The sequence below is a fragment of the Oncorhynchus nerka genome, linkage group LG11 (assembly GCF_034236695.1).
Source record: "Oncorhynchus nerka isolate Pitt River linkage group LG11, Oner_Uvic_2.0, whole genome shotgun sequence".
Taxonomy (NCBI): Eukaryota; Metazoa; Chordata; class Actinopteri; order Salmoniformes; family Salmonidae; genus Oncorhynchus; species Oncorhynchus nerka.
Window position 1 is genome coordinate 19,088,860 of NC_088406.1, and position 122,339 is coordinate 19,211,198.

Sequence of the window (122,339 nt, forward strand, 5' to 3'; positions counted from 1 at the left end):
TTGTTCACCTCCTTGTTCGCACATGCTATTTCAGTTCTGCCCACACATTTTCTATAGGATTCAGGTCAGGGTTTGTTGATGGCCACTCCAATACCTTGACTTTGTTGTCCTTAAGCTATTTTGCCACTACTTTGGAAGTATGCTTGGGGTCATTTGGAGGACCCATTTGCGACCAAGCTTTAACTTCCTGATTGATCTCCTGAGATGTTCCTTCAATATATCCACATCATTTCCCTACCTCATGATGCTATTTATTTTGTGAAGTGCACCAGTCCCTCCTGCAGCAAAGCACCCCCACAACATGATGCTGCCACTCCCGTGCTTCACGGTTGTTCTTTGACTTGCAAACCTCCCCTTATTTCCTCCAAACATAACGATGGTCATTATGGCCAAAGAGTTCTATTTTTGTTTCATCAGACCAGGGGACAAAAAAAAGTATGATATTTGTCCCCATGTGCAGTTGCAAACCGTAGTCTGGCTTTTATATGGCGGTTTTGGAGCAGGGGCTTCTTCCTTGCTGAGCGGCCTTTCAGGTTATGTCGCTATAGGACTCATTTTACTGTGGATATAAATACTTTTGTATCTGTTTCCTCCAGCATCCTCCAGGTCCTTTGCTGTTGTTCTGAGATTGATTTGCACTTTTCACACCAAAGTACGTTAATCTCTCAGAGACAGAACGCTTCTCGGTATGACGGCTGCGTGGTCCCATGGTGTTTATACTTGCATACCATTGTTTGTACAGATGAACGTGGTACCTTCAGGTGTTTGGAAATTGCTCCCAATGATGAACCAGACTTGTGGAAGTCTACAATTCTTTTCTGAGGTCTTGGCTGATTTCTTGTGATTTTCCCATGATGTCAAGCATAGAGGCACTGAGTTTGAAGGTAGGCCTTGGAATACATCCACAGGTGCACCTCCAATTGACTCAAAGGATATCAATTCAAATCAAATGTATTTATATAGCCCTTCTTACATCAGCTGATATATCAAAGTGCTGTACAGAAACCCAGCCTAAAACCCCAAACAGCAAGCAATGCAGGTGTAGAAGCAAGGTGCCTAGGAAAAACTCCCTAGAAAGGCCAAAACCTAGGAAGAAACCTAGAGAGGAACCAGGCTATGAGGAGTGGCCAGTCCTCTTCTGGCTGTGCCGGGTGGAGATTATAACAGAACATGGCCAAGATGTTTAAATGTTCATAAATGACCAGCATGGTCAAATAATAGTAATCACATTGAACAGGTCAGGGTTCCATAGCCGCAGGCAGAACAGTTGAAACTGGAGCAGCAGCACGGCCAGGTGGACTGGTGACAACAAGGAGTCATCATGCCAGGTAGTCCTGAGGCATGGTCCTAGGGCTCAGGTCCTCCGAGAGAGAGAAAGAAAGAACTTACTTAAATTCACACAGGACACCGAATAAGACAGGAGAAATACTCCAGATATAACAGACTGACCCTAGCCCCCCGACACATAAACTACTGCAGCATAAATACTGTAGGCTGAGACAGAAGGGGTCAGGAGACACTGTGGCCCCATCCGATGAGACCCCCGGGATACCCCCGTCTGGGATGTACACAATTCCCTTGAATGGCCCTATGATTAGGGCCAACTTTGTCGAATGAAGGACAGGGAGGGATGATAAACAGCCACAATAGCATTCTGATGCTAGCATTCGGAGGGAGGTGTGTTGCTGGCTGCATGCATATTCCTTTCAGTAAGGATTGTAAAAGGAGAGCTAAATGTCACCCTAACAACATCTAGAACCCCATTCTGTGTGCATGTGTGCATTTCATGTAAACGTGTGTGTGTGTGTGCGTGTGAATGTAAGTAAGACTGATTGGGTTTGTTATTATGTGTTATTGTGTGTTATTGTGTGTTATTATGTGTTATTGTGTGTTATTATGTGTTATTGTATGTAATGTGTGTTATTGTGTGTTATTATGTGTTATTGTGTGTGATTGTGTGTTAATGTGTGTATGTCTGTGTTTGTCTGTTATTGTGTGTTTGTCTGTTATTGTATGTTATCGTGTGTTATAATGTGTTATTATGTGTTATTGTGTGTTAATGTGTGTTATTATGAGTTATTGTGTGTTAATGTGTGTTATTATGTATTATTGTGTGTTAGTGTGTGTTATTGTGTGTTAATGTGTGTTATTGTGTGTTAATGTGTGTTATTGTGTGTATGTCTGTGTCTGTCTGTTATTGTGTGTTTGTCTGGTATTGTGTGTTATTATGTGTTAATGTGTTAATGTCTGTTATTATGTGTTATTGTGTGTTAGTGTCTGTTATTGTGTGTATGTCTGTGTTTGTCTGTTATTGTGTGTTTGTCTGTTATTGTGTGTTATTGTGTGTTATTGTGTGTTATTGTGTGTTATTGTGTGTGTCTGTCGGTTCGCTTGTTTTCAGTAGAATGAAGTGACCTCATCAGCATGGCCACACCCCTCTTAAGAAGACTCTGTAGTTCGTAATATGACATTCCTGTGTGGTTAGTAATATGACATTACTGTGAGGTTCTCCATATGACATTACTGTGAGGTTCTCCATATGACAGTACTGTGTGGTTCTTCATATGACAGTACTGTGTGGTTCTCCATATGACATTACTGTGAGGTTCTCCATATGACAGTACTGTGTGGTTCTCCATATGACATTACTGTGTGGTTATCCATATGACAGTACTGTGTGGTTCTCCATATGACATTCCTGTGTGGTTAGTAACATGACATTACTGTGAGGTTCTCCATATGACAGTACTGTGTGGTTCTTCATATGACAGTACTGTGTGGTTCTCCATATGACATTACTGTGAGGTTCTCCATATGACAGTACTGTGTGGTTCTCCATATGACATTCCTGTGTGGTTAGTAATATGACATTACTGTGAGGTTCTCCATATGACATTACTGTGTGGTTCTCCATATGACATTACTGTGTGGTTCTCCATATGACAGTACTGTGTGGTTCTTCATATGGCAGTACTGTGAGGTTCTCCATATGACATTACTGTGTGGTTCTCCATATAACTGTACTGTGTGGTTCTCCATATGACAGTACGTTGTGGTTCTCCATATGACAGTACTGTGAGGTTCCCCATATGACAGTACTGTGTGGTTCTCCATATGACAGTACTGTGAGGTTCTCCATATGACAGTACTGTGGGGTTCTTCCATTCCTCATGATTCTACCTCACATCCCGGAGTCAATATATGTTAGAATGACCTTTTGCAGCGGCTACAGATGTGAGTCTTTGTGGGTAAGTTCTTGCACACATGGATTGTACAAATGTTGCACATTACAGACACTAGAGAGAGGGAGAGAGAAATACTACTCTACACATCACTGATGTGTCCTCTGATGGGAAAATGCAAATGGTGCAGCTCCTTTAGCCAATCAAGTACATTCAGACTGCTCGCATAGGGCTAATGACAGAGAAGATAAATGGATTTCATTGTCATTCATCTCTCCCTCACTTTCCCTCCACTCATCAGTCTCTCCCACTTTCTTTTCTCACTTCCTCTATCTCTCTCCCGCTTGCCCTCTCCCCTATCTCTCCCCCGCATGCCCTCTCCCCTATCTCTCCCCCGCTCCACCTCTCCCTCACTCTACCTGGCACCTATCTCTCCCCCGCTCTACCTCTCCCCTATCTCTCCCCCGCTCTACCTGGCCCCTGTCTCTCCCCCGCTCTACCTCTCCCCTATCTCTATCTCTCCCCCGCTCTATCTCTCCCCTATCTCTCCCTCGCTCTACCTCTCCCCTATCTCTCTTCCGCTCTACCTGGCCCCTACCTCTCCCCCGCTCTATCTCTCCCCTATCTCTCCCCGCACTACCTGGCCCCTATCTCTCCCCCACTCTACCTGGCCCCTGTCTCTCCCCGCTCTACCTCTCCCCTATCTCTCCCCGCTCTACCTGGCCCCTATCTCTCCCCCGCTCTACCTGGCCCCTTTCTCTGCCCCGCTCTACCTCTCCCCTATCTCTCCCCGCTCTACCTGGTCCCTATCTCTCCCCCGCTCTACCTGGCCCCTATCTCTCCCCCGCTCTACCTCTCCCCTATCTCTCCCCGCTCTACCTGGCCCCTATCTCTCCCCGCTCTACCTGGCCCCTATCTCTCCCCCGCTCTACCTGGCCCCTATCTCCCTCCCACTCTACCTGGCCCCCGTCTCTGGGCTCCAGAATTACTCTATTTTGGAATACGTAGGATAGGATAAAGTAATCCTTCTCACCCCCCCCTTAAAAAATTTAGATGCACTATTGTAAAGTGGCTGTTCCACTGGATGTCATAAGGTGAATGCACCAATTTGTAAGTCGCTCTGGATAAGAGCGTCTGCTAAATGACTTAAATGTAAATGTAAATGTTGACAGGAAGCAAAGGGATGAGAGGGAAATGACTGGTGATGAAGTGGAGAAAGGTGTGATAATAATATACTCCTCCGACTGCGCTGGAGAGATTTATTGGGATACAGACGATCATTTTTCATCCTAAAGAACAACCCTCTTATCTCTCCATCATTTTGTCTCTACCTTCCAGTCTCAGGTGGTCATGTTAACGTAAGGGAACATGTCAAAATAGATTCCTATGGAATAAGGGTGTGCCATCATAGATTAATTAACCTTCATCCTTTTCTTCTGACGTTCATTGTGTTTCTGGTCATAATCCTGTCATTTCCATCCTTACCTCTCTCTCCCTCTTTCGCCCTCTCTCTCATCCTCTCTTAATTCAATTCAATTCAATTTGCATTATTGTTATGATGTAACAATGTACATATTGCCAAAGCTTATTTTGGATATTTACAATATAAAAAATAAATAAAAATGAGAATCAAATTGCCAATGGGACAACAGTCTCTCTCTCTCATCCTCTCTCTCTTTCTCTCTTCCTCCTTACCTCTCTCTCCCTCTCTGTCCCTCTCTTCCTCTCTCTCTCCCTAATTACATCTCTCTCCCTCTCTCTCTTCCTCTTTCTCTCTCCCTCTCCCTCTTTCTCTCTCCCTCCTTACCTCTCTCTTCCTCTCTCTCTCGCCCTCTTTCTCTCTCCCTCTCTCTCTCTCCCTCTTTCTCTCCCCCTCCTTACCTCTCTCTCCCTCTCTCTCTCCCTCTCCCTCGTTCTCTCTCCCTCTCTCTCCTTACCTCTCTCTCCCCCTCTCTCTTCCTCTCTTTCTCTCCCTCTTTCTCTCTCCCTCCTTACTTATTTCTCCATCTCTCTCTCCCCCTCTCACTGTCCCTCCTTACCTCTCCCTCCCTCTCTCTCTCTTCCCCTCTCCCTCTCTCTCTTCCTCCTTACCCCCTCTCTCTCTCTCCCTCCTTACCTCTCTCTCTCTCTCCCTCTTTCTCTCTCCCCCCTCTCTCTCTCTCCCTCTCTTCCCCTCTCCCTCTCTCTCCCCCTCCTTACCTCTCTCTCTCTCTCTCTTCCTCCTTACCTCTCTCTCTCTCCTTCTCTCTCTCTCCCTCTCTTCCCCTCTCCCTCCCTCTCTCCCCCTCCTTACCCCTCTCTCTCTCTCTCTCTCTCTCTCTCTCTCTCTCTTCCTCTCTCTCTCTCCCTCTCTCTCTTCCTCTCTCTCTCCCTCTTTCTCTCCCCCTCCTTACCTCTCTCTCCCTCGTTCTCTCTCCCTCTCTCTCTCCCTCCTTACCTCTCTCTCCCTCTCTCTCTTCCTCTCTTTCTCTCCCTCTCTCTCTCCCTCCTTACTTATTTCTCCCTCCCTCTCTCTCTGTCCCTCCTTACCTCTCCCTCCCTCTCTCTCTCTCCCTCTCTTCCCCTCTCCCTCTCCCTCTCTCTCTTCCTCCTTACCCCTCTCTCTCTCTCCCTCCTTTACCTCTCTCTCTCCCCCTCTCTCTCTCTCCCTCTCTTCCCCTCCCTCTCTCTCTCCCCCTCCTTACCTCTCTCTCTTCCTCCTTACCTCTCTCTCTCTCCTTCTTTCTCTCTCCTTCTCTCTCTTCCCCTCTCCCTCCCTCTCTCCCCCTCCTTACCCCTCTCTCTCTCTCTCTCTCTCTCTATTCCTGTTGCTGCCATCTGTGTGTTTTATCACTGTTTTTCCTTCCTCATCTCACCCTCTTCTGTCTCAACAGTATCTGTGTGCGTGTACACGTCCACTGGGTGTGAGCATGCTGTCTCTGTCTCTCTCATCTCACCCTGTTCCCCCCCCTTACTCTCTCTCCCCCTCTGTCTCCATCTGGCTGTGTGTCTATTTTGGTCAGAGACATTTAGTGGGCCATTAGGAGCTTGTGTTTGGAAGCCAGCAGGGCTTTTAACAGAGCAGCCAGACTGCTACTAATTCTCTCTCTCTCTCTGTCTCTCTGTCCCTCTTTGTCTCTGTCTCTGTCTCTCTCTGTCTGTCTCTGTCTCTCTCTCAATTTTCCCTTTATCTCTCCATTTTCTCTCTGTCTGTAAAGGGGAAATGTGGGTATTTATATGATAGAGAGGTAGATAAGGGGGAGCAGGTGTCTAGGGCAGGGTTGTATGAGGAATAATTAATAAAATGATCCAACCAGCTCATCAAACTGGGGGTTTGTTCCCTACTTCCAACACTTCACAACCCCCGGAATATTTTCATTGAAAAAGGGCGTATCATGGTTAGCCTGTTGCACACTACATCTCAGCTGAATTGTACGCACAGACTGACACACAAACACAGAAAACCACACACACACCCTTCAGAATGCAGGGATGTAAAAGAAGTGCCTTCATGCAAAGAGATGACACTGGCCCTCTACACACTTGAGTACCCTCTACCTCCTGTACCTGCAACCCTCACACACACGTACACACACAAACACACACGTACACACACACTCGTACACACACAAACACACACGTACACACACAAACACACACATACAAACACACACGTGCACACACAAACACACACGTACACACACAAACACACACGTACACACACAAACACACACGTACACACACCTCTCAATCCTCTCTGTGCTAGCCCAGTGGTTAACTCAGGTTCCTCTCTCTGAGCTAGCCCAGTGGTTAACTCAGGTTCCTCTCTCTGAGCTAGCCCAGTGGTTAACTCAGGCCTCCTCTCTCTGAGCTAGCCCAGTGGTTAACTCAGGCCTCCTCTCTCTGAGCTAGCCCAGTGGTTAACTCAGGTTCCTCTCTCTGAGCTAGCCCAGTGGTTAACTCAGGTTCCTCTCTCTGAGCTAGCCCAGTGGTTAACTCAGGTTCCTCTCTCTGTGCTAGCCCAGTGGTTAACTCAGGTTCCTCTCTCTGAGCTAGCCCAGTGGTTAACTCAGGTTCCTCTCTCTGAGCTAGCCCAGTGGTTAACTCAGGTTCCTCTCTCTGAGCTAACCCAGTGGTTAACTCAGGCCTCCTCTCTCTGAGCTAGCCCAGTGGTTAACTCAGGTTCCTCTCTCTGTGCTAGCCCAGTGGTTAACTCAGGTTCCTCTCTCTGAGCTAGCCCAGTGGTTAACTCAGGTTCCTCTCTCTGAGCTAGCCCAGTGGTTAACTCAGGTTCCTCTCTCTGAGCTAGCCCAGTGGTTAACTCAGGTTCCTCTCTCTGAGCTAGCCCAGTGGTTAACTCAGGTTCCTCTCTCTGAGCTAGCCCAGTGGTTAACTCAGGTTCCTCTCTCTGTGCTAGCCCAGTGGTTAACTCAGGTTCATCTCTCTGAGCTAGCCCAGTGGTTAACTCAGGTTCCTCTCTCTGTGCTAGCCCAGTGGTTAACTCAGGTTCCTCTCTCTGTGCTAGCCCAGTGGTTAACTCAGGTTCCTCTCTCTGTGCTAGCCCAGTGGTTAACTCAGGTTCCTCTCTCTGAGCTAGCCCAGTGGTTAACTCAGGTTCCTCTCTCTGAGCTAGCCCAGTGGTTAACTCAGGTTCCTCTCTCTGAGCTAGCCCAGTGGTTGACCCCATCTTTCAGCAGTTTACAAAACAGTGACGGGGTGTGCTTTTAAAAAAACTGCAGATTGCCCCTTTAACAGGGGTAACATGGTTATACACCAGACAGACAGGCTTAGCTGGGTCTGGTTTCTGACAGGTCATTAAATGACACAATACAAAACACTTTTGATCAAATAAAAAGATTTGCAGATGTTATTGCAGGTGCAGTGAAATGCTTATGTGAGTATCTCCAACAGTGCAGTACTATCTAGTAACAATACAATAACCACACAATAAATAATAATAATGAAGAAATATCAGAACGAGCAAGAAATAGCATAGCTACCTTCCTTTCATCCCTCCTTACTTCTAGTGTTAACTAATCTTGATTGGATAGAAGTGATAGCAGAGGTGACCTCTGTGTCTGTCTCAACATCATCTTCTGTTTGCTTCCTCTAATAAACAGCTGGCTCTGTCCCGGGGTTATTGTGTGTGTGTGTGTGTGTGTGTGTGTGTGTGTGTGTGTGTGTGTGTGCGCATGTTTGTGTGAGCGCATGTGCATGGGTGTGTGTGTGTCCTCGCTTCTGCATGTGAGGGTTATTGGATGTGTTGTTGTTTCAGTTGTCAGATTGGTTTAACTCTCCAGCCGACAGGAGCACTGTGCAGCCTGGTTTACCTCTCTAGCCGACAGGAGCACTGTGCAGCCTGGTTTACCTCTCCAGCCGACAGGAGCACTGTGCAGCCTGGTTTACCTCTCCAGCCGACAGGAGCACTGTGCAGCCTGGTTTACCTCTCCAGCCGACAGGAGCACTGTGCAGCCTGGTTTACCTCTCCAGCCGACAGGAGCACTGTGCAGCCTGGTTTACCTCTCCAGCCGACAGGAGCACTGTGCAGCCTGGTTTACCTCTCTAGACGACAGGAGCACTGTGCAGCCTGGTTTACCTCTCTAGACGACAGGAGCACTGTGCAGCCTGGTTTACCTCTCTAGACGACAGGAGCACTGTGCAGCCTGGTTTACCTCTCTAGACGACAGGAGCACTGTGCAGCCTGGTTTACCTCTCTAGACGACAGGAGCACTGTGCAGCCTGGTTTACCTCTCCAGCCGACAGGAGCACTGTGCAGCCTGGTTTACCTCTCTAGACGACAGGAGCACTGTGCAGCCTGGTTTACCTCTCTAGCCGACAGGAGCACTGTGCAGCCTGGTTTACCTCTCTAGATGACAGGAGCACTGTGCAGCCTGGTTTACCTCTCTAGACGACAGGAGCAATGTGCAGCCTGACGTGTGATTAATTAAAGGTCACACTACATTTAACACAATCAAAACATCACACACATGCACACAATTATATCAAATCAGCAGCGCACACACGTATGCAGTGAAAAACATCACACAGACATGCACAGACAAACATAAACACACTCAATCAAAAATGTCTTTAAGCAACCAGACTCCTGTATCTTCTGATGCGTAAAGGCTTTTGTTGATTAAGAATCTCCCATTGTGATGGAAGTGTCAGTGTCTAGTTGGCCCCTCCCAGCCTGCCTGTGTGCGTTCATACGTTCATGCGTTCACTCATGCTAGTTAAATAAAGGTTAAATAAATGTGCATCAAGGTCTCACAATTTTACCAATTTGAATTCAGATTCTGACGTTTATCCACGTTTCTCCAAATGTCATATTTTGAAATTGCTCCAAATGGCAAATGTCAAAGTTCTGGGTGTAGGTTTGGGGTTAAAACCAGACAATTAAAATGAGTGTCAACCATTGGGATTGAACATGCAACCTTAGAATCTAAAGTCATGGGATTGTGCCCATCCAACAACGCATGAGAAAAACCCAAGCCTACTTGATGGTAACATCGCTCACTGTTGCCCCTAGAGGACAGTTTTGAATGCATTTCCCGATGTCCTCAGGACATGGACAGTCGTCCAATTTCGAAGTCAATCTTCAGCGATCTGGCTGTGTGTGTGCCCTGCTCGTGCTTGTGTGTGTGCCCTGCGCGTGTGTGCATGTGTGCGTGTGTGCATGCGTGTCTGTCCATAACTGAGGCATCAGGGTCATCATGTTCTCAACACAATAGTTATTTTGGTGACATCTGTTTAGCAATTTGTTGATTTTATATAATATGTTATGAACGACTGGCAGGAGACACTGGGATTAGGCCTACTATGTGTGTGTGTGTGTGTGTGTGTCTGTGTGTATGTGTGTGTGTGTGTGTGTGTGTACGTGTGTGTGTGTGTGTGTGTGTACGTGTGTGTGTGTGTGTGTACGTGTGTGTGTGTGTGTGCGTGTGTGTGTGCCTCAGTGTGTTGCCGTGTCTCAAGACCACATTATCCCACTGAGCTAAACCCTAGTCCTTAGTTGTAGGAGCTAACAGGACAAGGGGCAGATGATGGTTGGTCAGGTTCAAAACACATACGGTTCACTTTCCACAGAGATCTGTTCTGCTCTTCTGTGAAGCAGTGCTGTGTGTGAAGTTAACACCGTGTGCTAACACACCTCTACCATTTACGGGGAAGGATAGGGTGTCATTTATGCTTCTGCGGCAATGAAACACACACACACACACACACACATAAACACACACACACACACACATAAACACACACACAAACACATAAACACACACACACACACATAAACACACACACACATAAACACACACACACACACACACATAAACACACACACACACATAAACACACACACACACACACATAAACACACACATCAGTGTTGGTTTGCATTAGTGCAGTTGGCTGGATGGATGTGCTCCACTTTCTGCAAAGGGAATGGAATAGGGCTGCATTAACGAAGGGGTTTGTGTGTGTGTTTGTGTGTGTGTGTGTTTGTGTATGTGTGCTCAGCCATCCGTACTAATGCAATCTAGTGCTGCTGGCAGAACTGGCCTCGGTCATAGGGGCATGAGGGGGTGAGAGAGAGGTGTGGGGGGAGAGAGAGTGAGAGGTGTGGTGGGGAGAGAGAGAGAGCGAGAGGGAGGCTTGGGGGAGAGAGCGAGAGAGAGGCATGGGGGAGAGAGCAAGAGGGAGGTTTGGGGGAGAGAGCGAGAGAGAGAGACGTGGGGGAGAGAGAGAGCGAGAGGCATGGAGCAGAGAGCGAGAGAGAGGCATGGGGCGAGAGAGAGGCGTGGTGGGGAGAGAGAGAGCGAGAGAGAGAGACGTGGGGGAGAGAGAGAGCGAGAGGCATGGGGCAGAGAGCGAGAGAGAGGCATGGGGCGAGAGAGAGGCGTGGTGGGGAGAGAGAGAGCGAGAGAGAGACGTGGGGGGAGAGAGAGAGAGCGAGGTAGAGGCGTGGGGGGAGAGAAGAGAGAAATACAGGGAGGGAAAAGGGCCAGAGACAGAAAAGGGGACAGAGACAGAAAAGGGCCAGAGCGGGAAAAGGGGACAGAGACAGAAAAGGGGACAGAGACAGAAAAGGGCCAGAGACGGAAAAGGGCCAGAGACAGAAAAGGGGACAGAGACAGAAAAAGGGGACAGAGACAGAAAAGGGGACAGAGACAGAAAAGGGGACAGAGACAGAAAAGGGGACAGAGACATAAAAGGGTCAGAGCGGGAAAAGGGGACAGAGACAGAAAAGGGGACAGAGACAGAAAAGGGGACAGAGACAGAAAAGGGCCAGAGACAGAAAAGGGCCAGAGACGGAAAAGGGCCAGAGACAGAAAAGGGGACAGAGACAGAAAAAGGACAGAGACAGAAAAGGGGACAGAGACAGAAAAGGGCCAGAGCGGGAAAAGGGGACAGAGACAGAAAAGGGGACAGAGACAGAAAAAGGGGACAGAGACAGAAAAGGGGACAGAGACAGAAAAGGGGACAGAGACAGAAAAGGGGACAGAGACATAAAAGGGTCAGAGCGGGAAAAGGGGACAGAGACAGAAAAGGGGACAGAGACAGAAAAGGGGACAGAGACAGAAAAGGGCCAGAGACGGAAAAGGGCCAGAGACAGAAAAGGGGACAGAGACAGAAAAAGGACAGAGACAGAAAAGGGGACAGAGACAGAAAAGGGCCAGAGCGGGAAAAGGGGACAGAGACAGAAAAGGGGACAGAGACAGAAAAGGGCCAGAGATGGAAAAGGGCCAGAGATGGAAAAGGGCCAGAGACAGAAAAGGGGACAGAGACAGAAAAAGGACAGAGACAGAAAAAGGACAGAGACAGAAAAGGGGACAGAGACAGAAAATGGGACAGAGACAGAAAAGGGGACAGAGACAGAAAAAGGGACAGAGACAGAAAAGGGGACAGAGACAGAAAAGGGGACAGAGACAGAAAAAGGGACAGAGACAGAAAAAGGGGACAGAGACAGAAAAAGGGGACAGAGACAGAAAAGGGGACAGAGACAGAAAAAGGGACAGAGACAGAAAAGGGGACAGAGACAGAAAAAGGGACAAAAACAGAAAAGGGGACAGAGACAGAAAAGGGGACAGAGACAGAAAAAGGGGACAGAGACAGAAAAAGGGGACAGAGACAGAAAAAGGGGACAGAGACAGAAAAGGGGACAGAGACAGAAAAGGGGACAGAGACAGAAAAAGGGACAGAGACAGAAAAGGGGACAGAGACAGAAAAAGGACAGAGACAGAAAAAGGGACAGAGACAGAAAAGGGGACAGAGACATAAAAGGGTCAGAAACAGAAAAGGGGACAGAGACAGAAAAAGGGACGGAGACAGAAAAGGGGACAGAGACAGAAAAAGGACAGAGACAGAAAAGGGCCAGAGACAGAAAAGGGGACAGAGACAGAAAAGGGGACAGAGACAGAAAAGGGGACAGAGACAGAAAAGGGGACAGAGACAGAAAAGGGGACAGAGACAGAAAAACTACAGACACACACACGGACAGACAGGCAGGCATGCTGAAATGGGATGCTTATCGCTCTAAACTATAGACACACACGGCCAGTCAGGCATGCTGAAATGGGATGCTTATCGCTCTAAACTACAGACACACACACAGACAGGCAGGCATGCTGAAATGGGATGCTTATCGCTCTAAACTACAGACACACACACACACGGCCAGTCAGGCATGCTGAAATGGGATGCTTATCGCTCTAAACTACAGACACACACGGACAGACAGGCAGGCATGCTGAAATGGGATGCTTATCGCTCTAAACTACAGACACACACACAGACAGGCAGGCAGGCATGCTGAAATGGGATGCTTATCGCTCTAAACTACAGACACACACGGCCAGACAGGCAGGCATGCTGAAATGGGATGCTTATCGCTCTAAACTACAGACACACACACACACACACAGACAGGCAGGCATGCTGAAATGGGATGCTTATCGCTCTAAACTACAGACACACACGGACAGACAGGCAGGCATGCTGAAATGGGATGCTTATCGCTCTAAACTACAGACACACACGGACAGACAGGCAGGCATGCTGAAATGGGATGCTTATCGCTCTAAACTACAGACACACACACACACACAGACAAGCAGGCATGCTGACATGGGATGCTTATCGCTCTAAATTAAAAGGCCAGACATTTAACATCCAAGAACAAGAGACACGACAAGGACCATAAACACAGAGATAGAGGGGGGAGGACAGGAAGAGGGGGACAGTGGGGGAGGACAGTGAGGGGGATAGGAAGAGGGGGACAGTGGGGGGGAGGACAGGAAGAGGGGGACAGTGGGGGAGGATAGGAAGAGGGGGACAGTGAGGGGGAGAGGAAGAGGGGGACTGTGAGTTGAAGAGGAGGATAGTGAGGGGGAGAGGAAGAGGGGGACAGTAAGGGGAGGAGAGGAAGAGGGGGACAGTGGGGGGAGGACAGTGGGGGGAGGACAGGAAGAGGGGGACAGTGGGGGAGGATAGGAAGAGGGGGACAGTGAGGGGGAGAGGAAGAGGGGGACTGTGAGTTGAAGAGGAGGATAGTGAGGGGGAGAGGAAGAGGGGGACAGTAAGGGGAGGAGAGGAAGAGGGGGACTGTGAGGGTGGGGTAGAGGGGGACAGTAGGGGGAGAGGAAGAGTGGGACAGTAGGGGAGAGGAAGAGGGGGACAGTGAGGGGGACAGGAAGAGGGGGACAGTGTGGGGAGAGAAAGAGGGGGACAGTGAGGGGGAGAGGAAGAGGGGGACAGTGTGGGGAGGAGAGAAAAAGGGGGAGGAGAGGAATAGGGGGCAGTAGGTGGGAGAGGAAGAGGGGGACAGTAGGGGAGGAGAGGAAGAATGGGGAGAGGAAAAGGGGGATGGTGGGGGGTGGGGATGAAGAGGGGGCAGTGGAGGGGAGGAGAGGAAGAGGGGGACAGTAGTGGGGAGGAGAGAAAATGGGGACCGTGAAGAGGAAGAGAGTAAGAGGGGGACTTTGGGGGGGAGAAGAGGAACAGGAGGGAGAAGAGGAAGAGGTGGACAGTGGGGGGAGGAAGAGGTGGACAGTGAGGGGGAGGACAGGAAGAGGGGGACAGTGAGGGGGATAGGAAGAGGGGGACAGTGGGGGGGACAGTGGGGGAGGACAGGAAGAGGGGGACAGTGGGGGGGACAGGAAGAGGGGGACAGTGGGGGGAGAGGAAGAGGGGGACAGTGTGGGGGGGTGGACAGTAGGAGGGGGAGAAGGGGACAGTGGTGGGAACGAGAGGAAGAAGGGGAAGAGGGGGAAGAGGGGGACATTGGGGGGAGAAGAGGAACAGGAGGAAGGAGAGGAAGAGGTGGACGGTGGGGGGGGGAGAGGAAGACAGTGGGGGGAGGAAGAGGTGGACAGTGGGGGGAGGGGGACAGTGGGGGAGAGGAAGAGGGGGACAGTGGGGGGAGAGGAAGAGGTGGACAGTGGGGGAGAGGAATAGGGGGATAGTGGGGGGAGAAGAAGAGGGGGACAGTGGGGGAGAGGAAGAGGGGGACAATGGGGGGAGGAGAGGAAGAGGGGGACCGAAGGGGGGTGAAGAGAGGGACAGTGTGGGGGGAGGAAAAGGAAGTCAGAGAGAGCGGGAGGGAATGGGATATCAAGAAAGTGAAGATGGGAGGTGTGTTTGAGTGAGGGAAGAAGAGAGGAAGAGATAGAGGGTGAATAACCTAGGACCTGGACGATACCAGTATCACCATACTCCTTAGTATAGTGGCAAGGAAACAAAACACAATGTATATTTCATATATTTAGCAAAACAGCCCTAATGTTGGAAACAACATTGTTGTCATCCAGAGTCACATCTATAACAACACTCATTCCAGTGTTAAACACTTTGACATGACTGCATGGGATTATTACCAACACGACTTGGCGTGGAAGTCTCTCATCCCTCTCTCTCTCTGCATCTCATTCCTCAGGGCTTCTCCATCTCTCCTCCTATTCATCTCTCTTGCCAATCCTCTATTTCTATCCCCCTCTATCTATCCTCCTCTCCTCCATCACCTGCATTTTTTCTTCCTCGTGTCAATGAATTTCACTGTGACACAAACTCAGTCATACTATACTGTGTATGCAGTACTGTATCATATTTCACTGTTCTCCAGGCAGCAGTGTGGTGTGAGTACAGTGAAGTGGTTTGTGGTTGTCATAAATATCATCATTTAATGCTAACTGTAGATGAGAACACTTTATGCTAACTGTAGATGAGAACACTTTATGCTAACTGTAGATGAGAATACTTTATGCTAACTGTAGATGAGAACACTTTATGCTAACTGTAGATGAGAACACTTTATGCTAACTGTAGATGAGAACACTTGATGCTAACTGTAGATGAGAACACTTGATGCTAACTGTAGATGAGAATACTTTATGCTAACTATAGATGAGAACACTTGATGCTAACTGTAGATGAGAACACTTGATGCTAACTGTAGATGAGAACACTTGATGCTAACTGTAGATGAGAATACTTTATGCTAACTGTAGATGAGAACACTTGATGCTAACTGTAGATGAGAACACTTGATGCTAACTGTAGATGAGAAGACTTGATGCTAACTGTAGATGAGAAGACTTTATGCTAACTGTAGATGAGAACACTTGATGCTAACTGTAGATGAGAACACTTGATGCTAACTGTAGATGAGAACACTTGATGCTAACTGTAGATGAGAACACTTGATGCTTTTACTATAGATGGCGATGCACGATACGTCTAGTATAGAATATTACGAAGAGTTTTACTCCCACTAGACAGAGGAAGGCTATACAGCTGAGGGATGTCTGCTCTTTTCCTGTTAACACACACACACACACACACACACACACACACACACACACAAACAGATACAGGTTACAGAGAAAGGTTCATAAGTCATGTGATAACTCATTTACATAAAGGGAGAACAGGAAAATAGGTTCCCGTTCCTCTCCTTCTCTCACTCATATCCATACTCTGCTTACTTCCCCTCCTCCCACTCCATTCTTTCCTCCCGTTTCTAGTTCAAAAGGTCAAAAAACATCAAAACCCCATAAATTCCAACAATTCCGTCAAACAGCCTGATGCTAAACTTCCTCCAGCCCTATATGCTTTAAATGACCTCTAAACATCACTCTGACCTTCCCGTCTCAGCTGCAACAGCACAGCTGTGCATATGAGAGTGAGAGAGGGGAAGAGAGTGCTCTGTCCAAAAGTCTAGAGACAATCTTGTTTTCATGTTGATGGCTGGTGTACATATTCTGTTACCACCCAGCACTGTCACAGGAAGAGAGGAAGAGGTGATATTAAACCTATAGGTGCACTCTGGGTAATATAATTCATGTGGTAAGGCTCTTTTGATCTCAGACCTACAATAACAAGAAGATGTTGACTGGAGCATCATTTTGCTATCCTGGATATCCTCATATCGACCTTGTCATACATACACTCATCACATTAGTTGAAATTAGGTGACCCACTCCTGCAGGTTCATGCTGTACACCATCCGTAGGGGACAACCCTACCTCACGCAGGAAGTGGCACAGGTTCTAATCCAGACACTTGTCCTCTCCCGTCTGGTCTACTGCAACTCACTGTTGGCTGGGCTCCCTGCTTGTGCCATCAAACCCCTGCAACGTATCCAGAACCTAACAGCATGCCTGGTTTTCAACCTTCCCAAGTTCTCTCATGTCACCCCGCTCCTCCACACACTCCACTGGTTTACAGTTTAAGCTCCTGTCCACTACAATACCATGGTGCTGTCCCTCCCTACCTTCAGGCTATGCTCAAACCCTACACCCTAACCTGAGCACTCTGTTCTGCCACCTCAGGTCTCTTGGCCCCTCAGCTCCCGCTCAGCCCAGACCAAGCTTTTCCTGTACTGACACCCCAATGGTGGAACTAGCTTCCCCCTGAAACAAGGACAGGAGAGTCCCTGCCCATCTTCCAAAAATATCTGAAACCCTACCTCTTCAAAAATGATTTGAAATAATCCTCCTCCTTACCTCGACCCCCCTTCTAGCTCTGACTCTACTGACAGCTAAGTAATTGTTATTGAGGATTGTCCTTGAGATAGCGAGGTTGTCCCACCTAGCCATCGCAAGATGAATGCACAAACTTTAAGTCATTCTATATAAGAGTGTCTGCTAAATTACAAAAATGTAAATGTAAAATGTGATGTGAAACTTCTCTGCATAAAGACAAAAAGATACTGGCCTTTATTACTCCAATATTCTAACAAGAGGTTTCAGTTGAAGGTCAGAGCAGGCAGATAACCAGCTAGACTGAAACACTGTCACAGTGAAAGTGCTATGGGAGAAATATGTGCAGACCATTTTGTTTCTATAACCTTGCTGTTCCCACACCCCCTCACAACAACACCCTCACCTCCTGGTCACACTCTGGGATCTCTGTGTCACAAAGGCTCATGAGTAAAGAAATAAAGGGGAAGGGAGTTGAACTGCATCACAGAGCGCCGCAAGGGCTCTTAGAAAACAAACACATACACACACGTACACTCTGTCTCTCTCTCTCTCGCTCTCTGTCTCTCTCTCTGTCTCTCTCTCTGCCTCTCTCTCTGTCTCTCTGTCTCTCTTTGTCTCTGTCTCTCTCTCTGCCTCTCTCTCTCTCTCTGTCTCTCTCTCTCTGTCTCTCTGTCTCTCTCTCTCTCTCTCTCTCTCTCTCTCTCTGTCTCTCTGTCTCTGTCTCTCTCTGTCTCTCTCTCTCTCTCTCTCTCTCTCGCTCTCTGTCTCTCTGTCTCTCTCTCTGTCTCTCTCTCGCTCTCTGTGTCTCTCTGTCTCTCTTTGTCTCTCTGTCTCTGTCTCTCTCTGTCTCTCTCTCTCGCTCTCTGTCTCTCTGTCTCTCTCTCTCTCTCTCTTTTCTCTCTGTCTCTCTCTTGCTCTCTCTCTCTCTCTCTCTGTCTCTCTTTGTCTCTCTGTCTCTCTCTCTCGCTCTCACTCTGTCTATCTCTCTGTCTCTCTCTCTCTGTCTCTGTCTCTCTGTCTCTCTCTCTGTCTCTCTCTCTGTCTCTCTCTGTCTCTGGCTCTCACTCTCTGTCTCTCTCTCTCTCTCTGTCTCTCCCTTTCTCTCTCTCTGTCTCTCTTTGTCTCTCTCCCTTTCTCTCTCTCTCTCGCTCTGTCTCTCTCTGTCTCTCTCTGTCTCTCTCTCTGTCTCTCTCTCTGTCTCTCTCTGTCTTTCTCACTTTCTCTCTCTCTCTCTCTCTCTTTCACTGATGGTGAGAGAGGGCTAGGAGATGAGAGGGGGGAATGCTTTCTCTGTGGGAATCTGACTGGATAGTATCCATCCAGACATCTGGGTGTCATATAACCTATATTATCCATCCAGACATCTGAGTGTCATATAACCTATATTATCTATCCAGACATCTGAGTGTCATATAACCTATATTATCCATCCAGACATCTGAGTGTCATATAACCTATATTATCCATCCAGACATCTGAGTGTCATATAACCTATATTATCCATCCAGACATCTGGGTGTCATATAACCTATATTATCCATCCAGACATCTGAGTGTCATATAACCTATATTATCCATCCAGACATCTGGGTGTCATATAACCTATATTATCCATCCAGACATCTGAGTGTCATATAACCTATATTATCCATCCAGACATCTGGGTGTCATATAACCTATATTATCCATCCAGACATCTGAGTGTCATATAACCTATATTATCTATCCAGACATCTGAGTGTCATATAACCTATATTATCTATCCAGACATCTGGGTGTCATATAACCTATATTATCTATCCAGACATCTGAGTGTCATATAACCTATATTATCCATCCAGACATCTGGGTGTCATATAACCTATATTATCCATCCAGACATCTGAGTGTCATATAACCTATATTATCCATCCAGACATCTGAGTGTCATATAACCTATATTATCTATCCAGACATCTGGGTGTCATATAACCTATATTATCCATCCAGACATCTGGGTGTCATATAACCTATATTATCCATCCATACATCTGAGTGTCATATAACCTATATTATCCATCCAGACATCTGAGTGTCATATAACCTATATTATCCATCCAGACATCTGGGTGTCATATAACCTATATTATCCATCCAGACATCTGAGTGTCATATAACCTATATTATCCATCCAGACATCTGAGTGTCATATAACCTATATTATCTATCCAGACATCTGAGTGTCATATAACCTATATTATCTATCCAGACAAAGCCTACCATCAGTAACACACTACGCCGCCAGGGACTCAAATCCTGCAGTGCCAGACGTGTCCCCTTGCTTAAGCCAGTACATGTCCAGGCCCGTCTGAAGTTTGCTAGAGAGCATTTGGATGATCCAGAAGAAGATTGGGAGAATGTCAGATGAAACCAAAATATAACTTTTTGGTAAAAACTCAACTCGTTGTGTTTGGAGGACAAAGAATGCTGAGTTGCATCCAAAGAACACCATACCTACCGTTAGCTAGTCCACCGTCTACCGATTAGCAGCACAACTATTACACTCAACTGAACGACTTGATTAGTGTAGTGTTAGCTAGCTACATAGTTGTCTTTGCTGTCTTCGTACCCAAGATAATTGTGTAGTTTAGAGTGTGTAGTTTTATGTCGTCCTTAACATAGGAGACTCTGCTAGCTAGCCAACAGCTAGCCAACGTCTACCGAACAGAACTTCTGCACTCAACAATCCGGTCGCATTTCGCTTCGCTCCACAGGTAGTATCACATTTTTCATTTCATTTCATTACAGTACAACGGCTTGATTTGTTTGATCGTAGCTAGCTACATAGCTAGCTACACAGCCGTCTTTGTATCAAAGATAATTGTGTAGTCTAGAGCGACTTCCTAGGTTAGTTAGCCAGCTATTGTCGTTCTTTTAACGCAACGTAACGTAATCAACACTGCTAGCTAGCCAGCTAGCCCCGAATAGCAGCACAGTAGAAACTATTACACTCAACGGAACGACTTGATTAGTGTAGTGTCAACAACGCAGCCAATGCCAACTAGCCTACTTAGTCAACAACGCAGCCTCTGCCAGCTAGCCTACTTCAGCAGTACTGTATCATTTTAATCATTTTAGTCAATAAGATTCTTGCTACGTAAGCTTAACTCTCTGAACACTCGTGACGTGTAGTCCACTTGTCATTCCAATCTCCTTTGCATTAGCGTAGCCTCTTGTGTAGCCTGTCAACTATGTGTCTGTCTATCCCTGTTCTCTCCTCTCTGCACAGACCATACAAACGCTCCACACCGCGTGGCCGCGGCCACCCTAATCTGGTGGTCCCAGCGCACGACCCACGTGGAGTTCCAGGTCTCCGGTAGCCTCTGGAACTGCCGATCTGCGGCCAACAAGGCAGAGTTCATCTCCGCCTATGTCTCCCTCCAGTCCCTCGACTTCTTGGCACTGACGGAAACATGGATCACCACAGACAACACTGCTACTCCTACTGCTCTCTCTTCGTCTGCCCACGTGTTCTCGCACACCCCGAGAGCTTCTGGTCAGCGGGGTGGTGGCACCGGGATCCTCATCTCTCCCAAGTGGTCATTCTCTCTTTCTCCCCTTACCCATCTGTCTATCGCCTCCTTTGAATTCCATGCTGTCACAGTTACCAGCCCTTTCAAGCTTAACACCCTTATCATTTATCGCCCTCCAGGTTCCTCGGAGAGTTCATCAATGAGCTTGATGCCTTGATAAGCTCCTTTCCTGAGGACGGCTCACCTCTCACAGTTCTGGGCGACTTTAACCTCCCCACGCCTACCTTTGACTCATTCCTCTCTGCCTCCTTCTTTCCACTCCTCTCCTCTTTTGACCTCACCCTCTCACCTTCCCCCCTACTCACAAGGCAGGAAATACGCTCGACCTCATCTTTACTAGATGCTGTTCTTCCACTAACCTCGTTGCAACTCCCCTCCAAGTCTCCGACCACTACCTTGTATCCTTTTCCCTCTCGCTCTCATCCAACACTTCCCACACTGCCCCTACTCGGATGGTATCGCGCCGTCCCAACCTTCGCTCTCTCTCCCCCGCTACTCTCTCCTCCTCCATCCTATCATCTCTTCCCTCTGCTCAAACCTTCTCCAACCTATCTCCTGATTCTGCCTCCTCAACCCTCCTCTCCTCCCTTTCTGCATCCTTTGACTCTCTATGTCCCCTATCCTCCAGGCCGGCTCGGTCCTCCCCTCCCGCTCCGTGGCTCGACGACTCATTGCGAGCTCACAGAACAGGGCTCCGGGCAGCCGAGCGGAAATGGAGGAAAACCCGCCTCCCTGCGGACCTGACATCCTTTCACTCCCTCCTCTCTACATTTTCCTCTTCTCTCTGCTGCTAAAGCCACTTTCTACCACTCTAAATTCCAAGCATCTGCCTCTAACCCTAGGAAGCTCTTTGCAACCTTCTCCTCCCTCCTGAATCCTCCTCCCCCTCCCCCTCCTCCCTCTCTGCAGATGACTTCGTCAACCATTTTGAAAAGAAGGTCGACGACATCCGATCCTCGTTTGCTAAGTCAAACGACACCGCTGGTTCTGCTCACACTGCCCTACCCTGTGCTCTGACCTCTTTCTCCCTCTCTCTCCAGATGAAATCTCGCGTCTTGTGACGGCCGGCCGCCCTACAACCTGCCCGCTTGACCCTATCCCCTCCTCTCTTCTCCAGACCATTTCCGGAGACCTCCTCCTTACCTCACCTCGCTCATCAACTCATCCCTGACCGCTGGCTACGTCCCTTCCGTCTTCAAGAGAGCGAGAGTTGCACCCCTTCTGAAAAAACCTACACTCGATCCCTCCGATGTCAACAACTACAGACCAGTATCCCTTCTTTCTTTTCTCTCCAAAACTCTTGAACGTGCCGTCCTTGGCCAGCTCTCCCGCTATCTCTCCCAGAATGACCTTCTTGATCCAAATCAGTCAGGTTTCAAGACTAGTCATTCAACTGAGACTGCTCTTCTCTGTATCACGGAGGCGCTCCGCACTGCTAAAGCTAACTCTCTCCTCTGCTCTCATCCTTCTAGACCTATCGGCTGCCTTCGATACTGTGAACCATCAGATCCTCCTCTCCACCCTCTCCGAGTTGGGCATCTCCGGCGCGGCCCACGCTTGGATTGCGTCCTACCTGACAGGTCGCTCCTACCAGGTGGCGTGGCGAGAATCCGTCTCCACACCACGTGCTCTCACCACTGGTGTCCCCAGGGCTCTGTTCTAGGCCCTCTCCTATTCTCGCTATACACCAAGTCACTTGGCTCTGTCATAACCTCACATGGTCTCTCCTATCATTGCTATGCAGACGACACACAATTAATCTTCTCCTTTCCCCCTTCTGATGACCAGGTGGCGAATCGAATCTCTGCATGTCTGGCAGACATATCCGTGTGGATGACGGATCACCACCTCAAGCTGAACCTCGGCAAGACGGAACTGCTCTTCCTCCCGGGAAGGACTGCCCGTTCCATGATCTCGCCATCACGGTTGACAACTCCATTGTGTCCTCCTCCCAGAGCGCTAAGAACCTTGGCGTGATCCTGGACAACACCCTGTCGTTCTCAACTAACATCAAGGCGGTGGCCCGTTCCTGTAGGTTCATGCTCTACAACATCCGCAGAGTACGACCCTGCCTCACACAGGAAGCGGCGCAGGTCCTAATCCAGGCACTTGTCATCTCCCGTCTGGATTACTGCAACTCGCTGTTGGCTGGGCTCCCTGCCTGTGCCATTAAACCCTACAACTCATCCAGAACGCCGCAGCCCGTCTGGTGTTCAACCTTCCCAAGTTCTCTCACGTCACCCCGCTCCTCCGCTCCCTCCACTGGCTTCCAGTTGAAGCTCGCATCCGCTACAAGACCATGGTGCTTGCCTACGGAGCTGTGAGGGGAACGGCACCTCAGTACCTCCAGGCTCTGATCAGGCCCTACACCCAAACAAGGGCACTGCGTTCATCCACCTCTGGCCTGCTCGCCTCCCTACCACTGAGGAAGTACAGTTCCCGCTCAGCCCAGTCAAAACTGTTCGCTGCTCTGGCCCCCCAATGGTGGAACAAACTCCCTCACGACGCCAGGACAGCGGAGTCAATCACCACCTTCCGGAGACACCTGAAACCCCACCTCTTTAAGGAATACCTAGGATAGGATAAAGTAATCCCTCTCACCCCCCCCCCTGAAAAGATTTAGATGCACTACTGTTCCACTGGAGGTCATAAGGTGAATGCACCAATTTGTAAGTCGCTCTGGATAAGAGCGTCTGCTAAATGACTTAAATGTAAATGTAAATGTACATCTGGGTGTCATATAACCTATATTATCCATCCAGACATATGGGTGTCATATAACCTATATTATCCATCCAGACATCTGAGTGTCATATAACCTATATTATCCATCCAGAAATCTGGGTGTCATATAACCTATATTATCCATCCAGAAATCTGGGTGTCATATAACCTATATTATCCATCCAGACATCTGAGTGTCATATAACCTATATTATCTATCCAGACATCTGGGTGTCATATAACCTATATTATCTATCCAGACATCTGAGTGTCATATAACCTATATTATCTATCCAGACATCTGGGTGTCATATAACCTATATTATCTATCCAGACATCTGAGTGTCATATAACCTATATTATCCATCCAGACATATGGGTGTCATATAACCTATATTATCCATCCAGACATCTGAGTGTCATATAACCTATATTATCCATCCAGACATCTGAGTGTCATATAACCTATATTATCTATCCAGACATCTGGGTGTCATATAACCTATATTATCCATCCAGACATCTGGGTGTCATATAACCTATATTATCCATCCAGACATCTGAGTGTCATATAACCTATATTATCCATCCAGACATCTGAGTGTCATATAACCTATATTATCCATCCAGACATCTGGGTGTCATATAACCTATATTATCCATCCAGACATCTGAGTGTCATATAACCTATATTATCCATCCAGACATCTGGGTGTCATATAACCTATATTATCCATCCAGACATCTGGGTGTCATATAACCTATATTATCCATCCAGACATCTGGGTGTCATATAACCTATATTATCTATCCAGACATCTGGGTGTCATATAACCTATATTATCCATCCAGACATCTGGGTGTCATATAACCTATATTATCCATCCAGACATCTGGGTGTCATATAACCTATATTATCTATCCAGACATCTGGGTGTCATATAACCTATATTATCCATCCAGACATCTGGGTGTCATATAACCTATATTATCCATCCAGACATCTGGGTGTCATATAACCTATATTATCCATCCAGACATCTGGGTGTCATATAACCTATATTATCTATCCAGACATCTGGGTGTCATATAACCTATATTATCCATCCAGACATCTGGGTGTCATATAACCTATATTATCCATCCAGACATCTGAGTGTCATATAACCTATATTATCTATCCAGACATCTGGGTGTCATATAACCTATATTATCCATCCAGACATCTGGGTGTCATATAACCTATATTATCCATCCAGACATCTGGGTGTCATATAACCTATATTATCCATCCAGACATCTGGGTGTCATATAACCTATATTATCTATCCAGACATCTGGGTGTCATATAACCTATATTATCCATCCAGACATCTGAGTGTCATATAACCTATATTATCCATCCAGACATCTGGGTGTCATATAACCTATATTATCCATCCAGACATCTGGGTGTCATATAACCTATATTATCTATCCAGACATCTGGGTGTCATATAACCTATATTATCCATCCAGACATCTGGGTGTCTGTTGGAGGAAATTATAGTTGAAATGATTAATAATGTATACATTTAAATTAGAACCATTTATTCTAATACTATTATGTTATGGTATGAAATGTATGGGTTCTTGGTTAAGCTGTTACTGAAAATGTAAGTAAAACGAATTAATTGTCTGTACCTCGCGGGCGGTTTAAGGGAGCGGGATGATATATATTTTCTGACAGATAAGAATGGTCCTTGATATTCCATTAGTGGAGGAGAAGATATCTTTTAGACAGATTGGAATGTCTGGTTTATGAGGGGAGTAGAAGACATCTCCGGACCTGAAAACACTGTGCTATTGTGGGGATCGGAGAGAGTGTGAGAAACTGATGATGTCATTTTATGTTCTCTCTTTAAAATGTAAGGTTCTTTGTATTTTTGGTTAGTACTCTCTTGAATTAAACACTGTTACCTGGCTTTTAAGACTGGTCTCGATCTACTTCATGCATAATTAATGAACTTACAAATCATTAATGAAATAGAAAGAGTGCGAATTTGGTTTTGGCTACAAAACATATAGGAATTTAAAATTCCACTAACAGTGTCATATAACCTATATTATCCATCCAGACATCTGAGTGTCATATAACCTATATTATCCATCCAGACATCTGAGTGTCATATAACCTATATTATCTATCCAGACATCTGGGTGTCATATAACCTATATTATCCATCCAGACATCTGAGTGTCATATAACCTATATTATCCATCCAGACATCTGAGTGTCATATAACCTATATTATCTATCCAGACATCTGGGTGTCATATAACCTATATTATCCATCCAGACATCTGAGTGTCATATAACCTATATTATCCATCCAGACATCTGAGTGTCATATAACCTATATTATCCATCCAGACATCTGGGTGTCATATAACCTATATTATCCATCCAGACATCTGGGTGTCATATAACCTATATTATCCATCCAGACATCTGGGTGTCATATAACCTATATTATCCATCCAGACATCTGGGTGTCATATAACCTATATTATCCATCCAGACATCTGGGTGTCATATAACCTATATTATCCATCCAGACATCTGGGTGTCATATAACCTATATTATCCATCCAGACATCTGGGTGTCATATAACCTATATTATCCATCCAGACATCTGAGTGTCATATAACCTGCATCATCGGTTCCGACAACTACAAATTCCTAGGTTTCTGGCTAGACTGTAAACTCTCCTTTCAGTCATATTAAGCATCTCCAATCCAAATTTAATCTAAAATCGGCTTCCTATTTCACATTTGTTAATTTGTTAATAATTATGTATTGCCTTACCTCCTTACTCCATTTGCACACACTGTATATAGATTTTTCTATTGTGTTATTGACTGTACGTTTGTTTTTCCAAGTGTAACTCTGTTTGTGTCGCACTGCTTTGCTTTATCTTGACCAGGTCGCAGTTGTAAATGAGAGCTTGTTCTCAGCTGGCCTACCTGGTTAAGCTTGTATAGGGGTATTGGGGTAGCCAGGAGGGAGGAGAGACCGGGATGGAAGGGAGGGAGGAGAGACAGGGATGGAAAGATAGATGAGATGGGAGAGAGAATGAGACAACATAATAGAGAGGGGGAGAGAGAGAGGGAGGGAGAGATGTGGGGACAGAGAGAGAATAAAATTGAATTGAATTGAGAGAGAGCGGGAGAGAGAGTGGGAGGGAGAGAGGGGGGATAGAGAGGGGGAAAGAAGGGGGCGAGTGAGAGGGGGACACAGAGAGAGAGGGAGGGAGAGGGGAGATAGAAAGGGGGCAGAGAGGAGTGGAGAAAAGGGGGAGAGAAGGGGAGCGAGAGAGAATGGGGGAGAGGGGGTGAGAGAGGGCGGGGGAGAGAATGGGGGAGAAGAGGGGGAGAGGAGGGGGAGAGAATGGGGGAGAAGAGGGGGAGAGATGGGGGAGAGGAGGGGTGGAGAGATGGAGGGGTGGAGAGAGGGGGAGAGAAGGTGGGGGAGGGATGGGGGAGAGGAGGGGTGGAGAGATGGGGAGAGGAGGGGTTGAGAGATGGGGGAGAGGAGGGGTGGAGAGATGGGGGAGAGGAGGGATGGAGAGATGGGGGAGAGGAGGGGTGGAGAGATGGGGGAGAGGAGGGGTGGAGAGATGGGGAGAGAAGGGGTGGAGAGATGGAGGGGTGGAGAGATGGGGAAGAGGAGGGGTGGAGAGATGGGGGAGAGGGGGGTGGAGAGATGGGGGAGAGGAGGGATGGAGAGATGGGGGAGAGGAGGGATGGAGAGATGGGGGAGAGGAGGGTGGAGACATTCCCTATCTCTCCTTCAGTGGAGAACAAAGTGGAGAATTCTGGGAAACAGCTCCACGGTAAGGAATGTAAGAAGGAAACATCTGTCCACAAAAGAGAGAATTACAATCTGTCATTCCTTAATCTCAGCGTTCTACAGTCATCAGCTCATATATACACAGCCTCCCCTAGCAACTAAGCGAGAGAGTGGGGAGGGGCTATGTTCACAAACACAAACAGACCCCACAGAGCCCCAGGACAGAAACACAATTAGACCCAAACAAATCATAAGAAAACAAAAATATAATTATTTGACACATTGGAAAGAATTAACAAAAAAATACCTGTCCACTGTGACTGACCCAAACGTAAGGAAAGCTTTGACTATGTACAGACTTTCTCAATAGCCTTGCTATTGAGAAAGCCTGCCATAGGCAGACCTGGCTCTCAAGAGAAGACAGGCTGTGCACACTGCCCACAAAATGAGGTGGAAACTGAGCTACACTTCCTAACCCCTTGCCAAATGTATGACCATATTAGAGACACACATTTCTCTCAGATTACACAGACCAACAAAGAATTTGAAAGCAAACCTGATTTTGATAAACTCCCATATCTACTGGGTGAAATACCAGTGTGTCATCACAGCAGCAATATTTGTGACCTGTTGCCACAAGAAACGTGCAACCAGTGAAGAACAAACACCATTGTAAATACAACCCATATTTATGCTTATGTATGCACTTTAACTAATAGCATATCATTACAACACTGTATATAGACATAATATGACATTTGAAATGTCGTTATTCTTTTGGAACTTGTGTTATCCAGGTTCATCTCTCTGTAGGTGTTGGCTTTGTGAAGGACGATTTGGGAATCGCTTCCGGTTGTACACCGAGGATATTTTTGCAGAATTCTGCATACAGAGTCTCTATTTGGTGTTTGTCCCATTTTGTGAAGTCTTGGTTGGTGAGCGGACCCCAGACCTCACAACCATAAAGGGCAACGGGTTCTATAATTGATACAAGTATTTTTAGCCAGATCCTAATTGGTGTGTCGAAATGTATCTTCCTTTTGATGGCATATAGGGCCCTTTTTTGCCTTGTCTCTCAGATCATTCACAGCTTTGTGGAAGTTACCTGTGGCGCTGATGTTTAGGCCAAGGTATGTATCGTTTTGTGTGTGCTCTTTGTTAACGGTGTCTCGATGGAATTTGTATTTGTGGTCCTGGCAAATTGACCTTTTTTGAAACACCATTATTTTTTGTCTTACTGAGATTTACTGTCAGGGCCCAGGTCTGGCAGAACCTGTGCAGAAGATCTGTGCTGCTGTAGACCCTCCATGGTTGGGGACAGAAGCACCAGATCATCATGAAACAGTAGAGATCATCTCTTCCTCTCTTTCTCTCTCTGTTCCTCCCCATCCCATCTCTTCACCTCTCTCTCTCTCTGTTCCTCCCCATCCCATCTCTTCACCTCTCTCTCTCTCTCTGTTCCTCCCCATCCCATCACCTCTCTCTCTCTCTGTTCCTCCCCATCCCATCTCTTCACCTCTCTTTCTCTCTGTCCCTCCCCATCCCATCTCTTCACCTCTCCCTCTCTCTCGACAGACATACTATACTGTCATCTCACCATCTACGCCATCATCTAAACTACATGCGTCCTGCCTAGCTGTGTCACACCAACATTCATGTGAGCAGGGATCTCCAAGCAGAGAGAGATGCACACATTACACTCCCACCCTTTACCCCCTGGTGAAAATAGTAAAGGAATGACATTCTTTATTAAACATATATGCTGATTTTTATTTACAACTTATTTGACAGAGGATGTGCCTTACAACTCAGTCGTTGAACAGATGTCTACATGTCACAACCAGATGCATAAGCAGTGTTATTCATGGGCCTAGATGACTAATCATGATGTCAAATCATTTACCAAAAAGAGAAAAAAAGCCAACAGAAATGTGAACGTACTAAACTTGTGAATAATACTAAACAGTACAACATAGTATGATCTTTACAATTGAATATATCTCAAATATTGTACATATTTAATATAGCTATAGGCCTTTTTACATACAAGTTATTTTGTACAGAGTTTTATGCAATAACAGATCCACAGGTTATCTCACACATACTTCTCGCTCACACACTTTTTTACACGTTATTTAACATGACGAAGTTCTTTGGTGTAGAACTCCAACACGGGACGGAGCGTTTGATTACGCTGCTGATTGGTGTAGAACTCCAACACGGGACGGAGCGTTTGATTACGCTGCTGATTGGTGTAGAACTCCAACACGGGACGGAGCGTTTGATTACGCTGCTGATTGGTGTAGAACTCCAACACGGGACGGAGCGTTTGATTACGCTGCTGATTGGTGTAGAACTCCAACACGGGACGGAGCGTTTGATTACGCTGCTGATTGGTGTAGAACTCCAACACGGGACGGAGCGTTTGATTACGCTGCTGATTGGTGTAGAACTCCAACACGGGACGGAGCGTTTGATTACGCTGCTGATTGGTGTAGAACTCCAACACGGGACGGAGCGTTTGATTACGCTGCTGATTGGTGTAGAACTCCAACACGGGACGGAGCGTTTGATTACGCTGCTGATTGGTGTAGAACTCCAACACGGGACGGAGCGTTTGATTACGCTGCTGATTGGTGTAGAACTCCAACACGGGACGGAGCGTTTGATTACGCTGCTGATTGGTGTAGAACTCCAACACGGGACGGAGCGTTTGATTACGCTGCTGATTGGTGTAGAACTCCAACACGGGACGGAGCGTTTGATTACGCTGCTGATTGGTGTAGAACTCCAACACGGGACGGAGCGTTTGATTACGCTGCTGATTGGTGTAGAACTCCAACACGGGACGGAGCGTTTGATTACGCTGCTGATTGGTGTAGAACTCCAACACGGGACGGAGCGTTTGATTACGCTGCTGATTGGTGTAGAACTCCAACACGGGACGGAGCGTTTGATTACGCTGCTGATTGGTGTAGAACTCCAACACGGGACGGAGCGTTTGATTACGCTGCTGATTGGTGTAGAACTCCAACACGGGACGGAGCGTTTGATTACGCTGCTGATTGGTGTAGAACTCCAACACGGGACGGAGCGTTTGATTACGCTGCTGATTGGTGTAGAACTCCAACACGGGACGGAGCGTTTGATTACGCTGCTGATTGGTGTAGAACTCCAACACGGGACGGAGCGTTTGATTACGCTGCTGATTGGTGTAGAACTCCAACACGGGACGGAGCGTTTGATTACGCTGCTGATTGGTGTAGAACTCCAACACGGGACGGAGCGTTTGATTACGCTGCTGATTGGTGTAGAACTCCAACACGGGACGGAGCGTTTGATTACGCTGCTGATTGGTGTAGAACTCCAACACGGACGGAGCGTTTGATTACGCTGCTGATTGGTGTAGAACTCCAACACGGGACGGAGCGTTTGATTACGCTGCTGATTGGTGTAGAACTCCAACACGGGACGGAGCGTTTGATTACGCTGCTGATTGGTGTAGAACTCCAACACGGGACGGAGCGTTTGATTACGCTGCTGATTGGTGTAGAACTCCAACACGGGACGGAGCGTTTGATTACGCTGCTGATTGGTGTAGAACTCCAACACGGGACGGAGCGTTTGATTACGCTGCTGATTGGTGTAGAACTCCAACACGGGACGGAGCGTTTGATTACGCTGCTGATTGAATGCTGGATGACGGACTGATTATTTTGTTTCACTTATTATCTTTAATGCTTTAACCTCACAGCTAAATCAATGACATCATTAAACAAGTTTCCAGGACAAGTATGTTTACAACAGTATTCGATTGAAGCCTGTCATTTCTTACTTGTAACAAGCCCATGTGTGTTTGTGTGTGTGAGAGAGAAATGGGGTTTGGGGTCAGAGAGATCGGATCCTAAGGTTATTGCTCTAAAGACAGAGAGATCTGGCAATGCATGTTTACTAATAGTACAATAGTACAGAACAAAAACTATTGAAAATGAGCATCCCTTTCTCTCTCTCCCTCTGCCACTCCCTTCTTCCTAAATCCATGGACATTTGAATGTGTGATGCTGGTGTTTAGCTAGAGAGGGATGGGGGGGCATAAGAAAGACCCTTAGATACGGAGAAGTTAGTGTAGACCAGTGATACTTCACTGTTCTATCAAAGAAAACACCACAATCCACCTTCCCTTTCTATTGGTTGGATGGAGTGGGAGGATGGATGGAGGGGAGAGGATGGGCGGCTGGCTGGAGGATGGAGGGGGTGGATGGAGGGGAGAGGATGGGCGGACGGCTGGAGGATGGAGGGGGTGGATGGAGGGGAGAGGATGGGCGGCTGGCTGAGGATGGAGGGGGTGGATGGAGGGGAGAGGATCCAGGATGGAGGGGAGAGGATGGGCGGACGGCTGGAGGATGGAGGGGGTGGATGGAGGGGAGAGGATGGGCGGACGGCTGGAGGATGGAGGGGGTGGATGGAGGGGAGAGGATGGGCGGCTGGCTGGAGGATGGAGGGGGTGGATGGAGGGGAGAGGATGGAGGGGAGAGGATGGGCGGACGGCTGGAGGATGGAGGGGGTGGATGGAGGGGAAGGATGGAGGGGGTGGATGGAGGGGAGAGGATGGAGTGGGAGGATGGATGATGGGCGCTGGCTGGAGGATGGAGGGGGTGGATGGAGGGGAAGGATGGAGGGGAGAGGATGGGCGGACGGCTGGAGGATGGACGGGGGTGGATTGGGGAGAGAACTGGAGGATGGAGGGGGTGGATGGAGGGAGAGGATGGGCGGCTGGCTGGAGGATGGAGGGGGTGGATGGAGAACGGACGGCTGGAGGATGGAGGGGTTGATGGAGGGAGAGGATGGAGGGGGTGGATGGAGGGGAGAGGATGGAGGGGGTGGATGGAGTGGGAGGATGGATGGAGGGGAGAGGATGGGCGGCTGGCTGGAGGATGGTGGATGGAGAAGGATGGGCGGACGGCTGGAGGATGAGGGGGTGGATGGAGGGGAGAGGATGGGCGCTGGCTGGAGGATGGAGGGGGTGGATGGACGGGGAGAGGATGGAGGGGAGAGGACGGCTGGATGCTGGCTGGAGGATGGAGGGGGTGGATGGAGGGGAGAGGATGGAGGGGGTGGATGGAGTGGGAGGATGGATGGAGGGGAGAGGATGGGCGGCTGGCTGGAGGATGGAGGGGGGTGGATGGAGGGGAAGGATGGGCGGACGGCTGGAGGATGGAGGGGGTGGATGGAGGGGAGAGGATGGGCGGCTGGCTGGAGGATGGAGGGGGTGGATGGAGGGGAGAGGATGGAGGGGAGAGGATGGGCGGACCTGGAGGATGGAGGGGGTGGATGGAGGGGAGAGGATGGGCGGACGGCTGGAGGATGGAGGGGGTGGATGGAGGGGAGAGGATGGGCGGCTGGCTGGAGGATGGAGGGGGTGGATGGATGGGAGAGGATGGAGGGGAGAGGATGGGCGGTCGGCTGGAGGATGGAGGGGTGGATGGATGGGAGGGGAGAGGATGGAGGGGGTGGATGGAGGGGAGAGGATGGAGGGGGTGGATGGAGGGGAGAGGATGGAGGGGAGAGGATGGGCTGGCTGGCATGGAGGATGGAGGGGGTGGATGGAGAGGATGGGCGGCTGGCTGGAGGATGGATGGATGGATCCTAGAATCCTGGCTGGAGGATGGATGGATGGATGGGGAGAGGATGGGCGGATGCTGGTGATGGAGGGGGTATGGAGGGGAGAGGATGGGCGGACGGCTGGAGGATGGATGGATGGATGGAAGAGATGGGCCTGGCTGGAGGATGGATGGATGGATGGAGGGGAGAGGATGGGCGGCAGCTGATGGATGGATGGAGGGAGAGGATGTTCTGGCTGGAGGATGGAGGGGGTGGATGGAGGGGAGAGGATGGGCGGACGGCTGGAGGATGGAGGGGGTGGATGGAGGGGAGAGGATGGGCGGCTGGCTGGAGGATGGAGGGGGTGGATGGAGGGGAGAGGATGGACGGCTGGAGGATGGAGGGGGGTGGATGGAGGGGAGAGGATGGGCGGCTGGCTGGAGGATGGAGTGGGGTGGATGGAGGGGAGAGGATGGGCGGGCTGGCTGGCTGGAGGATGGAGGGGGTGGATGGAGGGGAGAGGATGGGCGGCTGGCTGGAGGATGGAGGGGGTGAATGGAGGGGAGAGGATGGGCGGCTGGCTGGAGGATGGAGGGGGTGGATGGAGGGGAGAGGATGGGCGGCTGGCTGGAGGATGGAGGGGGTGGATGGAGGGGAGAGGATGGGCGGACAGCTGGAGGATGGAGGGGGTGGATGGAGGGGAGAGGATGGGCGGCTGGCTGGAGGATGGAGGGGGTGGATGGAGGGGAGAGGATGGGCGGACGGCTGGAGGATGGATGGATGGATGGAGGGGAGAGGATGGGCGGCTGGCTGGAGGATGGAGGGGAGAGGATGGAGGGCAGAGGATGGAGGGGGAGGATGGGCGGCTGGCTGGCTGGAGGATGGGATGGAAGGGGGTGGATGGAGGGGAGAGGATGGAGGGGAGAGGATGGAGGGGGAGGATGGGCGGCTGGCTGGCTGGAGGATGGAGGGGGTGGATGGAGGGGAGAGGATGGGCGGACGGCTGGCTGGATGGATGGAGGGGGTGGATGGAGGGGGAGGATGGGCGGACGGCTGGCTGGAGGGAGAGGATGGAGGGGGAGGATGGATAGATGGAGGGGGTGGATGGATGGATGGAGGGGGTGGATGGATGGATGGAGGGGGTGGATGGATAGATGGAGGGGGAGGATGGATGGAGGGGGTGGATGGATGGATGGATGGATGGATGGATGGATGGGGGTGGATGGATGGATGGAGGGGGTGGATGGATGGATGGAGGGGGTGGATGGATGGATGGAGGGGGAGGATGGATGGATGGAGGTGGATGGATAGATGGAGGGGGTGGATGGATGGATGGAGGGGTGGATGGATAGAGGGAGGGGGTGGATGGATGGATGGAGGGGGGTGGATGGATGTATTTATGTGCTGCTTTCTTATGTCCATGGTTTAGTGTTAACAAACGGGCTGGGAAGTGGATGCATTCAGCTAACTGAAAGAGAAAATGTCCAAACTTCCCATTGGTTCAGCTGCTAGCTGGACCAAAACAACCGAGGCTTCCCACAGTGACTGATTTGGGAGAGTCATACACATCACTGTGGGGAGCATCAGAGCTGCAGACCTCGTTCCATTTCCCTGTGTGTTCAGCCAGCTCCCATGTTGTGTATGTATGTAGTGTTCTAGTGAGGAAGGCACTGAGTTGTGAGCGCTGTTGATAATAACACAGTATCTGCCATGCCCAAGATGACAGCCAGCTGTGGTATCCATGGTTACAGTACGCTGTGTTCTACAAGCAGAAGGCTTTAGTTTTGGAGTCGCTAGATGATTCTATTATTGTCTGTTGTTCTTGTTGTTTTAACTCCTCTTCTCTCAACCTTCAGTCTGATTCCTGGTGGGGTTGAAGTGTAAAGGGTGGTTGCCCTTGGTAACAACAGGTTGTAGTTGGTGCTGCGAGGAGTGTCTGTTTCTAGATGGAAAAGCGAGGGAGTTGTTAAGAGGACTGAGTCCTGGTTTGGGGCAGGAGGGTATTGTCATCTCTATAAGTCTCCCATTTAAACATGGCTGTAGGGTTTGAGTTGTGTGTGTATTGGGAGCCTATAGACTGGTCTCTCGCAGGAACATGGTGCCGATGCTGTAGGACACTTTCCTCAGGGGAGCTGGGGGGGCGGAGCGGGAGCTTGTCAGGGAGGCATGGCTATGGGAAGTCCCCCCCTCCAGGAAGTAGCATGTTCCCGGGATATCCTTAGGAAAATTATCAGGAAGCTCCAACCGGGAACGAGGGACGAAAGAGAAAGAGCAATCGTCTTTCAGCAGCCTGGAGAGAAGAAAAGAGGGAGAGAGGAAAAGAGGGAGATGGAAAGGGAAGAGGGAACAGGGAGAGAGGGAAGAAGGGAGATGGAAAGGGAAGAGGGAACAGGGAGAGAGGGAAGGGGGAGAGAGGGAAAGGGAAGAGGGAACAGGGAGAGAGGGAAGAAGGGAGATGGAAAGGGAAGAGGGAACAGGGAGAGAGGGAAGGGGGAGAGAGGGAAAGAGAAAGAACGAGGAGAGAGATTTAAACACTCATGGTGTGTGTGTGTGTGGTATATTTAGCTACAGATTGGGATTTTGAGATTTCTCCAAACAGCAGACTCTCCAGGGAGTGATGCAGCCTTGTTCCGAATGAGAAAAGGCCACAAACCCAGGCATTATTCACAAGCTACAGGTGTGTGTTCATGCTGAAGGGGGGTATGTACACACACACACACACACACACACGGTTTATTTAAATCTGCAACAATTAGCCCTCTTTGTGTCATGCGAATAATGAGTGATTCTAAGGAGAGAACGTCCTTGACTGCAAAAATAGAGGTTTCCAAGACAACGCTTTTGACTCACTGACTCACAGAATGGACACCAGAGAGAGAAAGGGAGAGGGACAGAGAAAGTGAGAGAGAAAGACCCAGGACAGCAACCCAATTAGACCCAACCAAAACATGAGAAAACAAAAAGATAATTGCTTGACACATTGGAAAGAATTAACAAAAAAACTGTGCAAACCATGGTGCTATTTGCCCCTAAACAGAGAATAAACAGTGGCAGAATACCTGACCACTGTGACTGACCCAAACTTAAGGACATTTTTGACTTGCCTTGCTATTGGGAAAGGCTTCCAAAGGCAGACATGGCTCTCAAGAGAAGACAGGCTATGTGCTCACTGCCCACAAAATGAGGTGGAAACTGAGCTGCACTTCCTAATTAATCTCCTGCCCAATGTATGACCATATTAGAGACACATATTTCTCTCAGATTACACAGATACATTTGAAATAATAATTAGAAAACAAACGTAAATAAATATATTTCCCATGCCAATAAAGCCACTTAAATTAAAATTGAATTGAAAGGCAGAAAGGCAGACAGAAAGAGGGAGAGATATAGGGGGAGACAGAAAGAGGGAGAGACAGAAAGAGGGAGAGATATAGGGAGAGACAGAAAGAGGGAGAGAAGGAGAGGGAGAGAAAGAGATCGGGAGAAAGAGAAATAAAGAGGGAGAAAGAAAGAGGGAGAGAAAGTGGGGGAGAAAGAGAGGGAGAAAGTGGGAGAAGGGTGAGAGAGGGGGAGAGAAAGAGGGAGAGATAGCAAGTGGGAAAGAGGGAGGGAGAGAGGGAGAGAGAAAGTGGGAGAGAGAGGGAGAGAAAGAGAGGGAGAGGGAAGGAGAGAGAAAGAGGGGGAGAGAAAGAGGAGAGAGAAAGAGGGGGAGGGAGAGAGTGAGAGGGAGGGGAGGGGGAGAGAGAAAGAGGGGAGAGTGGGAAAGAAGGGGAGACAAAACGAGGGAGAGAGGGAGGGAGGGAGAGAGAAAGAGGGAGAGAAAAAGGAGAGAGGGAGGGGGAGAGATGGGGAGGGAGAGAGAACAAGGGAGAGAATGAGGGAGAGAGAAAGATGGGGAGAGAGAGAGAGAGGGAAAGAGAAAGAGGGGAGAGAGAGGGAAAGAGGGAGGAGAGAGAGAGAAAGAGGGAGGGGAGAGAGAGAAAGAAGAGAGAGAGAGAAAGAGGGAGAGAGAAAGAAAGAGGGAGAGAGAAAGAAAGAGGGAGAGAGAACGAGGGAGGGAGAGAGAGAAAGAAGGAGAGAGAGAGAAAGAGGGAGAGAGAGAACGAGGGAGAGAGAAAGAGGGAGAGAGAAAGAGGGAGAGAGAAAGGGGGAGCGAGAGGGAAATAGAAAGAGGGAGAGAGAAAGAGGGAGAAGGGTGAGAGAGGGGGAGAGAAAGAGGGAGAGAGAGCAATTGGGAGAGAGGGAGGGAGAGAGGGACAGCGAAAGTGGGAAAGAGAGGGAGAGAAAGAGAGTGAGAGGGAAGGAGAGAGAAAGAGGGGGAGAGAAAGAGGGAGAGAGAAAGAGGGGGAGGGAGAGAGTGAGAGGGGAGAGAGAAAGAGGGGAGAGTGGGAAAGAAGGGGAGACAAAATGAGGGAGAGAGAGAGGGAGGGAGAGAGAAAGAGGGAGAGAAAAAGGGAGAGAGGGAGAGGGAGGGAAAGAGGAAAGAGGGGAGAGATGGGGAGGGAGAGAGAACAAGGGAGAGAGAATGAGGGAGAGAGAAAGATGGGGAGAGAGAGAGAGAGGGAAAGAGAAAGATGGGAGAGAGAGGGAAAGAGGGAGAGAGAGAGAAAGAGGGAGGAAGAGAGAGAAAGAAGGAGAGAGAGAGAAAGAGGGAGAGAGAAAGAAAGAGGGAGAGAGAACGAGGGAGAGAGAGAAAGAAGGAGAGAGAGAAAGAGGGAGAGAGAGAAAGAGGGAGAGAGAGAACGAGGGAGAGAGAAAGAGGGAGAGAGAGAGGGAGAGAGAAAGGGGGAGCGAAAGGGGGAGAAGAGGGAGAGGGAAATAGAAAGAGGGAGAGAGAAAGAGGGAGAGAGAAAGAGGGAGAGAGGGGGAGAGAGAAAGAGGGGGAGAGAAAGAGGGGGAGAGGGAGAGAATGAGAGGGAGGGGAGGGAGAGAGAAAGAGGGGAGAGAGAAAAGAGGTAGAGAGAAAGAGGGAAAGAAAAAGGGAGAGAGGGAGAAAGGGAAAGAGGGAGAGATAAAGAGGGAGATAGGGAAAGAAGGGGAGACACAGAAAGAGGGGGAGAGAGAAAGATGGAGAGAGGGAGAGAGAGGAAGAGAAAGAGGGAGAGAGGGGAGAGCGGGAGAGAGGGATAACGCGGGAGAGAAAGAAAGAGGGAGAGAAAGAAAGAGGGAGAGAGAAAGAAAGAGGGAGATGGAGAAAGGGTGGAGAGAGGGGGAGAGAGAAAGAGGGAGAGTGAGAAAGAGGGAGAGAGAAAAGGAGGGAGAGAGAAAGATGGGGGGAGAGAGAGAGAGAGAGAAGGAGAGAGAGGGAGAGAGAGGGGGAAAGAGGGGAGAGGCAGAAAGAGGGGGAGAGGGGGAGAGGGAAAGAGGGAGAGAGAGAGAGAGCGAGGGAGAAAGAGAGAGAGAGAGAGGGAGGTTGAAAGAAAGATAGAGGGAGGGGGGGAGAGAAAGAGTGGGAGAGAGGGTGGGAGAGAGAGAGAGGGAGAAAGAGGGAGGGAGAAATAGGGAGGGAGGGAGAGAGAGAGAGAGAGCGAGAGAGAGGGAGAGAGATAATAATAATTCAATAATATAATAATATAATAATATTTGTAATGTCTTTACTGTTTTGAAACTTCTGTATGTGTAATGTTTACTGTTAATTTTTATTGTTTTTCACTTTATATATTCACTTTGTATGTTGTCTACCTCACTTGCTTTGGCAATGTTAACACGTTTCCCATGCCAATAAAGACCTTGAATTGAATTGAATTGAGAGAAAGAGGGAAAGAAAGAGAAATGGAGAAAGAACACTAAGATCAGCCCTCATCTCAAAGTGTTTGACTCAACATCGCAGTCACTGTGTGTGTGTGTGTGTGTGTGTGTGTGTGTGTGTGTGTGTGTGTGTGGATGTGTGTGAATGTGTAAGTCGCTCTGCCTGCTAAATGACTTTAAATGTAAAAAAATGTTAAATGTGTGTGTTAATGACGTATCACAAATTCAGTGACTGGATGTGACCATTTATGTCTCTAATGTCCTTAGAGACTGAAAGCTGCTCTATTGCCATTCATTCTCCCCCCTCAGATATACACACACACATGCACCACACACACACACCTGCACCACACACACACACACACACACACACACACACACACAGGTGTACTCACCGGTATGTGGTTGGGCTGACGTTGATGCATCGAGGGTGGCTGCCAGACTCAAACTTGCTGGCCAGTGTGACATTGTTGCCAAACAGACAGTACCTGGGCATCCTCACCCCAACCACCCCCGCCAACACTGAGCCTGTATGGATACCTATACGCAGCTGAAGGGTGGAGAGAGGGAGGGAGAGTAGGGGGTGGTGGGAGTAGTAGAGAGAGAAAGAGATGTCCGATGAACACTGAGCCTGTATGGATACCTATACGCAGCTGAAGGGTGGAGAGAGGGAGGGAGAGTAGGGGGTGGTGGGAGTAGTAGAGAGAGAAAGAGATGTCCGATGAACACTGAGCCTGTATGGATACCTATACGCAGCTGAAGGGTGGAGAGAGGGAGGGAGAGTAGGGGGTGGTGGGAGTAGTAGAGAGAGAAAGAGATGTCCGTTGAACACGGACCGGTGAGGGACAGTAGAAACACTTTCAGTAGAGGGCTAAAACAGACGTATACACTGAGAATACAAAACATTAGGAACACCTTCCTAACACTGAGTAATGCTGTGGGGGTCGCCTTTCATCAGCCAATGATTGTCAAGCAAATAACTGTCGGTGTAATGGTCTAATGGTAATTGACATAAACACATTTTGCATCTCCTGGCTTCCACACGTACGGTAGCTTACAAGTCATTTAAAAAAGGAAAATAAATCCATGTAATATAGTCTACACCTTCACAATAAATCCATTATTTATTTTAGACAGGTCTACAGAAGCATGATAAGAAAATGTGGTCTGTTTCAGAAGAACAGAATAACATACTCTGAGTTGTCCCTATGTTAGGTCCTGATCTGGCTGTGCCAAATGGCTGTGGGCTACACTAGTTCATTTAGTTGTCCTTATGTTAGGTCCTGATCTGGCTGTGTCAAATGGCTGTGGGCTACACTAGTTCATTTAGTTGTCCCTATGTTAGGTCCTGATCTGGCTGTGCCATATGGCTGTGGGCTACACTAGTTCATTTAGTTGTCCCTATGTTAGGTCCTGATCTGGCTGTGCCATATGGCTGTGGGCTACACTAGTTCATTTAGTTGTCCCTATGTTAGGTCCTGATCTGTCTATGCCATATGGCTGTGGGCTACACTAGTTCATTTAGTTGTCCTTATGTTAGGTCCTGATCTGGCTGTGCCATATGGCTGTGGGCTACACTAGTTCATTTAGTTGTCCCTATGTTAGGTCCTGATCTGGCTGTGCCATATGGCTGTGGGCTACACTAGTTCATTTAGTTGTCCCTATGTTAGGTCCTGATCTGGCTGTGTCATATGGCTGTGGGCTACACTAGTTCATTTAGTTGTCCTTATGTTAGGTCCTGATCTGGCTGTGCCATATGGCTGTGGGCTACACTAGTTCATTTAGTTGTCCCTATGTTAGGTCCTGATCTGGCTGTGTCAAATGGCTGTGGGCTACACTAGTTCATTTAGTTGTCCCTATGTTAGGTCCTGATCTGGCTGTGCCAAATGGCTGTGGGCTACACTCATAAAGAAGACAAGATCTGCATATAATTCTGTGGTACTACTTTATATTATTTTATAGTAGGAAGAATACAATTGAACAAAGCTGAATAAAATAGAAAGGATATTGTCTCCAAATGATTTGAGGCAGTGTGCACATGCAGCTGCTGTGTTGAGAGTTGAACAAAGAAACAGGTCCTCCTATATGTTCCATTTATTAATGTAACTTCAGATGTTCTACAAACGTTGGGCTGTTGTGATGTGTAATACATTGTAAAGCTGCACGATGAGACTCTAATGATGATTTGAAAAAAGTATCTTGAAAGACATGAGCACTGCTTTGTTTATTGAGCCCGCTGTACACACTCCAATAGTCTCTCAATCGCAACTTGACAAGCACTTCATAATGCCTAGGATTTCCCAGCGGCATCCCCTTTGTGGCCCCTAGTGCACCCTAAAAAAATCTATGCCTTTTGCGGTGCGGAGTACTGAGTTGTGCCCTTCTCCCTGAGTGTGCTTCGCAATCCGAAGCTCCTCTCACTCACATGGCTCTCCATCACGTGATCCGGTCCTTCTCACAGGCTACAAGTGAAGACATCCTTATCCAATTTCGAGGTGCATATTGAATATATTTTTTCATCAGCCAACAAGATGAGTAGGCCTAACGAAGAGCAAAAGCACTAACCTATGTCAATCTACCATCCCCCATAGTACAATAGTCGACCTTTTCTATTCTCTGTGAGACATACATATTCCAAACATAGTCTGGGACAGTTGTGGGATGCGATAGATCTCAAATGAATACAACCACTAGCATCAAAAAAACTTTTTTTACACAATGTGACTGACGCAACAGATCAGAACGTTTAGCTTAAAATGTTGATAAAATATTAGGCTATTTCTTCACATTATGAACACAGTAATGCTCACATGGTAGTAGGCTGGAAGGGCATATGTTCCATTAGTGGAAAACACCATTATCAATAGTGACCGCAAATGTGATTCTGCATGTAATGCTTTTATTATAAAAAAGGTGTCTTTTTATCTTCCCCAAACTTGAAACTCACACGCTGTTTATATATGCCAGTTAGGCTCTACACCCCTTGTAAAGTGGATTAATGTGCTTCATTTTATGAAGTTATTTGGCCACTTTAGTTGTGATACAAACCTTATTAAAACATATAGGCCTATGGCCTATGGGCAAAAATGCATGGTTTCTTTTGCTGGGCATGATTCACTAGTGATAATATATAATTAACAAGTGACAGGCTAATATTGCCACCCATCAGACTATTCTTGATTTAATCTTGTCTTCACATATATTATTTAGTGTATGTGTGACATCTGTTTTGATTTAGTAAGGACCATTAACATGCACCTGTATCCAAACAGGGGCAGTGGGAAAAGATGCATCTCTGCAACATGAGTTCATGGGCTCTCATGAAGTGTTCCATTTTCAAATACATTTGCATTGATGTCAGAGTGATTAGAGGGACAACAGAGTGCTGAGTACCAGGCAGTTAGTAAGTTTGGTGGGCTACTAATGATCAGCAGCATCAGAGCTTGGAGAAGCCTAATTACCGTGACTAAACGGTCATGTGGAATTTGTCTGCCGACGTGACCGCCGGTGTGACAGTAATACAGTCACCGCAACAGCCCTAGAAGTGGATCTCTAATGATCCACTTCAGTATCTCATCTCCATGGTTACTAACACCAATGAGCACATGCCAGCACACCACTGTGAGTAACCTTGGCAATGAGAGAGAGAGACCAAAGCCTCGTCATCACAGCAGGACAGATAAATGAAGAACCTCAAGCCCAGGGGACCCCATTTCCTCCTATCACCCCCCTGTCAGCCCCCCTGATAGCACTCCTGACAAACCCCCCACACCCACTGAGGACACACACAAGGGTAGCCTAGTGGTTAGAGCGTTGGACTAGTGACCGGAAGGTTGCAAGTTCAAATCCCTGAGCTGACAAGGTACAAATCTGTCGTTCTGCCCCTGAACAGGCAGTTAACCCACTGTTCCTAGGCCGTCATTGAAAATAAGAATTTGTTCTTAACTGACTTGCCTAGTTAAATAAAGGTAAAATAAAAAAATGAGGGCAAGGTTCTTGGCAATCTGGTGAAGTACACTTCCAAGCAAGGGCTTTGGATTGGATAAGCAATATGGCAGTTGTGCCAACATATCTTATCAGCCACCTGGTGGAAAAGGACTTTGTGGATCTAAGGCTGTTTCCACTGTTGACTTCATCCTCTTCCAAATCCACCAACATCAGCCGCCTCAGAGTGCAACTGGCCCAATATTACCACACTGTAGCCAATAATATAACATTTCTATCTATATTATTTTAAAACGTTTGTGAGTGTAATGTTTACTAATGTTTCTCTTGTTTATTTCCTTTTTGTTTATTGTCTATTCCATTTTCTTTGGCAATGTAAACATATGCTTCCCATGACAATAAAGCCCTTTGAATTGAATTTGAGAGTGTGAGAGCAGAGAGAGTGACAGGGGGAGGAAGAGAGAACAGGGAGAGAGTGAGGGCAAAGGTGTGCTATTCTGATCACACTGCCATAGAGATGGACAGATTGCCAGATGTTTTGAAGAAAGAGGAGATTGAGAGAGATGGACAGATTGCCAGATGTTTTGAGGAAAGAGGAGATTGAGAGAGAGATGGACAGATTGCCAGATGTTTTGAAGAAAGAGGAGATTGAGAGAGATGGACAGATTGCCAGATGTTTTGAAGAAAGAGGAGATTGAGAGAGAGATGGACAGATTGCCAGATGTTTTGAAGAAAGAGGAGATTGAGAGAGATGGACAGATTGCCAGATGTTTTGAGGAAAGAGGAGATTGAGAGAGATGGACAGATTGCCAGATGTTTTGAGGAAAGAGGAGATTGAGAGAGAGATGGACAGATTGCCAGATGTTTTGAGGAAAGAGGAGATTGAGAGAGAGATGGACAGATTGCCAGATGTTTTGAAGAAAGATGAGATTGAGAGAGAGATGGACAGATTGCCAGATGTTTTGAGGAAAGAGGAGATTGAGAGAGAGATGGACAGATTGCCAGATGTTTTGAGGAAAGAGGAGATTGAGAGAGATGGACAGATTGCCAGATGTTTTGAGGAAAGAGGAGATTGAGAGAGAGATGGACAGATTGCCAGATGTTTTGAGGAAAGAGGAGATTGAGAGAGAGATGGACAGATTGCCAGATGTTTTGAAGAAAGATGAGATTGAGAGAGAGATGGACAGATTGCCAGATGTTTTGAGGAAAGAGGAGATTGAGAGAGAGATGGACAGATTGCCAGATGTTTTGAAGAAAGAGGAGATTGAGAGAGAGATGGACAGATTGACAGATGTTTTGAAGAAAGAGGAGATTGAGAGAGAGATGGACAGATTGCCAGATGTTTTGAAGAAAGAGGAGATTGAGAGAGAGATGGACAGATTGCCAGATGTTTTGAAGAAAGAGGAGATTGAGAGAAAGATGGAAAGATTGCCAGATGTTTTGAAGAAAGAGGAGATTGATTGAGAGAGAGATGGATAGATTGCCAGATGTTTTGAGGAAAGAGGAGATTGAGAGAGAGATGGACAGATTGCCAGATGTTTTGAAGAAAGAGGAGATTGAGAGAGAGATGGACAGATTGCCAGATGTTTTGAAGAAAGAGGAGATTGAGAGAGAGATGGAAAGATTGCCAGATGTTTTGAAGAAAGAGGAGATTGAGAGAAAGATGGACAGATTGCCAGATGTTTTGAAGAAAGAGGAGATTGATTGAGAGAGAGATGGATAGATTGCCAGATGTTTTGAGGAAAGAGGAGATTGAGAGAGAGATGGACAGATTGCCAGATGTTTTGAGGAAAGAGGAGATTGAGAGAGAGATGGACAGATTGCCAGATGTTTTGAAGAAAGAGGAGATTGAGAGAGATGGACAGATTGCCAGATGTTTTGAGGAAAGAGGAGATTGAGAGAGAGATGGACAGATTGCCAGATGTTTTGAAGAAAGAGGAGATTGAGAGAGATGGACAGATTGCCAGATGTTTTGGAGAAAGAGGAGATTGAGAGAGAGATGGACAGATTGCCAGATGTTTTGAAGAAAGATGAGATTGAGAGAGAGATGGACAGATTGCCAGATGTTTTGAGGAAAGAGGAGATTGAGAGAGAGATGGACAGATTGCCAGATGTTTTGAGGAAAGAGGAGATTGAGAGAGAGATGGACAGATTGCCAGATGTTTTGAAGAAAGATGAGATTGAGAGAGAGATGGACAGATTGCCAGATGTTTTGAGGAAAGAGGAGATTGAGAGAGAGATGGACAGATTGCCAGATGTTTTGAGAAAGAGGAGATTGAGAGAGAGATGGACAGATTGCCAGATGTTTTGAAGAAAGAGGAGATTGAGAGAGAGATGGACAGATTGCCAGATGTTTTGAAGAAAGAGGAGATTGAGAGAGAGATGGACAGATTGCCAGATGTTTTGAAGAAAGAGGAGATTGAGAGAGAGATGGACAGATTGCCAGATGTTTTGAAGAAAGAGGAGATTGAGAGAGAGATGGACAGATTGCCAGATGTTTTGAAGAAAGAGGAGATTGAGAGAAAGATGGAAAGATTGCCAGATGTTTTGAAGAAAGAGGAGATTGATTGAGAGAGAGATGGATAGATTGCCAGATGTTTTGAGGAAAGAGGAGATTGAGAGAGAGATGGACAGATTGCCAGATGTTTTGAAGAAAGATGAGTTTGAGAGAGATGGACAGATTGCCAGATGTTTTGAAGAAAGAGGAGATTGAGAGAGAGATGGACAGATTGCCAGATGTTTTGAAGAAAGAGGAGATTGAGAGAAAGATGGACAGATTGCCAGATGTTTTGAAGAAAGAGGAGATTGATTGAGAGAGAGATGGATAGATTGCCAGATGTTTTGAGGAAAGAGGAGATTGAGAGAGAGATGGACAGATTGCCAGATGTTTTGAGGAAAGAGGAGATTGAGAGAGAGATGGACAGATTGCCAGATGTTTTGAAGAAAGAGGAGATTGAGAGAGAGATGGACAGATTGCCAGATGTTTTGAAGAAAGAGGAGATTGAGAGAGAGATGGACAGATTGCCAGATGTTTTGAAGAAAGAGGAGATTGAGAGAAAGATGGACAGATTGCCAGATGTTTTGAAGAAAGAGGAGATTGAGAGAGAGATGGACAGATTGCCAGATGTTTTGAAGAAAGAGGAGATTGAGAGAGAGATGGACAGGTTGCCAGATGTTTTGAGGAAATAGGAGATTGAGAGAGAGATGGAGCAGGAGCGACAAGTTAAGGTGTGGTATTTTAATATTTCTCTCAAATGGACCCCCTCTCCCCTCTAAACCCCCTCTCCCCTCTAAACAATGAACAGTAAACATTACACTCAGAAAAGTTCCAAAGGAATATAGACATTTCAAGTGTCATTATGGCTGTACACAGTGTTGTAACGATGTGCAAATAGTTCAAGTACAAAAGAGGAAATAAATAAACATAAATATGGACTCTATTTACAATGGTGTTTGTTCTTCACTGGTTGCCCTTTTCTTGTGGCAACTGTTAACATATGTTGCTGCTGTGATGTCACACAGTGGTATTTCACCCAGTAGATATGGGAGTTTATCAAAATTGGATTTGTTTTCAAATGTGGGAGAGGGAACAAATCATTAGAGAGAGAGAGGGAACAAATCATTAGAGAGAGAGGGGACAAATCATTAGAGAGAGAGAGGGAACAAATCATTAGAGAGAGAGAGGGAACAAATCATTAGAGAGAGAGAGGGAACAAATCATTAGAGAGAGAGGGAACAAATCATTAGAGAGAGAGGGGGAACAAATCATTAGAGAGAGAGAGGGAACAAATCATTAGAGAGAGAGGGGGAACAAATCATTAGAGAGAGAGGGAACAAATCATTAGAGAGAGAGGGGGAACAAATCATTAGAGAGAGAGAGGGAACAAATCATTAGAGAGAGAGGGAACAAATCATTAGAGAGAGAGGGGGAACAAATCATTAGAGAGAGGGGGAACAAATCATTAGAGAGAGAGAGGGAACAAATCATTATATATAGAGAGGGAACAAATCATTAGAGAGAGAGGGAACAAATCATTAGAGAGAGAGAGGGAACAAATCATTAGAGAGAGAGAGGGAACAAATCATTAGAGAGAGAGAGGGAACAAATCATTAGAGAGAGAGAGGGAACAAATCATTAGAGAGAGAGAGGGAACGAATCATTAGAGAGAGAGAGGGAACGAATCATTAGAGAGAGAGAGCACGATACAGAGAACGGGGTTAAAGGGCATAGCTATGCCAGTCGATTTCTGGTAAAATAAACTATAGGCCAAAAACATGCACGCCAGACACATGGACTCACAGGCACACACACAACATACACATGCACTCACAGGCACACACACACCAGACACATGCACTCACAGGCACACACACACCAGACACATGCACTCACAGGCACACACACACCAGACACATGCACTCACAGGCACACACACACCAGACACATGCACTCACAGGCACACACACACCAGACACATGCACTCACAGGCACACACACACCAGACACATGCACTCACAGGCACACACACACCAGACACATGGACTCACAGGCACACACACACCAGACACATGGACTCACAGGCACACACACACCAGACACATGGACTCACAGGCACACACACACCAGACACATGGACTCACAGGCACACACACACCAGACACATGGACTCGGGTGCACAGACTGATACAGGCATACACATGCATGGCCACACGCAGCATTACAATTGTGTAGTTCCCGTTTTTAAGGACTGAAGGAGACAGACAGACAGACAGACAGACAGACAGACAGACAGACAGACAGACAGACAGACAGACAGACAGACAGACAGACAGACAGACAGACAGACAGACAGACAGACAGACAGACAGACAGGTACATGCTGGCCACACCGGCCGCGTTGCGTGCGTGTTGCAAAATAAGTTTACACATACATGTTAATCTATAATTTCATACAAACTGATGGCCCGCGTCAATGAGCGTCTGTGAAGCCAGGCACTAAAAATACAACTTGGTTCTTTTTAAGACGCTTGAAGCAGTGCAAGTCATGCCTGGTTATTAGGAGCATATACCCACGAGGGTGATTGAAAAATGAACGAGGTCCACCCTCCAGTCCAGTTGGTTGCAGTAACGCACCTTAAAGTTGGTTGCCAAAGGCATATAAACTCCACAGAAGACTGAACTAAGAGAGATTATTTTTTTATTTTTTTTATTTTACCTTTATTTAACCAGGTAGGCTAGTTGAGAACAAGTTCTCATTTACAACTGCGACCTGGCCAAGATAAAGCATAGCAGTGTGAACAGACAACAGAGTTACACCTGGAGTAAACAATTAACAAGTCAATAACACAGTAGAAAAAAAAAGAGTCTATATACATTGTGTGCAAAAGGCGAATAATTACAATTTAGCAGATTAACACTGGAGTGATAAATGATCAGATGGTCATGTACAGGTAGAGATACTGGTGTGCAAAAGAGCAGAAAAGTAAATAAATATAATCAGTATGGGGATAAAGGTAGGTAAATTGGGTGGGCTATTTACCGATAGACTATGTACAGCTGCAGCGATCGGTTAGCTGCTCAGATAGCAGATGTTTAAAGTTGGTGAAGTTACTAGAAACTAACAAGGTTTCACCTTTCATCTGTGGATTAATTGTCAGAGTAGAGAACATGTGATTTTGTGTGAATCAAAATCAAATCAAAGTTTATTTGTCACGTGCGCTGAATACAACAGGTGTAGCTTAGTGAAAGAAGTTGTTACAGGTCTGCAAGAGCCAGAAATCTTGCTTGTTTGTAGGTGACCAAATACTTATTTTCCACCATAATTTGCAAATAAATTAATAAAAATCCTACAATGTGATTTTCTGTATTTTCTTCCCTCATTTTGTCTGTCATAGTTGAAGTGTACCTATGATGAAAATTACAGGCCTCTCTCATCTTTTTAAGTGGGAGAACTTGCACAATTGGTGGCTGACTAAATACTTTTTTGCCCCACTGTACAATAGAGAGGCATAATACAGTAGCGTGGCTATATACAGTAGCGAGGCTACATACAGTAGCGAGGCTAGATACAGTAGAGGCTATATACAGTAGCGAGGCTATATACAGTAGCGAGGCTATAACAGTAGCGAGGCTATATACAGTAGCGAGGCTATAACAGTAGCGAGGCTATATACAGGTGCTTGGCTATATACAGTAGCGAGGCTATATACAGTAGCGAGGCTATATACAGGCACCGGATAGTTGGGCTGATTGAGGCAGTATGTACTGTACATATAGATATGGTTAAAGTGACAATGCATATATGACAAACAGAGAGTAGCAGTAGCGTAAAAGAGGGGTTGGCGGGAGGTGGGACACAATGCAGATAGCCCGATTAGCCAATGTGCGGGGGCACTGGTTGGTTGGGCTAATTGAGGTAGCATGTACATGAATGTATAGTTGAAGTAACTATGCATATATGACAAACAGAAAGTAGCAGCAGTGTAAAGAGGGGTCGGGGGGAGGCACACAATGCAAATAGTCCAGGTAGCCATTTGATTAGATGTTCAGGACTCTTATGGCTTGGGGGTAAAAACTCTTGGGAAGCATTTTGGTCCTAGACTTGGCACCCCGGTACTGCTTGCCATGCAGTAGTAGAGAGAACAGTCTATGACTGGGGTAGCTGTGGTTTTTGACCATTTTTAGGGCCTTCCTCTGACACCGCCTAGTGTAGAGGTCCTGGATGGCAGGAAGCTTAGCCCCAGTGATGTCCTGGCCCGTACGCACTACCCTTTGTAGTGCCTTGCGGTCAGAGGTTAAGCAGTTGCCGTACCAGGCAGTGATGTAACCACTCGATGGTGCAGCTGTTGAATCTTTTGAGGATCTGAGGACCCATGCCAAATATTTTCAGTTTCCTGAGGGAGAACAGGTTTTGTCATGCCCATTTCACAACTGTCATGGTGTGTTTGGACCATGTTAGTTTGTTGGTGATGTGGACACCAAGGAACTTGAAGCACTCAACCTGCTCCACTGCAGCTCCGTCGATGAGAATGGGGGCGTGCTCAGTCCTCTTTTTCCTGTAGTCCACAATCATCTCCTCAGTCTTGGTTACGTTGATGGATAGGTTGTTATTCTGGCACCACCCGGGCCAGGTCTCTGACCTCCTCCCTATAGACTGTCTCATCATTGTCGGTGATCAGGCCTACCACTGTTGTGTCGTCTGCAAACTTAATGATGGTGTTGGAGTCGTGTTCGGCCATGCAGTCGTGGGTGAACAGGGAGTACAGGAGGGGACTGAGCACGCACCCCTGCGCGGCTCCAGTGTTGAGGATCAGTGTGACAGATGTGTTGCTACCTATCCTCATCCCCTGGGGGCGGCCCGTTGGAAGTCTAGGATCCAGTTGCAGAGGGAGGTGTTTAGTCCCAGGTTCCTTAGCTTAGTGATGATATTTGAGGGTACTATGGTGTTGAACGCTGAGCTGTAGTCAATGAATAGCATTCTCACATAGGTGTTCCTTTGTGGTGGGAAAGGGCAGTGTGGAGTGCAATAGAGATTGCATCATCTGTGGATCTGTTTGGGGGTATGCAAATTGGAGTGGGTCTAGGGTTTCTGGGATAATGGTGTTGATGTGAGCCATTACCAGCCTTTCAAAGCTGGGTCTGTATTCATTTAGGAAGGTTGCCTTCGTGTTCTTGGGCACAGGGACTATGGTTGTCTGCTTGAAACGTTGGTATTACCGACTCAATGAGGGACATGTTGAAAATGTCAGTGAAGACACCTGTCAGTTGGTCAATGGGTCGATATTCTACAAAGATCCATAAAAAAAAGGAACTTGTACATTTCAGGTAAAATTACAACCCAATGTTTATATCCCAGGACAAATGAGCTAGCAACAGCAAGCTAGCTAGCTGTCCATGAATGTTTCATGTTTGTTATCTACCTGTCCCCAAATTAATATAGTTGGTTCAGAGTTCATTTTGATATTTCAACCTGCGTGTCCTGATCGTGTCTGGTGTGGATGGACAAAATCAACATGCGGACGCTCCCGCATGCCCGGTGTAGTCAGAATGGGTGGTGTAGTCAGCATGCCCGGTGTAGTCAGAATGGGTGGTGTAGTCAGCATGCCCGGTGTAGAACAGGGCTCCGGGCAGCCGAGCGGAAATGGAGGAAAACTCGCCTCCCTGCGGACCTGGCATCCTTTCACTCCATCCTCTCTACATTTTCCTCTTCTGTCGCTGCTGCTAAAGCCACTTTCTACCACTCTAAATTCCAAGCATCTGCCTCTAACCCTAGGAAGCTCTTTGCCACCTTCTCCTCCCTCCTGAATCCCCCTCCCCCCTCCTCCCTCTCTGCAGATGACTTCGTCAACCATTTTGAAAAGAAGGTCGACGACATCCGATCCTCGTTTGCTAAGTCAAACGACACCGCTGGTTCTGCTCACACTGCCCTACCCTGTGCTCTGACCTCTTTCTCCCCTCTCTCTCCAGATGAAATCTCGCGTCTTGTGACGGCCGGCCGCCCAACAACCTGCCCGCTTGACCCTATCCCCTCCTCTCTTCTCCAGACCATTTCCGGAGACCTTCTCCCTTACCTCACCTCGCTCATCAACTCATCCCTGACCGCTGGCTACGTCCCTTCCGTCTTCAAGAGAGCGAGAGTTGCACCCCTTCTGAAAAAACCTACACTCGATCCCTCCGATGTCAACAACTACAGAATGGGTGGTGTAGTCAGCATGCCCGGTGTAGTCAGAATGGGTGGTGTAGTCAGTATGCCCGGTGTAGTCAGAATGAGTGGTGTAGTCAGCATGCCCGGTGTAGTCAGAATGGGTGGTGTAGTCAGCATGCCCGGTGTAGTCAGCATGGGTGGTGTAGTCAGCATGGGTGGTGGGGTCAACATGCACGGTGTAGTCAGCATGGGTGGTGTAGTCAGCATGGGTGGTGGGGTCAGCATGCCCGGTGTAGTCAGCATGCCCGGTGGGGTCAGCATGCCCGGTGTTGTCAGAACGGGTGGTGTAGTCAGCATGCCCGGTGTTGTCAGAATGGGTGGTGTAGTCAGCATGCCCGGTGTTGTCAGCATGGGTGGTGTAGTCAGCATGCCCAGTGTTGTCAGAATGGGTGGTGTAGCCAGCATGCCCGGTGTAGTCAGCATGGGTGGTGTAGTCAGCATGCCCGTGTAGTCAGCATGCCCGATGTAGTCAGCATGCCCGATGTAGTCAGCATGGGTGGTGTAGTCAGCATGCCCGGTGTAGTCAGCATGGGTGGTGTAGTCAGCATGCCCGGTGTAGTCAGCATGGGTGGTGTAGTCAGCATGCCCGATGTAGTCAGCATGGGTGGTGTAGTCAGCATGCCCGGTGTAGTCAGCATGGGTGGTGTAGTCAGCATGTTAGTTTAAACAGAGCTAGGTTCCATCTAGACGACCAGCAGAGCAGAGCTCTGCAACAGGAGCCTGGTTTGAGCCAGGACATATCCAGCTCACCACATAGCAGCAGCTAATGGGGATCCATAATAAATACAAATGCATATGTTTATGACAAAAATTAGTGGCACCCTTGATAAAGATGAGCAATAAAGACAGAATAAAATAAATCATACAAATACTGTCCTGTGTGAATTTAAGTATGCTCTCTCTAATTCTCTCTTTCTTTCTCTCTCTCTGAGGACCTGAGCCCTAGGACCATGCCTCGGGACTACCTGACATGATGACTCCTTGCTGTCCCCAGTCCACCTGGCCATGCTGCTGCTCCAGTTTCAACTGTTCTGCCTGTGATTATTATTATTTGACCATGCTGGTCATTTATGAACATTTGAACATCTTGGCCATGTTCTGTTATAATCTCCACCCGGCACAGCCAGAAGAGGACTGGCCACCCCACATAGCCTGGTTCCTCTCTAGGTTTCTTCCTAGGGTTTGGCCTTTGTAGGGAGATTTTCCCAGCCACCGTGCTTCTACACCTGCATTACTTGCTGTTTGGGGTTTTAGGCTGGGTTTCCGTACAGCACTTTGAGATATCAGCTGATGTACGAAGGGCTATATAAATACATTTGATTTGAGATATATTCTATGCTCAAAATGTCTAAATTATATTATTTTCTACTATAACAATTGCTCAGAAAAAATATTTGTTTAACAAGTAATAATTTTTTCTGTCTCAAAAAGATAGGGGTTAACATTAATGACAGCCCATTTTTCTCTCAGTAATTGTATTAGTATAAAATAATATAATTTCCCCATGCTCTGTATTTGTATTATTTATTTTATACAGTATTTTGTCATCTCTATCAAGGGTCCCAATAATTTTGGTCGTGACTACATGTGATTCGCAGCACCCTTGTCTTGTTGTCATGACAACAGAGAGAGACATAGGTTGTGTTTTAAAGGTTGTGTGAGGTTGGTGATTTTTATTTCTGGTTGCCGTTTGGTAGAAAGTCTAGGTGGAAGCAAAGCTAAAAAACAACCTGGAGCTCTGAGCCAACACACAAACACAATGTTGACTCTGACAGCGTTACTGGCCAACTGACATAGACAGCTGGATGTAAGAGAAAAGGGCCTCTCTACCTGTGGAGACGGGAGAAAGGCAGATTGCCTGAACGTGACTTTCTCTCTAACCTAACACAAAACACGCCAACACAAAGCTCAAATATTTCCTGTTAGACATGAAACATCAGCTTAACAGAAACAACCGTCATTAACTAGCCAAAAACAGTCCTGCTGCCACGCCACAATTCTCCCATCACCATAGTAACTGCACACTACGCCATGTTCTATCCATCACCGTGGCGACCGATGTGTTCGCAATAAGTGAATTACACACATAGGTGCTGTGGCTCACAAGTTGCAAGCATAAATACGCACTTTCACACACACACATTTATTGTACACTCACACACAACAAAAAAACACAAACATTGTAGTGTTCGTCCGTGTGTGTATATGTGCATGTGTGCCTGTGTGTGTGGTGTGTGTGCTTTCTTCCTTGTGAAGACACGTTTCATCTCATCAGTTGTCAATAAAGATATGAGAGGGGCTCCATTGTCAGCATCTACAGCTGGTTAAGCACTTTCTTCTCAATGTGCCATGACACAGATGATTATATCAACACACACACATCTGGGACTGTAAGCCAGGCCAACGAGCAGCTAGCACAACACAACACAACACAGCCAAAGATATTCAGAACTAACCCAAGATAGCAGGGCTGGGCGGTATACCATATTTTACTATCTACCGGTACTGATGCGCGGACTGGTTTGGGTTTTTACTTTACTTTCTATAAAGATATTTGAATGTTTGGTTTGTTAAATGTGACACGCCGTGTGTAACGTCCATTTTTATAGTTTACTCTGCTACTTGAGTCAGCCCTCTCTGCTCTCTCAGCCCTCTCTGCTCTCTCTGCCCTCTCTGCTCTCTCTGCTCTCTCTGCCCTCTCTGCTCTCTCTGCCCTCTCTGCTCTCTCTGCCCTCTCTGCTCTCTCTGCCCTCTCTGCTCTCTCTGCCCTCTCTGCTCTCTCAGCCCTCTCTGCTCTCTCTTCCCTCTCTGCCCTCTCTGCTCTCTCTGCCCTCTCTGCTCTCTCTGCCCTCTCTGCCCTCTCTGCTCTCTCTGCCCTCTCTGCTCTCTCTGCCCTCTCTGCCCTCTCTGCTCTCTCTGCTCTCTCTGCCCTCTGCTCTCTCTGCTCTCTCTGCTCTCTCTGCTCTCTCTGCCCTCTCTGCTCTCTCTGCTCTCTCTGCCCTCTCTGCTCTCTCTGCTCTCTCTGCTCTCTCTGCTCTCTCTGCCCTCTCTGCTCTCTCTGCTCTCTCTGCCCTCTCTGCTCTCTCTGCTCTCTCTGCCCTCTCTGCTCTCTCTGCCTCTCTGCCCTCTCTGCCCTCTCTGCTCTCTCTGCCCTCTCTTTCCACACAGACCTAGCCCCACACCAATGTTGATGACAACGAAGTTGTTTCCACTTTGCTTCATAATATAAATAGACTAACATTCTATAATTACACTATTAGCTTTGTGTTTCTTACATCTACAAACAGCTAGTAGATGCAACAGTATCTTCTAAATCAAAGAAGAATAAGTGAAGCATGAATATGTTGGCTACACAAAGAAACATTTAATGTAGCCTTTGGTTCCTACCCTGTCACAATTACGCCTCCCTGTCATCTTCATTCATTGTCATGTCAACATAACACTGTATTCGAAGTGCCCACTATTATATTCTAACTAATAGAATTAGAATAATCATTCTATTTCCATGATTACAACAGTTCACCCAAGTGTTTTGCTCTGAATCACAAGTCAAATCGCAATTGCAACATTTGGTTAAAAATAAGGCCTAGTTTTTTTGCCCATATCGTGCAGCCCTACGTGGCAGTGTGGATATTGTCTCAATTGAGTGCTCTGTTCTTGAACTGCACTGTTGGTTAAAGGTTTGTAAGTAAGCATTTCACGGTAAAGTCTACACTTGTTGTATTCGGCGCATGTGACAAATAAAGTTTGATTTGATATGCAGAAATTGATGGAATTGCAGGAGATTATTTTTGGTTGAATTTGAATTGAACAGTATAAAAATCAGAATGGAGAAAGACCCATTGAAATAACTTAGAATGTACAGGTATGGGTTGCCTCACTAGGGTCACGTACTACTCATAAAGCAAATATACAACTTTTACTATTCAAAAACATCAAATAACATCAAATACCATCATACTGCCCCCCCCCCAAATGGTGATATGATATTTTGTCCATATCGCTCAGCCCTACAAGATAATTAATCTGTGTCGTTTACCATGGGGGCAGATGAAGCATAGTGGGCAGAACAAGCAAGAAGGTTGTCAAAACCAGATCTTACTGGCAAGTTACAGCACGAATTTGCATATTTCTGTTACCAACTCTGTGAAGTGCACGTGTGCACAAACTCATTTTGACCTTTGCACTTCTGCTAAAAAAGTATTTATTTTTTTACTTTGGCAAAGTGTCAAGTCTATAAAACGTAGTGCAATGTGTTCATAGTAGGTTATCGTTTTGGGAACAGAAAAATGTTTTGAGATCAGATGTTTCATCGGTGTCGGCCCAGTTTCACCTAGTTTCATCCTCTCCCACTACTGGACTTCCTCTCACAAGTTGTTTTATTTAAGCTTTATTTCACTAGGCAAGTCGGTTAAGAACAAATTCTAATTTACAATGACGGCCTACCAAAAGACCCCCTGCGGGGACGGGGGCTGGGATTTAAAAAATTATAATAATACAAATGGAAAAAACAATATAGGACAAAACACATCACGAGACATACATAAATAGAGACCTAAGACAACAACATAGCAAGGCAGCAACACATGACAACACAGCATGGTAGCAACGCAACATGACGACAACATGTTAGCAGCACAAAACATGGTACAAACATTATTGGGCACAGACAACAGCACAAAGGGCAAGAAGGTAGAGACAACAATACATCACGCAAAGCAGCCACAACTGTCAGTAAGAGTGTCCATGATTGAGTCTTTGAATGAAGTAATTGAGATAAAACTGTCCAGTTTGAATATTTGTTGCAGCTCGTTCCAGTCACTAGCTGCAGCGAACTGAAAAGACTAGAGACCCAAGGATGTGTGTGCTTTGGGGACCTTTAACAGAATGTGACTGACAGAACGGGTGTTGTATGTGGAGGATGAGGGCTGCAGTAGGTATCTCAGATAGGGGGGAGTGAGGCCTAAGAGGGTTTTATAAATAAGCATCAACCAGTGGGTCTTGTGAAGGGTACACAGAGATGACCAGTTTACAGAGGAGGATAGAGTACAGTGATGTGTCCTATAAGGAACATTGGTGGTAAAGATGATGGACGAATGTTAAAGAACATCTAGCCGCTCTAGATCACCCTTACCTGCCAATCTATAAATTATGTCTCCGTAATCTAGCATGGGTAGAATGGTCTTCTGAATCAAGGTTAGTTTGGCAGCTGGTGTGAAAGAGGAGTGATTACGATAGAGGAAACCAAGTCTAGATTTAACTTTAGCCTGCAGCTTTGATATGTGCTGAGAGAAGGACAGTGTACCATCTAGCCATACTCCCAAGTACTTGTATGAGGTGACTACGTCAAGCTCTAAACCCTCAGAGGTAGTAATCACATCTGTGGGGAGAGGGGCATTCTTCTTACCAAACCACATGACCTTTGTTTTGGATGTGTTCAGAACAGGGTTAAGGGCAGAGAAAGCTTGTTGGACACGAAGAAAGCTTTGTTGTAGAGCATTTAACACTAAATCCTGTGAGGGGCCAGCTGAGTATGAGACTGTATCATCTGCATATAAATGGATGAGAGAGCTTCCTCCTGCCTGAGCTACGTTGTTGATGACAAGCAGTGGCTGAGACAGCAGATTGTCTGAATTTATACACTGCACTCTTTTAGAGAGGTGGTTAGCAAAGTCCCCTCAGAGACACCAATACTCCTTAACCGGCCCACAAGAATGGAATGGTCTACCGTACCAAAGGCTTTGGCCAAGTCAATAAAAATAGCAGCACAACATGGCTTAGAATCAAGGGCAATGGTGACATCGTTGAGGACCTTTAAGGTTGCGGTGTCACATCCATAACCTGAGCGGAAACCAGATTACATACCCAAGAGAATACTATAGACATCAAGAAAGCCAGTCAGTTGATCATTGACGAGTTTTCCTAACACTTTTGATAAACAGGGAAAAATAAAAATAGGCCTAAAACAGTTAGGATCAGCTTGATCTCCCCCTTTAAATAAAGGATAAACTGTGGCTGCCTTCCAAGCAATGGGAACCTCCCCAGAGGGGAGAGACAGGTTAAAAAGGTTGGAGATTGGCTTGGCGGTAATAGGGGTAGCAACCTTAAAGAAGAAAGGGTCTATACCATCTAATAATCTGTAATAATCTGGGAAAGATTTAGGGTGTCCCATTGCTTTAGGACTTGGACACTACAATATTTGGTGGTGGATCCTAGACTTCCTGACGGGCTGCCCCCAGGTGGTGAGGGTAGGCAGCAACACATCTGCCACACTGAACCTCAACACTGGAGCCCCTCAGGGGTGCGTGCTCAGTCCCCTCCTGTACTCCCTGTTCACCCACGACTGCATGGCCAGGCACGACTCCAACACCATCATTAAGTTTGCAGACGACACAACAGTGGTAGGCCTGATCAACGACGAGGCAGCATATAGGGAGGTCAGAGACCTGGCCGGGTGGTGCCAGAATAACAACCTATCCCTCAACCAAGACTAAGGAGATGATTGTGGACTACAGGAAAAGGAGGACCGAGCACGCCCCCATTCTCATCGACGGGGCTGTAGAGGAGCAGGTTGAGAGCTTCAAGTTCCTTGGTGTCCACATCATCAACAAATTAGAATGGTCCAAACACACCAAAACGATCATGAATAGGGCACGATGAAGCTATTCCCCCTCATGAAACTAAATGGATTTGGCATGGGTCCTGAGATCCTCAAAAGGTTCTACAGCTGCAACATCGAGAGGTTGCGTCACTGCCTGGTACGGCAATTGCTCGGCCTCCGACCGCAAGTTACTACAGAGGGTAGTGCGTACGGGCCAGTACATCACTGGGGCTAAGCAGCCTGCCATCCAGGACCAGGCGGTGTCAGAGGAAGGCCCTAAAAATTGTCAAAGGCTCCAGCCACCCCAGTCATACACTATTCTTTTTACTACCGCATGACAAGCAGTACCGGAGTGCCAAGTCTAGGACAAAAAGGCTTCTCAACAGTTTTTACCCCCAAGCCATAAGACTCCTGAACAGGTAATCAAATGGCTACCCGGACAATTTGCATTGCGTGCCCCTTTTACGCTGCTGGTACTCTTTGTTAATCATATATGCATAGTCACTTTAACTATACAATCATGTGGGGCGGCAGGTAGCCTAGTGGTTAGAGCGTTGGACTGGTAACCGAAAGGTTACAAGATCCAATCCCTAAACTGAAAATATAAAAATCTGTCGCTCTGCCCCTGAACAAGGCAGTTAACCCACTGTTCCTAGGCCATCATTGAAAATAAGAATATGTTCTTAACTGAATTGCCTAGTTAAATAACGGTAAAATTAAATTTAAAATGTACATACTACCTCAATTGGCCGGACCAACCAGTGCTCCCGCACATCGGCTACCCAGACTATCTGCATTGTGTCCCGCCACCCACTCTTTTACACTACTGCTACTTTCTGTTCATCATATATGCATTGTCACTTTAACCATATCTACATGTACATACTACCTCAATCAGCCCGACTAACCGGTGTCTGTATGTAGCCTCACTACTGTATATAGCCTCCTACTGTATATAGCCTCGCTACTGTATATAGCCTCTACTGTATATAGCCTCACTACTGTATATAGCCTCACTAGTGTATATAGCCTCCTACTGTATATAGCCTCTACTGTATATAGCCTCTCTACTGTATATAGCCTCGCTACTGTATATAGCCTCGCTACTGTATATAGCCTCTACTGTATATAGCCTCACTACTGTATATAGCCTCACTACTGTATATAGCCTCCTACTGTATATAGCCTCTACTGTATATATCCTCGCTACTGTATATAGCCTCGCTACTGTATATAGCCTCTACTGTATATAGCCTCTCTACTGTATATAGCCTCACTACTGTATATAGCCTCCTACTGTATATAGCCTCACTACTGTATATAGCCTCTACTGTATATAGCCTCTCTACTGTATATAGCCTCACTACTGTATATAGCCTCTACTGTATGTAGCCTCTCTACTGTATATAGCCTCGCTACTGTATATAGCCTCTACTGTATATAGCCTCTCTACTGTATATAGCCTCGCTACTGTATATAGCCTCTCTACTGTATGTAGCCTCGCTACAGTATATAGCCTCGCTACAGTATATAGCCTCGCTACTGTATATAGCCTCTCTACTGTATATAGTCTCGCTACTGTATATAGTCTCGCTACAGTATATAGCCTCGCTACTGTATATAACCTTGCTACTGTATATAGCCTCTCTACTGTATATAGCCTCGCTACTGTATATAGCCTCGCTACTGTATATAGCCTCGCTACTGTATATATCCTCACTACTGTATATAGCCTCTCTACTGTATATATCCTCTCTACTGTACATAGCCTCGCTACTGTATATAACCTCTCTACTGTATATAGCCTCTCTACTGTAAATAGCCTCACTACTGTAAATAGCCTCACTACTGTATATAGCCTCACTACTGTATATAGCCTCACTACTGTATATAGCCTCGCTACTGAAAATGTATTTTTACTGATGTTTTATTTCTTTACTTACCTATTGTTCACCTAATTCATTTTTTGCACTATTGGTTAGAGCCTGTAAGTAAGCATTTCACTGTAAGGTCTATAACACCTGTTGCATTCGGCGCACGTGACAAATAAACGTTGATTTGATTTGGTGAGAGAACGCATTCTTCAGCATATGGCCCCTGTGACGTGTGTGTTACCCCTTCTGTCTGTGGAACAACACAGCTAGCACATAACAACACCGCACAAAACAGCTAGCACAACACAATAGCACAACACAGCAACGCAATGATCAGCTTACAGATGCTTTAAATTATAGGTGTAAACCACATTTACATTTGAATGAGAAGAGAGACAGAGAACAAGGAGGGTGAAAAGGGAGAGAAAGAAAGGGAGGGAGAGAGAAAGAGAGGGGGAGTGAAAAGGGAGAGAGAAAATAAGACAGAAAAGGAGAGTGAGGGAGAGAGAGAGAAAGAGAGAGGGGGAGTGAAAAGGGAGAGAGAAAATAAGACAGAAAAGGAGAGTGAGGGAGGGAGAGAGAAAGAGAGGGGGAGTGAAAAGGGAGAGAGAAAATAAGACAGAAAAAGAGAGTGAGGGAGAAAGTGCCCCCCTCACCGTGCCAAGCAAAGACTCACCTTGATGGATTTGCTGTCCGGCGTTAACACCTCCTCTGACAGCTCCATCATCTTCAGGGCCATGAGTGCGATTGGCTTGGCATGGCTGTCAATCTTCTGGTGGAGCCCGCCCGCAACACAGTAGGCGTCGCCTATAGTCTCAATCTACATGGGGATTGGAGGAGAGTCTATGAAGCCATGAGCATTTATTTTGATTTGAGTATTTATCAAATTTAAATATTTTCAGAATAAAAAAATATAAAACTCGTTTTAAACCCCCCCCGCAAAAGCTGTACCTGACAACAAGAAACACAACTCTCATTTTCATCCAGTCTCAGTCATCTATCCAAAGTAACCATGACAATGGGAACATATGGTTCTCTCTCTCACCTCTCTACTCACATGGAGCAGGAAAAGAGAGAGGGGAGAGAGGTGAAAGTGGAGACGAGAGAAAATGGCAGTAGAAAGAGAGAAGGGGAAGAGTCAAGTAAACAAGTGGACGGGTGAGGAGAGAGGAAGGGAAGGGTGAGGAGAGAGGAAGGGAAGGGTGAGGAGAGAGGAAGGGAAGGGTGAGGAGAGAGGAAGCGAAGGGTGAGGAGACAGGAAGCGAAGGGTGAGGAGAGAGGAAGCGAAGGGTGAGGAGAGAGGAAGGGAAGGGTGAGGAGAGAGGAAGGGAAGGGTGAGGAGAGAGGAAGGGAAGGGTGAGGAGAGAGGAAGGGAAGGGTGAGGAGAGAGGAAGCGAAGGGTGAGGAGAGAGGAAGCGAAGGGTGAGGAGAGAGGAAGGGAAGGGTGAGGAGAGAGGAAGGGAAGGGAAGGGTGAGGAGAGAGGAAGGGAAGGGTGAGGAGAGAGGAAGGGAAGGGTGAGGAGAGAGGAAGCGAAGGGTGAGGAGAGAGGAAGGGAAGGGAATTGTCTATCTGTGCTGGATCAAACCCTGGCGAAGGACGAGAGCTGATGTAGTGATGGAGGGGCGCATAGAGGGAGTGATGGTTGTTAATGGCTGGATAGAGGGAGGGATGGTTGTTAATGGATGGATAGAAGGAGTGATGGTTGTTAATGGATAGATAGAAGGAGTGATGGTTGTTAATGGATGGATAGAGGGAGTGATGGTTGTTAATGGATGGATAGAAGGAGTGATGGTTGTTAATGGATGGATAGAAGGAGTGATGGTTGTTAATGGATAGATAGAAGGAGTGATGGTTGTTAATGGATGGATAGAGGGAGTGATGGTTGTTAACGGACGCATAGAGGGAGTGATGGTTGTTAATGGATGGATAGAGGGAGTGATGGTTGTTAATGGATGGATAGAGGGAGTGATGGTTGTTAACGGACGCATAGAGGGAGTGATGGTTGTTAACGGACGCATAGACGGAGTGATGGTTGTTAACGGACGGATAGAGGGAGTGATGGTTGTTAATGGACGGATAGAGGGAGTGATGGTTGTTAATGGATGGATAGAGGGAGTGATGGTTTTTAATGGACGGATAGAGGGAGTGATGGTTGTTAATGGACGGATAGAGGGAGTGATGGTTGTTAATGGACGGATAGAGGGAGTGATGATTGTTAATGGACGGATAGAGGGAGTGATGGTTGTTAATGGACGGATAGAGGGAGTGATGATTGTTAATGGACGGATAGAGGGAGTGATGGTTGTTAATGGACGGATAGAGGGAGTGATGGTTGTTAATGGACGGATAGAGGGAGTGATGATTGTTAATGGACGGATAGAGGGAGTGATGGTTGTTAATGGACGGATAGAGGGAGTGATGGTTGTTAATGGATGGATAGAGGGAGTGATGGTTGTTAATGGGCGGATAGAGGGAGTGATGGTTGTTAATGGACGGATAGAGGGAGTGATGATTGTTAATAGACGGATAGAGGGAGTGATGGTTGTTAATGGATGGATAGAGGGAGTGATGGTTGTTAATGGACGGATAGAGGGAGTGATGGTTGTTAATGGACGGATAGAGGGAGTGATGATTGTTAATGGACGGATAGAGGGAGTGATGGTTGTTAATGGACGGATAGAGGGAGTGATGGTTGTTAATGGACGGATAGAGGGAGTGATGATTGTTAATAGACGGATAGAGGGAGTGATGGTTGTTAATGGACGGATAGAGGGAGTGATGGTTGTTAATGGACGGATAGAGGGAGTGATGATTGTTAATAGACGGATAGAGGGAGTGATGGTTGTTAATGGACGGATAGAGGGAGTGATGGTTGTTAATGGACGGATAGAGGGAGTGATGGTTGTTAATGGACGGATAGAGGGAGTGATGATTGTTAATGGACGGATAGAGGGAGTGATGGTTGTTAATGGACGGATAGAGGGAGTGATGGTTGTTAATGGACGGATAGAGGGAGTGATGGTTGTTAATGGACGGATAGAGGGAGTGATGGTTGTTAATGGACGGATAGAGGGAGTGATGGTTGTTAATGGACCCACTGGGCCTTGCTGTAATGCCACTCTGTCATGTAGCCAGTACTGACACACTCATGTTAGGCACCGTTACATTGGCCATTAATCAGTGTGTTTTTCCACATACGCACGCACACACACGTTTCTGATTTAAAACAACTTGATTGATCCTTGCATTTACCCACGGCAGCACCACTGTTCCTAGGCCGTCATTGAAAATAAGAATTTGTTCTTAACTGACTTGCCTAGTTAAAAAAATAATACAAATAAATAAATAAAATAAAATTACTCAATTGTACTAAACCTCTCCTATGTGGACAGATGACACAACAGGGTTGGAGTCAATTGTGAACAATAACTTTGAATTGGCCACACCCCACAGGAAGAACAATTTGAATATAATATGAATCAACTGAGATGTGAAACATGAAAGTTCATTAATTTGACAAATATTTTATAAAAAGGATATGCCACTTATTAATGCTAACAATACACATACCATATGAAATGTACATTTTATTATAACTGAAAGATGTTAAACAGTATTCTTCTTTGTCATGAGATGTTAGATTGTTCCCTTCCATACTGCAGTGTTTGATCTAATGCATTATGGGGAAAAAACGCATTTATTCTGATATTTCAAAACATTAAGGGAATTATTAATTATTATGGACAACCGACAACACGATCTTTCAATATTTCCAGACCACTGTAATTATTTAAAATTGTTAAAGAGAATGAGTTTTAAAGATGAAATGTTTCAACCTTATGCTAAATGGTAAAGGTAACCATGCATGAAGTCTAAATAAACATTGCTCTGGTGATGTGTGGAATAAATAATGCATTTCAATTTCATTGAATTTCATTGAATTAAATTCTAATTCCTTTCATTCAAATTCTGGTTCCTGTGGGGTGTGGCCAATTCAAATTCAATTCAAATAAAGTATTTGAATTGCAAATCAATTCAAATTATTTTTAAAATAATTTAATTGGAATTAAAGAACAATTCACAACTCAATTCAGAATCGACCTCAACCCTGACACATATAACACGCATGCACTGAGTGCACAGGATGTGCAGATGCAAACAGGTGTGTGTTCCTACCTTATACACATCCAGTATTCCACACTGGTAGTCGAAGCGTGTGTAGAGCTCGTTGAGCATGCTGATGACCTGCATGGGGGTACACTGGGCACACACTGCAGTGAAGCCCACGATGTCAGAAAACAACATGGTGACATCATCAAACTTCCTGGCGGGGACAGACTCCCCCTGCCACAGCTTCTGGGCCACGTCACCAGGAAAAATGGAGTAGAGAAGGTCTACTGTCCTCCTCTTCTCCTCTTCTAGAGCTTGGTGTGTATTTTCTAGAGTGGCCTGGGGAAGAGCAGAGGGATATAGTAGAATGAGGATGATGGAGTAAAGGTTTAGTGACCGATGCCTTGTCCTCTTCTTCTGAAGACGGATGAGTCCACGGCTGAATATCTACATGACAGAATAATAAGTATGAGCACACGTGTATGTGTGTGTGACTGTGTGTGTGTGTGCACGTGTGTGTGTGACTGTACCTTGAGTTTGTCCATCCTGTTCTTGAGGCCGTCCTGTGCCTTGGCCTGCTGTCCCACCAGTATGACATCACGCGTGGCGTCGTGGATGGGGATGTCTGACAGGTAGAGGCCCCTGCCCATCAGCTCCTCCAGCTTGTCCACCCGGGGGGAACCCAGGAACATCAGAGTAGAGGATTCTGGGACATGAATCATCTGACCCTTCACCTCCATCACCTGGTAAAGACAGAGAGAAAAAGAGAGAGATGGAGAGAGGGAGGGGGCAGAAGACAGGGTGAGAGAGAGAGATGGAGAGAGGGAGGGGGCAGAAGACAGGGTGAGAGAGAGAGATGGAGAGAGGGAGGGGGCAGAAGACAGGGTGAGAGAGAGATGGAGAGAGGGAGGGGGCAGAAGACAGGGTGAGAGAGAGAGATGGAGAGAGGGAGGGGGCAGAAGACAGGGTGAGAGAGAGAGATGGAGAGAGGGAGGGGCAGAAGACAGGGTGAGAGAGAGATGGAGAGAGGGAGGGGGCAGAAGACAGGGTGAGAGAGAGAGATGGAGAGAGGGAGGGGGCAGAAGACAGGGTGAGAGAGAGAGATGGAGAGAGGGAGGGGGCAGAAGACAGGGTGAGAGAGAGAGATGGAGAGAGGGAGGGGGCAGAAGACAGGGTGAGAGAGAGATGGAGAGAGGGAGGGGGCAGAAGACAGGGTGAGAGAGAGAGATGGAGAGGGGAGGGGGCAGAAGACAGGGTGAGAGAGAGAGATGGAGAGAGGGAGGGGGCAGAAGACAGGGTGAGAGAGAGAGATTGAGAGAGGGAGGGGGCAGAAGACAGGGTGAGAGAGAGAGATGGAGAGAGGGAGGGGGCAGAAGACAGGGTGAGAGAGAGAGATGGAGAGAGGGAGGGGGCAGAAGACAGGGTGAGAGAGAGAGATGGAGAGAGGGAGGGGGCAGAAGACAGGGTGAGAGAGAGAGATGGAGAGAGGGAGGGGGCAGAAGACAGGGTGAGAGAGAGAGATGGAGCGCGCGAGAGGGGGGAGAGAGATGGAGCGCGCGAGAGGGGGGAAGAGAGGTAAAGGAAAAAAAGAGAGGGGGAGAAGACAGGGCAAGAGAGGTAGAGAGAGAGAGAAAGAGGGGAGGAGAAGACAAAAAGACCAAGAGATAGAGAGGTAGAGAGAGGGGGAGAAGACGGAGAGAGAGAGGTTGAGAGGGGGGGGGGCGGGGGGAAGACAGGGAGAGGTAGAGAGAGAGAGAGGTAGAGAGGGGGGAGAGACAGAGGTTATTAATGTGATAAAGAGGTCAATGGAATGCAGACTGTGGGAAATACACATTTTGTTGTGTTACAAAGTGGGATTAAAATGTATATAATTGTCATTTTTCTGTCAACGATCTACACAAAGTACTCTGTCAATGTGGAAGAAACATTCGAACATATAAAAAAAACAGTAATACATCTTGAAGTATTCAACCTCGTGAGTCAATACATGTTAGTGATTTAGGAGATTCTGGATCTATCCCCCACGGAGGGGCGCATGCATGGCATTTCCATTATTTTGGTCAAACTCGTACCTGCTCTATAAACACAAGCATAGAAAGACTATTCAGAAACGTTAAGAGGATGTTGTAGTCCAAACACCACCTCCAGTTTTTTGAAGACCCTAATCCCCTTGACAATGAGAATGTAGTGCTGTACATTCCAACATCATCTAGGCTACAAATGAGATGTCGTCACCCATTCTCCCATACACACCAGATCAAGAGAACGCTGGCCCTGCGGCAATACATCCAACTGTAGCCTATAGACAATACAGGATTAAATGAAGATGTGTAGAGGATGGAAAACATCTCTCTGGCTCTCAGCTGACTGAAAGAAGTCAGGTTTGTCTGCTACTATATCTGTAGTTTAGTCTTTGGTTGCTCTGGTAGATTATATGAATGTATGAAAAACATTCTTGCCCAAGAAGAAAATATCTAAACAATAAAGTATTTGGACACACCTACTCATTCCACGTTTTTTCTGGATTTTAAAAAACAATTTTCTACATTGTAGAATAATAGCGAAGACATCAAACTATGAAATAACACATATTGAATCATGCAGTAACCAAAAATGTGTTAAACAAATCAAAATATATTTTATATTTGAGATTCTTCAAAGTAGCCACCCTTTGCCTTAATGACAGCTTTGCAGACTCCTAGCATCCTCTCTCGCACGCCCTCTCTGGTTCTCTCCCTCTCTCCCCGGTGTCAGATAGATTATTCCGCCTGTGACCCCACTGCAGCCTGATTTATTTATAGAACCCTCTCCTAGTTCTGCATAATGCACACAACCTACATCTACAGAGAAATAACACACACACACACCCTACATACAGTCTACAGAGATCGAACACAAACATGCACTACCTATATATAGTCTACAGAGAAATAACACACACACACACACACACACACACACACACACACACACACACACACACACACCCTACATACAGTCTACAGAGATCGAACACAAACATGCACTACCTATATATAGTCTACAGAGAGATAACACACACACCCTACATACAGTCTACAGAGATCGAACACAAACACACACTACCTATATATAGTCTACAAAGAGATAACACACACACACACACACCCTACATACAGTCTACAGAGATCGAACACAAACACACACTACCTATATATAGTCTACAGAGAGATAACACACACAATACCTACATATAGTCTACAAAAATCTAATACACACATTACATACATATAGTCTAGAGAGAGACAGAGTACTGCACACACACTTAGTTACGGAAAGTAGATACACACACACAGACAGTGCATTCGGAAAGTATTCAGAACCCTGGACTTTTCCCACATCTTGTTACGCCTTATTCTAAAATTGATTAGATTTGTTTTTCTCAATCTACACACAATACCCCATAATGACAAAGCAAAGTTTATTAAAAGTTTATATAAAAAAAATAAGAAATCCCTTATTTACATAAATATTCAGACCATTTGCTATGAAATTCTAAATTGAGCTCAGGTGCATCCATTGATCATCCTTGAGATGTTTCTACAACTTGATTGGAGTCCACCTGTGGGGAATTAAATTGATTGGACATGATTTGGAAAGGCACACACCTGTCTATATAAGGTCCCACAGTTGGCAGTGCATCTCAAAGCAAAAACCAAGCCACAAGGTTGAAGGAATTGTCCGTAGAGCTCCGAGACAGGATTGTGTCAAACCACCATGAGACTCTTCCTAGAGCAGGCTACCCGGCAAAACTGATCAATCGGGGGAGAAGGGCCTTGGTCAGGCAGCTGACCAAGAACCCCATGGTCACTCTAACAGAGCTCAAGAGTTCCTCTGTGGAGATGGGATAACCTTCTAGAAGGACATCTTTGCAGCACTCCACCAATCAGGCCTTTATGGTAGAGTGGCCAGACAGAAGCCCTTCCTCAGTAAAAGGCACATGACAGCCTGCTTGGAGTTTGCCAAAAGGCACCTAAAGACTCTCAGAACATGAGAAACAAGAATCGCTGGTCTGATGAAACCAAGATTGAACTCTTTGGCCTGAATGCCAAACGTCACGTATGGATGAAACCTGGCACCATCCCTACTGTGAAGCATGGTGGTGGCAGCATCATGCTGCAGGGATGTTTTTCAGTGGCAGGGACTGGGAGACTAGTCAGGATCGAGGGAAAGATGAACGGAGCAAAGTACAGAGAGATCCTTGATGAAAACCTTCTCCAGAGCGCTCAGGTCCTCAGACCTGGGTAAAGATTCACCTTCCAAAAGGACAATGACCCTAAGCACACAGCCAAGACAACGCAGGAGTAGCTTCGGGCTAAGTCTCTGATTGTCCTTCAGTGGCCCAGTCAGAGCCTGAACTTGAACCCGATCAAAAATCTCTGGAGAGACTTAAAAATAGCTGTGCAGCGACGCCCCCATCCAACCTGACAAAGCTTGAGAGGATCTGCAGAGAAGAATGGTAGAAACTCCCCAAATACAGGTGTGCCAAGCTTGTAGCGTCATACCCAAGAAGACTCAAGGCTGTAATCACTGCCAAAGGCACTTCAACAAAGTGCTGAGTAAAGGGTCTGAATACCTATGTACTTGCAAACATTTCTAAAAACCTATTTTTGCTTTGTCATTATGGGGTATTGTGTGTAGTTTGATGAGGGAGAAAAATATTTCAATCAATATAAAACAAGGCTGTAACATAACAAAATGTGGATAAAGTCAAGGGGTTTGAATACTTTCCGAATGCACTGTATACTGTACAGTCGCAGTGTGTATTGTGGGAGGATGTGACCAGGTGTTTTCTGTGGATGTGGCAGGCAGAGTGGGAGGAGTCACATGGCTGACACATTAATGGAAATCTCCATGGAGACGACAGGAATACCAGGAACACTCAGAAAATCCAAGCGACTGTGTCTCGGAAAACTACCCTCACACTTAACAGAAAGCTTACACACACACACTCATATTCATATTCAAACACATACAAGTATGAATTAATTGACACACAAACAATCACACACACAACCACTAATACACACACGTAAATGCACTTACCTATGTATGTAGAGTACTCCACCTGTATATAACATGTAGAGCACTGGTCATCAACCTTCTGAGTCAAGGTCACTTTCACAGTCAAAAAGCAAGCTGAGATCTATCGCTCAGAATTGTTTAAAACATAACTTTAAAAAAATGTCAAATTAACCTAATAAAAACAGTTGTGTAGGAATGATGTTTGTGAAGTAGGCCTAATAAATTATCACAGCATATTGGCTTAGGAAGGCCACCAAAAATTCTTAGATTTCCATCCCCAACTACAACATTTTCTGTCAAGATAGAACTGACAAAGGGAGAGGAGTTGCAATCTACTGCAGAGATAGCCTGCAAAGTTCTGTCATACTTTCCAGGTCTATACCCAAACAGTTCGAGCCTCTAATTTAAAAAATTAATCTCTCTCTGTTGTCGCCTGTTATAGACCCCCCTCAGCTCCCAGCTGTGCCCTGGACACAATATGTGAATTGATTGCCGCCCATCTATCTTCAGAGTTCGTTCTGCTAGGTGACCTAAACTGGGATATGCTTAACTTCTTATGTTATAGGGGACGCTTGCGTCTCACTTGGCCAAAAGCCAGGGAAAATGCAGCGCGGCAAATTCAAATAAAATGATATAAAAATCTAACTTTCATTAAATCACACATGAAAGATACTAAATTAAAGCTACACTTGTTGTGAATCCAGCCAACATGTCAGAAGGCTTTTCGGCGAAAGCATAAGAAGCTATTATCTGATGATAGCACAGCAGTAAACAAAGAGAGTAGCATATTTCAACCCTGCAGGCGCTACACAAAACACAGAAATAAAATATAAAACATGCCTTACATTTGGCACTTTAATATGTCCCATACCATCACAATTGGTCCTTTTGTTCGATTAATTCCGTCCATATACAGTGGGGAGAACAAGTATTTGATACACTGCCAATTTTGCAGGTTTTCCTACTTACAAAGCATGTAGAGGTCTGTAATTTTTGTCATAGGTACACTTCAACTGTGAGAGAGAGAATCTAAAACAAAAATCCAGAAAATTACATTGTATGATTAAGTAATTCATTAGCATTTTATTGCATGACATAAGTATTTGATACATCAGAAAAGCAGAACTTAATATTTGGTACAGAAACCTTTGTTTGCAATTACAGAGATCATATGTTTCCTGTAGTTCTTGACCAGGTTTGCACACACTGCAGTAGGGATTTTAGCCCACTCCTCCATACAGACCTTCTCCAGATCCTTCAGGTTTCGGGGCTGTCGCTGGGCAAAACGGACTTTCAGCTCCCTCCAAAGATTTTCTATTGGGTTCAGGTCTGGAGACTGGCTAGGCCACTCCAGGACCTTGAGATGCTTCGTATGGAGCCACTCCTTAGTTGCCCTGGCTGTCTGTTTCAGGTCGTTGTCATGCTGGAAGACCCAGCCACGGCCCATCTTCAATGCTCTTACTGAGGGAAGGAGGTTGTTGGCCAAGATCTTGCGATACATGGCCCCATCCATCCTCCCCTCAATACGGTGCAGTCGTCCTGTCCCCTTTGCAGAAAAGCATCCCCAAAGAATGATGTTTCCACCTCCATGCTTCACGGTTGGGATGATGTTCTTGGGGTTGTACTCATCCTTCTTCCTCCTCCAAACACGGCGAGTGAAGTTTAGACCAAAAAGCTCTATTTTTGTCTCATCAGACCACATGACCTTCTCCCATTCCTCCTCTGGATCATTCAGATGGTCATTGGCAAACTTCAGACGGGCCTGGACATGCGCTGGCTTGAGCAGGGGGACCTTGCGTGCGCTGCAGGATTTTAATCCATGACGGCGTAGTGTGTTACTAATGGTTTTCTTTGAGACTGTGGTCCCAGCTCTCTTCAGGTCATTGACCAGGTCCTGCCGTGTAGTTCTGGGCTGATCCCTCACCTTCCTCATGATCATTGATGCCCCACGAGGTGTGATCTTGCATGGAGCCCCAGACTGAGGGTGATTGATGGTCATCTTGAACTTCTTCCATTTTCTAATAATTGCGCCAACAGTTGTTGCCTTCTCACCAAGCTGCTTGCCTATTGTCCTGAAGCCCATCCCAGCCTTGTGCAGGTCTACAATTTTATCCCTGATGTCCTTATACAGCTCTCTGGTCTTGGCCATTGTGGAGAGGTTGGAGTCTGTTTGATTGAGTGTGTGGACAGGTTTCTTTTATACAGGTAACAAGTTCAAACAGGTGCAGTTAATACGGGTAATGAGTGGAGAACAGGAGGGCGTCTTAAAGAAAAACTAACAGGTCTGTGAGAGCCGGAATTCTTACTGGTTGGTAGGTGATCAAATACTTATGTCATGCAATAAAATGCAGATTAATGACTTCAAAATCATACAATGTGATTTTCTGGATTTTTGTTTTAGATTCCGTCTCTCACAGTTGGAGTGTACCTATGATTAAAAAAAATGACAGACCTCTACATGCTTTGAAAGTAGAAAAACCTGCAAAATCATCAGTGTTTCAAATACTTCTTCTCCCCACTGTATATCCAAAATGTCAATTTATTTGGCGCGTTTGATGCAGAAAAAAACAGCTTCCAAATTGCGCAAAGTCACTACAAAATATTTCAAAAGTTGCCTGTAAACTTTGCCAAAACATTTCAAACTACTTTTGTAATACAACTTTAGGTATTTTTAAACGTTAATAATCGATCAAATTGAAGACGGGTCAATCTGTTTTCAATAGAGGACGAGAGGAAACTAACGCTACTTTTCAAGTCTTGCGCAACTCTCAATAGTGTTACCCATTTCCTAGATGGTCGTACTTCTTCATTGCACAAAGGAATAACCTCAACCAAATTCCAAAGACTGGTGACATCAAGTGGAAGCGGTAGGAACTGAAAACAAGTGCCTAAGAAATATAGTTTCCCAATGAGAGATACTGAACAGACAGAGACCTAAAAAAAGCAAACATCTGAACGGTTAGTCCTCGGGGTTTTGCCTGCTACATAAGTTCTGTTATACTCACAGACATGATTCAAACAGTTTTAGAAACGTCATAGTGTTCTCTATCTAAATCTATTAATATTATGCATATCTTATATTCTTGGCATGAGTAGCAGGAAGTTGAAATTGGGCACGCTATTTATCCAAAAGTGAAAATGCTGCCTCCTATACCTTAAGAAGTTAACACCCCGGCCGTCCTATCTAAGATAGATGCCCTCAATCTCACACAAATTATCAAGGAACCCACCAGGTACAACCCTAAATCCATAAACATGGGCACCCTCAAAGATATTATCCGGACCAACTTGCCACCCAAACACCTCTGCTGTTTTAAATCAGGATCTCAAATATCACTGCTTCATTGCCTGAATCCGTTATGGGTCTGCAGTCAAACGACCACCCCTCATCACTGTCAAACGCTCCCTAAAGCACTTCTGCGAGTATAGGCCTTTCTAATTGACCTGGCCCGGGTATCCCGGAACGATATTGACCTCCTCCCGTCAGTAGAGGATGTCTGGTTGTTCGTTAAAAGTAATTTCCTCACCATCTTAACACAGTGTCCAAAGAAGGGCCAGATGTATACAAAATGGTGTTGTCTGCGTAGAGGTGGATCAAGGAATCACCCACAGCAAGAGCGACATCGTTGATATATACAGAGAAAAGAGTCAGCCTGAGAATTGAACTCTGTGGTACCCCCATAGAGACTGCCAAATGTCCGGACAACAGGCCCTCCGATTTGGCACACTGAACTCTATCTGAGAAGTAGTTGATGAACCAGGTGAGGTATTAATTTGGGAATCCAAGGCCGTTGAGTCTGCTGATAAGAATACGGTGATTGATAGAGTCGAAAGCCTTGGCCAGGTCGATGAAGACGGCTGCACAGTACTGTCTTTTATTGCTAGTGTTTATGACATTGTTTAGGACCTTGAGCGTGGCTGAGGTACACCATTGACCAGCTCGGAAACCGGATTGCACAGCGGAGAAGGTACAGTGGGATTTGAAAAGGTCAGTGATCTGTTTGTTAACTTGGCTTTCGAAGACTTTGGAAAGGCAGGGCAGGATGGATATAGGTCTGTAACAGTTTGGGTCTAGAGTGTTACCCTCTTTGAAGAGGGGGTTGACCGCGACAGCTTTCCAATGTTTAGGAATCTCGGACGATACGAAAGAGAGGTTGAACAGACTAGTAATAGGGGTTGCAACAATGGCGGCGGATCATTTTATAAATAGAGGGTCCAGGTTGTCTAGTGATTTGTACGGGTCCAGGTTTTGCAGCTCTTTCAGAATATCTGCTATCTGGATTTAGGTGAAGGAGAAGCTGGGTGTCAAGGGATGATACTGGAGAGGCGAAGCAGGTACGGGGAGTCAAACATTTAATAGGGAACGGACATAGAACGAGACAGGAACAGCATCAGCACAGGGGGAACAAAGACAAATTACAATCAATGCAGGCAGTGGGGAACAGAGTAGGGAACTGACAAATATTGGGGAGGTAATAAACAGGTGATGAGGAACTGACAAATATTGGGGAGGTAATAAACAGGTGATGAGGAACTGACACATATAGGGGAGGTAATAAACAGGTGATGAGGAACTGACACATATAGGAGAGGTAATAAACAGGTGATGAGGAACTGACACATATAGGGGAGGTAATAAACAGGTGATGAGGAACTGACACATATAGGAGAGGTAATAAACAGGTGATGAGGAACTGACACATATAGGGGAGGTAATAAACAGGTGATGAGGAACTGACACATATAGGAGAGGTAATAAACAGGTGATGAGGAACTGACACATATAGGGGAGGTAATAAACAGGTGATGAGGAACTGACACATATAGGGGAGGTAATAAACAGGTGATGAGGAACTGACACATATAGGAGAGGTAATAAACAGGTGATGAGGAACTGACACATATAGGAGAGGTAATAAACAGGTGATGAGGAACTGACAAATATTGGGGAGGTAATAAACAGGTGATGAGTGAGTCCAGGTGAGTACAATATCCTGGAGGGCACCAGGGGGGGGAAGAGTGGGAGCAGGCGTGACACTGGAGGGGCTTGGGCAAGTAGCTGCGGGGGGTGCGGAGCTGTTGGCCGAGGTTGGGGTAGCCAGGAGAAAAGCATGGCCAGGCGTAGAGAAATGCATTATCGTGGATTTATTGGGAGTGACAGTGTTTCCTAGCATCAGTGCAGTGGGCAGCTGGGAGGAGGTGCTTTTATTCTCCATGGACTTTAGTGTCCCAAACCTTTTGGAGTTAGCCTTTGCTTTCCTAACTGTGTGTATTGGTTCCTGAAAATGTGCAAATCGCGGGGAGCTTCAATGCCATACAACACTCCTTCTGTGGCCTCCAACTGCTCTTAAACGCTAGTAAAACTAAATGCATACTTTTCAACCAATCGCCAGACTAGCATCACTACTCTAGAAGGTTCTGACTTAGAATATGTGGACAACTACAAATACCTAGGTGTCTGGTTAGACTGTAAACTCTACTTCCAGAATCATATTAAGCATCTCCAATCCGAAATGAAATCTATAATTGGCTTCCTATTTCGCAACAAAGCCCCCTTCACTCACGCTGCTAAATTTTGAACACATCTGGCTCTTGTTTTGAACACAGCATTAGTCTCAGCAGAGGGAGGGAGAGAGCAGCAAAGGGTTTGGATTAGAGGTCGACCGATTCATCGCAATGGCCGATTAATTAGGGGCGATTTCAAGTTTTCAAAACAATCGGAAATAGGTATTTTTGGGCGCCAATTTGTCAATTTAATTTATTTTTTTATACCTTTATTTAACTAGGCAAGTCGGTTAAGAACACATTCTTATTTTCAATGACGGCCTAGGAACGGTGGATTAACTGCCTTGTTCAGAGGCAGAATGACAGATTTTCACCTTGTCAGCTCGGGGGACCCATTCTTGCATGCTTACAGTTAACTAGTCCAACGCAATAACGACCTGCCTCTCTCTCGTTGCACTCCACAAGGAGACTGCCTGTTACGTAAATGCAGTAAGCCAAGGTAAGTTGCTAGCTAGCATTAAACTTATCTTATAAAAAACAATCAATCATAATCACTAGTTAACTACACATGGTTGTAATTGTCATTATTACAATCCTTTAAAAAAAATGTTTATTTCATTTTATAAATCGTCCGATTAATTGGTATGGGCTTTTTTGGTCCTCCAATAATCGGTATCGGTGTTGAAAAATGATAGTTGGTCGACCTCTAGTCCGCATCTCATGTTCCCTGCTCTGTTCTTCCATTCCTCCAGTGAGACTGACCAGAGAGAGGGGCACCGTCTTCCACCTGATGGTGAAATTCGAGTCGCACCGCATCTGCCTCAGGCACAAATTCATGTTGTTCCTATGACCAGAGAAAGTTAAATATTCCTTGATATTAAAATAGACACGACGAGCTCCAAATAATAATAAAAATGCAGGGCTGTCGATACACTTTGCTACTCATTCATTGCAGCTGCAGGGCGAGTAAGGAGAACCATGTTTTATAATAGTGCAGAATAAAACATGAACTCACTCATAAACAGCAGTTCTTTTCTGTATTCCTTTGACATTCTCTCTCTGGTCAAAGTTTTCAAAGTTAGGACATCTTACATAGGCTAGAATGTGGCCAGGGTCGTGGAAGCTGTAGGCAAGGTGATTTGAGCTATCTGATTGGCCAGCGCAGTAGGCACACTCAATTTAGCCACAGATCTCCCCGTCCACAGGGTAGGTGGAGTTTCTCTTATCAGACAAATTAAATGGTTGTAAAACGGAACACTTTGCCTACCCAGTGTGCAGAGCTTCTGAATCAAGTGCACCTACCTTAAACAGCACATCAAGAATAACTAAAAAAAGAGTGCAACCCTTATCAAAGACAACTCTGTGTCTTTATCAAAGACAACTCTGTGTCTTTATCAAAGACAACTCTGTGTCTTTATCAAAGACAACTCTGTGTCTTTATCAAAGACAACTCTGTGTCTTTATCAAAGACAACTCTGTGTCTTTATCAAAGACAACTCTGTGTCTTTATCAAAGACAACTCTGTGTCTTTATCAAAGACAACTCTGTGTCTTTATCAAAGACAACTCTGTGTCTTTATCAAAGACAACTCTGTGTCCTTATCAAAGACAACTCTGTGTCTTTATCAAAGACAACTCTGTGTCCTTATCAAAGACAACTCTGTGTCTTTATCAAAGACAACTCTGTGTCTTTATCAAAGACAACTCTGTGTCTTTATCAAAGACAACTCTGTGTCTTTATCAAAGACAACTCTGTGTCTTTATCAAAGACAACTCTGTGTCTTTATCAAAGACAACTCTGTGTCCTTATCAAAGACAACTCTGTGTCTTTATCAAAGACAACTCTGTGTCTTTATCAAAGACAACTCTGTGTCTTTATCAAAGACAACTCTGTGTCCTTATCAAAGACAACTCTGTGTCTTTATCAAAGACAACTCTGTGTCTTTATCAAAGACAACTCTGTGTCCTTATCAAAGACAACTCTGTGTCTTTAACAACTCTGTGTCTTTATCAAAGACAACTCTGTGTCCTTATCAAATACAACTCTGTGTCTTTATCAAAGACAACTCTGTGTCCTTATCAAAGACAACTCTGTGTCCTTATCAAAGACAACTCTGTGTCTTTATCAAAGACAACTCTGTGTCTTTATCAAAGACAACTCTGTGTCTTTATCAAAGACAACTCTGTGTCTTTATCAAAGACAACTCTGTGTCTTTATCAAAGACAACTCTGTGTCCTTATCAAATACAACTCTGGGCCTTTATCAAAGACAATCCTGTGTCCTTATCAAAGACAACTCTGTGTCCTTATCAAAGACAACTCTGTGTCTTTAACAACTCTGTGTCTTTATCAAAGACAACTCTGTGTCCTTATCAAATACAACTCTGTGTCCTTATCAAAGACAGCTCTGGGCCTTTATCAAAGACAACTCTGTGTCCTTATCAAAGACAACTCTGTGTCTTTATCAAAGACAACTCTGTGTCTTTATCAAAGACAACTCTGTGTCTTTATCAAAGACAACTCTGTGTCCTTATCAAATACAACTCTGTGCCTTTATCAAATACAACTCTGTGCCTTTATCAAATACAACTCTGTGTCCTTATCAAAGACAACTCTGTGTCCTTATCAAAGACACCTCTGTGTCTTTATCAAAGACAACTCTGTGCCTTTATCAAAGACAACTCTGTGTCCTTATCAAATACAACTCTGTGTCCTTATCAAAGACAACTCTGGGCCTTTATCAAAGACAGCTCTGTGTCCTTATCAAAGACAACTCTGTGTCCTTATCAAAGACACCTCTGTGTCTTTATCAAAGACAACTCTGTGTCCTTATCAAATACAACTCTGGGCCTTTATCAAAGACAACTCTGTGTCCTTATCAAAGACAACGCTGTGCCTTTATCAAATACAACTCTGTGTCCTTATCAAATACAACTCTGTGTCCTTATCAAATACAACTCTGTGTCCTTATCAAATACAACTCTGTGTCTTTATCAAAGACAGCTCTGTGTCTTTATCAAAGACAACTCTGTGTCCTTATCAAAGACAACGCTGTGCCTTTATCAAAGACAACTCTGTGTCCTTATCAAATACAACTCTGGGCCTTTATCAAAGACAACTCTGTGTCCTTATCAAAGACAACGCTGTGCCTTTATCAAAGACAGCTCTGTGTCTTTATCAAAGACAACTCTGTGTCCTTATCAAAGACAACGCTGTGCCTTTATCAAAGACAGCTCTGTGTCCTTATCAAATACAACTCTGTGTCCTTATCAAAGACAACTCTATGTCCTTATCAAAGACAACTCTGTGCCTTTATCAAAGACAGCTCTGTGTCCTTATCAAATACAACTCTATGTCCTTATCAAAGACAACGCTGTGCCTTTATCAAAGACAGCTCTGTGTCCTTATCAAAGACAACTCTGTGCCTTTATCGTTGGCTTTTCTATCAAATACAACTCTGTGTCCTTATCAAAGACAACGCTGTGCCTTTATCAAAGACAGCTCTGTGTCTTTATCAAAGACAACGCTGTGCCTTTATCAAAGACAGCTCTGTGTCCTTATCAAAGACAACGCTGTGCCTTTATCAAAGACAGCTCTGTGTCCTTATCAAATACAACTCTGTGTCCTTATCAAAGACAACGCTGTGCCTTTATCAAAGACAGCTCTGTGTCCTTATCAAAGACAACTCTGTGCCTTTATCGTTGGCTTTTCTACAGAAATGTTTGGTGATTGCTGATGTAGAGTATGCACACATGCATGCATGCACAAGCACACACACGCACACAGACCGACCAGGGGCTGTTCTGCCGGCCTTGTTGTGAGTCTCCCTGCTTTAACTCAGTTAACTCCTGTTCCCATCTCCCTCATCAGGACAGACAGTTGTACACTCTCAGCAGCACTACAGTAACACACTCACACATCCACACAGACCACAGAGAACCACAGCCCCACTCTCAACCAGACGACAGAGAAGGAGAGAGATGGAGAGAGAGAAAGAGAGTGAGAGAATGAGAGATAGACAGAAAGTAAGAGAGAAAAGGAGAGGTGGGCAGAGAGGGAAAAGCAGAGGGAGAAGAATAGGATTTAAGCAGACTGGCGTGTAAACAGACTCATTTGCATAGAAGTACAGAGCACAAGTCAATGAGTCACACACACAAACACACAAATGCACACGTACATGCACAAAGCCGGCTCACAGACACACACAGGTAGACGAAGGCATCCACACAGCCAAGCATCCTGAAACATGGTATCCCCCTATATGCCCACTCAGATCTATGTAAAAATCCTGTGAGACCTTAAGGCCAACCTGTCCTCAGACACCTTCTCCTCAAGCCCAACTCTGCTGGCATCCGGCGCTTTACAGTGTTGATTTCTCCACTGCTCTGTTGCTCTGTTATTGTGGAGGCTGTTTTACAAGACAAGGCCATGAGTGTGTGTGTCTGCCTGCGCACGTGTGTGTGTGTTTGTGCGAGCTTGTGTGACAGGGAACAAAGAAGATTGAGACATTTAGTGAACCTTTGATCCGATGCCCCCCTCAACACTGTGATGTTTGTTGTTTGTTGTTCAGAAGAACAAAAAGAGAGGAGGCTTTGAAAGTCACTGCTCTCCCTTTCTCTCTGGGTCATATTTACACAACAGAGACTGGAGACGGTGACCGTATGACACAACACCAGCAGTAAAAACAGATGCATGATGTAAACTAGGTGCTCGTAAGGTTACACAGTAACACACAGCGTAAATTCAAACTGACACTGGTTGGAGAAGATGGATTACTTTGGAGGGGGTTCTGGTTAGGTGAAGCGGGGAGGGGGTGGGGGTTCTGGTTAGGTGAAGCGGGGAAGGGGATGGGGGTTCTGGTTAGGTGAAGCGGGGGGGGTGGGGGTTCTGGTTAGGTGAAGCGGGGAGGGGGTGGGGGTTCTGGTTAGGTGAAGCGGGGGAGGGGGTGGGGGTTCTGGTTAGGTGAAGCGGGGAGGGGGTGGGGGTTCTAGTTAGGTGAAGCGGGGAGGGGTTCTGGTTAGGTGAAGCGGGAGTAGGGGGGGTTCTGGTTAGGTGAAGCAGGGAGTGGGGTGGGGGTTCTGGTTAGGTGAAGCGGGGAGTGGGGTGGGGCTTCTGGTTAGGTGAAGCGGGGAGGGGGTGGGGGTTCTGGTTAGGTGAAGCGGGAGGGGGGTTCTGGTTAGGTGAAGCGGGGGGGGGGTTCTGGTTAGGTGAAGCAGGGAGTGGGTTCTGGTTAGGTGAAGCGGGGAGGGGGTGGGGGTTCTGGTTAGGTGAAGCGGGGAGGGGGTGGGGGTACTGGTTAGGTGAAGCGAGGAGGAGGAGGGAGGTGGGGGTTCTGGTTAGGTGAAGCAGGGAGGGGGTGGGGGTTCTGGTTAGGTGAAGCGGGGAAGGGGTTCTGGTTAGGTGAAGCGGGGAGGGGGTACTGATTAGGTGAAGCGGGGAGGGGGTGGGGGTACTGGTTAGGTGAAGCGAGGAGGGAGGTGGGGGTTCTGGTTAGGTGAAGCGAAGCGAAGAGGGAGGTGGGTATTCTGGTTAGGTGAAGCGGGGAGGGGGTGGGTATTCTGGTTAGGTGAAGCGAGGAGGGAGGTGGAGGTTCTGGTTAGGTGAAGCAGGGTGGGGGGTGGGGTTTCTGGTTAGGTGAAGCGAGGAGGGAGGAGGGAGGTGGGGGTTCTGGTTAGGTGAAGCGGGAGGGGGAACTGATTAGGTGAAGCGGGGAGGGGGTGGGGGTACTGGTTAGGTGAAGCGAGGAGGGAGGTGGGGGTTCTGGTTAGGTGAAGCGAAGTTTAAGCGAAGCGAAGAGGGAGGTGGGTATTCTGGTTAGGTGAAGCGGGGAGGGGGTGGGGGGTTCTGGTTAGGTGAAGCGAGGAGGGAGAAGGGAGGTGGGGGTTCTGGTTAGGTGAAGCGAGGAGGGAGGTGGAGGTTCTGGTTAGTTGAAGCGGGGAGGGGGTGGGGGTTCTGGTTAGGTGAAGCGGGGGAGGGGGTGGGGGTACTGGTTAGGTGAAGCGAGGAGGGAGGTGGGGGTTCTGGTTAGGTGTTGTGAGTAGGGGTGTGGGGGTTCTGGTTAGGTGACGTGAGGAGGGGGTGGGGGTTCTGGTTAGGTGAAGCGAGGAGGGGGTGGGGGTTCTGATTAGGTGAAGCGAGGAGGAGGGTGGGGGTTCTGGTTAGGTGAAGTGAGGAGGGTGGTAGGTGAAGCGAGGAGGGGGTGGGGGTTCTGGTTAGGTGAAGCGAGGAGGGTGGTGGGGGTACTGGTTATGTGAAGCGAGGAGGAGGGTGGGGGTTCTGGTTAGGTGAAGTGAGGAGGGTGGTAGGTGAAGCGAGGAGGGGGTGGGGGTTCTGGTTAGGTGAAGCGAGGAGGGAGGTGGGGGTTCTGGTTAGGTGAAGCGAAGAGGAGGTGGGTATTCTGGTTAGTTGAAGCGGGGGAGGGGGTGGGGGTTCTGGTTAGGTGAAGCGGGGAGGGGGTGGGGGTTCTGGTTAGGTGCTGTGAGTAGGGGTGTGGGGGTTCTGGTTAGGTGCTGTGAGAAGGGGGTAGGGGATCTGGTTAGGTGCTCTGAGTAGAAGTGTGGGGTTCTGGTTAGGTGCTGTGAGTAGAGGTGTGGGGGTTCTGGTTAGGTGCTGTGAGTAGGGGGTAGGGGATCTGGTTAGGTGCTCTGAGTAGAGGTGTGGGGGTTCTGGTTAGGTGCTGTGAGTAGAGGTGTGGGGGTTCTGGTTAGGTGCTGTGAGTAGGGGGTGGGGGTTCTGGTTAGGTGAAGCGAGGAGGGAGAAGGGAGGTGGGGGTTCTGGTTAGGTGAAGCGAGGAGGGAGGAGGGAGGTGGAGGTTCTGGTTAGGTGAAGCAGGGAGGGGGTGGGGTTTCTGGTTAGGTGAAGCGAGGAGGGAGAAGGGAGGTGGGGTTCTGGTTAGGTGAAGCGAGGAGGGAGGTGGAGGTTCTGGTTAGGTGAAGCAGGGAGGGGGTGGGGTTTCTGGTTAGGTGAAGCGAGGAGGGAGGAGGGAGGTGGGGGTTCTGGTTAGGTGAAGCGGGGAGGAGGTGGGGGTTCTGGTTAGGTGAAGCGAAGAGGGAGGTGGGTATTCTGGTTAGTTGAAGCGGGGAAGGGGTGGGGGTTCTGGTTAGGTGAAGCGGGGAGGGGTGGGGGTTCTGGTTAGGTGAAGCGGGGGAAGGGATGGGGGTTCTGGTTAGGTGAAGCGGGGAGGGGGTTCTGGTTAGGTGAAGCGGGGAGGGTGGGGGTTCTGGTTAGGTGAAGCGGGGGGGGGTGGGGGTTCTGGTTAGGTGAAGCGGGGAGGGGGTTCTGGTTAGGTGAAGCGGGGAGTAGGGGGGTTCTGGTTAGGTGAAGCAGGGAGTGGGGTGGGGGGTTCTGGTTAGGTGAAGCGGGGAGTGGGGTGGGGCTTCTGGTTAGGTGAAGCGGGGAGGGGGTGGGGGTTCTGGTTAGGTGAAGTGGGGAGGGGGGTTCTGGTTAGGTGAAGCGGGGGGGGGGTTCTGGTTAGGTGAAGCAGGGAGTGGGTTCTGGTTAGGTGAAGCGGGGAGGGGGTGGGGGTTCTGGTTAGGTGAAGCGGGGAGTGGGGTGGGGCTTCTGGTTAGGTGAAGCGGGGGGGGGGTGGGGGTTCTGGTTAGGTGAAGCGGGGGGGGTGGGGGGTACTGGTTAGGTGAAGCGAGGAGGGAGGAGGGAGGTGGGGGTTCTGGTTAGGTGAAGCGGGGAGGGGGTGGGGGTTCTGGTTAGGTGAAGCGGGGAAGGGGTTCTGGTTAGGTGAAGCGGGGAGGGGGTACTGGTTAAGCGGGGAGGGGTACTGATTAGGTGAAGCGGGGAGGGGGTGGGGGTACTGGTTAGGTGAAGCGAGGAGGGAGTTGGGGGTTCTGGTTAGGTGAAGCGGCGAAGAGGAGGTGGGTATTCTGGTTAGGTGAAGCGGGGAGGGGGTGGGTATTCTGGTTAGGTGAAGCGAGGAGGGAGGTGGAGGTTCTGGTTAGGTGAAGCAGGGAGGGGGTGGGGTTTCTGGTTAGGTGAAGCGAGGAGGGGAGGGGAGGTGGGGGTTCTGGTTAGGTGAAGCGGGGAGGGGTACTGATTAGGTGAAGCGGGGGGGGGTGGGGTTCTGGTTAGGTGAAGCGGGGAGGGGGTGGGGGTTCTGGTTAGGTGAAGCGGGGAGGGGTTGGGGTTCTGGTTAGGTGAAGCGGGGAGGGGGGGTTCTGGTTAGGTGAAGCGGGGAGTAGGGGGGTTCTGGTTAGGTGAGCGAGGAGGGAGAAGGGAGGTGGGGGTTCTGGTTAGGTGAAGCGAGGAGGAGGAGGGAGGTGGAGGTTCTGGTTAGGTGAAGCAGGGAGGGGGTGGGGTTTCTGGTTAGGTGAAGCGAGGAGGGAGAAGGGAGGTGGGGTTCTGGTTAGGTGAAGCGAGGAGGGAGGAGGGAGGTGGAGGTTCTGGTTAGGTGAAGCAGGGAGGGGGTGGGGTTTCTGGTTAGGTGAAGCGAGGAGGGAGGAGGGAGGTGGGGGTTCTGGTTAGGTGAAGCGGGGAGGAGGTGGGGGTTCTGGTTAGGTGAAGCGAAGAGGGAGGTGGGTATTCTGGTTAGTTGAAGCGGGGGGGGTGGGGGTTCTGGTTAGGTGAAGGGGGAGGGGGTGGGGGTTCTGGTTAGGTGAGCGGGGAAGGGGATGGGGGTTCTGGTTAGGTGAAGTGGGGAGGGGGTTCTGGTTAGGTGAAGCGGGGGGGGGTGGGGGTTCTGGTTAGGTGAAGCGGGGAGGGGGGTGGGGGTTCTGGTTAGGTGAGCGGGGGAGGGGGTTCTGGTTAGGTGAAGCGGGGAGTAGGGGGTTCTGGTTAGGTGAAGCAGGGAGTGGGGTGGGGGTTCTGGTTAGGTGAAGCGGGGGAGTGGGGTGGGGCTTCTGGTTAGGTGAAGCGGGGGGGGTGGGGTTCTGGTTAGGTGAAGCGGGGGGGGGGTTCTGGTTAGGTGAAGCGGGGAGGGGGGGTTCTGGTTAGGTGAAGCAGGGAGTGGGTTCTGGTTAGGTGAAGCGGGGAGGGGGTGGGGGTTCTGGTTAGGTGAAGCGGGGGGGGTGGGGGTACTGGTTAGGTGAAGCGAGGAGGGGGTGGGTATTCTGGTTAGGTGAAGCGAGGAGGGAGGTGGAGGTTCTGGTTAGGTGAAGCAGGGAGGGGGTGGGGTTTCTGGTTAGGTGAAGCGAGGAGGAGGGAGGAGGGAGGTGGGGTTCTGGTTAGGTGAAGCGGGGAGGGGGTACTGATTAGGTGAAGCGGGGAGGGGGTGGGGGTTCTGGTTAGGTGAAGCGGGGAGGGGGTGGGGGTTCTGGTTAGGTGAAGCGGGGAGGGGGGGGGGGTTCTGGTTAGGTGAAGCGGGGAGGGGGTTGGGGTTCTGGTTAGGTGAAGCGGGGAGGGGTTCTGGTTAGGTGAAGCGGGGAGTAGGGGGGGTTCTGGTTAGGTGAAGCAGGGGGAGTGGGGTGGGGGTTCTGGTTAGGTGAAGCGGGGGAGGGGGGTTCTGGTTAGGTGAAGCGGGGAGCGGGGGGTTCTGGTTAGGTGAAGCAGGGAGTGGGTTCTGGTTAGGTGAAGCGGGGAGGGGGTGGGGGTTCTGGTTAGGTGAAGCGGGGGGGGGGTGGGGGTACTGGTTAGGTGAAGCGAGGAGGGAGGAGGGAGGTGGGGGTTCTGGTTAGGTGAAGCGGGGGAGGGGGTGGGGGTTCTGGTTAGGTGAAGCGGGGAAGGGGTTCTGGTTAGGTGAAGCGGGGAGGGGTTCTGGTTAGGTGAAGCGGGGAGGGGTACTGATTAGGTGAAGCGGGGAGGGGGTGGGGGTACTGGTTAGGTGAAGCGAGGAGGGAGGTGGGGGTTCTGGTTAGGTGAAGCGAAGCGAAAGCGAAGAGGAGGTGGGTATTCTGGTTAGGTGAAGCGGGGGAGGGGGTGGGTATTCTGGTTAGGTGAAGCGAGGAGGAGGTGGGGGTTCTGGTTAGGTGAAGCGGGGAGGGGGTGGGGGTTCTGGTTAGGTGAAGCGGGGAGGGGGGTTGGGGTTCTGGTTAGGTGAAGCGGGGAGGGGGGTCTGGTTAGGTGAAGCGGGGAGTAGGGGGGGTTCTGGTTAGGTGAAGCAGGGAGTGGGGTGGGGGTTCTGGTTAGGTGAGCGGGGGAGGGGGTTCGGGGAGGGGGGTTCTGGTTAGGTGAAGCAGGAGTGGGTTCTGGTTAGGTGAAGCGGGGAGGGGGTGGGGGTTCTGGTTAGGTGAAGCGGGGAGGGGGTGGGGGTACTGGTTAGGTGAAGCGAGGAGGGAGGAGGAGGTGGGGGTTCTGGTTAGGTGAAGCGGGGAGGGGGTGGGGTTCTGGTTAGGTGAAGCGGGGGAAGGGGTTCTGGTTAGGTGAAGCGGGAGGGGGTTCTGGTTAGGTGAAGCGGGGAGGGGGTACTGATTAGGTGAAGCGGGGAGGGGGTGGGGGTACTGGTTAGGTGAAGCGAGGAGGGAGGTGGGGGTTCTGGTTAGGTGAAGCGAAGCGAAGAGGGAGGTGGGTATTCTGGTTAGGTGAAGCGGGGAGGGGGTGGGTATTCTGGTTAGGTGAAGCGAGGAGGGAGGTGGAGGTTCTGGTTAGGTGAAGCAGGGAGGGGGGTGGGGTTTCTGGTTAGGTGAAGCGAGGAGGGAGGAGGGAGGTGGGGGTTCTGGTTAGGTGAAGCGGGGAGGGGTACTGATTAGGTGAAGCGGGGGGGGGTGGGGGGGTACTGGTTAGGTGAAGCGAGGAGGGAGGTGGGGGTTCTGGTTAGGTGAAGCGAGCGAAGAGGGAGGTGGGTATTCTGGTTAGGTGAAGCGGGGAGGGGGTGGGGGTTCTGGTTAGGTGAAGCGAGGAGGAGAAGGGAGGTGGGGGTTCTGGTTAGGTGAAGCGAGGAGGAGGTGGAGGTTCTGGTTAGTTGAAGCGGGGAGGGGTGGGGGTTCTGGTTAGGTGAAGCGGGGAGGGGGTGGGGGTACTGGTTAGGTGAAGCGAGGAGGGAGGTGGGGTTCTGGTTAGGTGTTGTGAGTAGGGGTGTGGGGGTTCTGGTTAGGTGATGTGAGGAGGGGGTGGGGGTTCTGGTTAGGTGAAGCGAGGAGGGGTGGGGGTTCTGGTTAGGTGAAGCGAGGAGGGTGGTGGGTATTCTGGTTAGGTGAAGCGGGGAGGGGGTGGGGGTTCTGGTTAGGTGAAGCGAGGAGGGAGGTGGAGGTTCTGGTTAGGTGAAGCAGGGAGGGGTGGGGTTTCTGGTTAGGTGAAGCGAGGAGGGAGGTGGGGTTCTGGTTAGGTGAAGCGGGAGGGGTACTGATTAGGTGAAGCGGGGGGGGGTGGGGGTTCTGGTTAGGTGAAGCGGGAGGGGGTGGGGGTTCTGGTTAGGTGAAGCGGGGAGGGGTTGGGGTTCTGGTTAGGTGAAGCGAAGCGAAGAGGGAGGTGGGTATTCTGGTTAGGTGAAGCGAGGAGGGAGGTGGGGGGTTCTGGTTAGGTGAAGCGAAGCGAAGAGGGAGGTGGGTATTCTGGTTAGGTGAAGCGGGGAGGGGGTGGGTATTCTGGTTAGGTGAAGCGAGGAGGGAGGTGAGGTTCTGGTTAGGTGAAGCAGGGAGGGGTGGGGTTTCTGGTTAGGTGAAGCGAGGAGGAGGAGGGAGGTGGGGTTCTGGTTAGGTGAAGCGGGGGGGGGAGGAGGGGGGGGGTGGGGGTTCTGGTTAGGTGAAGCGGGGAGGGGGTGGGGTTCTGGTTAGGTGAAGCGGGGAGGGGTTGGGGTTCTGGTTAGGTGAAGCGGGGGAGGGGGGTTCTGGTTAGGTGAAGCGGGGAGTGGGGTGGGGGGTTCTGGTTAGGTGAAGCAGGGAGTGGGGTGGGGGTTCTGGTTAGGTGAAGCGGGGAGGGGGGTTCTGGTTAGGTGAAGCGGGGGGGGGGTTCTGGTTAGGTGAAGCAGGGAGTGGGTTCTGGTTAGGTGAAGCGGGGAGGGGGTGGGGGTTCTGGTTAGGTGAAGCGGGGAGGGGGTGGGGGTACTGGTTAGGTGAAGCGAGGAGGGAGGAGGGAGGTGGGGGGTTCTGGTTAGGTGAAGCGGGGAGGGGGTGGGGGTTCTGGTTAGGTGAAGCGGGGAAGGGGTTCTGGTTAGGTGAAGCGGGGGAGGGGGTTCTGGTTAGGTGAAGCGGGGAGGGGTACTGATTAGGTGAAGCGGGGAGGGGTGGGGGTACTGGTTAGGTGAAGCGAGGAGGGAGGTGGGGGTTCTGGTTAGGTGAAGCGAAGCGAAGAGGGAGGTGGGTATTCTGGTTAGGTGAAGCGGGGAGGGGGTGGGTATTCTGGTTAGGTGAAGCGAGGAGGGAGGTGGAGGTTCTGGTTAGGTGAAGCAGGGAGGGGGTGGGGTTTCTGGTTAGGTGAAGCGAGGAGGGAGGAGGGAGGTGGGGGTTCTGGTTAGGTGAAGCGGGAGGGGTACTGATTAGGTGAAGCGGAGGGGGGTGGGGGTACTGGTTAGGTGAGCGAGGAGGGAGGTGGGGGTTCTGGTTAGGTGAAGCGAGCGAAAGAGGGGAGGTGGGTATTCTGGTTAGGTGAAGCGGGGAGGGGGTGGGGGTTCTGGGGTTCTGGTTAGGTGAAGCGAGGAGGAGGTGGAGGTTCTGGTTAGTTGAAGCGGGGAGGGGGTGGGGGTTCTGGTTAGGTGAAGCGGGGGGGGGTGGGGGGTACTGGTTAGGTGAAGCGAGGAGGGAGGTGGGGGTTCTGGTTAGGTGTTGTGAGTAGGGGTGTGGGGGTTCTGGTTAGGTGACGTGACGTGAGGAGGGGGTGGGGGTTCTGGTTAGGGGTGGGGGTTCTGGTTAGGTGAAGCGAGGAGGGTGGTGGGGGTACTGGTTAGGTGAAGCGAGGAGGGAGGTGGGGGTTCTGGTTAGGTGAAGCGAGGAGGGAGGTGGGGGTTCTGGTTAGGTGAAGCGAAGCGAAGAGGAGGTGGGTATTCTGGTTAGGTGACGTGAGGAGGGGGGTGGGGGTTCTGGTTAGGTGAAGCGAGGAGGGGTGGGGGTTCTGGTTAGGTGAAGCGAGGAGGAGGTGGGGGTTCTGGTTAGGTGAAGCGAAGCGAAGAGGGAGGTGGGTATTCTGGTTAGGTGAAGCGGGGGAGGGGTGGGGGTTCTGGTTAGGTGAAGTGAGGAGGAGAAGGGAGGTGGGGGTTCTGGTTAGGTGAAGCGAGGAGGGAGGTGGAGGTTCTGGTTAGTTGAAGCGGGGAGGGGGTGGGGTTCTGGTTAGGTGAAGCGGGGAGGGGGTGGGGGTACTGGTTAGGTGTTGTGAGTAGGGGTGTGGGGGTTCTGGTTAGGTGACGTGAGGAGGGGGTGGGGGTTCTGGTTAGGTGAAGCGAGGAGGGGGTGGGGGTTCTGGTTAGGTGAAGCGAGGAGGGTGGTGGGGGTACTGGTTATGTGAAGCGAGGAGGAGGGTGGGGGTTCTGGTTAGGTGAAGTGAGGAGGGTGGTAGGTGAAGCGAGGAGGGGTGGGGGTTCTGGTTAGGTGAAGCGAGGAGTGTGGTGGGGTACTGGTTATGTGAAGCGAGGAGGAGGGTGGGGGTTCTGGTTAGGTGAAGTGAGGAGGGTGGTAGGTGAAGCGAGGAGGGGGTGGGGGTTCTGGTTAGGTGAAGCGAGGAGGGAGGTGGGGGTTCTGGTTAGGTGAAACGAAGAGGGAGGTGGGTATTCTGGTTAGTTGAAGCGGGGAGGGGGTGGGGGTTCTGGTTAGGTGAAGCGGGGAGGGGGTGGGGGTACTGGTTAGGTGAAGCGAGGAGGAGGTGGGGGTTCTGGTTAGGTGCTGTGAGTAGGGGTGTGGGGGTTCTGGTTAGGTGCTGTGAGAAGGGGGTAGGGGATCTGGTTAGGTGCTCTGAGTAGAGGTGTGGGGGTTCTGGTTAGGTGCTGTGAGTAGGGGTGGGGGTTCTGGTTAGGTGAAGCGAGGAGGGAGAAGGGAGGTGGGGGTTCTGGTTAGGTGAAGTGAGGAGGGAGGAGGGAGGTGGAGGTTCTGGTTAGGTGAAGCAGGGAGGGGGTGGGGTTTCTGGTTAGGTGAAGCGAGGAGGAGAAGGGAGGTGGGGGTTCTGGTTAGGTGAAGCGAGGAGGAGGAGGGAGGTGGAGGTTCTGGTTAGGTGAAGCAGGGAGGGGGTGGGGTTTCTGGTTAGGTGAAGCGAGGAGGGAGGAGGGAGTTGGGGGTTCTGGTTAGGTGAAGCGGGGAGGGAGGTGGGGGTCCTGGTTAGGTGAAGCTGGTTAAGAGGAGGAGGTGGGGGTTCTGGTTAGGTTGAGGGTGGTAGGTGAAGGGGAGGGGTGGGGGTTCTGGTTAGGTGAAGCGAGGAGGGGGTGGGGGTTCTGGTTAGGTGAAGCGGGAGGTGGTAGGGGGGTACTGGTTAGGTGAAGCGAGGAGGGAGAAGGGAGGTGGGGGGTTCTGGTTAGGTGAGGTGAAGGGCGACTGGGAGGGAGGAGGGAGGTGGAGGTTCTGGTTAGGTGAAGCAGAGGGGGGGTGGGGTTTCTGGTTAGGTGAAGCGAGGAGGGAGGAGGGAGGTGGGGGTTCTGGTTAGGTGAAGTGAGGGGAGGAGGGAGGTGGGGGTTCTGGTTAGGTGAAGCGGGAGGGAGGTGGGTATTCTGGTTAGTTGAAGCCGGGAGGGAGGAGGGGTGGGGGTTCTGGTTAGGTGAAGCGAGGGAGGGGGTGGGGGTTACTGGTTAGGTGAGGAGCGAGGAGGGAGGTGGGTATTCTGGTTAGTGAAAGGGAGGAGGGGGTGGGGGTTCTGGTTAGGTGAAGCGAGGGAGGGGGTGGGGGTTCTGGTTAGGTGAAGGGAGGAGGAGGTGGGGTGGTTAGGTGAAGCGAGGAGGGGGTGGGGGTTCTGGTTAGGTGAAGCGAGGAGGAGGTGGGGGTTCTGGTTAGGTGAAGCGAGGAGGGGAGGGGTGGGGTTCTGGTTAGGTGAAGCGAGGAGGGAGGTGAGGAGGGGGTGGGGGTTCTGGTTAGGTGAAGCGAGGAGGGAGGGGGGTTCTGGTTAGGTGAAGCGAGGAGGGAGGTGGGGTTCTGGTTAGGTGAAGCGAGGAGGAGGTGGGTGTTCTGGTTAGGTGAAGCAAGGAGGGGGTGGGGGTTCTGGTTAGGTGAAGCGAGGAGGGAGGTGGGGGTTCTGGTTAGGTGCTGTGAGTAGGGGTGTGGGGGTTCTGGTTAGGTGCTGTGAGGAAGGGGGTGGGGGATCTGGTTAGGTGCTCTGAGTAGAGTGTGGAGGGTTCTGGTTAGGTGCTGCGAGGAGGGGTGTGGGGGTTCTGGTTAGGTGCTGTGAGTAGGAGGTGGGGGTTCTGGTTAGGTGAAGCGATGAGGGGTGGGGGTTCTGGTTAGGTGCTGCGAGGAGGGGGTGGGGGTTCTGGTTAGGTGAAGCGAGGAGGGGGGGGTTCTGGTTAGGTGAAGCGAGGAGGGGTGGGGGTTCTGGTTAGGTGAAGCGAGGAGGGAGGTGGGTGTTCTGGTTAGGTGAAGCAAGGAGGGGGAGGGGGTTCTGGTTAGGTGAAGCGAGGAGGGAGGTGGGGGTTCTGGTTAGGTGCTGTGAGTAGGGGTGTGGGGTTCTGGTTAGGTGCTGTGAGAAGGGGGGTAGGGGATCTGGTTAGGTGCTCTGAGTAGAGGTGTGGAGGTTCTGGTTAGGTGCTGTGAGTAGAGGTGTGGGGGTTCTGGTTAGGTGCTGTGAGTAGGGGGTGGGGGTTCTGGTTAGGTGAAGCGAGGTGGGGGTTCTGGTTAGGTGCTGTGAGTAGGGAGGTGGGGGTTCTGGTTAGGTGAAGCGAGGTGGGGGTTCTGGTTAGGTGCTATGAGTAGAGGTGTGAGGGTTCTGGTTAGAGGAAAAGGGAAGGGGCAGACAGGGGTTTGGAGTGAAGGAGCTAGAGAGAGAGATGAGGGGGTCCTGATGGCATGTCAGTAAGATGTCTCTTCTGTGTGCAGAAAGGTGTACACACAGAGCTGGAGGTCTGGGCTCTCAGCATCAGTAATAACTGGGCTTGTGTGAGTATTTTGTGTGTGTGTGTGTGTGTGTGTGTGTGTGTGTGTGTGTGTGTGTGTGCATCAGTGTGTGTGTGTGTGTGTGTGTGTGTGTGTTTGTGTGTGTGTGTGTGTGTGAGAGAGAGAGAGAGAGAGAGAGAGAGAGAGAGAGAGAGAGAGGGGGTTAAAGGAGTAAAGGAAAAGGAGAGTGAGACATTGGTACCACAGACAGAGACAAAAACCTGTTCCCCCTCAGGAGACTGAAAAGATTTGGCTTGGGTCCTCAGATCCTACAGATTCTACATCTGCAACATCGAGTGCATCCTGATGGGTTGCATCACTGCCTTGTATGGCAACTGCTCTGCCTCTGACCACAAGGCACTACAGAAGGTAGTGCGTAAGGCCCAGTACATCACCGGGGCCAAGCTTCCTGCCATCCAGGACCTCTATACCAGGCAGTGTCAGAGGAAGGCCCTAAAAATGTTCAAAGACTCCAGCCACCCCAGTCATAGTCTGTTCTCTCTGCTACCGCATGACAAGCGATTACCGGAGGGCCAAGTCTAGGACCAAAAGGTTCCTTAACAGCTACTATCCCCAAGCCATAAGACTACTGAACAGCTAATCAAATGGCTAACCAGAGTATTTGCATTGCCCCCCCTCTTTTACACTGCTGCTACTCTCTGTTTATTATCTATGCATATTCACTTTAACTCTACCTACATGTACATATTACCTCAATTACCTCGACTAACCTGTGCCCACGCACATTGACTGTACCGGTAACCCCTGTATATAACCTCGCTATTGTTATTTACTGCTGCTCTTTAACTGTTTTACGTCTCTATTTTTTTTACTTAACACTTATTTTTCTTAAAACTATATTGTTGGTTAGGGACTCGTAAGTAAGCATTTCACTGTAAGGTCTGCTACACCTGTTGTATTCGGCGCATTTGATTTGAAGCACAGTGGTGGCAGCGTCAGGCTGTGGGGATGTTTTTCAGCAGCAGGGACTGGGAGACTAGTCAGGATTAGGGAAGATAAACAGAGCAAAGTACAGAGTGATCCTTGATGAAAACCTGCTCCAGAGCGCTTAGGAGCTCAGACTGAGGCGAAGGTTCCCCTACCAACAGGACAATGACCCTTAGCACGCAGCCAAGGCAATGCAGGAGTGGCTTTGGGACAAGTCTCTGAATGTCCTTGAGTGGCCCAGTCAGAGCCCAGACTTGAACACGATCGAACATCTCTGGGGAAACCTGAAAATAGCTGTGCATTGATGCTCCCCATCCAACCTGACAGAGCATGAGAGGATCTGCAGAGAAGAATGGGAGAAACTCCCCAAATACAGCTGTGCCAAGCTTGTAGTGTCACACCCAGGAAGACTTGAGGATGTAATTGCTGCTTAAGGTGCTTCAACAAAGTACTGAGTAAAGGGTATGAATACTTATGTAAATGTAATATTTCCGTGTGTTTTTTTTGTATACGTTTCCTTTGTCAGTATGGTAAACTGTGTGTAGATTGATGAGGGGGGAAACTACAAGGCTGTAACGTAACAAAACGTGGAAAAAGTCAAAGGGTCTGAATACTTTCCGAAGGCGTTTTAGATCCCTGTCCCTGCTCTGACTATTAAAGGTCAACTGCCCCTTAGAACCAAATAGTCTAGTTTTAACTGGCCTCTGTGTCATCGATATGAGAATTAAACATTCATTGTAGTGTCAAAATTGACTACAATGTGTAAATAGGGCAGTTTTGGTCATAAAGTCAGAGTTTGGTAAGTGACTGCATCATGACTTACTTGAGGGTTTGGTTTGGATTACAATTATGTCAACAATTTATGCCCCCTTTTGCCTAATAATAGGTGGTGACACTGTGTTTCCTTGGAAAAGACTGGGCGAGTTCGCTTTGCATAGCCCCGATGCTCCTTAGGAGGACCAACGGATTGGTTGAAAATGAGCAAACCCTGCACACCCGGGGCACCGGGTCACGCAAAACAAACATCCCCACTGAAACCTCTGCTCCAGACAAGACGTGTGGTTAGAACCTGTCCTTGCTGGAGAAATAGCTACTCTAGTGAAAATGGGCTTCCATAAAGTTCAACAATCTAATGGCTTCGACAGGTTTCTACCGTCAAACCTGAAACTGGTGTGTTGTTGATAAGTAGCTAAGTTTTGTTTATAGCTAGCTAGCTACATGCTACATGTCATTATCATCCGCTCTGATACGAGTCTATGATCCTGTGATGAAACTAGCTGAATACATAGCCTCTTCTTAATGTGTGAAGAAGTTTTGTATTGCTAACGTGGCACCTGACGAAAGGTTTGATCCTTGCTAGCTAACATTTGACCTTATTATAACCCTTTTTTGACAGACTCCTCCTGATGCAAACATAAATACACAAAGACACACTCTCTGACACACTCACTAATGACACACTCACAAATGACACACTCACTAAGGACACACTCACTAATGACAGACTTAGATTCAGATTGCTGCAGGAACACGATGGTGTCCTTTCCACTGCCTGGGTATATAGTGTTAATGCCATAGTAACACAGTGTGTGTGTGTGTCAGGGAAAGGCCGACCTGGTCACCTGTGATACAAGCCAGTATTCAATGTCCATCCATATCTGAGGACGTTGGGAGATGATGCAGAAACTGGCCACTAGGGGCAACATTTAGCGCTCTTACCCTAAAGTAGGTATTGGTTTTGCTAAGGCGTTGTCGACGGGGATGGCGGATTGCAAGTTAGAATCCAGCGATATAAAATTGTTTTTGATATTTCTGTTTAAGCCTATCCCAAACATTAACCCTTACCTTAACGATTCTGAGTTAATGCCTAACATTAAGATTTCAGAGTTAATGCCTAATATTAACCCAGCCTCAAAAATTCAGAGTTAATGCCAAAATGTAACCTGAAACACTTAGACATTTGACGTTTGGAACAATTCTGAAATTTGACGTTAGAGAAACATGAATAAACGTCTAATTCTGACGTGAGACTGTGAGAACTAGTTGGGAAAGGCAGGTGGTTGTGTTATTCCACCTGAGGTGTGTGTGTTTCTGCTAACTCAGTCAGAATTGACCTGCTCTACACTTCACACTGCTTTTTGATTCATCACCGTGGTTACCCAACCACCGCCAACAGAGAGACACGGGTGACGCACAGAGACACATTTCATCTGCAATAACGGTATTTTTCTCTGTGTGTGTGTGCGCGTGCGTGTGCGCTCGCGTGCGTGTGTGCGCGCGTGTGTGTGTGTGTGCGTGTGTGCGTGCGTGCATGTGTGCGCGTGCGTGTGTGAAAGGGGCCCAACCAAGCTAAAATGGTCAACCCCAGGCCAAACTAAGGTCCCTTAAAACAGTGGACTAATATTGTATTCTTAAAGACAGGAAAGCAGAAAGGGTTATGTAGTGACACTCATATATCTGCCTGAGAGGGGAACCCTGTGAGAGAACGCCAGCCGAGTGGGAGAGAGGAGAGAAAGATAAAAGCGAGGGAGTGAGCGGGAGAGAGGAAGATAGAGAGATGTAGTGATGCTCGAGTTCTGACTGCGGAGAGGAGCTCCTGTTACTGTACAAAAAAGAGCGTGCGTGCGTGCGTGTGTGTGTGCGCGCATGCAGGGAACAGCCACAGCAGATTAAAGCCACTACAGAGGATCACAGATGATTTGGGGAGATTTTTAGTCTGTGTGTGTGCACATGTCCATGTATTTAGATGATGTTTTGTGTGGGCTATAACAGTGGAACAGACCTGCAGGGTAATGCTCTTTCAGAAGAGGATATGTAAACATAAACTGGTGTATTTCATAATCATCTCTCCAGATGACCACAGTAAGCCCTGGATGTCTCCCTCTGAAAACCACTGCAACACCAAAGCCATCCAATTCAAATCTCCGTACGGAGCAGAAACAACTACAGGAAAACACACACACCTACTAAATTGTGTACATTTGTGTTGGAATTCTCAATATTAGCTGATCTTGTGCAGATTCATTATACAGCAATCATGCAATGATATGGTATATGTCATTTCCTAGGCTCTGTAACCTATGCTCCCTGCATGCTAATCTTTCAACTCAAACCAATACCTTGGAAAGATGATTCGTTCTGCAAAGTAGCAGACCTTAAGGCATCTGTTCAACTTATTGAAATCAAAAAGATCTAAATGTCCAACTAATATCACTAGGTGATATACAGATCACACAGTGCAACGAGAGGACAGAAACCTGACCTGAAGACTCCCTGAACACAGTCAGTGCTACTAGAAGACAGAAACCTGACCTGTAAAGACTCCCTGAACACAGTCAGTGCTACTAGAAGACAGAAACCTGACCTGAAGACTCCCTGAACACAGTCAGTGCTACTAGAAGACAGAAACCTGACCTGAAGACTCCCTGAACACAGTCAGTGCTACTAGAAGACAGAAACCTGACCTGTAAAGACTCCCTGAACACAGTCAGTGCTACTAGAAGACAGAAACCTGACCTGAAGACTCCCTGAACACAGTCAGTGCTACTAGAAGACAGAAACCTGACCTGAAGACTCCCTGAACACAGTCAGTGCTACTAGAAGACAGAAACCTGACCTGTAAAGACTCCCTGAACACAGTCAGTGCTACTAGAAGACAGAAACCTGACCTGAAGACTCCCTGAACACAGTCAGTGCTACTAGAAGACAGAAACCTGACCTGAAGACTCCCTGAACACAGTCAGCGCTACTAGAAGACAGAAACCTGACCTGAAGACTCCCTGAACACAGTCAGCGCTACTAGAAGACAGAAACCTGACCTGAAGACTCCCTGAACACAGTCAGTGCTACTAGAAGACAGAAACCTGACCTGAAGACTCCCTGAACACAGTCAGTGCTACTAGAAGACAGAAACCTGACCTGAAGACTCCTGAACACAGTCAGCGCTACTAGAAGACAGAAACCTGACCTGAAGACTCCCTGAACACAGTCAGCGCTACTAGAAGACAGAAACCTGACCTGAAGACTCCCTGAACACAGTCAGCGCTACTAGAAGACAGAAACCTGACCTGAAGACTCCCTGAACACAGTCAGCGCTACTAGAAGACAGAAACATGACCTGAAGACTCCCTGAACACAGTCAGTGCTACTAGAAGACAGAAACCTGACCTGAAGACTCCCTGAACACAGTCAGTGCTACTAGAAAACAGAAACCTGACCTAAAGACTCCCTGAACACAGTCAGTGCGACTAGAAGACAGCAACCTGACCTGAAGACTCCCTGAACACAGTCAGTGCGACTAGAAGACAGCAACCTGACCTGAAGACTCCCTGAACACAGTCAGCGCTACTAGAAGACAGAAACCTGACCTGAAGACTCCCTGAACACAGTCAGCGCTACTAGAAGACAGAAACCTGACCTAAAGACTCCCTGAACACAGTCAGTGCTACTAGAAGACAGAAACCTGACCTGTAAAGACTCCCTGAACACAGTCAGTGCTACTAGAAGACAGAAACCTGACCTGAAGACTCCCTGAACACAGTCAGCGCTACTAGAAGACAGAAACCTGACCTGAAGACTCTCTGAACACAGTCAGTGCTACTAGAAAACAGAAACCTGACCTAAAGACTCCCTGAACACAGTCAGTGCGACTAGAAGACAGCAACCTGACCTGAAGACTCCCTGAACACAGTCAGTGCGACTAGAAGACAGCAACCTGACCTGAAGACTCCCTGAACACAGTCAGCGCTACTAGAAGACAGAAACCTGACCTAAAGACTCCCTGAACACAGTCAGTGCTACTAGAAGACAGAAACCTGACCTGAAGACTCCCTGAACACAGTCAGTGCTACTGGAAGACAGAAACCTGACCTGAAGACTCCCTGAACACAGTCAGTGCTACTAGAAGACAGAAACCTGACCTGAAGACTCCCCGAACACAGTCAGTGCTACTGGAAGACAGAAACCTAACCTGTAAAGACTCCTTGAACACAGTCAGTCCTACTAGAAGACAGAAACCTGACCTGAAGACTACCTGAACACAGTCAGCGCTACCAGAAGACAGAAACCTGACCTGTAAATACTCCCTGAACACAGTCAGTGCAACTAGAAAACAGAAACCTGAAGACTCCCTGAACACAGTCAGCGCTACTAGAAGACAGAAACCTGACCTGAAGACTCCCTGAACACAGTCAGTGCTACTAGAAGACAGAAAACGGACCTGAAGACTCCCTGAACACAGTCAGTGCTACTAGAAGACAGAAACCTGACCTGAAGACTCCCTGAACTAGAAGACAGAAACCTGACCTGAAGACTCCCTGAACACAGTCAGTGCTACTAGAAGACAGCAACCTGACCTGAAGACTCCCTGAACACAGTCAGTGCTACTAGAAGACAGAAACCTGACCTGAAGACTCCCTGAACACAGTCAGTGCTACTGGAAGACAGAAACCTGACCTGAAGACACCCTGAACACAGTCAGTGCTACTAGAAGACAGAAAACTGACCTGTAAAGACTCCCTGAACACAGTCAGCGCTACTAGAAGACATAAACCTGACCTGTAAAGACTCCCTGAACACAGTCAGTGCTACTAGAAGACAGAAACCTGACCTGAAGACTCCCTGAACACAGTCAGTGCTACTAGAAGACAGAAACCTGACCTGTAAAGACTCCCTGAACACAGTCAGTGCTACTAGAAGACAGAAACCTGACCTGAAGACTCCCTGAACACAGTCAGGGCTACTAGAAGACAGAAACCTGACCTGTAAAGACTCCCTGAACACAGTCAGTGCTACTAGAAGACAGAAACCTGACCTGTAAAGACTCCCTGAACACAGTCAGTGCTACTAGAAGACAGAAAACTGACCTGAAGACTCCCTGAACACAGTCAGTGCTACTAGAAGACAGAAACCTGACCTGAAGACTCCCTGAACACAGTCAGTGCTACTAGAAGACAGAAACCTGACCTGAAGACTCCCTGAACACAGTCAGTGCTACTAGAAGACAGCAACCTGACCTGAAGACTCCCTGAACACAGTCAGTGCTACTAGAAGACAGAAACCTGACCTGAAGACTCCCTGAACACCGTCAGTGCTACTGGAAGACAGAAACCTGACCTGAAGACACCCTGAACACAGTCAGTGCTACTAGAAGACAGAAACCTGACCTGAAGACTCCCCGAACACAGTCAGTGCTACTGGAAGACAGAAACCTAACCTGTAAAGACTCCTTGAACACAGTCAGTCCTACTAGAAGACAGAAACCTGACCTGAAGACTCCCTGAACACAGTCAGCGCTACTAGAAGACAGAAACCTGACCTGTAAAGACTCCCTGAACACAGTCAGTGCAACTAGAAAACAGAAACATGACCTGAAGACTCCCTGAACACAGTCAGTGCTACTAGAAGACAGAAACATGACCTGAAGACTCCCTGAACACAGTCAGTGCTACTAGAAGACAGAAACCTGACCTGAAGACTCCCTGAACACAGTCAGTGCTACTAGAAGACAGAAACCTGACCTGTAAAGACTCCCTGAACACAGTCAGTGCTACTAGAAGACAGAAACCTGACCTGAAGACTCCCTGAACACAGTCAGTGTAGAAGACAGAAACCTGACCTGAAGAAGACAGTGCAACCTGACCTGAAGACTCCCTGAACACAGTCAGTGCTACTAGAAGACAGAAACCTGACCTGAAGACTCCCTGAACACAGTCAGTGCTACTGGAAGACAGAAACCTGACCTGAAGACACCCTGAACACAGTCAGTGCTACTAGAAGACAGAAACCTGACCTGAAGACTCCCCGAACACAGTCAGTGCTACTGGAAGACAGAAACCTAACCTGTAAAGACTCCTTGAACACAGTCAGTCCTACTAGAAGACAGAAACCTGACCTGAAGACTCCCTGAACACAGTCAGCGCTACTAGAAGACAGAAACCTGACCTGTAAAGACTCCCTGAACACAGTCAGTGCAACTAGAAAACAGAAACCTGACCTGAAGACTCCCTGAACACAGTCAGCGCTACTAGAAGACAGAAACCTGACCTGTAAAGACTCCCTGAACATCAGCTGGGACAAATGGGTCTCCAGAGGACAACTAACCTACAGAAATAGTCTGGTAGAAAAGAACAGACAAATCCAAGAAGAACTAGAAAACAACACAGACTTTTAAAGCTATAACCCAGAGGAACATAACTAATTTAGGAGAAAAAGACAGGAAGACTGGAATAGAAAAAATTGTAAAGAAATATAGCAGTGTGTGTAGCTTGCTGACAGAGGAGACTGTAGATAGAGGACGGAGAGAGCAGTGTGTGTAGCTTGCTGACAGAGGAGACTGTAGATAGAGGGTAGAGAGAGCAGTGTGTGTAGCTTGCTGACAGAGGAGACTGTAGATAGAGGATAGAGAGAGCAGTGTGTGTAGCTTGCTGACAGAGGAGACTGTAGATAGAGGATAGAGAGCAGTGTGTGTAGCTTGCTGACAGAGGAGACTGTAGATAGAGGGTAGAGAGAGCAGTGTGTGTAGCTTGCTGACAGAGGAGACTGTAGATAGAGGATAGAGAGAGCAGTGTGTGTAGCTTGCTGACAGAGGAGACTGTAGATAGAGGATAGAGAGCAGTGTGTGTAGCTTGCTGACAGAGGAGACTGTAGATAGAGGATAGAGAGAGCAGTGTGTGTAGCTTGCTGACAGAGGAGACTGTAGATAGAGGATAGAGAGAGCAGTGTGTGTAGCTTGCTGACAGAGGAGACTGTAGATAGAGGGTAGAGAGAGAGCGTTGTGTGTAGCTTGCTGACAGAGGAGACTGTAGATAGAGGACGGAGAGAGCATTGTGTGTAGCTTGCTGACAGAGGAGACTGTAGATAGAGGGTAGAGAGAGCAGTGTGTGTAGCTTGCTGACAGAGGAGACTGTAGATAGAGGATAGAGAGAGCAGTGTGTGTAGCTTGCTGACAGAGGAGACTGTAGATAGAGGGTAGAGAGAGAGCGTTGTGTGTAGCTTGCTGACAGAGGAGACTGTAGATAGAGGATAGAGAGAGAGCAGTGTGTGTAGCTTGCTGACAGAGGAGACTGTAGATAGAGGACGGAGAGAGCATTGTGTGTAGCTTGCTGACAGAGGAGACTGTAGATAGAGGACGGAGAGAGCAGTGTGTGTAGCTTGCTGACAGAGGAGACTGTAGATAGAGGATAGAGAGAGAGCAGTGTGTGTAGCTTGCTGACAAAAGAGACTGTAGATAGAGGATAGAGAGAGCAGTGTGTGTAGCTTGCTGACAAAAGAGACTGTAGATAGAGGATAGAGAGAGCAGTGTGTGTAGCTTGCTGACAGAGGAGACTGTAGATAGAGGACGGAGAGAGCAGTGTGTGTAGCTTGCTGACAGAGGAGACTGTAGATAGAGGGTAGAGAGGATTGTGTGTAGCTTGCTGACAAAAGAGACTGTAGATAGAGGATAGAGAGAGCAGTGTGTGTAGCTTGCTGACAGAGGAGACTGTAGATAGAGGATAGAGAGGATTGTGTGTAGCTTGCTGACAAAAGAGACTGTAGATAGAGGATAGAGAGAGCAGTGTGTGTAGCTTGCTGACAGAGGAGACTGTAGATAGAGGACGGAGAGAGCAGTGTGTGTAGCTTGCTGACAGAGGAGACTGTAGATAGAGGATAGAGAGAGCAGTGTGTGTAGCTTGCTGACAGAGGAGACTGTAGATAGAGGACGGAGAGAGCAGTGTGTGTAGCTTGCTGACAGAGGAGACTGTAGATAGAGGATAGAGAGAGCAGTGTGTGTAGCTTGCTGACAGAGGAGACTGTAGATAGAGGACGGAGAGAGCAGTGTGTGTAGCTTGCTGACAGAGGAGACTGTAGATAGAGGATAGAGAGAGCAGTGTGTGTAGCTTGCTGACAGAGGAGACTGTAGATAGAGGACGGAGAGAGCAGTGTGTGTAGCTTGCTGACAGAGGAGACTGTAGATAGAGGATAGAGAGAGCAGTGTGTGTAGCTTGCTGACAGAGGAGACTGTAGATAGAGGATGTTATACAACAGGACCATTTTAGCCTCTTTTTCTGATGCGCCCACACACACACGTAGACACAGACAGTACATAAATACCTTCTCCTTAGTGCCTGACTGGGAGCAGTCTGGCCGGGTGCGGATGGTGAAGGGGGAGGCCAGGCGCAGCAGTATGGCCTGGAAGGTGGGCTGGATCCTGGGGGAGATGATCTCAAAACAGTCCCTGAAGGAGAGGGTCCGGTGAGGCTCGATCCGAGCCTGCCTCCTCAGACCTTCCCCTAGCTGCAGCAGCTCCATGCTGGGGCCCAGCACCAGGTGGAAGGGGAAGGCCCTGCAGAATGTTGCTGGACCGATGCGCAGATCAGTGGGGGAGAGGGAGAGGGGCGGGAGGGTCTGCTTGGGGTTCTCTGTTGGAAGAGTGACAGAGGAGGGAGGGATAGAGGAAGGGGAGGGTGAGGTTTCTCTGATGAGGAAGGAGAGGCAGATGGGGGCAGACGGGGAAGGAGAGGGGGTCGGTGTAGGGGTGGAGTCTCCTTCTGAGTGTTCTGCATCCTCATTGGGCGACAAGGGTGCTAGGGGAGGGGCTTCCTTCACCACAACTTGGGAGTGGAAGATTCGGCGTGCGACGGCTCGGATCAGACCAGGCATAGCCAATCCCACGACAGGGGCGGGGTTAAAGCAATGGAGGAGGAGAAGCTTTCCTTCCACTCTCTCCCTTCCTCTTCCTCTCTCCTCCTCGTGAGGGTCTTTGCATTGAAAGGATGGGCTCTCTGAGGAGGCACGGCGTCCGGTTGAGGTTCTGATGTGTTCTAAGATGGCGTCAAAGCCGTTAAAGAAGTCCTGCAGGTTCCCTCCCACCGCTCTTAGAACTCGCTCGTTCTCCTCGAAACACAGACCGAAGAACTCCTCCCCGAAACGCTCCCTCAGCTCACAGAACTGCACACCTAGAACACAGCACCAGCAGAACATCAGGATAACACATTCACAACCTCAGGACAACACAAACACAACCTCAGGACAACACAAACACAACCTCAGGACAACACAAACACAACCTCAGGACAACACAAACACAACCTCAGGACAACACAAACACAACCTCAGAACAACACAAACACAACCTCAGAACAACACAAACACAACCTCAGGACAACACAACAACAACCTCAGGACACCGTAAGGACAACACAACATCAAAGTAAACGAACACAGCTGGAGTGCCATGGCTGGGCCGTAGGGAGTTATTTACTGTGAAGGACAAGCAGAGCAGAACGCTGATCTAGAGTCAGCTTTAGAGCACGTACGCACACACACACACACGCACGCACGCACGCACACACACACACTTGCTGTTTTTCTGACTGATCAGTCAACCCTGATGCATAACAAACAGAGAGAACACAACAGGCTGGACAACACACAGAAAAGGACAAACCACACACAGGTGGGTTAGGTAATGAGGGTATGGTGAGGAGCATGCTGACATTTACAAGCATGTCACGGCTGAGACAGCGATGGAGAGAGGGAGGTTGAGAGAAATGGAGAGAGGGAGGTAGACAGATGGTGTGAGGGAAGTAGACAGACGGAGGGAGGTAGACAGTATGAGGGAAGGAGGTAGAGGGAGATGGAAAGAGGTAGAAGTAGATGGAGGAAGGTAAAGGGAGATGGAGGGAGGGAGGTAGAGGGAGGGTGGGAGGTAGAGAGAGATGGAGGGGGATTTAGAGAGATGGAGGGGGGGTAGACAGATGGAGGGAGGGAGATGGGGGGAAGGAGGGATGAAGAGGGAGATGGAGGGAGGAAGGTAGAGCGAAGGAGGTAGAGAGAGATGGAGGGAGGAGCGTAGAGAGAGATTGAGGGGAGGTAGAGAGACGGAGGGAGGGAGGAATGTAGTGCAAGGGAGGGAGAGATATGGAGGGAGGAGGGTAGAGAGAGATTGAGGGGGAGGTAGAGAGAGACAGAGGGAGGGAAGGAGGGATGTAAGTGCAAGGGAGGGAGAGAGATGGAGGGAAAGGAGAGATGGAGGGAGAGAGGGAAGTTGAGAGATGGAGGGAGAGAGGGAAGAAGAGAGATGGAGTGAGAGAGGGAAGTAGAGAGATGGAGGGAGAGTGGGAAGTAGAGAGATGGAAGGAGAGAGGTAGATAGAGATGGAGGGAGGGAGGTAGATGGAGGGAGAGGGAGGGAGGTAGAGAGATATGGAGGGAGGTAGAGAGAGATGGAGGGAGGTAGAGAGAGATGGAGGGATGCAGAGAGAGATGGAGGGATGTAGAGAGAGATGGAGGGAGGTAGAGAGATGGAGGGAAGTAGAGAGAGATGGAGGGAAGAAGAGAGAGATGGAGGGAGGTAGAGAGAGATGGAGGGAGGGAGGTAGATGGAGGGAGGTAGAGAGAGAGAGATTGTGGGAGTGAGGTAGATGGAAATGGAGGGAGGGAGGAAGGGAGGTAGAGGTAGAGAGATGGAGATAGAGAGAAATGGAGGGAAGGAGAGAGATGGAGGGAGGTAGATGGAGGGAGGGAGGTAGAGAGATGGAGGGAGGGAGGTAGAGAGAGATGGAGGGAGGTAGAGAGAGATGGAGGGAGGTAGAGAGAGATGGAGGGAGGCAGAGAGAGATGGAGGGATGTAGAGAGAGATGGAGGGAGGTAGAGAGAGATGGAGGGATGTAGAGAGATGGAGGGAAGTAGAGAGAGATGGAGAGAAGAAGAGAGAGATGGAGGGAGGTAGAGAGAGATGGAGGGGGAGGTAGATGGAGGGAGGTAGAGAGAGAGAGATGGAGGGAGGTAGATGGAGGGAGGGAGGTAGAGAGATGGAGGGAGGTAGATGGAGGGAGGGAGGTAGAGAGATGGAGGGAGGTAGATGGAGGGAGGAGGTAGAGAGATGGAGGGGGAGGGAGGTAGATGGAGATGATGGAGGGAGGTAGATGGAGGGAGGGAGGTAGAGAGATGGAGGGAGGTAGATGGAGGGAGGGAGGTAGAGAGATGGAGTGAGGTAGATGGGGGAGGGAGGTAGAGAGATGGAGGGAGGTAGATGGAGGGAGGGAGGTAGATGGAGATGATGGAGGGAGGTAGAGAGATGGAGGGAGAACACTGAGGAACAGGTTGGGCTTTAACCATTAATAACCATCAGTACTTCAGCACAAGACAGAAGGATGGAGGGGGGAGGAGAGAAAGGGATTAGGGAAGAGGAGGGAGGGAGGAGAGAGAGGGATTAGGGAAGAGGAGGGAGGGAGGAGAGAGAGGGATTAGGGAAGAGGAGGGAGGTAGGAGAGAGAGGGATTAGGGAAGAGGAGGGAGGTAGGAGAGAGAGGGATTAGGGAAGAGGAGGGAGGTAGGATAGCCAGGAAAGGGAGAGGAAGGAGGAGAGAGAGGAATTAGGGAAGAGGAGGGAGGTAGGAGAGCCAGGAAAGGGAGAGGAAGGAGGAGACAGAGGGATTAGGGAAGAGGAGGGAGGTAGGATAGCCAGGAAAGGGAGAGGAAGGAGGAGAGAGAGGGATTGGGGAAGAGGATGAGAGGCAGGAGAGACAGGAAAGGGAGAGGAAGGAAGAGAGAAAGAGAAAAGCAGAAAGAGGTCAAGAAGAAGTGTGTTTGCCAGAGCTCCACCGAGATGTGTCTCCTCATTAGAAGGTAGCTGTAGGGTGTGAGGGGTTCATGTGCATGCATGTGGAGGTGTTGCTTTTAGTTGCAAAGTGCAGCTGAATAATTATTATAGTGTAAACATTATAAATCACACACCTATTCCACACACAGCTTCATTTTTGTGAAATGTCAGGACTTTTTGGGGAGTCAAAATGACACACACATACATTTGGACATAAATCAAACCCTTATACATCAAAAAGCACACACTATCCCTTACTAAGCATAGTTAGCAGACAGCACTAATCAAACCCTGATACATCAAAAAGCACACACTATCCCTTACCAAGCATAGTTAGCAGACAGCACTAATCAAACCCTGATGCATCAAAAAGCACACACCATCCCTTACTAAGCATAGTTAGCAGACAGCATTAATCAAAACCTTATACATCAAAAAGCACACACCATCCCTTACTAAGCATAGTTAGCAGACAGCATTAATCAAACAAAGTTAGCAGTAAAAAGCACACACTATCCCTTACTAAGCATAGTTAGCAGAGAGCACTAATCAAACCCTGACAATCAAAAAGCACACACTATCCTTTACTAAGCATAGTTAGCAGACAGCACTAATCAAACCCTGATACATTAAAAAGCACACACTATCCCTTACTAAGCATAGTTAGCAGACAGCACTAATCAAACCCTGATACATTAAAAAGCACACACTATCCCTTACTAAGCATAGTTAGCAGACAGCACTAATCAAACCCTGATACATTAAAAAGCACACACTATCCCTTACTAAGCATAGTTAGCAGACAGCACTAATCAAACCCTGATACATCAAAAAGCACACACTATCCCTTACTAAGCATAGTTAGCAGAGAGCACTAATCAAACCCTGATGCATCAAAAAGCACACACTATCCCTTACTAAGCATAGTTAGCAGACAGCACTAATCAAACCCTGATACATTAAAAAGCACACACTATCCCTTACTAAGCATAGTTAGCAGACAGCACTAATCAAACCCTGATACATCAAAAAGCACACACTATCCCTTACTAAGCATAGTTAGCAGAGAGCACTAATCAAACCCTGATGCATCAAAAAGCACACACTATCCCTTATAGTGTGTGGGATAGTGTATCCCTTACTAAGCATAGTTAGCAGACAGCACTAATGTGCACACAGAGACTAAGCAGAGAGCATAGAAGTCCTTAAAAGCACACACACACAAAGTAAACAGGCAGTACCAATAACATTCTGCCAACACACAACTCTACACCGACGGGCTACACATGTACGACACACACCCACTCAGTCACATGGTAGAGTGATACTGACCCTGTAGAGTAGCCATGTACTGTAGTATTCCTGAGATGTCCTCCTCTTCTCCAGAACCACAATGATCCACAAAGGGACACTTCTCCAAAGTAACACTTCTCTTTTCCTCCTTCCCATCCTCTCTGCACCTTTGACACACACACACACGGAATGGGGACAGAGAGATTATATAATTAAGCAATAAGGCCCGAGAGAGTGTGGTATATGGCCAATATACCACGGCTAAGGGCTGTTCTTAAGCACGACGCAACATGGAGTGCCTGGATACAGCCCTTAGCCGTGGTATATTGGCCATATACCACAAACCCCTGAGGTGCCTTATTACTATTATAAACTGATTACCAACGTAACTAGAGCAGTACAAATAAATGTTTTGTCATATCCGTGGTATACGGTCAAATATACCACAGCTGTCAGCCAATCAGCATTCAGGGCTCAAACCCCCCAGTTTATAACAGGCTAGAGAGTGCCTCATTGCTGGTCTGTTTATAAACCAATGGGGCATTACCGTAATATTTACCGTGGCATTACTATAATATTGACCTGCTATGTCTAATGAACACATTTACCACCCTAATAGACAGAGATCACACACACACACACACACACACACACACACACACACAGTAATAATTAACTATACTGAACAAAATGTAAACGCAACATGCAACAATTTCTATGGTTTTACTGAGTTACAGTTCATATAAGGTAATCAGTCAATTGAAATAAATTCATTATGCCCTAATCTATGGATTTCACGACTGGACAGGGATGCAGCCACTGGGGAGCTAGGTCCACCCTCAGTTTCCTCAGCTGTCGGCATGGCTGGTCTCAGACAATCCCGCAGGTGAAGAAGCTGGAAGTGGAGGCCCTGGGTTGGCGTGGTTACATGTGGTCTGCGGTTGTGAGGCCAATTGGACGTACTACCAAATTCTCTAAAATGACGTTGGAGTCATATGGTAGAGAAATTAACATCTGGCAACAGCTCTGGTGGACATTCCTGCAGTCAGCATGCCAATTGCACACTCCCTCAAAACTTGAGACATCTGTGGCATTGTGTTGTTTATAGTGGCCTTTTATTGTCCCCTGCACCTGTCAGGTGGATGGATTATCTTGGCAAAGGAGAAATGCTCACTAACAGAAAAGTAAACACATTTGTGCACAAATTAGAAAGAAATCATATTTTTGTGTGTATGAAAAACTTCTGGGATCTTTTATTTCAGCTCATGAAACATGGGACCAACACTTTACATGTTGTGTTTATATTTTTGTTCAGTACGGTTCAAAACAAGGACACAGAGCAACAGAATATACAAACACACGTGTTAGGTAACGGATTAATTAGTTACATGGTTCTCATTTATAACACTTATATGAGCTAAAACAGTACAGTAGCCTTGCTCTTATGTGACCTCACTATGTTACGATAAATCATTACTCACAGTATGCTTATTCTCTCTTCCCATAGGCCTATAGCTACCTCTACTACACCATTCTCAAGGACGCAGACACATGCACACACACACGCATACAAACACGCAGCACAGCAGTCCTTACCTGATCTCTTTCTGTCTGTAGAACTCTAAGGTTCTCTGTAAAGACTGTTGAACCATCTGTGTCTGAAAGAAGATTAAAAAAAAATTAAAAAATGTCACTGGGCCAGTAACCAAGAGGTTGCTGGTTCGAATCCCGAGGTAACAAGGTGAAAAGTCTGCCGATGTTCCCTTAAGCAAGGCACCCTAATTGCTCCAGGGTCACCATTGATAATGGCAGACCGTGGCCATGGCCCCACTCTCTCCGATATGCAAAAAAAAACACATTTTCAATTCACACATGCACATTAATACACACTTGTACATGTGTGGAATAGGACAAAAATAAGCACACTGCTGTCCTGGTCGGGTCAAGTGGTCGCTAAAAACTCAGGGCCCTAAATATAAAAACAGATAATTTCAGCAGACCGCATTTAATACTTTATTAACATTCCAGCAATGTATTACTGGCACACAAAAACACTATCCTCTCCTATGAACCACGAAAAAACACTATCCTTTTCTATGACAAAAACACTATCCTTTCCTATCGACAATGACAAAAACACTATCCTCTCCTATCAACCACGACAAAAACACTATCCTCTCCTATCATCCACGACAAAAACACTATCCTCTCCTATTATCAACCACGACAAAAACACTATCCTTTCCTATCGACAATGACAAAAACACTATCCTTTTCTATGACAAAAACACTATCCTTTCCTATCGACAATGACAAAAACACTATCCTTTCCTATCGACAATGACAAAAACACTATCCTCTCCTATCAACCACGACAAAAACACTATCCTCTCCTATCATCCACGACAAAAACACTATCCTCTCCTATCAACCACGACAAAAACACTATCCTCTCCTATTAACCACGACAAACACTATCCTCTCCTATCAACAACGACAAAAACACTATCCTCTCCTATCATCCACGACAAAAACACTATCCTCTCCTATCAACCACGACAAAAACACTATCCTTTCCTATCGACAATGACAAAAACACTATCCTTTTCTATGACAAAAACACTATCCTTTCCTATCGACAATGACAAAAACACTATCCTTTCCTATCGACAATGACAAAAACACTATCCTCTCCTATCAACCACGACAAAAACACTATCCTCTCCTATCAACCACGACAAAAACACTATCCTCTCCTATTAACCACGACAAACACTATCCTCTCCTATCAACAACGACAAAAACACTATCCTCTCCTATCAACCACGACAAAAACACTATCCTCTCCTATCAACCACGACAAACACTATCCTCTCCTATGAACCACGACAAAAACATTTCATTATAGTAAAACGGTTTGATTTGTCTAATCTTAGCAATTTCTTCTTAGCTAGCTACATAGCCGTCTTTGTATCAAAGATAATTGCGTAATTATCGTATTTCGTCGTCCTAACGTATCTGCCCAGCAGCTAGCCAGCTAGCTAACGCCCACCGTCTACATAGCTAGCTACATAGCCGTCTCTGTAGCTAGCTACATAGCCGTCTCTGTATCAAAGATAATTGTGTAGATAATTGTGTAGTCTAGAGCGATTTTCTAGGTTACCTAGCCAGCTATTGTCGTTCTTTTAACGCAACGTAACGTAATCAACACTGCTAGCTAGCTAGCCAGCTAGCCCCTGAATCAACAACGCAGCCAGCTATTTGTCGTCCTTAACGTAGGAGACACTGCTAGCTAGCCAACAGCTAGCTAACGTCTACCGATTAGAACTCAACAACCCGGTCGCATTCCGCCTCGCTCCACAGGTAGTATCACAGTTTCATTTCATTTCATTACAGTACAACGGTTTGATTTGTTTGATCGTAGCTAGCTACATAGCTAGCTACATAGCCGTCTCTGTATCAAAGATAATTGTGTAGTCTAGAGCGATTTTCTAGGTTACCTAGCCAGCTATTGTCGTTCTTTTAACGCAACGTAACGTAATCAACACTGCTAGCTAGCCAGCTAGCCCCCGAATCAACATCGCAGCCACTGCCAGCTAGCCTACAAAGTCAACAACGCAGCCACTGCCAGCTAGCCTACTTCAGCAGTACTGTATCATTTTTAATCATTTTAGTCAATAAGATTCTTGCTACGTAAGCTCAACTTTCTGAACATTCGAGACGTGTAGTCCACTTGTCATTCCAATCTCCTTTGCATTAGCGTAGCCTCTTCTGTAGCCTGTCAACTATGTGTCTGTCTATCCCTGTTCTCTCCTCTCTGCACAGACCATACAAACGCTCCACACCGCGTGGCCGCGGCCACCCTAATCTGGTGGTCCCAGCGCGCACGACCCACGTGGAGTTCCAGGTCTCCGGTAGCCTCTGGAACTGCCGATCTGCGGCCAACAAGGCAGAGTTCATCTCAGCCTATGCCTCCCTCCAGTCCCTCGACTTCTTGGCACTGACGGAAACATGGATCACCACAGATAACACTGCTACTCCTACTGCTCTCTCTTCGTCCGCCCACGTGTTCTCGCACACCCCGAGAGCTTCTGGTCAGCGGGGTGGTGGCACCGGGATCCTCATCTCTCCCAAGTGGTCATTCTCTTTCTCCCCTTACCCATCTGTCTATCGCCTCCTTTGAATTCCATGCTGTCACAGTTACCTGCCCTTTCAAGCTTAACATCCTTATCATTTATCGCCCTCCAGGTTCCTCGGAGAGTTCATCAATGAGCTTGATGCCTTGATAAGCTCCTTTCCTGAGGACGGCTCACCTCTCACAGTTCTGGGCGACTTTAACCTCCCCACGTCTACCTTTGACTCTTTCCTCTCTGCCTCCTTCTTTCCACTCCTCTCCTCTTTTGACCTCTCCTCTCACCTTCCCCCTACTCACAAGGCAGGCAATACGCTCGACCTCATCTTTACTAGATGCTGTTCTTCCACTAACCTCATTGCAACTCCCCTCCAAGTCTCCGACCACTACCTTGTATCCTTTTCCCTCTCGCTCTCATCCAACACTTCCCACACTGCCCCTACTCGGATGGTATCGCGCCGTCCCAACCTTCGCTCTCTCCCCCGCTACTCTCTCCTCTTCCATCCTATCATCTCTTCCCTCTGCTCAATCCTTCTCCAACCTATCTCCTGATTCTGCCTCCTCAACCCTCCTCTCCTCCCTTTCTGCATCCTTTGACTCTCTATGTCCCCTATCCTCCAGGCCGGCTCGGTCCTCCCCTCCCGCTCCGTGGCTCGACGACTCATTGGGAGCTCACAGAACAGGGCTCCGGGCAGCCGAGCGGAAATGTAGGAAAACTCGCCTCCTGCGAACCTGGCATCCTTTCACTCCCTCCTCTCTACATTTTCCTCTTCTGTCGCTGCTGCTAAAGCCACTTTCTACCACTCTAAATTCCAAGCATCTGCCTCTAACCCTAGGAAGCTCTTTGCCACCTTCTCCTCCCTCCTGAATCCCCCTCCCCTCCCCCTCCTCCCTCTCTGCAGATGACTTCGTCAACCATTTTGAAAAGAAGGTCGACGACATCCGATCCTCGTTTGCTAAGTCAAACGACACCGCTGGTTCTGCTCACACTGCCCTACCCTGTGCTCTGACCTCTTTCTCCCCTCTCTCTCCAGATGAAATCTCGCGTCTTGTGACGGCCGGCCGCCCAACAACCTGCCCGCTTGACCCTATCCCCTCCTCTCTTCTCCAGACCATTTCCGGAGACCTTCTCCCTTACCTCACCTCGCTCATCAACTCATCCCTGACCGCTGGCTACGTCCCTTCCGTCTTCAAGAGAGCGAGAGTTGCACCCCTTCTGAAAAAACCTACACTCGATCCCTCCGATGTCAACAACTACAGACCAGTATCCCTTCTTTCTTTTCTCTCCAAAACCCTTGAACGTGCCGTCCTTGGCCAGCTCTCCCGCTATCTCTCTCAGAATGACCTTCTTGATCCAAATCAGTCAGGTTTCAAGACTAGTCATTCAACTGAGACTGCTCTTCTCTGTATCACGGAGGCGCTCCGCACTGCTAAAGCTAACTCTCTCTCCTTCTAGACCTATCGGCTGCCTTCGATACTGTGAACCATCAGATCCTCCTCTCCACCCTCTCCGAGTTGGGCATCTCCGGCGCGGCCCACGCTTGGATTGCGTCCTACCTGACAGGTCGCTCCTACCAGGTGGCGTGGCGAGAATCCGTCTCCTCACCACGTGCTCTCACCACTGGTGTCCCCCAGGGCTCTGTTCTAGGCCCTCTCCTATTCTCGCTATACACCAAGTCACTTGGCTCTGTCATAACCTCACATGGTCTCTCCTATCATTGCTATGCAGACGACACACAATTAATCTTCTCCTTTCCCCCTTCTGATGACCAGGTGGCGAATCGCATCTCTGCATGTCTGGCAGACATATCAGTGTGGATGACGGATCACCACCTCAAGCTGAACCTCGGCAAGACGGAGCTGCTCTTCCTCCCGGGGAAGGACTGCCCGTTCCATGATCTCGCCATCACGGTTGACAACTCCACTGTGTCCTCCTCCCAGAGCGCTAAGAACCTTGGCGTGATCCTGGACAACACCCTGTCATTCTCAACTAACATCAAGGCGGTGGCCCGTTCCTGTAGGTTCATGCTCTACAACATCCGCAGAGTACGACCCTGCCTCACACAGGAAGCGGCGCAGGTCCTAATCCAGGCACTTGTCATCTCCCGTCTGGATTACTGCAACTCGCTGTTGGCTGGGCTCCCTGCCTGTGCCATTAAACCCCTACAACTCATCCAGAACGCCGCAGCCCGTCTGGTGTTCAACCTTCCCAAGTTCTCTCACGTCACCCCGCTCCTCCGCTCTCTCCACTGGCTTCCAGTTGAAGCTCGCATCCGCTACAAGACCATGGTGCTTGCCTATGGAGCTGTGAGGGGAACGGCACCTCAGTACCTCCAGGCTCTGATCAGGCCCGACACCCAAACAAGGGCACTGCGTTCATCCAACTCTGGCCTGCTCGCCTCCCTACCACTGAGGAAGTACAGTTCCCGCTCAGCCCAGTCAAAACTGTTCGCTGCTCTGGCCCCCCAATGGTGGAACAAACTCCCTCACGACGCCAGGACAGCGGAGTCAATCACCACCTTCCGGAGACACCTGAAACCCCACCTCTTTAAGGAATACCTAGGATAGGATAAAGTAATCCTTCTCACCCCCCCCCCCCCTTAGATGCACTATTGTAAAGTGGCTGCTCCACTGGATGTCATAAGGTGAATGCACCAATTTGTAAGTCGCTCTGGATAAGAGCGTCTGCTAAATGACTTAAATGTAAATGTAAATGTAAAACACAATCCTCTCCTATCAACCACGACAAAAACACTATCCTCTTCTATCAACCACGACAAAAGCACTATCCTCTCCTATCAACCACGACAAAAACACTATCCTCTCCTATCAACAACGACAAAAACACTATCCTTTTCTATGACAAAAACACTATCCTCTCCTATCAACCACGACAAAAACACTATCCTCTCCTATGAACCACGACAAAAACACTATCCTCTCCTATCAACCACGACAAAAACACTATCCTCTCCTATCAACAACGACAAAAACACTATCCTTTTCTATGACAAAAACACTATCCTCTCCTATCAACCACGACAAAAACACTATCCTCTCCTATGAACCACGACAAAAACACTATCCTCTCCTATCAACCATGACAAAAACACTATCCTTTTCTATGACAAAAACACGACCCTTTTCTATGACAAAAACACTATCCTTTCCTATCGACAATGACAAAAACACTATCCTTTCCTATCGACAAAGACAAAAACACTATCCTCTCCTATCAACCACGACAAAAACACCATCCTCTCCTATCAACCATGACAAAAACACTATCCTCTCCTATCAACAACGACAAAAACACTATCCTCTCCTATTAACAATGACAAAAACACTATCCTTTTCTATGGCAAAAGCACTATCCTTTTCTATGACAAAAACACTATCCCTTCCTATCGACAATGACAAAAACACTATCCTTTCCTATCGACAATGACAAAAACACTATCCTTTTCTATGACAAAAACACTATCCCTTCCTATCGACAATGACAAAAACACTATCCCTTCCTATCGACAATGACAAAAACACTATCATTTCCTATCGACAATGACAAAAACACTATCCCTTCCTATCGACAATGACAAAAACACTATCCCTTCCTATCGACAATGACAAAAACACTATCCTTTCCTATCGACAATGACAAAAACACTATCCTTTTCTATGACAAAAACACTATCCTTTCCTATTGACAAAAACACTATCCTTTTCTATGACAAAAACACTATCCTTTTCTATGACAAAAACACTATCCTTTTCTATCAACAATGACAAAAACACTATCCTTTCCTATTGACAATGACAAAAACACTATCCTTTTCTATGACAAAAACACTATCCTTTCCTATCGACAATGACAAAAACACTATCATTTTCTATGACAAAAACACTATCCTTTCCTATCGACGATGAAAAAAACACTATCCTTTCCTATTGACAAAAACACTATCCTTTCCTATCGACAATGACAAAAACACTATCCTTTCCTAACGACAATGACAAAAACACTATCCTTTCCTATCGACAATGACAAAAACACTATCCTTTTCTATGGCAAAAACACTATCCTTTTCTATCGACAATGACAAAAACACTATCCTTTTCTATGACAAAAACACTATCCTTTCCTATCGACAATGACAAAAACACTATCCTTTCCTATCGACAATGACAAAAACACTATCCTTTTCTATCGGCAATGACAAAAACACTATCCTTTCCTATCGACAATGACAAAAACACTATACTTTTCTATGACAAAAACACTATCCTTTCCTATCGACAATGACAAAAACACTATCCTTTTCTATGACAAAAACACTATCCTTTCCTATCGACAATGACAAAAACACCTTTGTTTCCTATCAACATCGACAAAAACACTATCCTTTCCTATCAACAACGACAAAAACACTATCCTTTCCTATCAACAACGACAAAAACACTATCCTCTGACTGAGAGGCTCTGACAGACGGAGTGTGTGTGTATGCATGCGTGTGTGAGAGAGAGTGCGAGATAGAGAGAGCGAGACAGAGAGGAGAGAGCAACAGAGAGAGAGAGACAGACAGACACACAGAGACAGAGAAAGAGAGAGGCTGAGCCAGAGGGAGAGGGCTTAATATGATGAACATTAATACAATCCTGTAGCAATGGTAAAAGGACACTGTGTCAGCCTGGGGTCATCCAACGGTCTCTGCTGAAACCTGGTGTACAGGAGACCGGCATCTGGCTCATCTAACGGACTCTGCTGAAACCTGGTGTACAGGAGACCGGCATCTGGCTCATCTAACGGCCTCTGCTGAAACCTGGTGTACAGGAGACCGGCATCTGGCTCATCTAACGGACTCTGCTGAAACCTGGTGTACAGGAGACCGGCATCTGGCTCATCTAACGGCCTCTGCTGAAACCTGGTGTACATGAGACCGGCATCTGGCTCATCTAACGGCCTCTGCTGAAACCTGGTGTACAGGAGACCGGCATCTGGCTCATCTAACGGACTCTGCTGAAACCTGGTGTACAGGAGACCGGCATCTGGCTCATCTAACGGCCTCTGCTGAAACCTGGTGTACAGGAGACCGGCATCTGGCTCATCTAACGGACTCTGCTGAAACCTGGTGTACAGGAGACCGGCATCTGGCTCATCTAACGGACTCTGCTGAAACCTGGTGTACAGGAGACCGGCATCTGGCTCATCTAACGTTATACATACAGGCATAGTGTGTTTGTGTCCTGTGAGAATGTCCTTGTTTTAGCCATTCATTCACAGAACATACGTCATCGACACACACTCACTCTCTCCACACATAACCAGCAGAAAACCAGTAAACACAATGACAAGCACACATCTTTTATCACATTTCACTAACAAACATTCACATCTCAAAGTCTTGTATATTAATCCATACACCCACACACATACACAATGAAAAGGTGGGTTGGCTTGTTAACACACAGTGGATCAGCTGGCTGATCCATACACACACACACTGACACACACACAATGAAAAATGTGTTAATTTGTGATTTTAGTTTTACTCTCTCCTTTCTTCTCCCCTCCCTCCATCATCTGTATCCTTCTTCTGCCCTCCTTTCCTCCCTCCCTCATCTGTATCCTTTCTCTGCCCTCCTTTCCTCCCTCCATCATCTGTATCCTTCCTCTGCCCTCCTTTCCTCTCCCCTCCCTCCATCCTTCCTCTGCCCTCCTTTCCTCTCTCCCCTCCCTCCATCCTTCCTCTGCCCTCCTTTCCTCCCTCTATCATCTGTATCCTTCCTCTGCCCTCCTTTCCTCCCTCCATCTGTATCCTTCCTCTGCCCTCCTTTCCTCCCTCTATAATCTGTATCCTTCCTCTGCCCTCCTTTCCTCCCTCAATAATCTGCATCCTTCCTCTGCCCTCCTTTCCTCCCTCCCTCCATCATCTGTAGCCTTCCTCTGCCCTCCTTTCCTCCCTCCATCATCTGTATCCTTCCTCTGCCCTCCTTTCCTCTCTCCCCTCCCTCCATCCTTCCTCTGCCCTCCTTTCCTCTCTCCTCTCCCTCCATCCTTCCTCTGCCCTCCTTTCCTCCCTCCATAATCTGCATCCTTCCTCTGCCCTCCTTTCCTCCCTCCCTCCATCATCTGTATCCTTCCTCTGCCCTCCTTTCCTTCCTCCATCATCTCTATCCTCCCTCCGCCCTCCTTTCCTCTCTCCCCTCCCTCCCTCATCTGCATCCTGCATCCTTCCTCTGCCCTCCTTTCCTCTCTCCCCTCCATAATCTGCATCCTTCCTCTGCCCTCCTTTCTGCAGCATCTCTGTTTTTCCTCTCTCCCCTCCCTCCATAATCTGTATCCTTCCTCTGCTCTCCTTTCCTCCCTCCCTCCATCATCTGTATCCTTCCTCTGCCCTCCTTTCCTTCCTCCATCATCTGTATCCTTCCTCTGCCCTCCTTTCCTCTCTCCCCTCCCTCCATAATCTGTATCCTCCCTCTGCCCTCCTTTCCTCTCTCCCCTCCATAATCTGTATCCTTCCCCTGCCCTCCTTTCCTCTCTCCCCTCCCTCCATAATCTGTATCCTCCCCCTGCCCTCCTTTCCTCTCTCCCCTCCCTCCATAATCTGTATCCTCCCTCTGCCCTCCTTTCCTCTCTCCCCTCCATAATCTGTATCCTTCCTCTGCCCTCCTTTCCTCTCTCCCCTCCATAATCTGTATCCTCCCTCTGCCCTCCTTTCCTCTCTCCCCTCCATAATCTGTATCCTTCCCCTGCCCTCCTTTCCTCTCTCCCCTCCCTCCATAATCTGTATCCTCCCTCTGCCCTCCTTTCCTCTCTCCCCTCCATAATCTGTATCCTTCCTCTGCCCTCCTTTCCTCTCTCCCCTCCATAATCTGTATCCTTCCTCTGCCCTCCTTTCCTCTCTCCCCTCCCTCCATAATCTGTATCCTCCCTCTGCCCTCCTTTCCTCTCTCCCCTCCCTCCATAATCTGTATCCTCCCTCTGCCCTCCTTTCCTCTCATCTGTATCCTTCCTCTGCCCTCCTTTCCTCTCTCCCCTCCCTCCATCATCTGTATCCTTCATATGCCTTTCTCCTGTATCCTATCTCTTCAAGCAGTTCTTCTCTCTCCTCCTCTCTCCTCAAAGCAGTTCTCATCTCTCCTCTTTCTCTCTCCTCAAGCAGTTCTCATCTCTCCTCAAGCAGTATAATGTGTGGAGACAGGGGGAGGGTATGCCCATCTGTGTGTGAAGACGCTGTTTGTGTGTCCTCTGTTCTGGGTCACCGTGACTGGCCTGGTTGATAGTATCAGGACCGTGAAGCGAACACCAAGTACATGCTCTGTTCTCCCGGTCATGGCTGACTGGTCACTAAGGAGTGGTCCACTCCTTGCCTTGCTCTTGCACGATTGGGTCACCATGATTGGTGGGGGTGGGGGGGGGGCTGTAGGCCTCTTATTACCAGTACTGAGGCACAGACCCAGACCCAGTACTAATTCTGACAGAATCAGGTATCATAAAGCTTTTCATTTCAAAGCAGGCTCTGGTCGTTCTGCTTTTGGCCAGGGAGTAGCAAGTTAAGCACTTCCCTTGGACCAAGAGAATAAAAAAAGAGTATTATATTAGACCAGGATTTATTTATCACAACAATCATCAAATGCATCTTTAATATGTAGCTTCTTTCCTAGTTTCTATTCCTTAACCTACACTGTTCTGAAAACAAAGTTTAATGATGCAGTAAGCTGGAGCCCTCCCTACCTGGTCATTTATTTCACCTGTCCACCTCTTTCATGTCAGTGCAGATGGGGGAGAGGAGGCTTGAGGGAATCAGCTAAACTACACACTGTAAACAGTCTGCCTTCAGTACACTCACCAGAACAACCTCATCACCCAGTAAGGAGTGATATAGACTAGGCTACCTACTACCCATTCTCTCTCTCTCGTTATTCTAACAGTCATCTCTAGGGTGCTGGCCCTTGTGTAATCACGCAGGTGAAGCATGCCGAGGGGAGAGAGAAATACCGGAGAAAATCTGCTGTTTTTGTTACTGTATCCTACCGTGGGCGACGTTAACCTCCTCAAGCTCTCCCCGAGCGAGTCCAGGTTCACGCGCTTCCGTCTTGTCGCCCGTTTGGGTCCCGGTGCGTCCTCGAACGGGCACGCGAGCTTCTCCACGGGGCTCTTGCCGTTCCAGATGCGTGAAAATGGGCAGGAGTCGCCATCATCTCCAGGGCTCTCCAGGCACTCCGAGCCCATCGAGCTGAACGACTCTGACGAGATCTTGCGCGAGGACATGCTGCTGCTGCTAAGCGCGAGAAGTCCGGGCGCGTACGCGTGCGGCGACGAAACAACACGCGGCTACGGGGACTCATCAGATGCACTTGCGTGGGAAAGATTGCGAGGCGCGCGCGCCGGTTAAGAGCGACACTAACGGCACGCGATCATTTAGAGAACAAACAAATAGGCTATCGCGACATCCAGATAGGGACTAGGTTCACCAGCTGAATCTCATGTCTAACGTTTTTAACGGTTGTCCCTTTTGTTTTCCCTTTGAAATCCCAGGTGGAAGTATTTTGCCTGCTGCGCACCTCTACTGTCAAGTCATGTGCGGCTTCACGGCTTTCTGACTCTGTCTGTGTGAACTGCTCATCCTTTCATCCCTGCAGTTGGCTGGCTGTATTCCTCTCCTCTCCGGTGGGCGGGAAACGGTGTGTCCAGGTTCGGAACTGAGGATCGGAAGATACCGAGAGATGCTCGCGCAGTCAGCATGCAGTCAAACATCAGCTCGAGCCGCTGCCTGGTGGAGTTATATCTGTCCACTCTGCTCAAGCTCTAGAGCATCACTATTCTACACTACCTCCATCCGCCACAGCCAATCAGATTTAACATCAGATTTAACCCTGCCCCTCCTACCATCCATATGAGAGGGAGACTTTAGTCTAGAGCTATGCTAATGTATGGCGCAGATACTGACGAAGGAGACACTAGACTACTACAAGCAACTGCATGACACACCAAGACATAACCTACAAATCAAATAGGCCGAGTATTTGCATGTGATTTTATCCTTTATTTTTTACATGCCACACACTAAGCCATCTGGCCCCACTGTGCAATGCCAGCAGAACATATTCTGTGTGTTTGTATTCTAGACCAATTAGCCATAATCAACTGAATACCGACAGTTGTAAATCATGTACTTCTTACTTTACTCAAGGTAATTGAGATAAAACAATCATTTAAGGTAGGCTTGGTCCTAGTCCGCTAGACTATGATATAGTACACCACTAGAGTCACACAGCCTTCCCTCCTATAAGAACCAGCTCTCTGTCACAATAGTAAACACATGATGAATGTAACTGAAGTTATTAGGCTAATTCCAATCGGCGAGCTGCAGCAGGCAACATTCATGTCGATCATGTATCGCTTCAGTGACCTTTGACCTCTTCTCTGCCCATGTGCCTGACCCCCTGCCTGCGGCCTGAGACACAAAAACAGAAGAAAACACACTACCAGGATTGTGCATACATACGCCCTGGATAAACACACACTGCATACCCATAGACAGACATACAAGCATGCACATGTCAGACAGACAGACAACCATAGGATGCAAAACATCCTTACATGCACAGCGGTCATGTAAGGGCGATTCTGTCACGTTCGTTTGTTGAAACGGACCAAGGCGCAGCGAATGTTGAGTTCCACATCATTTATAAATAATGAAACTTAACAAAAACAATAAACGAACAACGAACCGTGACTTCAGAGGAGCTACATACACTTACTCAAAATACAAAATCCCATAAACACAGGTGGGAACAAACACTACTTAAATATGATCCCCAATTACTGACAACGATTACCAGCTGCCTCTAATTGGGAATCATACAAATCAACATAGAAACATGAAAACTAGAACACCCACGTAGAAATAAACTAGACTAAGCCCCCAGTCACGCCCTGACCTACTCCACCATAGAAAATAAGGACTCTATGGGACTCTATGGTCAGGACGTGACAGATTCTTAATAGTTTTTTCTTTGCCAAAGCAGTGTGCCCTGACACAAATAGTTTACATTGAAATACACTATATATACAAAAGTATGTGGCAACCCCTTCAAATGAGTGGATTTGGCTGTTTCAGTCACACCTGACAGGTATATAACATCGAGCACACAGCCATGTGATCGCCATAGACAAACATTAGCAGTAGAATGGTCTTACTGAAGAGCTGTGACTTTCAATGTGACACCGTCATGGGATGCCACCTTTCCAACAAGTCAGTTTGTAAAATGTCTGCCCTGCTAGAGCTGCCCCGGTCAGCTGTAAGTGCTGTTATTGTGAATCACAAGCTCACAGAATGGGACCGCCGGGTGCTGCAGCGTCTAACGTGTAAAAATCGTCTGTCCTCAGTTGCAACACTCACTACCAAGTTCCAAACTACATTTAGAAACAAAGTCACGACAAGAACTGTTCGTCGGGAGCTTTATGAAATGGGTTTACATGGCCGAGCTTGCACAATGCCAAGCGTTAGCTGGAGTGGTGTAAAGCTCGCCGCCATTGGACTCTGGAGCAGTGGAAACACATTCTCTGAAGTGATGAATCACGCTTCACCATCTGGCAATCCAACGGACAAATCTGGGTTTGACAGATACCAGGAAAACACTACCTGCCCGAATGCATAGTGCCCACTGTAAAGTTTGGTGGAGAATAATCATCTGGGGCTGTTTTTCATGGTCTGGGCTAGTAGCTTTGTTCCAGTGAAGGGAAATCTTCATGCTACAGCATACAATATCATTCTAGACGATTCTCTGCTTCCAACTTTGTGGCAACAGTTTGGGGAAGGCCCTTTCCTTGTTCAGCATTACAATGCCCCTGTGCACAAAGCGAGGTCCATACAGAAATGGTTTGTCGAGATCGGTGGGGAAGAACTTGACTGGCCTGCACAGAGCCCTGACCTCAACTCCATGCAAAACCTTTGGGATGAATTGAAACGCAGACTGCGAGCCAGGCCTAATCACCCAACATCAGTGCCCAACCTCACTAATGCTCTCGTGGCTGAATGGAAGCAAGTCCCCGCAGCAATATTCCAACATCTAGTGGAAAGCCTCCTCAGAAGAGTGGAGGCTGTTAAAGCAGCAAAGGAGGGACCGACTCCATATGGCTAGTAATACATGTATCACTAGCCACTTTAAAACTATGCCACTTTATGTTTATATACCCTAGATTACTCATCTCTTATATACTGTACTCTATACCATCTACTGCATCTTGCCTATGCCGTTCTGTACCATCACTCATTCATATATCTTTATGTACATAGTCTTTATCCATTTACACTTGTGTGTATAAGGTAGTAGTTGTGGAATTGTTAGGTTAGAATACTCGTTGGTTATTACTGCATTGTCGGAACTAGAAGCACAAGCATTTCGCTACACTCGCATTAACATCTGCTAACCATGTGTATGTGACAAATTAAATTTGATTAATGCATGATTTTGTAATGAGATTTTTCCACGAGCAGGTGTCCACATACACTACATGAACAAAAGTATGTTCAGTCCCTCCCCATCCCCCCTCACTTATCTAGCTACACAACCTCAATCACCATAAGACGATAAATCAATAACTCTGCCAGAAGGATATTTAATAAATCTGCAGCAACAATTGAACCATAACTCTCTGGAGATTAAAAGCAAGGGAAATCCTTGGCTGTGTGTGCACTATGAAGATGGGTCGATTGTATTATACCTTTAACAAATCATTAGGTTTATTGAAGATTATAATTAAATGTTACACAAAGACAACAATAGTGCTTACGCAATGCTTGTTATTACTGAAAGGGAACATAGCCTACAGTATGAAGCCTCGTCCCTTCAGTTGACATCCCCGAAAACCCAGCTTCAATTTGAAAGCCATTATTTAGATTGCGTTGTGTGTGTTATCCATGTTATCCATAAAAGCCCATTTCGACAAACTGAATCTTCAGAAGGTAATTGTTGTAATTGCCTTAGGGTATGCTTTTTCTAGAGCTGTTGAGCAAGAGACTGCCCAGACATCACAATGCACCTAAATACCACAGACAGAATAACACACAAACGATGTTAATGTCAGTCAGAGACACTCACACACCCAAAGGTAACATAAATCGGTCAGTCACATGAAATTAGCAGCGCTAGCAGAGATGGTGCATGAAGTGGCTCCGAGGTGCCTACCGTTGAGTCACACAGGGGCCTCAAGTCATTCAGAGATACACTCACCTCCCCCTTGTCTGATCTAGTTCCAACTGACTGTAGGCTTGTATTTCCAAACAAAACGTAGGCTGCATTTAGACAGGCAGCCCATTTGATTTTTCCTCCCACTAATTGGTCTAAATGATCTTTTTAAGATCTGATTGGTAAAAAAAAGGGCCAATTCATGAATAAAATATCAGAATTGGGCTGCCTGTCTAAACGCAGCCATTCAGGCCCTGTAGGACTAACACAGTCTGCTCTACCCTGTGTGTGTGCGTGTGTAAAACTGTAAAACCAAGTAGAGCACTTGTCTGAACCATACTGTGATAAATGACACAGTTAATCAGAAGTGGTAGGGTTAGTCACAGGATATGGGCTGACGGTGTGTGGATGGCTGGGTGTGAGGGAGACGGATAGAATGCGTCAGCAGGAAGAGGACAGTAGAGTGGAGCTTGGCTGTGAATCTGTCCCAGGTCCATCTAAGTGGACATAATCACAGATCACTCGTCACCACTATAACACCATTACTGATGACCATTTACTGTCTAGAACACACACACACACAGAGACATACCACTGATACACACAGGAGTGGAGATGAGTGATAAGAGAAAGATGGAGGAGTTAAATAACTTAAATAACAGGATAGGGAGGAGAGAGGTCTTCCAGGGGACAGTAGTAAGAGCCATTGTAGTGGTTAACTCATGTCAGGAACAATCTAGTGTCTGAATGATGAAAGCAGCTGCAGGTTTGCTGTTTAGCCACGAGTAAAAGTGTGTGTGTGGGTCTGTTTTAGGTGTTTACAAGTTACCTAATGACAAAGCAGTAAATTAAAATGAACCAACACTTTTTCTACTAAAA

The 122,339-nt window shown here is 47.8% G+C and overlaps 1 protein-coding gene across 1 annotated transcript; it reads right to left on the reverse strand.

Annotated features, from left to right (window-relative positions):
• Positions 1-34,198: 34,198 nt before the first annotated feature.
• On the reverse strand, positions 34,199-118,019 carry LOC115123347 (guanylate cyclase 1, soluble, alpha 2). The gene is made up of 9 exons (XM_065024279.1): positions 117,301-118,019; positions 106,729-106,790; positions 105,172-105,299; positions 100,348-101,192; positions 64,391-64,603; positions 63,927-64,199; positions 60,426-60,569; positions 39,020-39,174; positions 34,199-35,163 (listed from the first exon to the last, which is right to left on the reverse strand). Exons 1-9 carry the CDS (start codon positions 117,535-117,537, stop codon positions 34,944-34,946), a joined length of 2,277 nt encoding a protein of 758 aa, XP_064880351.1. The 5' UTR covers positions 117,538-118,019; the 3' UTR covers positions 34,199-34,943.
• Between the last annotated feature and the right edge of the window lie 4,320 nt (positions 118,020-122,339).

Bases quoted from the DNA above. Each gene is read 5' to 3' on its own strand.
- LOC115123347 (XM_065024279.1), bottom strand. From the start codon at position 117,537: ATGTCCTCGCGCAAGATCTCGTCAGAGTCGTTCAGCTCGATGGGCTCG. The intron at 101,193-105,171 runs GTCAGTATCACT...GCTGTGTTCTAG, and splicing joins GTACATGGCTACTCTACAGG to GTGTGCAGTTCTGTGAGCTG. The intron at 64,200-64,390 runs GTACAGTCACAC...GCTCTTCCCCAG, and splicing joins ACAGGATGGACAAACTCAAG to GCCACTCTAGAAAATACACA.